General features: G+C 44.2%; 1 protein-coding gene and 1 pseudogene across 2 annotated transcripts; one reads left to right on the top strand and one right to left on the bottom strand.

Annotated features, from left to right (window-relative positions):
• Positions 1-38,866: 38,866 nt before the first annotated feature.
• Positions 38,867-142,161, top strand: LOC105472134 (ubiquitin conjugating enzyme E2 G1). 2 transcript variants are annotated; one of them, XM_011725127.2, is made up of 6 exons: positions 38,867-39,271; positions 100,803-100,905; positions 113,968-114,065; positions 121,823-122,001; positions 128,580-128,703; positions 139,064-142,161. In XM_011725127.2, exons 1-5 carry the CDS (start codon positions 39,226-39,228, stop codon positions 128,664-128,666), a joined length of 513 nt encoding a protein of 170 aa, XP_011723429.1. In that variant the 5' UTR covers positions 38,867-39,225; the 3' UTR covers positions 128,667-128,703; positions 139,064-142,161. The 2 variants fall into 2 exon arrangements, with proteins under 2 accessions (XP_011723429.1, XP_070938278.1); XM_071082177.1 differs by lacking the exon at positions 38,867-39,271 and adding an exon at positions 77,742-77,941.
• Positions 107,176-108,378, bottom strand: LOC139359423 (lysosomal dipeptide transporter MFSD1 pseudogene; annotated as a pseudogene).
• Positions 142,162-144,179: the final 2,018 nt, after the last annotated feature.

Genomic DNA, 144,179 nt, shown 5'->3' with positions numbered 1-144,179 from the left:
AAAAATACAAAAAAATTAGCCGAGCATGGTGGGGCATGTCTGTAATCCCAGCTACTCTACTCGGGAGGGCTGAGGCAGGAGAATTGCTTGAACCCGGGAGGTGGAGGTTCAGTGAGCTGAGATCACGCCATTGCACTCCAGCCTGGGCAATAAGAGCAAAAACTATGTCACACACACACACACAAAAAAAAACTCTGGTCTTCCTCACAGCTGGCTTTGCCTGAATTACTCTTTCTCCACTGCAATTCCCGTCTTGATGAATTGGCTCTGTCTAGGCAGCCGGCAAGGTGATCCCCTTGGGCAGTTACACAACCAGCTTTCCATCTTGCGAACAGTCTAATCTTTGCATAGATTTTTAAAAATCCAGTTTGACAATGATTATCTAATATTTTTTTCATATCAAACGTTTCTATCCAGCGGGAATCTTTGAGCTGGATTTTTTCCAACATTATCTCCCTTTGCAGCAAATTTGAAATAAAAAATTTTAACCTGTGGTCATATAAGTACATCTTCTCATGTCCTCTCTTCCCACCACCTCTGACACATACCTGCACTTTTATTATTATTATTATTGTTATTATTTTATTTATTTATTTTGAGATGGAGTTTTTGCTCTTGTTGCCCAGGCTGGAGTGAAGTGGTGCGATCTTGGCTCACTGTAACCTTCACCTCTCCGGTTCAAGCAATTTTCCTGCCTCAGCCTCCTGAGTAGCTGGGATTACAGGCACCAGCCACCACACCTGGCTAATTTTTGTGGTTTTAGTAGACATGGGGTTTCACCACGTTGGCCAGGCTGGTCTTGAACTCCTGATCTCAAGTGATCCACCTGCCTCAGCCTCCCAAAGTGCTGGGATTACAGGCGTGAGCCACCTGCCCAGCCAGAACTACACTTTTAGAGAGAGCCACTCACAAGAGAAAATTGGGCAAGAGGCCGGGCACGGTGGCTCAAGCCTGTAATCCCAGCACTTTGGGAGGCCAAGACGGGCGGATCACGAGGTCAGGAGATCGAGACCATCCTGGCTAACATGGTGAAACCCCGTCTCTACTAAAAAATACAAAAAACTAGCTGGGCGTGGTGGCGGGCGCCTGTGGTCCCAGCTACTTGGGAGGCTGAGGCAGGAGAATGGCATAAATCCGGGAGGCGGAGCTTGCAGTGAGCTGAGATCCAGCCACTGCACTCCAGTCTGGGTGACGGAGCCAGACTCAGTCTCAAAAAAAAAAAAAAAAAAAAAAAAAAAAAATTGGGTAAGAAAAAAAACTAAGGTTTTCAATGAAGAAACTATAGGGTGGGGGTGGGGAGGCATATCCACAGCCACATCTTTTGTTTAATCTTTCTGAAAGATCCCCCAAGTTTCCTTTAACAGTTTCCTGGCACTCCTTAAACCCTGGTGGCCTAAGGCCGGGTGCGGTGGCTCACGCCTGTAAGCCCAACACATTGGAAGGCCGAGGCAGCAGATCACCTGAGGTCAGAAGTTGAAGACCATCCTGGCCAACATGGTGAAACTCCGTCTCTATAAAAACACAAAAATTAGCCAGGCGTGGTGGCGCCTGTAGTCCCAGCTACTCAGGAGGCTAAGGCAGGAGAATCACTTGAACCCAGGAGGCGGAGGTTGTAGTGAGCTGAGATCGCATCACTGCACTCCAGCCTGGGTGACAGAGTGAGTCCTTGTCTCAAAAAAAAAAAAAAGAAAAAGAAAAAGAAAAAAATGGCCGGGTGTGGTGGCTTATGCCTCTAATCCCAACACTTTGGGAGGCCGAGGCGGACGGATCATGAGATAAGGAGTTCGAAACCATCCTGGCTAACACGATGAAACCCCATCTCTACTAAAAATACAAAAAAAAAAATTTTTTTTTTTTTTTTTTTTTGAGACGGAGTCTCGCTCTGTCGCCCAGGCTGGAGTGCAGTGGTGCGATCTCGGCTCACTGCAAGCTCCGCCTCCCGGGTTCACGCCATTCTCCTGCCTCAGCCTCCCGAGTAGCTGGGACTACAGGCGCCCACAACCGCGCCCGGCTAATTTTTTTTTTTTTGTATTTTTAGTAGAGACGGGGTTTCACCGTGGTCTCGATCTCCTGACCTTGTGATCCGCCCGCCTCGGCCTCCCAAAGTGCTGGGATTACAGGCGTGAGCCACCGCGCCCGGCAAAAAAAAAATTTAGCAGGGCATGGTGGCAAGGGCCTGTAGTCCCAGCTACTCGGGAGGCTGAGGCAGGAGAATCGCTTGAACCCAGGAAGCGGAGGTTGCAGTGAGCCAAGATCGCGCCATTGCACTCCAGCCTGGCAACAACAGCAAAACGCCATCTCAAAAAAAAAAAAAAAAAAAGAACCTGGTGGCCTAAAGGGCACCCCACTCCCTCCTGCCCCCTGCCCCACATGGCACGTAAAAAGGGGAAGAAAAACTCAAAAGCCCAAGTATTCAGCAGTCTCTGCCAATGGCAGATCAAAACAGAGGTAAAAGATCTTCAACCAAATTAAATTTGATTTACATAAGTCTCTTTTTGATCACATTTCCTGCAGCGTCTTACCCCACCCCGGACTCCCCCGGCAGGTGTCCCAAGCCCCTCCCCTCCAGTTTATCCCTAACCCGTCTTGAGGGCCTGGGCTCCCAGTTCCCTCCCTCAAAGGATCTGTCGTCTTTCAGACACTCCCTGAGCGCAGAGACTGGTTTACACCGCCTGGAATCCAGTCTGACAGGTGGTGTCAGGAACTGTAACTGTTGGCATGTTCACCACCACTGGGGTCCTGCAGGCAGAGCTGGAACCGGCCACTGGGACGCAAGCCCTCTGTGCACCGCCCAGACCCACGCTGAGAGCCTGTGACTCCAGGAACCTCATGTAGAAGCTCCTGGAAGTCGGCCCAGAAGGACTGCCCAGCACCTACCCACCCACCCACCCCAGCCACGTCAGGTGGGAGCACAGGAAATGTCCCAGGGTCTGCAGAGGGATCCTACAGACCATTCTCTCTCCCATCTGCCTTCTTTTTTTGTTTGTTTGTTTTGTTTTTTGAGACGGAGTCTCGCTCTTGTTGCCCAGGCTGGAGTGCAATGGCGCGATCTCAGCTCACTGCAACTTCCACCTCCCAATTGCAGTGATTCTCCTGCCTCAGCCTCCCGAGTAGCTGGGATTACAGACATGTGCCACCACATCCGGCTAGTATTTTGTATCTTTTTTTTTTTTTTTTTTTTTTTTTGAGACGGAGTCTCGCTCTGTCGCCCAGGCTGGGGTGCAGTGGCTGGATCTCAGCTCACTGCAAGCTCCATCTCCCGGGTTCCCGCCATTCTCCTGCCTCAGCCTCCCGAGTAGCTGGGACTCGCCCGGCTAGTTTTTTGTATTTTTTAGTAGAGATGGGGTTTCACCGTGTTAGCCAGGATGGTCTCGATCTCCTGACCTCGTGATCCACCCGTCTCGGCCTCCCAAAGTGCTGGGATTACAGGCTTGAGCCAGCGCGCCCGGCCAGTTTTTTGTATCTTTAGTAGAGATGGGATTTCACCATGTTGGCCAGACTAAGCTCCCGATCTCAGGTGATCCACCCACCTCAGCCTCCCAAAGTGCTGGGATTACAGGCGTGAGCCACGCCCCGGCCTCCATCTGCCTTGTCATTCTAATTAACTGCTGGGGATACCTTTTGTTAACGGTAGAAAGTTATGCAAATGACCGAAGTTGGTATTGTTATTACTAAGAGGCGCTGGGTTTCAAAATCAGTTTGAATATTCTAGCACCGAATCTTGTCTGTCCTGTGCCTGGGGACCTGCACACTGTTTGTCTTTTTCCCCTATGTGAATGGCAGGGTTGAGGCCTTCCTGCTCGCAAAGTGGGTGGTTTGCCAAGTTACCTGGGGTGTACATAGAACTTGAACTTTGGAGTCAGACTGGCACAGGCTGGGTGCTTCCCCTGCGCCTTGGTTACTGTTTGCCCTTATGCAAGTCTCTTGGCTTCTTGGAGTCTCAGTTTTCTCATTGGTGGAAGAGGAGCGAACACCGTCCATAGAGAGCTGCCATGGTGACCATCTGCGAGCTGATGGAGGTAGAGTCCCTGGTGCCCTTTAGGGTGGCAATTGTGCCAGTGCTCAAAGGACCAGGACCAGGTGGCAGTGGCTGTCTGGAACTGCTGTGGAAGAACTGGCAAGGCTGCCAGATTTCGCAAATAAAAATACATACACACGGTTAAATTTGAATTTCAAATAAGCAGCTAAATTTTGTTGTATAATTATATCCCATGCAGTATTTGGAATATACTTATACTGAAAAATTAGTCAGGCGTGATGGCTCACGCCTGTAATCCCAGCACTTGGGGAGTCCAAGGCGGGCAGATCACCTGAGGCCAGGAGTTCGAGACCAGCCTGGCAAACTTGGAGAAACCCTATCTCTACTAAAAACACCAAAATTGGGCCGGGCGCGGTGGCTCAAGCCTGTAATCCCAGCACTTTGGGAGGCCGAGACGGGCGGATCACGAGGTCAGGAGATCGAGACCATCCTGGCGAACACAGTGAAACCCCGTCTCTACTAAAAAATACAAAAAACTAGACGGGCGCGGTGGCGGGCGCCTGTTGTCCCAGCTACTTGGGAGGCTGAGGCAGGAGAATGGCATGAACCTGGGAGGCGGAGCTTGCAGTGAGCTGAGATCCGGCCACTGCACTCCAGCCTGGGCGACAGAGCGAGACTCCGTCTCAAAAAAAAAAAAACAAAAACAAAACAAAAAAAAAACTAGCCGGGCGAGGTGGTGGGCGCCTGTAGTCCCAGCTACTCGGGAGGCTGAGGCAGGAGAATGGCGTGAACCCGGGAGGCGGAGCTTGCAGTGAGCTGAGATCCGGCCATTGCACTCCAGCCTGGGCGACAGAGCGAGACTCCGTCTCAAAAAAAAAAAAAAAACACCAAAATTGACTGAGCGTGCTGCTGCACATCTGTACTGCCACCTACTTGGGAGGCTGAGGCACAAGAATTGCTCGAACCCAGGAGGCAGAGGTTACAGTGAGCCTCAGTCGCACCACTGCACTCCAGCCAGGGCAACGGAGCGAGACTCTGTCTCTAATAACAATAATAATAATAATAATAATTCATTATCTGAAATTAAATTGAACTAAGTGTCCTTTTTTCCTTTTCTTTTTTTTTTTTTGAGACAGGGTCTCACCCTGTCACCCAGACTGAAGAGCGGTGGAGTAATCATGGTTCACTGCAGCCTTGACCTCCTGGGATCAAGTGATCCTCCCACCTCAGCTTCCCAAGTAGGTAGGACTACAGGTGCAAGCCACCATTCCCGGCTTTTTTTTTTTTTTTTTTTTTTAATTTTTGGTAGAGATGGGGTTTTGCCGTGTTGCCCAGGCTGGTAACTGAGTGTTACTGTGTTTTATTTGGCTATCCTAAGAAAAGAGGTTAAAGTGCTTAGAATGGGGGGTCTTGCTGTCCCTGAGAGAGATCTTCATTTGGGATTGGGAACTCTGGGAGAGAGTCCTCAAGAGCCACTGGAAGAAACATGGGCCAGGGAGGCTGAGGCAGGAGAATTGCTCGAACCTGAGAGGCAGAGCTTGCAGTGAGCCAAGATCGTGCCACTGCACTCCAGCCTGGGTGTCAGAGTGAGACTCTGTCTCAGAAAGAAAAAAAGAAAGAAAGAAAGAGAGGAAAGAAAGGAGAGGAAGGGAAGGAAGGAGAAACGTGGGCCAAAGGAGGAGAAGGATCTAGAATACCAAGGCCTGGAGAGGGCAATGACCTCCTGACCTGGTTCACTACCTGCTGATCTCAAGCCAGCAGCAAACACATTCTGGAAGCCTGGATGGGGGCTAGGCTTAGCTGGACCCGGCTCTCCAGCCTCCAGCCTACATACTGCCCCCTCCATCAGTCAGGAGCCCATGCCCCAACCCACTTGTCCCTGAGCCAAGAGACAGCACGGAAGGAGCTACATCAAGGTGGGAACCCTGGAGCAAAGCTAGCTCCGTGTTCATTAGCCTCCAAGGAGCCAGATTGCAGGAAGCCAGGAGCAGGACACACCTCAGAGGCAGTTTAACTTGCTGTGGCCAGACTGGCCACATTCACATCCTGGGTTGGACATGGGACTGCTCCATTCCTTTAGCCTCTGGGAGGACATTCATCCAACAAGCATTTCTTCATGTCCTTTGTCCATCCCACAGACAACCTCCAACTCACCCACCGTCTCCCTGAAACTCTACCCCCTCTCCCGGGGGTCACCTATCTGCTTCTCTCCCTCTTCTACCTCACCCCATCGGCCCCAGTGGGGCCATCTCTGAGGATCTCTGGGTCCATCCTGCTGTTCGGCTCACTCATTTTCACTCTCCCGACCTGCTGCAGCCTCCTCCCCACTCCCCATTGGTTCCAGCTCAGTTCCAATAGAAGCAGGTCTCGTCTTGCCATTCCCCTGCTGCAAATCTGCCCATTTTGCATCGGAGGCCAAGTCCCAGCCCTCAGGGAGAGAAAAGCAGGACAAACCTGGGTGTCTGAGTAAAACATGCTTCTTCCAGTCTTCCTAGATAAAGGTTACTCATCCCAGGTGAGGGGCTGCGGGAGACAGCTCCTGGGAGGGCCGAGGGTCCAGGCTGCCAGGCCATCTCATCTGCAGGGTGGGGAGGAGAGGCACAGTGCCTCAGCCAGGGGCCAGGGCCAAAGCCCACTCCACTTACAGACTGGCCTCTGGGTTTCTATTGCACAGGCTCAATCTTTTTTTTTTTTTTTTTTTTGAGGTGAGGGGGAGGGACGGAGTTTCACTCTTGTTGCCCAGGCTAGAGTGCAGTGACTCGATCTCAGCTCACTATAACCTTCGCCTCCCCAGTTCAAGCGATTCTTCTGCCTCAGCCTCCTGAGTAGCTGGGATTATAGGCGTGTACCACCACGCCCTGCTAATTTTGTATTTTTTGTAGAGATGGGGTTTCACTGTGTTGGTCAGGCTGGTTTCAAACCCCTGACCTCAGGTGATGCACCTGCCTTGGCCTCCCAAAGTGCTGGGATTACAGGTGTGAGCCACTGCACTCAGCCAATCTTATTCATAATATGAAAAATGTATATTAAGGGGGACGGGGATGTTTTATTTATTATTATTACTATTAGTTTTTGAGACAGAGTTTTGCCTTTGTTGCCCAGGCTGCAGTGCAATACAGTGGTGTGATCTCAGCTCACCGCAAACTCCGCCTCCCGGGTTCAAGCGATTCTCCTGCTTCAGCCTCCCGAGTAGCTGGGGTTATAGGCATGCGCCACCACACCTGGCTAATTTTGTATTTTTAGTAGAGACGGGGTTTCTCCATGTCGGTCAGACTGGTTTCAAACTCCTTACCTCAGGTGATCCGCCCACCTCGGCCTCCCAAAGTGCTAGGATTCAGGTGTGAGCCACTGTGCCCGGCCTCTTATTTATTAATTAAGGTATTTATTTTGAGATGGAGTCTCGCTCTGTCGCCCAGCCTGCAGTGCGGTGGCACAATCTCTGCTCACTGCAACCTCCGCCTCCGGGTTTAAGCAATTTTTGCCTCGGCCTCCCAGTAGCTGGGATTATAGGTGCCCACCACCATGCCCGGCTAATTTTTGTAATTTTAGCAGAGATGGGGGTTTCATCATCTTGGGCAGGCTGGTCTTGAACTCCTGACCTCATGATCCACCCGCCTAATTTTTGTATTTTTTTTTTTTTTTTTTTTTTGAGACGGAGTCTTGCGCTGTGTCACCCAGGCTGGAGTGCAGTGGCCGGATCTCCGCTCACTGCAAGCTCCGCCTCCCAGGTTCACGCCATTCTCCTGCCTCAGCCTCCGAGTAGCTGGGACTACAGGCGCCCGCCACCACGCCCGGCTAGTTTTTTGTATTTTTAGTAGAGACGGGGTTTCACCGGGTTAGCCAGGATGGTCTCGATCTCCTGACCTCGTGATCCGCCCGTCTCGGCCTCCCAAAGTGCTGGGATTACAGGCTTGAGCCACCGCGCCCGGCTTACCCGCCTAATTTTTGTATTTTTAGTAGAGATGGGGTTTTGCCATGTTGCCCAGACTTGTCTTGAACTCCTGACCTCAGGTGATCTGCCCTCCTCGGCTTCCCGAAGTTCTGGGATTACAGGGGTGAACCACTGCACCCCGCTGGGGCATGTTTTTATAATATACATGAAAACTGTGAGAAAGAACATTCCACTTATCAGACTGGCAAAACAAGCAAAACAAAATAACTCAAGTGAGTGAAGGCGTCTGTTCTTTGTTTTTGTTTGTTTTTTATTTGTTTGCTTGAGACAGGTCTCCCCCGTCACCCAGGCTGGAGTGCAGCGGCACGATCATGGCTCACTGTAGCCTCAACTTTCTGTGCTCCAGAGATCCTCCTACCTCAGCCTCCCAGGTAGCTGGGTAGCAGGGACCACAGGCGCATGCCACCATGCCCAGTTAATTTTTGTAGTTTTTGTAGAGACGGGGTTTTGCCATGTTGCCCAGGCTGGGGATGAAGGTGTCTAAAACAGGCCCGGCCACACATTGTTTGTTGGTGGGAAAGTTAATTGGTACAACTCCTTTGTGGGGCAAACTGGTAATATCTGTCAAAAAATGAAATACACAACCTCTTTGTTCCAGTAATCCCACTTTCAGAAATTTACACTACAGCTACACAAGTAACCCAAGATATATATAATGTGCACCAGGACAGACATTGCAGCATTTCTTTTTTTTTCTTTCTTTTTTTTTTTTTTTCTGAGACGGAGTTTTGCTCTTGTCGCCCAGGCTGGAGTGCAAAGGCGCGATCTTGGCTCACTGCAACCTCTGCCTCCTGAGTTCAAGCGATTCTCCTGTCTCAGCCTCCCGAGTAGCTGGGATTACAGGTGTGAGTCACCACACCTGGCTAATTTTTTTTTTTTTTGTATTTTTAATAGAGAAGGGGTTTCTCCATGTTGGTGAGGCTGGTCTCGAACTCCTGACCTCGTGATCCACCCGCCTTGGCCTCCCGAAATGCTGGGATTACAGGCATGAGCCACCGCGCCTGGCTGCAGAATTGTTTTCACAGCTAAAGTTTGGAACTACATGGCGGCTGGTTAAATAAATTATGCTACAACCATCAATTAAATATTATGTACTATTACAAAGAATGAGGCAACTAGGTACTAAAATTAAGTCATCTTAGTTAAGATATATTATATACAAAAGTAAAGTGCCAAACATGTAAAGTTGGTGATTTAAAAACACATGAGGGGCCGGGCATGGTGGCTCATGCCTGTAATCCCAGCACTTTGGGAAACTGAGGCAGTCAGATCATGAGGTCAGGAGTTCGAGACCAGCCTGGCTAATATGGTAAAACCTTGTCTCTACTAAAAATACAAAAAAGTAACCGGGAGTTGTGGCATGTATCTGTAGTCCTAGCTACTCAGGAGGCTGAGGCAGAAGATTCACTTGTATCCAGGAGGCAGAGGTTGCAGTGAGCTATCATGCCACTGCACGCCAGCCTGGGCAACAGAGCAAGACTCCGTCTTAAAACAAACAAACAAACAAAAAACATGTGACCAAGCACGATGGCTCACACCTGTAATCCCACCACTTTGGGAGGTCGAGGTGGGTAGATTACTTGAGCTTAGGAGTTGAGACCGGCCTGGGCAACATGGTGAAACCCTGCCTCAAAAAAAAAAAAAAAAAAAAAAAAGCAAAACAAAACAACACACACAGACACACACAAAAATTAGCCAGGTGTGGTGGTGTGCTCTTGTAGTCCTAGCCACTCGGGAGGTTAAGGTATAAGGATCGCTTGAGCTCAGGAGATGGAGGTTGCAGTGAGCTGAGACTCCAACCTGGGTAACAGAGCAAGATTCTGTCTCAAAAAAAAAAAAAAAAATTATGGGCTGGGCATGGTAGCTCATGCCTATAATCCCAGCACTTTGGGAGGCTGAGGCAGGTGGATCACAAGGTCAAGAGATGGAGACCATCCTGGCCAACATGGTGGAACCCTGTCTCTATTAAAAATACAAAAATTAGGCCGGGCGCGGTGGCTCAAGCCTGTAATCCCAGCACTTTGGGAGGCCGAGACGGGCGGATCACAAGGTCAGGAGATCGAGACCATCCTGGCTAACACGGTGAAACCCCATCTCTGTTAAGAAATACAAAAAACTAGCCAGGCGAGGTGGCGGGCGCCTGTAGTCCCAGCTAGTCGGGAGGCTGAGGCCGGAGAATGGCGTGAACCCGGGAGGCGGAGCTTGCAGTGAGCTGAGATCCGGCCACTGCACTCCAGCCTGGGTGACAGAGCGAGACTCCGTCTCAAAAAAAAAAAAAAAAAAAAAACAAAATTTAGCTGGGCATGGTGACACATGCCTGTAGTCCTAAGTACTCGGGAGGCTGAGGCAGGAGAATCGCTTGAACCTGGGAGGCAGAGGTCGTAGTCAGCCAAGATCGAGCCACTGCCCTCCAGCCTGGCAACAGAGCGAGACTCTGTCTCAAAAAAAAAAAAAAAAATATATATATATATATATACACACACACACACACACACACACATATATATGTATATACACATAAAAATATATAAATATATATATGTATATACACATACATGTAAATGTAAAATATGTATAAAATGTCTCTAGAAAGATGAGAAAGAGGTAACAACAGTGGGTGTCCTAGCTAGGGTGAAGTACTGTGAGACCAGGGATAGCAGTGGGAAGGAGAATGACTTTTTGGTGCCTTTTGACTTTTATGCATGTATTTCACATATACACAGGAAATATATATTTCATATTTTATATGTAAAAAGTATATATGCATATGTAAATAATTTTAAAAGCAAGCATCTTTTCTCCTGCAGTGTTCCACTAGAGGAGATGATAAACATATTAAATAGCTGCATGGCCCTGGGCCAGGTCCTCCCTCTCCCTGGGCCTCAGTTTCTTGTTTAGACAATGGGAGTTTTGGATCAGGAGACTATTCCTACACTCTTCTTAAATATTACTTCTAATCAGTCAAATGAATACTGGTGCAGTGACCATAAGATAACATTTGGCTGGGCGTGGTGGCTCACGCCTGTAATCCCAGCACTTTGGGAGGCTGAGGCAGGCAGATCACCTGAGGTCAGGAGTTCGAGACCAGTCTGGCCAACAAGGTGAAACCTCGTCTCTACTAAAAATACAAAAATTAGTCGGACATGGTGGCACACTTGTAATCCCAGCTACTCAGGAGGCTGAGGCAGGAGAATCACTTGAACTCAGGAGGTGGAGGTTGCAGTGAGCCAAGATTGCGCCACTGCACTCTAGCCTGGGTGACAGATCCAGACTCCACCTGCAAAACAAAAACAAAAACAAACAAACAAAAAAACGGCCGGGCGCAGTGGCTCACACCTGTAATCCTAGCACTTTGGGAGGCCAAGGCAGGCAGATTGCCTGAGCTCAGGAGTTCAGACCAGCCTGGGCAACACGGTGAAATCCCGTTTCTACTAAAATAAAAAAAATTAGCTGGGCATGACAGTGTGCGCCTGTAATCCCAGCTACTCGGGAGGCTGAGGCAGGAGAATTGCTTGAACCTGGGAGTCAGGGGTTGCAGTGAGCAAAGATTGTACCACTGCACTCTAGCCTGGCGACAGAACAAGACACTGTCTTAAAAAAAAAAAAAAAAAAAGATAATATTTGATGGCATGCAGGGGGCATAATATAAAATGGTGTTGTTGAAACCAGGATGCAGTGCCCATCACCTGAGGGACAGGGTCATTTCTCTGACCCCGACTAGGTACCCATAGGCAAAGCTGCATCTGCCTGGACTGGTGGAGCCTGCCGGGGCCCTGCTAGCTCCTGCCGAGGTCAGCTCCCCAGGCCTTGGCAACTTATCCTGCCTCCGCCCACTGAGGCCCTAGGCTGGCCCAGGGGCGGAGCTGAAGGCTGGCCTGTCTCTGGCTTCCTCCTTACTCTATCAGGCTCTGCCTAGTTTACCTGTCTGCCTAGACTCTCCTCCCCTCCTTCCTGTGCCCGTTCAAAGGAGGTAGCTCTGGCACCATGCTAAAGCTGGAATCCTACCCCACTCCTTTCCTGAGCCAGGTCTTTGCAGGTGGCTGGGAGACCCGAGATGCCTGGCCACAGCCATCTGAGGCCTCAGAGTACACACAAGACCCAGCCTCAGCAGGAAGCCACCTTGTTCCAAAGTACTGGGTCTTCCTCTTAATATAGTACTGGGCCTTTCTCTTAATATTTGAAGCCAAAGGAAAAATACATGAGAATCAGAGGAGTCAAAACTGGACACATTTCCTGCTCCTCATTCCCCCTTCTTTTCGTCCTGAGTTTGGAATCAGAGGACTTCAGTTCCTGTCCTAAGTTAGCCCTGGCTCCCTGAAGAAGTCACTCCCCTTCTTGGGGCCTCATTTGCAAGAAGAGGGGCTTGGGCTCAGAAAGCTACATATTAACAGGTGTTCCCACGTGGTTCCAAGGCAGCTTTTTTTTTTTCAGTGACAGGCTTTTTTTTTTTTTTTGAGACACAGTCTCGCTCTGTTGCCAGGCTGGAGTGCAGTGGTGCAATCTCAGCTCACTGCAACCTCCACCTCCCAGGTTCAAGTGATTCTCCTGCCTCAGTCTCCCGAATAGCTGGGATTACAGGCATGCGCCACCACGCCCAGCTAGTTTTGTTTTTGTATTTTTAGTAGAGACGGGGTTTCACTGTGTTAGCCAGGATAGTCTTGATCTCTTGACCTTGTGATATGCCCGCCTCGGCCTCCCAAAGTATTGGGATTGCAGGCGTGAGCCACCAGCCCGGCCTGTAGTGACAGGCTTTAAGAAGCAACTGTGGCCAGGCATGGTGGCTCACGCCTGTAATCTCAGCACTTTGGGAGACTGAGGCAGGCGGATCACTTAAGGTCAGGAGTTCGAGATCAGCCTGGCTAACATGGTGAAAACGTGTCTCTACTAAAAATACTAAAATTAGCCAGGCGTGGTGGTGGGCGCCTGTAATCCCAGCTACTGGGGAGGCTGAGGCAGGAGAATTGCTTGAGCCTGGGAGCCAGAGGTTGTAGTGAGCTAAGATCATGCCATTGTGCTCCAGCCTGGGCAACAGAGTGAGACTCTGTCTCAAAAAAAAAAAAAAAAAGATAAAGGACGAACCCACTGGTTTGCAACAACTGGAATGAATCTTAAAATAATTATGCCAGCCTGGGCAACATAGTCAGACCCCTGTCTCTACAAAACATTTCAAAATTAGCCAGGTGTGGTGGTATGTGCTGGTCGTCTCAGCTACCTGGGAGGCTAAAGCAGGAGGATCGCTTGAACTCAGGAATGTGAGGCTGCAGTGAGCCATGATTTCACCACTATACTCCAGCCTGGGAGACAGCAAGACTCTGTCTCAATACTAATAATAATAATTAATTAATTAATTAAAAATAAATAAATGGCCAGGCACAGTGGCTCATGCCTGTAATCCCAGCACTTTGGGAGACCAAGGCAGGCAGATCATGAGGTCAGGAGTTTGAGACCAGCCTGGCCAACATAGCGAAACTCCCATCTCCACTAAAAATACAAAAATTAGCCGGGTGTGATGGCAGGTGCCTGTAGTCCCAGCTACTCGGGAGGCTGAGGCAGGAGAATTGCTTGAACCTGGGAGGCGGAGTTGCAGTGAGCCGAGATTGCACCACTGCACTCCAGTCTGGCGACAGAGGGAGACACCATCTCAAAAAATAAAATAAATAAATAAATAAATAAATAAATAAATAAATAAAATAATTATGCTGAGTGAAAGAAGACCAAAGAGAGTACATAGGTTTGCTTTCATTTATAAAAAATTCTAGAAAGTGACAGAAAGGGGATCAGAAAGCGGCTGGAGTGAAAGGAAAGAGGGAAAGATTACAGCAAGGCACAAAGAAACTTTTAGGTGTGATGGAGAGGTTTATTATCTTAATGGGGTGATGTTTTCATGAGTGTTTACAGTATGCCAAAACTCATAAGTTGTATGTCAATTATCAGGTCATTTTAAAAGGTGATGATGAATGAACATGTGTTCAGCATATACCCTAAATGCAGCCAGTCACTGAAGTCGCTTGTGGAAATCAACTGGATGCATTTTTTTTTTTTTTTTGCGATGGAGTCTTGCTCTGTTGCCCAGGCTAGAGTGCAGTGGCATGATGGCTTACTGTAACCTCTGCCTCCTGGGTTCAAGCAATTCTCCTGTCTCGGCCTCCCAAGTAACTGGGATTACAGGCACTCACCACCACACCCGGCTAATTTTTGTATTTTTTGGTAGAGACGAGGTTTCACCATGTTAGCCAGGCTGGTCTTGAACTCCTGAACTCAAGTGACCGACCAGCCTCGGCCTCTCAAAGTGATGGGATTACAGGCTTGAGCTGCTGTGCTTGGCCATGGATGATCTTAAGAACAAAGAAAAGAAAACCCAATTTGAAGTGAGATAAACAATAATAAAATGTACCATCTCATCTACCTGGAAGGCCAGAGGCTACAGGGACAGTTTGACTGCTCCCCTTCTAGTACCAGACGCTATATTGAGCTACATCACGGAAGCTCCATAATTGTCAGGGAACTTAGCTACAAATAACGGAATCTACTCTAACTAGTTTAAGCAGCCAAGGAATGTATTTAAAGATATAAATGACTCACAGTCTCTGAGAGGGATAGAGAATTGGGCTTGGAGGCTACTTGGCCGGGAACAATACCCAAATTTTGCTGCTGGACTGTTATCAGCAGAGCCTCTGCTTTTTGCCATCACTAGGCATTGCAGCTCACAAGTGGAAGGGGTGTCTCTACTCCCGGGGCCTCCACTCCCACTGCCCTCAAAAGCTCTGTGTCAGCCAGGCACGGTGGCTCACGCCGGTAATCCCAGCACTTTGGGAGACCGAGGTGGGCGGATCACGAGGTCAGGAGATCGAGACCATCCTGGCTAACACTAACACGGTGAAACCCGGTCTCTACTAAAAATACAAAAAATTAGCCGGGTGTGGTGGCAGGCATCTGTAGTCCCAGCTACTCGGGAGGCTGAGGTAGGAGAATCGCTTGGACCAAGGAGGCAGAGATTGCAGTGAGCCGAGATCATGTCACTGCACTCCAGCGTGGGCGACAGAGAGAGACTCTGTCTGAAAACAAACAAAACAAACAAAGAAAAAAAGCTCTGTGTCTACAGCATTCTCATCCTCGTACAGCTCACCTCTGAATGGATATCAACTGCATCTGATTGGACGAGCCCGCACTGTATGCCTGAGTGCTAGCTACATGGGAAGCTGGGTACAAGAGTCTGTCTTCTACCTTGGGGAGGCAGAACTCATCGTGTCTTGACATAGAATGGGTTTTCAAAAAGATGCTGAATGGCCGGGCGCGGTGTCTCACACCTGTAATCCCAGCATTTTGGGAGGCCGAGGCGGGCGGATCACTTGAGGCCAGGAGTTTGAGACCAGCCTGGCCAACATGGTGAAAACCCATCTCTACTAAAAATACAAAAATTGGCCGGGCATGGTAGCACACACTTGTAATCCCAGCTACTCGGGAGGCTGAGGCAGGAGAATCCCTTGAACCCAGGAGACGGAGGTTGCAGTGAGCTGAGATTGCACTACTGCACTCCAGCCTGGGCAACAGATGGAGACAGTCTCAAAAAAAAAAAAAAAAAAAAAAAGAAAAGAAAAAAGAAAGATGCTGGGTGGTGACAATATTAAAAACATCCACTATAAGCCCTATTAGAGATTATCCCAGCCTGGTCAACATGGAGAAACTCCATCTCTACAAAAAATACAAAATTTAGCCAGGCGTGGTGGCAAGTGCCTGTACTCCCAGCTACTTGAGGGACTGAGGCTAGAGAATCACTTGAACCCCGGGCAGTCAAGGCTGCAGTGAACTATGTTCCTGCCACAGCACTCTAGCCAGAGTGACAGAGTGAGACCCTGTCTCAAAACAAAACAAATAAACAAAGAAAACAAAACAAAAAAAAGAAAAGAAAGAAACTAGAAAATAAAGAAAAATCAGAATGCTGTACCTGTTGATGGAAGTTCACAATACTGCATATGAAAGAGTCTAGGAGGCCGGGCACGGTGACTCACGCCTGTAATCCCAGCACTTTGGGAGGCCGAGGCAGGCAGATCACGAGGTCAGGAGATCGAGACCATCCTGGCTAACACGGTGAAACCCCGTCTCTACTAAAAAATACAAAAAACTAGCTGGGCGAGGTGGCGGGCGCCTGTAGTCCCAGCTACTCGGGAGGCTGAGGCAGGAGAATGGCGTGAACCCGGGAGGCGGAGCTTGTAGTGAGCCGAGATCATGCCACTGCACTCCAGCCTGGGCGATAGAGCGAGACTCTGTCTCAAAAAAAAAATAAATAAATAAAAAATACAAAAAATTAGCCAGGCGTGGTGGCGGGCACCTGTAGTCCAAGCTACTCGGGAGGCTGAGGCAGGAGACCCCAAGGTGATCAAGTTGCTAGATCCGACTACTGCTTTACTACTGTATTTCGACTACGAAATACAGAAAATAGGAATGTTAAATGATACCGTGAGGACACAATCAGTAAAACCCAGATTTTGTTTTTTCTATCTGTTTGTTTGTTTTCTGAGATGGAATTTCACTTACTGCCCAGGCTGGAGTGCAGTGGTGCGATCTTGGCTCACTGCAACCTCCGCCTCCCAGGTTCAAGCGATTCTCTTGCATCAGCCTCCCGAGTAGCTGGGATTACAGGCGCCCACAACCCCACCCGGCTAATTTTTTAGTATTTTTAGTAGCGACGGGGTTTCACCATGTTGGCCAGGCTGGTGTCGAACTCCTGACCTCAGGTGATCCGCCTACCTCGGCCTCCCAAAGTGCTGGGATCACAGTCATGCGTCACCGTGCTTGGCCTTAAATCCAGATTTTAGGAAACTGTATAGGAACACATGACAAATGTTCTTTAATAAATTGCAAGAAAAAAAGAAAGATTTTAGAAGATGGAACCTCGTGATTAAAAGAAACATGAGAGACATATTAACCAACCAAAACATATGGCTCTTTTTTAGATCATAATTCAAACAAAGTGTAAAGAGAATAATGATGATGATGATGAGATGGTGGGAATATTTGAACACTGAATATTTGATGATATTAAGGAATTATTTCACACCTGTAATCCTAGCACTTTGGGAGGTCAAGGCACTTGAGCCCAGGAGTTCAAGACCTGGGTTTGTGAGCAACATGGTGAAATCCTATTTCTACAAAAAATACAAAAATTAGCCGGGTGTGGTGGCATGCACCTCTCATCCCAGCTTCCTGGGAGGATCACTTGAGTCTAGAAGGTGGAGGCTGCAGTGAGTTGTGATCATGCCACTGCACCCCAGCCTGGTTAATAGGGCGAGACCCCATCTCCAAAAAAAAAAGAGATAGAGGCCAGGCCCGGTGGCTCACGCCTGTAATCCCAGCACTTTGGGAGGCCAAGGCAGGAGGATCATGAGGTCAGGAGTTCAAGACCAGCCTGACCAACATGGTGAAACCCCGTCTCTACTAAAAATACAGAAATTAGCCAGGCATGTTGGCGCCTGCCTCTAATCCCAGCTACTCGGGAGGCTGAGGCAGGAGAATTGCTTGAACCCGGGAGGTGGAGGCTGCAGTGAGCCAAGACCGTGCCAATGCACTCCAGCCTGGGTGACAGAGCAAGACTCCATCTCAAAAAAAAAAGAAGAGATGGAATTGCTGGGGGCTGGAAGGATGTTACAAGGTCTCCCTCAATTCTTACCATGCTGGCAAAGCCGAGTCCAGCCAGAGAAAGCTGTAGCCTTCAGAGAGCTGCAGAGGGTGGTATTGACAGCAGGGCACCTTGGTAAGCCTGGGGCCATGTGTCATCCGCTGCAGTTCCTTTGGAAGAATTAATGTTATTGCTTTGATGATATGGCTATATTTTCATACACATTTCCAAAGCCAGGTGTGGTGATTTATGTCTGTAATCCCAGAGCTTTGGGACGCCAAAGTGGGAGGATAGCTTGAGCTCAGGAGTTCAAGATCAACCTGGGCAACATAGCAAGACCCCATCTGTAAAAAAAAAAAAAAAAAAAGAAGGAGGCCGGGCGCAGTGGCTCACGCCTGTAATCTCACCACTTTGGGAGGCCGAAGCGGGCGCAGCACAAGGTCAGTTCGAGACCAGCCTGGCCCATATGGTGAAACCCCGTCTCTACTAAAAATACAAAAATTAGCCTGGCATAGTAGCAGCTGCCTGGAGTCCCAGCTACTCGGGAGGCTGAGGCATGAGAATCACTTGAACCCAAGAGGCGGAGGTTGCAGTGAGCCGAGATCGCGCCATTGTACTCCAGCCTGGGTGACAGAGCGAGACTCCTTCTCAAAAAAAAAAAATGGCCAGGCGTGGTGGCTTACTCCTGTACTAGATGGCTTAGCCTCCCGAGTAGCTGGGATTAGAGGCAGGCGCCAACATGCCTGGCTAATTTTTGTATTTTTAGTAGAGACGGGGTTTCACCATATTGGTCAGGCTGGTCTTGAACTCCTGACCTCATGATCCTCCTGCCTTGGCCTCCCAAAGTGCTGGGATTACAGGCGTGAGCCACTGGGCCTGGCCTCTCTTTTTTTTTGGAGACGGGGTCTTGCTGTATTAACCAGGCTGGGGTGCAGCGGCATGATCACAAGTCACTGCAGCCTCCACCTTCTAGACTGGCCTATACTCCCAGCACTTTGGGAGGCCAAGGCAGGTGGATCACGAGGTCAGGAGTTCAAGACCAGCCTGGCCAAGATGGTGAAACTCCGTCTCTACTAAAAATACCAAAAAAAAAAAAAAAAAAAAATTAGCCAAGTTTGGTGGCAGGCGCCTGTATTCCCAGCTATTTGGGGGGCTGAGGCAGAGAATTGTTTGAACCCAGGAGACGGAGGTCGCAGTGAGCCAAGATCATACCATTGCACTCCAGCCTGGGCAACAGAGCAAGACTCCGTCTCAAAAAAAAAAAAAAAGGAATTATCCAGGCATGGTGTTGTGCACTCACATTCCCAGCTATTTGAGAAGCTGAGATGGGAGGATCCCTTGCGCCCAGGAGTTGGTTACAGTGAGCCATAAGCACACCACTGCATTCCAGCTTGGGTGACAGAGCAAGATCCCATCTCTAAAACAAAAACAGAAACAATACACACTTCCAAAGTAGAGCCAAACAGAATAACCAGATGTACTTATGCTTTTTGGGGGATTGGGGAAGTACATGGAGTGTTTATGGGGACTCTGTCAAAGATAAATAGTCACGGGCTTGCTCTTGTGCAATTCAACATGCACCGTTCAGAGCGACGTGCTGTGCGGGAAACACCATCCAAGATGAGCCGTGCTGAAGAACTAAAGCACAGTTTCTATCTCAATCAGAATCTCTAAGGCAGTGAGTTAAATGCCTTTGATTTTCTTCAGGAATGATAGATGCCTCTTAAGGGCAAGATTGCAAGATTTTTATGTCTTCATGTAGGGCAAGAATTAGGTCTTGAATGCTGCAAGATTGCCTGTCATTGCCAGTTCTTTCTCATTTGCACATACCTGCTGAATGAATGTGTGGAAAATAAGTGAATGAATAAACAAATGATTGTCTGAAGGAGCAAATAAGTTAATTTTTAACTATATCAGGAATAAAACGGGGTCATTACATATGAGCTCCTTTTGCTCCTCTGGAAAGAAAGCAATTCTTTTGAGATGAAATCTTGCTGTTGCCTGGGCTGGAGTGCAATGGCACGATCTTGGCTCACTGCAACCTCTGCCTCCCAGGTTCAAGCGATTCTCCTGCCATAGCCTCCTGAATAGGTGGGACTATAGGTGTGCGCCACTACGCCCAGCTAATTTTTGTATTTTTAGTAGAGACAGGGTTTCACCATGTTGTTTGGCCAGGATGGTCTTGATCTCTTGACCTTGTGATCCTCCCACCTCGGCCCCCCAAAGTGCTGTGAGCCACCACACCTGGCAGAAAGCAATTCTTTAAAAATTGGACCTGGCCGGGCACAGTGGCTCATGCCTGTAATCCCAGCATTTTGGGTGGCCAAGGCAGGTGGATCACAAGGTCAAGAGTTCGAGACCAGCCTACCAAAATGGTGAAACCCCACCTCTATTAAAAATACAAAAATGCCGGGCGCGGTGGCTCAAGCCTGTAATCCCAGCACTTTGGGAGGCTGAGACGGGTGGATCACGAGGTCAGGAGATCGAGACCATCCTGGCTAACACGGTGAAACCCCGTCTCTAATAAAAAATACAAAAAACTAGCCGGGCGAGGTGGTGGGCGCCTGTAGTCCCAGCTACTCGGGAGGCTGAGGCAGGAGAATGGCGTGAACCCGGGAGGCGGAGCTTGCAGTGAGCTGAGATCCGGCCACTGCACTCCAGCCTGGGCGACAGAGCGAGACTCCGTCTCAAAAAAAAAAAAAAAAAAAAAAACAAAAAACAAAAATTAGGCTGGGTGCGGTGGCTTACACCTGTAATCCCAGCACTTTGGGAGGCCGAGGCAAGCGGATCATGAGGTCAGGAGATCGAGACCATCCTGGCTAACATGGTGAAACCCTGTCTCTACTAAAAATACAAAACATTAGCTGGACGTGGTGGCAGACGCCTGTGGTCCCAGCTACTTGGGAGGCTGAGGCAGGAGAATGACGTTAACCCGAGAGGTGGAGGTTGCAGTGAGCTGAGATCACGCCACTGCACTCTAACCTGGGCAACAGAATGAGAGTCTGTCTCAAAAAAAATAAATAAAATAAAATAAAAAATACAAAAAATACAAAAATTAGCTGGGCATGGTGGTGCACGCCTATAGTCCCAGCTACTCAGGAGGCTGAGGCAGGAGAATCACTTGAACCCAGGAGGTGGAGATTGTGGTGAGCCAAGATCGCACCACTGCACTCCAGCCCGGGCGACAGAGTGAGACTCCGTCTTAAAAAAAAAAAAAAAAAAAAATTAGCCAGGTGTGGTGGTATGCGCCTGTGATCCCAGTTACTCAGAAGACTGAGGCAGGAGAATTACTTGAACCCAGGAGTCAGAGGTTGCAGTGAACCAAGATCGTGCCACTGAACTCCAGCCTGGGAGACAGAGCAAGACTCCGTCTCAAAAACAAAAAATTGGACTCGATGGCCAGGTGTAGTGGCTCATGGCTGTAATCCCAGCACTTTGAGAGGCCAGGGCAGGAGGATGGCTTAAGCCCAAGAGTTTGGGACCAGTCTGAGAAACACAGCAAGACTCTGTCTCTAAAAAAACAAACAAAAAAATAGCTCGATGTGGTGGCACACACCTGTAGTCCCAGCTTTTTGAGAGGTTGAGGCGAGAGAATTGCTTGAGCCTGAGAGGTTGAGGCTGCAGTGAGCTGTGATGGTGCCATTGTACCCTAGCCTAGGTGACAGAGTGAGATCCTGTCTCAAAAAAAGAAAAAAAGGACCTGTTGCTTAGAAATGTTAAGTTTGGCCAGGTGTGGTGGCTCACACCTGTAATCCCAACACTTTGGGAGGCCGAGGCAGTCAGATCACTTGAGGTCAGGAGTTCAAGACCAGCCTGGGCAACATCGTGAAACCCTGTCTTTAATAAAAATACAAAAAATTAGCTGGGTGTGGTGGCTACCTGTAATTCCAGTTACTTGGGAGGCTAAGGCAGGAGAATAGCTTGAACCCGGGAGGCGGAGGATGCAGTGAGCTGAGATTGTTCCATTGCAGCCTGGGCGACAAGAGTGAGACTCTGCCTAAAAAAAAAAAACAAAAATGAAAAAAGAAATGTTACGTTCAAAAGGCACAGCTCTCAGGATTTGAACCATTGAGGAATCAGCTCACAGCCTCTTCATACTCATCAAACTGCGGGTTCCTTTATCCTTGTGTATTTGCATGCACCCCCGTACCTGTAAAGAATGGGCAAGGGCGGGTGGCCAGGCGCGGTGGCTCAAGCCTGTAATCCCAGCACTTTGGGAGGCCGAGACGGGTGGATCACGAGGTCAGGAGATCGAGACCATCCTGGATAACACGGTGAAACCCCGTCTCTACTAAGAAATACAAAAAACTAGCCGGGCGAGGTGGCGGGCGCCTGTAGTCCCAGCTACTCGGGAGGCTGAGGCCGGAGAATGGCGTGAACCCGGGAGGCAGAGCTTGCAGTGAGCTGAGATCCAGCCACTGCACTCCAGCCTGGGCAACAGAGTGAGACTCCGTCTCAAAAAAAAAAAAAAAAAAAAAGAATGGGCAAGGGCGGGTGTGGTGGCTCACGCTTATAATCCCAGCACTTTGGGGAGCTAAGGCAGGTGGATCACCTGAGTTCAGGAGTTCGAGACCAGCCTGGCCAACATGTGGAAACCCTCTCTACTAAAAATATAACAATTAGCCAGGCATGGTGGCACACACCTGTAGTCCCAGCTACTCGGGAGGCTGAGGCAGGAGAATTGCTCGAACCTAGGAGGTGGGGGTTGCAGTGAACCGAGATCTCACCATTGCACTCCAGCCTGGGTGACAGAGTGAGACTCCCTCTCAAAAAACAAACAAACAAACAAAAAACAACAAAAAATAAAAAACAGCCAGGTGCGGTGGCTCACGCCTATAATCCCAGCACTGTGGGAGGCCAAGATGAGCAGAACACCTGAGGTTGGGAGTTCGAGACCACCCTGACCAACATGGAGAAACCCCATCTCTACTAAAAATACAAAATTAGCTGGGTGTGGTGGCCTGTAATCCCAGCTTCTTGGAAGGCTGAGGCAGGAGAATCGCTTGAACCCAGGAGGTGGAGGTTGTGGTGAGCCAGAGATCGTGCCATTGCACTCCAGCCTGGGCAAGAAGAGTGAGACTCCATCTCAGAAGCAAAAACAAAAAACAAAACAAAAGAATGGGCAAAAGTTCATGAAAAGGGCTGATTTAGGTTCTAGATGGGGTGAGGTATTAAAGAACTTTAATGTATAAGATGATATTTGTGAGGTCATGCTCAGTGGTTCATGCCTATAATCCCAAAGACTTGGGAGACTGAGGCTGAAGGACCACTTGAGGCCAGGAGTTCAAGATCACCCTGGGCAACGTCGTGAGACCCCTGGTACTACAAAAAAAATCTAAAAATTAGCCAGGTGTGATGGCGAATACCTGTAGTCCTAGCTCTTCCAGAGGCTGAGGTGGGAGGATCCTTTGAACCCAGGAGGTCAAGGCTGCAGTGAGCTATGATGGTGCCACTGTACTATAGCCTAGGTGACAGAGTGAGACCCTGTCTTTCAAAAAAAAAAAAAAAAAGACAATATTTATGTTAAGCCTTGAAGGACGAAGCAAGAAGGGAATTTCTGAGCAACTGTGACTTACCAAGTATTCTGCTGAGCCTTTGTCGCATTTTCTCATTTAATCTTCCCAGTAATCCCGTGAGGTTGTATTCCCGTTTTATTACATGACAAAACTGAATTGGCAGGCGGGAAGTGAGGCTGTCAATATTTCAGAGCCAGCCTTTAGTCTCAGCACTGCCATTTGGGGAAAGAAGACTGGTAAATTGGCAATTTCAACACAGGTACTGTTTCTCACCAGCCAGTGCTGGGCAATAAATAAAAAACCAAAAACTTGTTCTCGAACTTAGGAGGCGGACATTGCAGTGAGCCCTGATCCCACCATTGCACTCCAGCCTGGGCAACAAGAGCGAAACTCCATCTCAAAAAAAAAAAAAAAAAAAAAAGGCCAGGCGCAGCGGCGCACACCTGGAATCGTAGCACTTTGGGAGGCTGAAGCAGGTGGATCAACTGAGGTCAGGAGTTCGAGACCAGCCTTACCAATATGGTGAAACGCCGTCTCTACTAAAAATACAAAAATTATGGGCCGGGCGCGGTGACTCACACCTCTAATCCCAGCACTTTGGGAGGCCGAGATGGGCGGATCACAAGGTCAGGAGATTGAGACCATCCTGGCTAACACGGTGGAAACTCCATCTGTACTAAAAATACAAAAAATTAGCTGGGTGTGGTGGCAGGCGCCTGTAGTCCCAGCTACTCAGGAGGCTGAGGCAGGAGAATGGCATGAACTTGGGAGGCAGAACGTGCAGTGAGCTGGAGATTGCGCCACTGCTCTCCAGCCTGGGCTACAGAGCGAGACTCCATCTCAAAACATAAAATAAAATAAAATAAAATAAAGTAAAAATAAAAACACAAAAATTAGCTGGGCGTGCTGGTGTGTGCCTGTAGTCCTAGCTACTTCGGAGGCTGAGGCAGGAGAATCGCTTGAACCTGAAAGGCAGAGGTTGCAGTGAGCTGAGATCATGCCACTGCACTCCAGCCTGGATGGCAGAGCCAGACTCCATCTTAAAAAAAAAAAAAAAAAATGTCTGAGCCAGCCAGACAATTAGGCTGGGAGGCTCTAAACCTGTACTGTTCAGTCACAACCACTAGTCACATGAGCGCCTGAGATGTACTTTTTTTTTTTTTTTTTTTTTGACACAGAGCCTGGCTCCCGGGTTCAAGCGATTCTCCTGCCTCAGCCTCCCAAGTAGCTGGGATTACAGGTTTCCACCACCACGCCTGGCTAATGTTTTGTATTTGTAGAAGAGACAGAGTTTCACCATGTTGGCCAGGCTGGTCTCCAAGTCCTGAACTCAGGCAATCTGCCTGCCTCGGCCTCCCAAAGTGCTGGGATTACGGGCGTGAGCCACCACACCTGGCCTGTTTTCCTTTAATTATTATTATTATTTTTACTTTTTTGTCTACAAAAAGTTAGTAAAGTCAATACAGGCTTATTCTGTGGTGTCAAGAACACAGAATAAGCCTCTGTTAACTTTACTAACTTTATTTTAGATAAAAATATTTTTAAAAGGCTGGGTGCAGTGACTCACGCCTGTAATCCCAGCACTTTGGGAGGCTGAGGCGGGCAGATCACGAGGTCAGGAGATCGAGACCATCCTGGCTAACACAGTGAAACCCCGTTTCTACTAAAAATACAAAAAAATTAGCCAAGCGTGGTGGCGGGCACCTGTAGTCCCAGCTACTTGGGAGGCTGAGGCAGGAGAATGGCGTGAACCCGGGAGGCAGAGCTTGCAGTGAGCCAAGATTGTGCCACTGCACTCCAGCCTGGGCGACAGTGAGACTCCGACTCAAAAAAAAAATATTAAAAAAAGAACATGAGGCACGTTATTTGGTAACACCCTCTGCCAGGTACACAAACCCAAATACCCAAATTTAATAAGCATAGTCCTATACTTATCCGGGAAAATTACCCTGTTATTAATTTTATAGGATTCATGAGTTCATTCAAGAGATATTTGTTAGGTGCTACTGCATAGTATTATATTAAGCTCTGTGAACAAAGACATGAAAGAGAGTCCTGCCATCACAAGCTTATACACAGAAAAGAAAAATAATCAATTGCAATCCTGCATGACAAATGCTAGGATAAGAGATGTAATACAAGCTGGAAGCAGGAAACAGGAAGATAAGATTAGTTTAGAGATTGCCAGAGGTATTCTGGAGGAAGTTGCTTCTTTCAAGGATCTGAAAGATGGATTTGTAGATATTAACCACAAACATTTAGCAGAAAAGAGCAGTGTTTGTTTGTTTTTGAGATGGAGACTCGCTCTGTGGCCAGGCTGGAGTGCAATGTGTGATCTCAGCTCACTGCAGCCTCCGCCTCCCGGGTTCAAACGATTCTCTTGCCTGAGCCTCCCGAGTAGCAGGCGTGCACCACCACGCCCGGCTAATTTTTGTATTTTTAGTAGAGACAGGGTTTCACCATGTTGGCCAGTATGGTCTCCATCTCTTGACCTCATGATACCCCCGGCCTTGAACTCCCAAAGGGCTAGGATTACAGGCGTGAGCCAGTGCACCTGGCCCAGAAAAGAGTATTTTAAGCTACTGGAACACCAAATGGAAAGACCTTTTGGAGAAAGGAAAGAAGTGTAGTGTGTCAGAAGTAGAGTGTGTTAGGATGAGGCTAGAGCATCCCTGGAGACCAGATTGTGAAGGACAGGCCTTTAAACCAAAATGGGGTCAGGCGTGGTGCCTCACGCCTATAATCCCGGCACTGTGGGAGACTGAGGCAGGCGATCACTTGAGGTCAGGAATTCGAGACCAGCCTGGCCAATAGGGTGAAACCCTGTCTCTACTAAAAATACAAAAATTAGCGGCTGTGGTGATGGGCGCCTGTAGTCCCAGCTACTCGGGAGGCTGAGGCAGAAGAATCATAGAACCTGGGAGGCAGAGGTTGTAGTGAGCCGAGATCCAGCCATTGCACTCCAGCCTGGGTGACTAAGCGAGACTCCATCTCAACAAAAAAGAAAAGAAACAGGGTCTCAACCGGGTGTGGTGGCTCACACCTGTAATCCCAGCAATTTGGGAGGCCGAGGTGGGTGGATCACTTGAGGTCAGGAGTTTGAGACCAGCCTGGCCAACATGGTGAAACCCCATCTCTACTAAAAATATAAAAATTAGCTGTGTGTGGTGGTGGCACATGCCTGTACTTCCAGCTACTCGGGAGGCTGAGGCAGGAGAATAGCTTAAACCTGGGAGGTGGAGGTTCTGGTGAGCCAAGATCAGGCCACTGCATCACTGCACTCCACCCTGGGCAACAGAGCAAGACTACGTTTAAAAAAAAAAAAAGAAAAGAAAAAAAGAAAAGAAATGATGGTCAGGATGGGTGACTGGAAACTGAGAATCGGGGTGTGGTGTGGTTTTGGGTGACAAGACTGTCTCATGGGAGAGACCATGTCTCATAGAGAGGCCAGCTGGTGGGAAGGGGAGGAGAGGAAGTCATGTGGTGAGAGGCGGGGATACTGGATGGGTCATTCACGTGAGTAATTAGGTCCCCAAGGAGGAGGGCCAGAGTAGAAGGAAGAGAAGGGCTGTGAGGCAGGAACCAAAGTTCGTGATGAGTGGGTCTGCAGGTCACAGCACCAAAGGGGAGTAACAAGTGCTGCAGCTGGATGGCATTAACCTCAGATGAGCTAGGGGCTGGCTGGGTGCGGTGGCTCACACCTGTAATCCCCAAAATTTGGGAGGCCAAGAATGGGCAGATCACTTGAGGCCAGAAGTTTGACCAGCCTGGACAACATGGTGAAACCCCTTCTCTACTGAAAATACAAACATTAGCCAGGCGTTGTGGTGGGCATCTGTAATCCCAGCTACTTGGGAGGCTGAGGCAGGAGAATCGGTTGAACCCAGGAGGCAGAGGCTGCAGTGAGCTGAGATCATGCCACTACACTCCAGCCTCAGTGACAGAGTGAGACTCAGTCTCAAAAAGAAAGGGCTGGGTGCGGTGGCTCACACCTGTAATCCCAGCACTTTGGGAGGCCGACGTGGGCGGATCACCTGAGGTCAGGAGTTTGAGACCAGCCTGGCCAACATGGTGAAATCGCATCTCTATTAAAAATACAAAAATTAGCTGGGTGTGGTGGTGTGTGCCTGTAATCCCAGCTACTTGGGAGGCTGAGGCGGGAGAATCACTGGAACCTGGGAGGCAGAGGCTGCAGTGAGCCGAGATGATGCTACTGCACTCCAGCCTGGTTGACAGAGCAAGACTCCGTCTCAAAAAAATAAATAAATAAAAATAAAGGCCAGGCGTGGTGGCTCACGCCTGTAATCCCAGCACTTTGGGAGGCCGAGGCAGGCAGATCACCTGAGGTCAGGAGTTTGAGAGCAGCCTGGCCAACATGGTGAAACCCCGTCTTTACTAAAATACAAAAATTAGCTGGGCGTGGTGGCACATGTCTGTAATCCCAGCTATTTGGGAGGCTGAGCCAGGAGAATTGCTTGAACTCGGGAGGTGGAGGTTGCAGTGAGCCAAGATCGCGCCACTGCGCTCTAGCGTGGATGACAGAGCAAGATTCCATCTCAAAAAACAGAAACAAACAAACAAAAAAGTGAAGGCCCAAGTGTAGTGGCTCACAAGTGTAATCCCAACACTCTGGGAGGTCAAGCCGGAAAAGATGGCTTGAGGCCAGGAGTTTGAGAACTGGTTTAGTATGTATGTATGTATGTATGTATGTATTTATTTATTTTTGAGGCAGAGTCTCACTCTGTTGCCCAGGCTGGCACAATTTCAGCTCACCACAACCTCTGCCTCCCGGTTTTAAGTGATTCTCCTGCCTCAGCCTCCCAAGTAGCTGGAACGACAGGTGCGCCACCATGCCCGGCTAATTTTTGTATTTTCAGTAGAGGCGGGGTTTCACCATGTTGGCCAGGCTGGTCGAACTTCTGACCTCAAGTGATCTGCCCATTCTTGGCCTCCCAAATTTTGGGGATTACAGGTGTGAGCCACCGCACCCAGCCAGCCCCTAGCTCATCTGAGGTTAATGCCATCCAGCTGCAGCACTTGTTACTCCCCTTTGGTGCTGTGACCTGCAGACCCACTCATCACGAACTTTGGTTCCTGCCTCACAGCCCTTCTCTTCCTTCTACTCTGGCCCTCCTCCTTGGGGAGCTAATTACCCATGTGGATGACCCATCCAGTACCCCCGCCTGTCACCACGTGACTTCCTCTCCTCTCCTTCCCACCAGCTGGCCTCTCTATGTTCCCATGAGACAGTCTTGTCACCCAAAACCACACCACCCCCTGATTCTCAGTTTCCAGTCACCCATCCTGACCACCATTTCTTATCCTTCCAGCTTACTTGCTTTAGTGTTCATACCACGCAACTCTTCCACCTCAGCAGGACCCCGTTCAGTGTGCCACTTTTTCACTATCCATCATTTCCCTCCTGTTTTCTCTTCCCTCTCTTCCCAGCTTAGAGAATAGTCCATTACTACCTCCCTTCTCTGCATACACCCTCAACAAACTGGGTTGTTTGTCCCCCTCTCTCTGCATTTTACTTGCCTGGCTGATCCTCAAGCCTGAATGAACCCAACTACCAGTCATAACTGCACCTGAGCAGCTGAACATTACTGGAAAAAAAAAATAAGAAAAACCTCAACTGGACCTACAGGTTGCACTTTCAGTTCATGACCACAAACCTCAAATAAGCTCCCAGCATTGAGACCTCCACCTCTTTGCCCTATACTCAACCTTCAGCCCACACTGCTCTGGCGGCCCTCAGCACCGCTCCATCAACATCCTCCATCAGGGTCAACAGCAACTTCCCGGTTTCAGAATTCAGAGCACACCTCTCAGCCTTCGTCTTTCTCTACTTCTCAGCAACACGGAGCTGTTGATCCTTCTTTCCTTCTGGGAACATTTTCCCATCTTGGCTTTTGCAACACCACACCAACTTTCTCTCTTCTTTTGTCTTTTCTTTCTCAACCTCCACGGCTGGCTCCTTCTCCATCTGACCTCTAAATCTTGAGGTGCTTCAGGGCTAATTTTTAGGCCTTTTTATCCTTATTTTATTTTATTTATTTATTTATTTATTGGAGACAGAGTCTCACTCTGTCCCCCAGGCTGGAGTGCAGTGGCACCATCTCGGCTTACTGCAAGCTCCGCCTCCCGGGTTCAAGCAATTCTCCTGCCTCAGCTTCCCGAGTAGCTGGAATTACAGACACGCGCCAACACGCCTGGCTAATTTTTTTATTTTTAGTAGAGACAGGGTTTCACCATGTTGGCCAGGCCGGTCTCGAACTCCTGACCTCAAGTGATCCACCTGCCTCAGCCTCCCAAAGTGCTGGGATTACAGGCATGAGCCACAGCGCCTGGCCCATTTTTTATTATTTTTATTTTTTTTGAGATGGAGTCTCGCTCTGTCTCCCAGGCTGGAGTGCAATGGTGCGATCTTGGCTCACTGCAACCTCCACCTCCCAGGTTCAAGTGATTCTCTTGCCTCAGCCTCCTGAGCAGCTGGGAGTACAGGTGCCCGCCACTACACCTGGCTAATTTTGTATTTTTAGTAGAGACGGGGTTTCGCCATGCTTGCCAGGCCTGTCTTGAACTCCTGACCTCAGGTGATCCACCTGCCTCAGCCTCCCAAAGTGCTGGGATTGCAGGTGTGAGCCACAGCACCCAGCCTATTTTTTTATTTTTATTTTTTTACAGACAGAATCTTACTATGTCACTCAGGCTGGAGTGTGGTGGTGCCATCATAGCTCACTGTAGCCTTAAACTCCTGGGCTCAAGTAGTCCTCCTGCCTTAGTCTCCTGAGTAGCTAGAACTACAGGCACGCACCACCATGCCTGAGTAAATTGTTTTCATTTTTTTTTGTAGAGAGACAGTCTCACTATGTCACTATGTTGCCTAGGCTGCCTGTTTGTTTTGTTTTTAAATATCATTACACATTCTCCCCAGGAAACCTAATACTGACCTCTACAAATTTACGTCTGTAACTTTGGTTTCTTTGCTGAGCTTGTCTTATTAGCATATGCTAATTTGACACCTTTGATTGGATGTCTAATAAAGACACAAAACATAACTCATCCAAAATAGATGACTTGATATCACTCCGAACCCTATTCTCTTTTTTTTTTTTTTTTTTTTTTTTTGAGACGGAGTCTCGCTCTGTTGCCCGGGCTGGAGTGCAGTGGCCAGATCTCAGCTCACTGCAAGCTCCGCCTCCCGGGTTCACACCATTCTCCTGCCTCAGCCTCCCAAGTAGCTGGGACTACAGGCGCCCGCTACCTCGCCCGGCTAGTTTTTTGTATTTTTTAGTAGAGACGGGGTTTCACCGTGTTAGCCAGGATGATCTCGATCTCCTGACCTCGTGATCCGCCCACCTCGGCCTCCCAAAGTGCTGGGATTACAGGCTTGAGCCACTGCGCCCGGCCCCGAACCCTATTCTCGTCCCCATTTTGAAATCAAACCAGTTATTCCAGAAGTCATAAACCCAGGAATCATCCTTGATTCTTCCCTTTCCCCATCACCCACATTTATTAGCAAGACCTTTCCATTTTAATTCAAAACTGTATTTCAAATCCTTTCCCATTCCACTCTGCTGACAAATTTTATCATCCTTGCCCCTATTCTGGTTCAAACCATCAGGAACTTTGCCTCATCTTCTGTGACAGACTTCTAACTCGTCTTCTAGCAATCTTTTCTCTTTTATTTTTCTCCTCTCCTTTTTTTTACGTTTTTTTTTTAGAGACGGGGATCTCACCATGTTGTCCAGGTTGGTCTTGAACTCCTGGGCTCAAGCAATCCTCCCACTACAGCCTCCCAAAGTGCTGAGATTATAGGTGTGAGCCACTACACCCAGCCCTCTTTTCAATAAATAACAAAATGAGCTTTAAAAAATGTAAATCTGGTGGCCGGGCACGGTGGCTCACGCTTGTAATCCCAGCACTTTGTGAGGCCGAAGTGGGCGGATCACAAGGTCAGGAGATCGAGACCATCCTGGCCAACGTGGTGAAACCCCATCTCTACTAAAAACACAAAAATTAGGTGGGCGTGGTGGTGTGCACCTGTAATCCCAGCTACTTAGGAGGCTGAGGCAGGAGAATCACTTGAACCTGGGAGTTGGAAGTTACAGTCAGCGTTACTGTACTCCAGCCTGGCAACGGAGCAAGACTCCATCTAAAAAAAAAAAAAAGGTAAATCTGGTGGGGCACAGGGGCTCACATCTATAATCCCAGCACTTTGGGGGGCTGAGGTAGGTGGATCACCTGAGGTCAGGAGTTTGAGATCAGCCTAGCCAGCATGGTGAAATCCCGTCTCTACTAAAAATACAAAAATTAGCAGGGTGTGGTGTTGCACACCTGTAGTCCCAGCTACTCTGAAGTTGAGGCAGGAGAATCACTTGAATCCAGGAGGTGGAGTTTGCAGTGAGCCAAGATCACGTCATTGCACTCCAGCCTGGGCGACCAGAGCCAAACTGTGTCTCAAAGAAAAAAAAAAAAAAGTAATCCAGATCACTCTCCTCCCAAGGCTTTTATTTATTGCAACTAAACGATATTCTGAACTCTTCACTGTGGTCAACAGGGTCCTCTGGGATGAAACCTGCCTGCCTCTCCAACCTCCACTTATAGCTGCTTTTTCGTTAGGCTCTAATGGAGGTGCCCCACCCATGCTGACCTCCTTTCTGGCCTTTTTATTATTTTTCTAAATTTTTTATTTATTTTTTATTATTTAAAAAAATGAGATGGCTGGAACTTGCGGGTTGCGGGGGAGAAGGTGGGTGGGTCTCACGATGCTGCCCAGGCTGGCCTCAGACCCCTGGGCTGAAGAAATCCTCCTGCCTCAGCTTCCCAAAGTGCTGGAATAACAGGCTTGAGCCACTGCATCCCACTCCACCCTTTCTAGTCTTTGTAGCAGCTGATAATTCTCAATTGAGAATCTTTCCTAGCAGCGGGCTTTAGCGGTAGCCATCTCCTCTGCATGGAATGCCCTTCCCCAGATTCATCAAATGGCATATCCTGTTTGTAATCTCATCCCAATTGAAATATTTTCAAAGGCCTTCCCTATCTTATCTAGAACAGACCCTATTCCTCAGTTTTTCACTCACCTTATTCATTTCCATCTTATCACTTATCATAATCCAATGCTGATTATTTTATTTTTATTTATTCATTTATTTTGGAAACAGGGTCTTGCTGTGTTGTCCAGGCTGCAGTGCAGGGGTGTGATCATGGCTCATTGCAGTCTCAACTTCCTGGACTCAAGGGATCTTCCCACCTCAAGCCTCCTGAGTAGCTGGCTAATTATTTTTTTATTATTTTAGACAAAGTCTTGCTCTTGTTCCCCAGGCTGGAATGCAATGGCGCCATCTTGGCTCACTGCAGTCTCCGCCTCCTGGGTTCAAGCGATTCTCCTGCTTCAGCCTCCCGAGTAGCTGGGATTACAGGTGCCTACCACAACGCCTGGCTAATTTTTATATTTTTAGTAGAGACGGGGTTTCACCATGTTGGCCAGGTTGGTCGCAAACTCCTGATCTAAGGTGATCCACCCGCCTCAGCCTCCCGAAGTGCTGGGATTACAGGCGTGAGCCACCGTGCCCAACCAGTTTTTAAATTTTTTGCAGAGATGGGGCCTCACCTTGTTGCTCAGGTTGGTCTCAAACTCCTGGGCTCAAGAGATCTACCTGCCTCGACCTCCCTAAGTGTTGGGACTACAGTTACGAGCTACCAGGCCCGGACAAATGTAGTCTTTAATAGTTGTCTCCTTTTTTTTTTTTTTTTTGAGATGGAGTCTCATTCTGATCTCAGCTCACTGCAACCTCCACCTCCCGGGTTCAAGCGATTCTCGTGCCTCAGCCTCCCGAGTAGCTGGAATTAAAGGCATTTGCCACCATCCTGGGCTAATTTTTATATTTTTAACAGAGACGGGGTTTCTCCATGTTGGCCAGGTTGGTCGCAAACTCCTGACCTCAGGTGATCCACCCGCCTCAGCCTTCCAAAGTGCTGGGATTACAGGCGTGAGCCACCATGCCCAGCCAGTTTTAAAATTTTTTGTAGAGATGGAGCCTCACTTTGTTGCTCAGGTTGGTCTCGAACTCCTGGGCTCAAGAGATCTGCCTGCCTTGACCTCCCTAAGTGTTGGGACTACAGTTATGAGCTACCAGGCCCGGACAAATGTAGTCCTTAATAGTTGTCTTTTTTTTTTTTTTTTTTTTTTTGAGATGGAGTCTCACTCTGATCTCAGCTCACTGCAAACTCCACCTCCCGGGTTCAAGAGATTCTCGTGCCTCAGCCTCCCAAGTAGCTGGAATTAAAGGCGTTTGCCACCGTGCTGGGCTAATTTTTATATATATATATATATATTTTTTTTTTTTTGAGACGGAGTCTCGCTCTGTCGCCCAGGCTGGAGTGCAGTGGCCGCATCTCAGCTCACTGCAAGCTCCGCCTCCCGGGTCTACGCCATTCTCCTGCCTCAGCCTCCCGAGTAGCTGGGACTACAGGCGCCCGCCACCTCACCCGGCTAGTTTTTTGTATTTTTTTTAGTAGAGACGGGGTTTCACTGTATTAGCCAGGCTGGTCTCGATCTCCTGACCTTGTGATCCGCCCGTCTCGGCCTCCCAAAGTGCTGGGATTACAGGCTTGAGCCACCGCGCCCGGCCAATTTTTATATTTTTAATAGAGACGCGGTTTCTCCATGTTGGCCAGGTTGGTCTCAAACTCCTGACCTCAGGTGATCCACCCTCCTCAGCCTTCCAAAGTGCTGGGATTATAGGCGTGAGCCACCGCGCCTGGCTGTTGTTTACTTTTTGACTGTTCTGTCCCATTAGATGTTAGTGTCATGAGGGTAGGAACCTGGTCAGTGTAGTTTACACCTAGACCTCAAGTCCTAGGATTGTGTCTAGATCACAGTAGTTGCTCAGTAAATGTTTGTTAAATAAAGCAATACAGTTAGACTGTTGGGTGTGCAGGGGTTCAATCAGGCTTGAGGATCAGTCAGGCACTAAAATGAAGAGAGAGGGAGACAAACAGCCAAGTTTGTTGAGGGTGTATGGAGAGAAGGGTTGTAGTAATGGACTATTCTCTAAGCTCAGAAGAGAAGGAAGAGAGAACAGGAAGGAAATGGTGGATAGTAAAAAAGTGGTACACAGGACCGGACATGGTGACTCACGCCTCTAATCCCAGCACTTTGGGAGGCTGAGGTGGGCGGATCACAAGATCAGGAGGTTGAGACCATCCTGGCTAACACGGTGAAACTCCATCTCTACCAATAATACAAAAAAAAAAATTAGCCAGGCGTGGTGGCACGTGCCTATAGTCCCAGCTACTTGGGAGGCTGAGGCAGGAGAATCCCTTGAACCTGGGAGGCGGAGGTTGCAGTGAGCAGAGATCGTGCCACTGCGCTCCAGCCTGGGCGACAAAGTGAGATTCCGTTTTATTTTTTTTATTTTTATTTTTATTTTTTTTTTTTTGAGACGGAGTCTCGCTCTGTCACCCAGGCTGGAGTGCAGTGGCCGGATCTCAGCTCACTGCAAGCTCCGCCTCCCGGGTTCACGCCATTCTCCTGCCTCAGCCTCCCGAGTAGCTGGGACTACAGGCGCCTGCCACCTCGCCCGGCTAAGTTTTTGTATTTTTAGTAGAGACAGGGTTTCACTGTGTTACCCAGGATGGTCTCGATCTCCTGACCTCGTGATCCGCCCGTCTCGGCCTCCCAAAGTGCTGGGATTACAGGCTTGAGCCACCGCGCCCGGCCGAGACTCCGTTTTACAAAGAAAAAAAAAGTGGTACAGAGAACGGGGTCTTGTTGAGGTGGAAGAGTTGCGTGGTGTGAACACTAAAGCAAGTAAGCTGAAAGGATAAGGAATGGTGGTCAGGGTGCATGACTTGAAACGAAGTATTGGGGTGTGGTGGAATTTTGGTTGGCGAGACTGTCCCACGGGAACATGGAGAGGCCAGCTGGTGGGAAGGGAAGGAGAGAAGTGAAGTGAATGACAGGGAAGGGTACTGGATGGGTCATTCACGTGGGTAATTAGGTCCCCAAGTTGGATAAAGAGAAGGACTCTGAGGCAGGAGGAGAAGTCCGTGATGAATGGGTTTGCAGGTCACAGGACCAAAGGGGAGTGGCAAGTGCTGCAGCTGGATGTCATTAACCTCAAAAGCGATAGGGCCCAGGTGCAGTGACTCACGCGTGTAATCCCAGCACACTGGGAGGCCAAGGCAGGAGGATCGCTTGAGGCCAGGAGTTTGAGACCAGCCTAACCAACGAAGTGAGACCCACTCCCCGGACTTGGTCCGTCATACCAATGGCACCCAGTCACCCATGGTGGTCCCCACTCTTTCCTATATCCAATAGATCACCAAGGCCTATATATTCTTTGTACTTTTTTTTTTTTGAGACGGAGTTTCACTCTTGTTGCCCAGGCTGGAGTGCAGAGGCGCGATCTCAGCTCACAGCAACTTCCCCTTCCCAGGTTCAAGTGATTCTCCTGCCTCAACCTCCCAAGTAGCTTACAGGCCTGCACCACCATGCCTGGCTAATTTTGCTTTTTTTTTTTTGAGACGGAGTCTCACTCTGTCTCCCAGGCTGGAGTGCAGTGGTGCGATCTCGGCTCATTGCAACCTCCGTCTTCTGGGTTCAAGCAATTCTTCTGCCTCAGTCTCCCAAGCAGCTGGGACTACTATTAGGTGGCCACCACCCCCAGATAATTTTTGTATTTTTAGTAGAGATGGGGTTTCATTATGTTGGCCAGGCTGGTGTTGAACTCCTGACCTCGTGATCCACCCGCATTGGCCTCCCAAAGTGCTGGGATTACAGGAGTCAACCACTGTGCTAGGCCCTAATTTTTTATTTTTATTTTTTTATTATTTTTTTATTTTTTAGATGGAGTCTCGCTCTGTCGCCCAGGCTGGAGTGCAGTGGCCGGATCTCGGCTCACTGCAAGCTCCGCCTCCCGGGTTCACGCCATTCTCCTGCCTCAGCCTCCTGAGTAGCTGGGACTACAGGCGCCCACCACCAAGCCCGGCTAGTTTTTTGTATTTTTTAGTAGAGATGGGGTTTCACCATGTTAGCCAGGATGGTCTCGATCTCCTGACCTCGTGATCCGCCTGTCTCGGCCTCCCAAAGTGCTGGAATTACAGGCTTGAGCCACCGCACCCGGCCTAATTTTGTATTTTTAATAGAGATGGGGTTTCTCCATGTTGGTCAGGCTGGTCTCAAACTCCTGACCTCAGGTGATCTGCCGGCCTCGGCCTCCCAAAGTGCTGGGATTATAGACGTGAGCCACCTCACCTGGCCACCAAGGCCTAAATATTTTTATGTACACTCCTTAATCCAAGCCTTAGTTACTGCCACAATCTCCATAAGGCTCTCCATTGGTCTTTTAAAATTTTTATTAAAAAAAAAATATTTTGGGCTGGGCACAGTGTCTCTTGCCTGTAATTCCACTACTTGAGGAGGCTGAGGCGGGTGGATCACTTGAGCCCAGGAGTTCAAGTCCAGCCTGGCCAAGATGGTGAAACCTGTCTCTACTAAAAATACAAAAATTCGCCAGGCCTGGTGGCACAGGCCTGTAATCCCTGCCACTCAGGAGGCTGAGGCATGAGAATCACCTGAACCCGGGAGGCAGAGGTTGCAGTGAGCTGAGATCGTGCCACTGTACTCCAGCCTGGGTGACAAAGGGAGACTGTTTCAAAACAAAACAAAACACACTTTTTTGTAGATAGGGTCTTGCTCTGTCGCCCAGGCTGGTCTCCAACTCCTGGCCTCAAGTGATCCTCCTGCATGGAGTTCCCAAAGAACTGGGATTACAGACATGAGCCACCACAGCCTGCAGGGCACTGGTCTTGACCTTCCCTGCCTCATGTATTCTCTGCAGCCACAGCAAAACATTCAAAATGCAAGTCTGCTATTCTTCTACTCCTAGTTAAAACTTTTCAGGGGCCTCCCACTGTTTGAGGATTAGGTTCAATTTCCAATCCTGTATCCAACTCTCATCTTTCACAAGATTTGGAGATTATTACAAAAAATAAATCTTAAGAAACTAGGAATAGGCCAGGCGCAGTGGCTCTCGCTTATAATCCTAGCACTTTGGGAGGCCGAGGAAAGCGGATTGCCTGAGCTCAGGAGTTCGAGACCAGCCTGGGTGACAGAGCAAGACCCTATCTCCAAAAAAGTGTGTTTTGTTTTGTTTTGAAACAGAGTAAAACTGGGCAACATGGTAAACCCCATCTCTACTAAAATACGAAAGCAAATTAGCCTGGCCTTGAGGCGTGCACCTGCAGTCCCAGCTACTCAGGAGTCTGAGGCAGGAGAATTGCTTTAACCAGGGAACCCAGAAGGTGGAAGTTGCAGTGAGCCTGCACTCCAGCCTGGGCAACAGAAGGTAGGAATAGAAGGAAATCTCCTTGATTTGTTAAAGTGAAACATCAAAATTGTCCCTTTGGTCTATTTGATAGGGAGGCAGTGGTTCACATCTGTAATCCTAACACTTTGGGTGGTCGAGTTGGAAGGACTGCTTGAGCCCAGGAGTTTGAGACTAGCCTGGGCAACACAGAGAGACCCCTCTCTCTCTCTCTCTTTTTTTTTTTTTTTTTTTTGAGATGGAGTCTCTCTCTGTCGGCCAGGCTGGAGTGCAGTGGCACCATCTCAGCTCACTGCAACCTCTGCCTCCGGGTTCAAGCAATTCTCCTGTCTCAGCCTCCCAGGTAGCTGGGAGTATAGGCGCCTGCCACCAGGCCGGGCTAATTTTTGTATTTTTAGTAGAGACGGGGTTTCACCATGTTGGCCAGGCTGATCTCGAACTCGTGACCTCAGGTGATCTACCCGCCTTGGCCTCTCAAAGTGTTGGGATTACAGGCGTGAGCCACCCCGCCCCGCCGAAACCCCCCATCTCTATAAAGCAAATAAAAAAATAGCAGGGCATGGTTGTGTGGTGTGTACCTGTAATCCCAGATACTAAGGAGACTCAGATGGGAGGATCCCTTAAGCCCAGGAGTTCCAAGCTGCAGTGAGCTATGATCACTGCATTCCAGCCTGGGCGACAGAAAGAATTGCTGTCCATAAATAATAATAATAACACGGCCGGTTGCGGGGGCTCAATAGTAATAGGGCCGGTCGCGGTGGCTCATGCCTGTAATCCCAGCACCTTTGGGAGGCTGAGGCCGGTGGATCACTTGAGGCCAGGAGTTTGAGCCCAGCCTGGCCAACATGGTGAAACCCCATCTCTACTAAAAATACGAAAAATTTGCCGGGCGTGGTGGTGGGCGCCTCTAATTCCAGCTACTCAGGAGGCGGAGGCAGAAGAATCACTTGAACCCGGGAGGCGGAGGTTGCAGTGAGCCGAGATCACGCCACTGTACTGCAGCCTGGGCGACAAAGCGAGATTCGGTCTAAAAAAAAAAATCTTTTTGTGCACTCTTCATGTAAAGAGAATTATCAGCATATATTGCCTCTATTTTGGTGTTTGGTTAAAATGGGGCACACCAGTACTAACTTCGGCTTTCTAACAATTCCTAATTCGCACACCATGTGGCAGTGTTAGATGGCTTTTGGGCGCTCGCCAACGACAAGACATCTACCACTTCTTTTGGCCCCTTCGCTCCCATATCCATTACTTCAATCCAGATGCTGTATTTGACCCTCCGCGACCTCTTTGTCATGGCGTCCGCGGGGCGTCTACCAGCGGAGACTTGGGCTGGCAGCCGGGCGTCGACCTTCCCAAAATGGCGACGACAGGCACAACTGCGCTCAGGGGGCGGGGTTCCGCCGCCGGGGGCGGGGAGGGAGGCCGAGGGGTCGGGCTAGCGGGCGGGACGCTTCCCAAGTCGGCTGTCTCAGCGCGCCTGCGCCGAGCGGCCCTGCGCGCAGTGAGGCAGTGGCGGGGGAAGGCACCGGTGGGGCCGACGGGCGGGTTGAAGGAGGGAAGCGGGCGAGCGAAGTCCCAGTGCGCGCCGCGGCAGCCCGGGCACCCTCCCCTTCCGGGCGTGAGTCGCTGTGAAAAGAGCTGAAGCGAGCGGACTCGCACCGGCAGCGAGGCGCCGCTCCCGCCGCCTCAGCCCGGCCTCCCTCGGCTCCGGCGCTCCGGTCGCGGGGCCCGGGTTCCTCGGCACACCCCGCTCCAGCCGCCCCCAGAGCCTGTCCCCAGCCCTTCGGAAGCCCCGGCGCCAGCCCGGGCCCTCGGCGGGGAGGATGACGGAGCTGCAGTCGGCACTGCTACTGCGAAGACAGCTGGCAGGTGAGCAGGCGGGCGGCGGGCCGCCGGGCTCGGCCGCGATCGCAGACAGCCGCTGCTCGGTCCCTCTTCTCCTCCTCCCGAGCCAGCGGCCGCACGGCCGAAGGGGTCCGGGCCTGCGAGGGTGGGTACCTCGAGGCTCCGGTCCCGGCCGGGCCCAGCCGTTCTCGCCTGGCTCTCGGACGGCATTGGGGGCGGGGACGCGACCCAGCTCCGGGCCGGGGACCGGGCCTGGCGCCCGGGGGATCGGAGAGGAGGCGGCCCCCCTCCCCCACCGTTCTGTAGGACGTTGCGGGGGAGGGGCTGTGTGCGGATCCCCAGGCCGGGGCCGCCAGCCTGGAGGGGCGGGTCCCGGGCTCAGGTGCTGCCGGGGTCGCCGGACCTTCGGGGCCGGCTGGAGCGTCCGGGCCCAGCGTGGCTGCGAGTCCCAGGCTCGGTGTCTGAGCCGCAGGGGGCGAGGGCGGGCGGAAGGGACCTGCCCTGGCGGGATAGGTGAGGCGCACAAAACTTCTCCCCGGGCGGCGCTGGGTCCGCGGAGTTGGGGCCGACAACAAAAGCGCCGGCCTCGGCGGCCTCCACGCGGGCGCGCGGGTGCCGGAGACCCTGGCGGGGTGCGGAACGCCGCCTCGCCTGCCTCCGCCTGGCACGGGCTCCGGCTGCGCCGCCCGGCTGGGGGAGGGTAGGAGCGGGCCGCGGGGAGAGCCGCTCGCTGGCCGGCTCCGGGCTTTGTGCTCGCCGCGACTCCTGCTCCTGCGCAGGCCCGCAAACCCCGGAGCTGCGCCCGCAGACTCTGGCCCGGGGCGGCGGCCGGGTCGGCCTCTCCGAGGAGCCTGCGGCCCCCCTCCCCCATTGTCCCGGCCTCCGGCCGTTTGCGGCTTCCAGGTTGACTTTTTAGGGGGTTGGCTCCTACTCTGCTAGGACTGTGTGCGCAGAGCATGCGCACTGGAGACGTCCGTGTGCGGAGTGGAAGGGGGGAGGCGGGTTGGTGGCTTCACAATGCAGCCCCACGTGCTGCCAGATTTAAAGAGAAATGAACCAGCAGTTACCCCTGCTGTACAACGCCCGGCGTGTGTCATTCTCAGTTCAAGCGATCTTCCCCCTACCCACTCTACAACCAGTAGCCTCCGGCCCTCAGCAGAAGCCAAAGACTGGAGTGATGAAATCTGTCTTTGAAATACATTTACTAAGAGTTTGAGGTGTTCGTTAAATCACCTTTATAGCTTCTTAAGGAAAAGATTGTCAGGGGTTCTTACAGATAGTATAATTGGGTTTATTATTAGACCATGAGCAAGCAGGTTTGGACAAGTATTAAAGTTCTAGATGCTCGGGGGAGTTCGCTTCCAGTGAATGGAGAAGTTCTAATGATACTACAGGATACTCATCAAAATTATGTACTGGAAAAGCACTGAGGCCGGGCGCGGTGGCTCACGCTTGTAATCTCAGCACTTCGGGAAGCTGAGGCGGGCAGATCACCTGAAGACAGGAGTTCAAGGCCAGCCTGGCCAATGTGGTGAAACACCCGTCACTACTAAAAATACAAAAAATTATTCGGGCGTGGTGGAGGGCGCCTGTAATCCCAGCTGCTCGGGAGGCTGAGGCAGGAGAATTGCTTGAACCCGGGAGGCATCGCTGCAGTGAGTTGAGATCGCCCCATTGCATTCCAGCCTGGGCAACAGAGCGAGACTCTTCAAAAAAAAAAAAAGAAGGGCCGGGCGCGGTGGCTCATGCCTGTAATCACAGCACTTTGGGAGGCCGAGGCGGGCGGATCACGAGGTCAGGAGATTGCGATCATCCTGGCTAACATAGTGAAACCCCGTCTCTACTAAAAATACAAAAAATTAGCCGGGTGTGGTGGCAGGTGCCTGTAGTCCCAGCTACTGGGGAGGCTGAGGCAGGAGAATGGCGTGAACCCCGGAGGTGGAGTTTGCAGTGAGCCGAGATCGCGCCACTGCACTCCAGCCTGGGCGACAGAGCGAGACTCTGTCTCAAAAAAAAAAAAAGAACTTTATTGCATCTTTTTTTAAATTTTGAGGCAGAGTCTCACTCTATCACCTAGGCTGGAGTGCAGTTGCGTCATCTCGGCTCACTGCAACCTCCGCCTCCTGGGTTCAAGTGATTCTCCTGCCTCAGCCTCCCGAGTAGCTGGGATTACAGGCGCGCACCACCACGCCCGGCTAATTTTTTGTATTTTTGGTAGAGGCGGGTTTTTACCATGCTGGCCAGGCTGATCTCCAACTCTTGACCTGGGGATCGCCCGCCTGGGCCTCCCAAAGTATTGGGATTACAGGCGTGAGCACCGCGCCCGTCTGCATCTTGACATTTATAAACACCTTTTCTGTATACTTTTTTGTTTGGAGGAGGGAATTAAGATTTCCCCAATTCTTTAATCAGAATAAGTTTTATGTGGTGAATTGTTAAACAACTTGAGGTACTAGGTATTAAAACATTGAATTGTTACATAATGGAAAAGATAAACATTTAAAAGGTGTAAAAGAAGTTATGCATTACTAAGAAAGTAAAATAAGACATAACAGTGTCAGCAGCAGCGATGTGTCAAAACGATTTCCTATCCGTTTTTGAACCAGCTCTAGATTTTGTTGGTCACTTGGTTCCGTTCTGCCCTCTTTTTTTTTTTTGGACAATGTATATGCAAATATTAATAAAACGTCCCAAAGCTCTTTACTAATGATTGACTTTCTGATGGGGCATACTAAAATACACTTTAAGATAGAGGAGAGAGCAATTTAATTTGTATTTTTTCAGGCCTCATTGTAAAGTTACTTAGCTGCAGATTTAAGTTTTCCTGCCTTCTTGATGAGAAACAATGGGATTGTTTTTAATATGTTTTGAAAAATTTGAAGCATGTGAATTAACATGCTCGAAATGTACAAAGTAGTAGGGCAAGGCAAATGAATTTTAATTGAAATGTAAACATATAAAATTTATTGGAAAGATTTGATAACTACACAGAGTGTGAAATAAAAGCCTGTTTTATTTTATTTTTGAGACAGAGTTTTTACTTTGTTGCCCAAACTGTAGTGCAGTGGCGAGATCTTGGCTCAGGACAACTTCTACCTCCAAGTTCAAGTGATCCTCCTGCCTCAGCCTCTGAGTTGCTGGGATTACAGGCACCTGCCACTGTGCCTGGCCAAGTTTTGTATTTTTAGTAGAGACGGGGTTTCACCATGTTGGCCAGGCTGGTCTCGAATGACTTCAGGTGATTCACCCACCTCGGCCTCCCAAAGTGCTGGGATTACAAGTGTGAGCCACCACCACCTTTCACGGAGGTTGGAGTGCAGTGACATAATCTCGGTTCACTGCAACCTCCACCTCCCAGGTTCAAGCGATTCTCCTGCCCCATCCCCTGCTCCTCCCCACCCCCACCCGCCCCCAGTAACTGAGATTACAGGTGTGTACTACGACGCCAGGCTAATTTTTGTATGAGTGGCTACATTTATTGAACCTCTAGTCTGTCAATCCTTAAGGATTTAAATTAATTACTTGGGAGAATATATGGGGTATGTTTTGTTGATAACTTAATGAAGAACCTGGTTACTTTGAGAATTGAACACAATGGTTCCTTGGGTTGTGGAGTTCCTCAGTCTTGGCGCCACTGACATTTTGGGTTGAGTCTCGTTGTGGGGCCTGTTCTGTGCGTTACAGAATGTTGAGCAGCATACGTGGCCTTCACCCACTAGATGCCAGTAGCATCCTCCCTTAGTTGTGACAACCATAAATGTCTCTATTGCCAAATGTCTCCTGAGGGACAAAATCATCCCAGGTTGAAGATTACTGAGTTAAAATGTTTCAGAAAAGACCATTATGGCTAATTGTTAAGCAAATAAAGACACCTAACATATTCATGAAATCAGATAGGTTGTGTATTTCTCTATGGATATTATTAGACTATGACTTACTCCTTTGCAAATTCAGCCGTGGCAATTCAAGTTTTGCAGTGCCTTATGTTAAACACTAAGAAATCCCTCAGCACTAGAGATACTTTTAAAACATTTTATCTTTTGAAAAGGTATTATAAGCATTGGTTAAAAATGCAAAGAGTACAAAAAAGCATAGTCTTTTCACCCTGACCACAGGTTCTTTTCATGGAAGCAACACATCACTGACAAATGTCTTTTTTTTTTTTTTTTTTTTTTTTTTTTGAGACAGTCTTGCTCTGTCGCCTAGGCTAGAGTGCAGTGGCACGATCTCGGCTAATTGCAACCTCCGCTTCCTGGGTTCAAGCGATTCTTGTGCCTCAGCCTCCCAAGTAGCTGGGATTACAGGTGTGTGCCACGATGCCCAGCTAATTTTTTGTATTTTTAGTAGAGATGGGGTTTTTGCCATGCTGGCCAGGCTGGTCTTGAACTCCTGACCTCAGGTGATCTGCCCACCTTGGCCTTACAAAGTGGTAGGATTACAGGTGTGAGACACTGCGCCCGGCCCCTCTATTGCATATGTGTATTTTTTTTGAGACAGAGCTTCACTCTTGTTGCCCAGGCTGGCGTGCAATGGCATGAGCTAGGCTTACCACAACCGCTGCCTCGCCAGGTTCAAGCGATTCTCCTTCCTCAGCCTCCCGATTAGCTGGGATTACAGGCTTGTGCCACCACGCCTGGTCAGTTTTGTATTTTTAGTAGAGACAGGGTTTTTCCATGTTGGTGAGGCTGGTCTCGAACTCCTAATCTCAGGTGATCCACCCGTCTCAACCTCCCAAAGTGCTGGGATTACAGGCGTGAGCCACTGTGCCAGGCCAGTTTTATTATATAGTTTGTTAATACACATTGTATTTTGTGATACTTTCACATATAGTTGTCAAATTAGGTGCATTGATCATTATTTAATAGAGTAGATCCAGGGTGTAAAATCTGATAATCCAGTGACTATCATTGTTGCCTTTTTTTTTTTTTTTTGAGAGGGAGTCTCCCTGTGTCTCCCAGACTGGAGTGCAGTGATGCAATCTCGGCTCACTGCAAGCTCCGCCTCCCGGGTTCACGCCATTCTCCTGCCTCAGCCTCCCCAGTAGCTGGGACTACAGGCGCCCACCACCGTGCCCGGCTAATTTTTTGCATTTTTAGTAGAGACGGGGTTTCACTGTGTTAGCCAGGATGGTCTCTATCTCCTGACCTTGTGATCCGCCTGCCTCAGCCTCCCACAGTGCTGGAATTACAGGCCTGAGCCACCACGCCCTGTCCCCTATTGTTGCCTTTTGACTTCCTTTTCTCAGGTGAAGAATGTCTCATTGCTCTGTCAAGATGAGTTTCAATCCTTGCCTCTTTCGGCTTTGGGTACTTCAGTACAATTTTTTTGTTGGTGGGAGGGTATGCCAAATTATGGTAAACTGTAGTGTGGGCATTCCTTTGCTTTAAGCAAGTAAAGTATTAATTAAGCACTCTTTTAATGAGATCAGTTTGATTTAGGATAAATAATTTGGCATTTCTTAATTATTGAAATTTTTTTTAGATTTAAATTTTTGTTAGAATTTAGATGACTTCTAAGGGTACGTCTAATGTTACCTTTCATTGGTTTGTAGGAAATAACTTTTCAGAGAAGGAAGTGTGGGCTTATGGAAACACTCTGGCAAGGTAAACACAGTGTAGGTTTATATGGTTAACAGCATTTCAGGTACAGAAAAGTACAAATCACAAAAAGCAAACATTCTCCGAATTCTGGTAATGAACATGATTATTATAAACAGATACATGATAAAGAATAAAATGTGGGCCGGGCGCGGTGGCTCAAGCCTGTAATCCCAGCACTTTGGGAGGCCGAGACGGGCGGATCACGAGGTCAGGAGATCGAGACCATCCTGGCTAACACAGTGAAACCCCGTCTCTACTAAAAAATACAAAAAACTAGCCGGGCGAGGTGGCGGGCGCCTGTAGTCCCAGCTACTCGGGAGGCTGAGGCAGGAGAATGGCGTGAACCCAGGAGGCGGAGCTTGCAGTGAGCTGAGATCCGGCCACTGCACTCCAGCCTGGGCAAGAGAGCCAGACTCCGCCTCAAAAAAAAAAAAAACAAAAAAGAATAAAATGTAGTTCCAGGAAATAAGATATTTAAATGTTACAATAGAACATTCTAAACTTTTTCCCCTTAGTGCAAGATAGTATTGGGCTAATTTGAGTTAATCAGAAGTTTTTTTTTGAGATGGAGTCTCGTTCTGTCGCCCAGGCTGGAGTGTAGTGGCGAGATCTTGGCTCACTGCAGCCTCTGCCTCCTGGGTTCAAGTGATTCTACTGCCTCAGCCTTCTGAGTAGCTGGGACTACAGGCGCACGCCACCACCCCTGGATTATTTTTGTATTTTTAGTAGAGACGGAGTTTCACCATGTTGGCCAGGATGGTCTCAATCTCCTCTGCCCTCCTCAGCCTCCCAAAGTGTTGGGATTACAGGCGTGAGCCACCGCGCCCGGTCTAATCAGAAGTTTTTATCAGTGCTGTTCCATTGATAGATTGTGGCCCTCAGAGAAACTTCTGGAATAAATAATGTATTGCTGTTGCTGTAGAGATGTATACCTCTTTTTATGAAGTTATGTTCTAGACTTGCAACAAGTTAATTTTTTTTTTTTTTGAGACGGAGTCTCGCTCTGTCACCCAGGCTGGAGTGCAGTGGCCGGATTTCAGGTCACTGCAAGCTCCGCCTCCCGGGTTCACGCCATTCTCCCGCCTCAGCCTCCCGAGTAGCTGGGACTACAGGCGCCCGCCACCTCGCCCGGCTAGTTTTTTGTATTTTTTAGTAGAGACGGGGTTTCACCGGGTTAGCCAGGATGGTCTCGATCTCCTGACCTCGTGATCCGCCCGTCTCGGCCTCCCAAAGTGCTGGGATTACAGGCTTGAGCCACCGCGCCCGGCCAACAAGCTAATTTTTGTAAGGGGAAATATTTTATTTTACACCTTTTATTTAACCTTTATACCCATGTCCAGTGACTTAGAAAAACTGCTACTGCTGTATCTTTGCTTTTTTTCCTTTAGCTTTTCTTATCTACTCTTCTATTGGCTAGGGATATGTTAAAAATATAAAGAATTTAAATTTTTACCTGGCAGCTGTTTGTTGTTTGCTTTAATCTTGTAAAGCAAGATTGCTTTTAAGTAAGTTTATCAAATTGGAATTTTTAAGAAACGTTCTTTATGTCAGGAGACACTGTTTTCATTTGCTTTTGAATGTACATGCATTTTAATTACATTATCATATTTTTTTTTTTTTGAGACAGGAGTCTCGCTCTGTCGCCCAGGCTGGAGTGCAGTGGCCCGATCTCAGCTCACTGCAAGCTCCGCCTCCCGGGTTCACGCCATTCTCCTGCCTCAGCCTCCCGAGTAGCTGGGACTACAGGCGCCCACCACCGCGCCCGGCTAATTTTTTGTATTTTTTAGTAGAGACGGGGATTCACTGTGTTAACCAGGATGGTCTTGATCTCCTGACCTCGTGATCCGCCCGTCTCGGCCTCCCAAAGTGCTGAGATTACAGGCTTGAGCCACCGCGCCCGGCCACATTATCATATTCTTATGTAAGGTATATATTTTCTAGGGTTTCTATGTTAAGACAGAGTAATGCTAGGCAAAGAGTTCTTTTTCCTCTTTTCTTTTTTTTTTTGATATGGAATTTTGCTCTTGTTGCCCAGGCTAAAGTACAGTGGCGCAATCATGGCTCACCGCAACCTCTTGCCTCCCGGGTTCAAGCGATTCTCCCACTGCAGCCTCCCGAGTAGCTGGGGTTATAGGCATGGGCCACGACACCTGGCTAATTTTGTATTTTTAGTAGAGACAGGGTTTCTCCATGTTGGTCAGGCTGGCTTGAACTCCTGACCTCAGGTGATCCACCCGCCTCAGCCTCCCAAAGTGCTGGGATCACAGGCGTAGGCCACTGCATCCAGCCTATTTTTTTTGTTTTTTTTTGAGATGGAGTTCTGCTCTTGTTGCCCAGGCTGGAGTACAGTGGCGGGACCTTGGCTCACTGCAGCCTCTGTCTCCTGGGTTCAAGTGATTCTCCTGCCTCAGCCTCCCAAGTAGCTGGGATTACAGGCACCTGCCACCACGCCCATCTAATTTTTGTATTTTTAGTAGAAAGGCATTTCACCATGTTGGCCAAGCTGGTCTCGAACCCCTGACCTCAGGTGATCCACCTGCCTCAGCCTCCTAAAGTGCTTGGATTACAGGCGTGAGCCATGGTGCCCAGCTTATAGACTATTCTTTTTTTTTTTTTTTTGAGATGGGGTTTCACTCGGTCATCAAGCTGGAGTGCAGTGGTGGATCTGGCTCACTGCAACCTCTGCCTTTCAGGTTCAAGCGATTCTCCTGCCTCAGCCTCCCGAGTAGTTGGGACTACAGGCGCGCACCACCACACCGAGCTATTTTTTTTTTTTCTTTTTTTTTTTGTATTTTTAGTAGAGTTGGGGTTTCACCATGTTGGCCAGGATGGTCTTGATCTCTTGACCTCCTGATCCACCTGCCTCGGCCTCCCAAAGTGCTGGGATTACAGGCGTGAGCCACCCCGCCCGGCCTAGACTATTCTTTAGAACAGCCTCAGGTTCTCAGCGAGATTGAGTTAGAGGGTACAGAGATTTCCCAAATACCTCCTGCCCCCACTCAAGCATAGCTTCCCTCGTCGTCAACATCACACAGCAGAATGTTACAAATGATGAACCTACTTTGGGTAGTTCTATCTTTAATTTTTTGAGGAATTTCCAAACTTTTTCATAGGCCTTGCACCATTTTACAATCCCATCAGTAGGTAAAAGTAAGGTTCCAATTTTTCCACATCTTTGCCAACACTTACTTATTTTTTTTGATAAAAGTCATCCAAATAGGTGTAAGATGAAATCTCATTGTGTGGTTTTTGTTTTGTTTTTTGGTTTTCCTGAAACAGGGTCTTACTCTGTTGCCCAGGCTGGAGTGCAGTGCTGTGATCTCAGCTCACTGCAGCCTCGAACTCCTGGGCTCCAGCAGTCCTCCCACTTCAGACTCCTGAGTAGCTGGGACTATAGGCACATGCCACCACACCAGGCTAATTTTTGTATTTTGTTTTGTAGAGATGGAATTTCAACCATGTTAACCAGGCTGGTTTCGAACTCCAGAGTTGAAGCCATCTGCCTGCCTCTGCCTCCCAGACTGCTGGGATTACAGGTGTGAGCCACCACACCTGGCCCTCATTGTGGTTTTGATTTGCATTCCTCCGATGGTTACAAAGTGGTGCGTCTTTTTACATGCTTTTGGCCATTTGTTTGTCATTTTTGGAGAAACGTCTATTTAAAGTCTTGCCATTTAAACAGGTTATTTGGCTTTTTCTTTGCAGAGCGGTAGGGGTTCTTTTTGGGTATTATTTTAGCTATTAACCCCAATAGATACATGATCTGCAAATATTTACTCCCATTTGGTAGGTTGCCTTTTCACTCTGTCGATCGTATCCTGTGATGCACGACTGTTTTAAGTTTGGTGTAGTCTAGTTTGTCTATTTGCTCTTGTTGCCTGTGCTTTTGGTGTTATATCCAAGAAATCACTGCTAAGTGCAGTGTTATGAAGCTCTTCTCTTACGTTTTCTTCTGGGAGTTACAGTTTTAGCTTTTATATTTAGGTCTTTTTTTTTTTTTTTTTTTTTTGAGGCAGAGTCTCGCTCTGTTGCCCAGGCTGGAGTGCAGTGGCGCGATCTTGGCTCACTGCAGCCTCCACCTCCCAGGTTCAAGCAGTTCTGCCTCAGCCTCCTGAGTAGTTGGGACTACAGGCGCGTGCCACCACGCCCGGATAATTTTTGTATTTTTAGTAGATACGGAGTTTCACCATGTTGGCCAGGATGGCCTCGAACTCCTGACCTTGTGATCGGCCCACCTCGGCCTCCCAAAGTGCTGGGATTACAGGTGTGAGCCACCGCGCCTGGCCAAGTTAATTTTTATGTAAAGTGCAAGATAAACGTCCAACTTCACTATTTTGCTTGTGGATATCCACAACTTTTCCCACCACCATTTGTTAAGAGACTAGATTGTCCTTCTCTATTGGGTGGTCTTGGCACCTTTGTATAAAATTCTGGAAATGACAAAATTATAGTGATGGATAATAGTGTTCAGGGATTTAGGGACATGAGAGAGATGTGGTATACAGCAACATGAGGGATCTTTGTAGTGATGAAGAGTTTTGTATCTTGATAGTGATTACACACATCTGCAAATGTGATAAAACTGCATAGAGCTACACACACACACACACACACACACACACACACACACACACACACAGTGATGACATCTGAATACAATAGTCCTCCCTTATCTGCATGGGATACTTTCCAAGACCTCCAGTGGATGCCTGAAACTACAGATAGTCCTGAACCTTGTGCTTTTTCCTATGACAGGTATTCTATGATCGCATACCTGTAATGGGGTTTAATTTACGTTAGTCATGGCAAGATTAACAACAATGATAATAAAACAGAGCAATGATAACAATATGCCAGCATCACTACTCTTGCACTTTGGGGCCATTATTAAGTAAAACAAGGGTTACTTGAACCCAAGCACTGCTAAGTCATAGGCAGGAGGGACAGTGTGAGATTTCATCATGCTACTCAGAACAACACAAGATTTAAAACTTAGGAATTGTTTATTTCTGTTATTTTCCATTTAATATTTTCAGACTGGTGGGGGGACTATAAAGTATATGGATTGTACCACCGTCAATTTCTTGGGTTTGATATTGTGCTAGACTTATACAGGATGTTAACATTTGGGAGAAACAGGGTAAAGGTTACAGGAAACCTTTCTGTACATTTCCCCCTTGTCCTATGGGACTGTATTTCAGAATAAAAAGTTTTTTTAAAAAGTCACCTGTAACCGTGCATTATTATCCATCCGTTTTCAAATAAAGAACTTAATATTTGTAGTTACAAACACAACTACATGGTTGCTCTATTAACATGTTCAAGGAACAGGAAGTTGAAGTAGAGAAACCTGTAGTTTAAGATAGAAATTCTATCTTAATTTTTTAAATTATTTATTACTTAATTTATTTTTGCGATCAAAGTCTTGCTGTGTTGCTCAGGCTGCTCTTGAACTCCTGGGCTCAAGCGATCCTCTTGGCTTGGCCTCCCAAAGTGCTGGGATTACAGGCGTGAGCTGCCATGCACAGCCACCATCTTAATTTTAAATAGCAGTCTTCATTTAAACTTGTGTGGTTGCTTGCAAAATGGAATAAAGCATCAGCATAAAAGTTTATTTATTGAGCCCTTATATGCCATTGTATTGAGATGCTATGGGAACACAAAGGTAATTGATATGATATCCCAACCTTGAGGTGCTACATTGAGTAGCACTATGTAAGAAAAGATTTTTATTTTTATTTATTTATTTATTTAACTGTTTTTTGAGACAGAGTTTTGCTCTTGTTGCCCAGGCTGAAGTGCAGTGGCGCCATCTCGGCTTACTGCAACCTTCACCTCCTGGGTTCAAGTGATTCTCCCGCCTCAGCCTCCTGAGTAGCTGGGATTACAGGCGTGTGCCACCATGCACAGCTAATTTTTTGTATTTTTTAGTAGAGAAGGGGTTTAACCATGTTGTTCAGGCTGGTCTTGAACTCCTGACCTCAGGCCATCTGCCCACCTCGGCCTTCCAAACTGCTGAGATTACAGGCGTGAGCCACTGCGCCTGGCCGCAAAGTTTTAATGCAGTACATATATGTATATGTACAAGGAACAGAAAGTGGCATTGAAGGAGAAGTGTTTAATTATGGGGGGAGTACAGAGAGATGAGGTAAGGCTTCATAGGAAAAAGACTATGTTTATATACAGCAGAATCAACATTTCAGTTCTCTTAATAGCGTTAGGTTATATCCTTTTTTTTTTTCTTGAGACAGAGTTTCGCTCTTTTTGTCCATGCTGGAGTGCAGTGGCATGACCTCGGCTCACTGCAACCTCCACCTCCTGGGTTCAAGCGATTCTCCTGCCTCAACCTCCCGAGTAGCTGGGGTTACAGATGTGAGCCACCACGCCTGGCTAATTTTGTATTTTTAGTAGAGACGGGGTTTTTCCATGTTGGTCAGGCTGGTCTTGAACTCCCGACCTCAGGTGATCCACCCGCCTCAGCCTCCCAAAGTGCTGGGATTACAGGCATGAGCCACCATGCCCGGCCTTTTTTATTTTATTTTTTTAAGTGAAACAAGTTTATTAAGAAAGTAAAAGGAGGCCGGGCGCGGTGGCTCAAGCCTGTAATCCCAGCACTTTGGGAGGCCGAGGCGGGCGGATCACAAGGTCAGGAGATCGAGACCACAGTGAAACCCCGTCTCTACTAAAAATACAAAAAATTAGCCGGGCGCGGTGGCGGGCGCCTGTAGTCCCAGCTACTCAGGAGGCTGAGGCAGGAGAATGGCGGGAACCCGGGAGGCGGAGCTTGCAGTGAGCCGAGATCGCGCCACTGCACTTCAGCCTGGGCAACAGCGTGAGACTCCGTCTCAAAAAAAAAAAAAAAAAAAGTAAAAGGAATAAAGAATGGCTACTCTGCTGGGTGCGGTGGCTCTCGCCTGACCAGCCTGACCAACTTGGAGAAACCCCCTCTCTACTAAAAATACAAAATTAGCTGGGCATGGTGGTGCATGCCTGTAATCCCAGCTACTCAGGAGGCTGAGGCAGGAGAATCACTTGCACCTGCGAGGCGGAGGTTGCAGTGAGCCAACACCATGCCACTGCACTCCAGCCTGGGGATCAAGAAATTCCGTCTCAGAAAAAAAAAAAACAAAAAAGAATGACTACTCCATAGGCAGAGCAGCCAGCAGTAAATTAATTTTTTTTTTTTTTTTAACTCTTGTTGCCCAGGCTGGAGTGCAGTGGCGCGATCTCGGCCCACTGCAACCTCCCCCTCCTGGGTTCAAGCGATTCTCCCGCCTCAGCCTCAGAAGTAACTGGGACTACAGGCATGCGCCACCACAACTGGCTAATTTTTCTATTTTTAGTAGAGATGGAGTTTCACCATGCTGGCCACGGCTAGTCTCAAACTCATGACCTCAGGTGATAACACCCACCCCTGGCCTCCCAAAGTGCTAAGATTATAGGCTTGAGCCACTTGCTCCCAGCCAGTAAATGAATTTCTAAGAAAATAGTCTGGCAGGCCTGGCGTAGTGATTCATGCCTGTAATCCCAGCACTTTGGGAGGCTGAGGCAGGTGGATCACCTGAGGTCAGGAGTTTGAGACAAGCCATGGCCAGCATGGTGAAGCCCTGTTTCTACTAAAAATACAAAAATTAGCCGGTCGTGGTTGCACATACCTGTAGTCCCAGCTGCTTGTGAGGCAAATCACAGCAAATCTTTGTTTTGTTTTGAGACAGGGTCTTACTCTGTTGTCCAGACTAGAATGCAGTGGCACCATCAAGGCCCACTGCGGCCTCCACTTCCTTGGCTCAAGCAATCCCCCTACCTCCCTCCCTATAGCTGGGACTATACGCATGCACCGCCACACCTGGCTAATTTTTCCTTTTGATAAAGTCTTGCTTTGTCACCCAGGCTGGAGTGCAAGGATGTGATGATGGCCCACTGCAGCCTCAATCTCCCAGAACCAAGTGATCCTCCCACCTTATCTGCCTGAGTAGCTGGGACCACAGGCACGCACCACCATGCTCAGCAAATTTAAAAAAATTTTTTTTTTGGTAGAGATGGGGTTTTGCTATGTTGCCCAGGCTGGTCTTGAAGTCCTGGGTTCAAGCAGTCCTCCCACCTTGGCCTCTCAAAGTCCTGGGATTAGACACATGAACCATTGTGTCAAATCTTTGCCCCAGCCAAATATTTGAAGTAAATAAAGAAATTGGTAATTTCTCCAGTCTCACCTTCTTAAATGCTGATGGAGCTGGCTAGCAGAAAGTTTTATTTTCTGATAAAACTCAAGCCCTTTCCTTCCCAGAGTGGTTTTTTTTTTTTTTTTTTAATATTTTGGGAGTTCTTCATTTCCTTTGAGAATCTGGTAAGAGTTAAAAGGCCTCCTGAGAAAAGCGCACATACATAACTTGGTATGTAATTTCAGAGGGTTCTTTGATCTGTGGAGTGAAGCTCATTTATGCAGATCTAATGCCGTCTCTTTTTTTTTTTTTTTTTTTTTTTTGAGACGGAGTCTTGCTCTGTCGCCCAGGCTGGGGTGCAGTGGCCGGATCTCAGCTCACTGCAAGCTCCGCTTCCCGGGTTTACGCCATTCTCCTGCCTCAGCCTCCTGAGTAGCTGGGACTACAGGCGCCCGCCACCTCGCCCGGCTAGTTTTTTGTATTTTTTAGTAGAGATGGGGTTTCACCGTGTTAGCCAGGATGGTCTCGATCTCCTGACCTCGTGATCCACCCGTCTCGGCCTCCCAAAGTGCTGGGATTACAGGCTTGAGCCACCACGCCCGGCCGTGCCGTCTCTTAAATCAGCAAGTTTGATGCCTGTTTTGTGTGCTGTCGGGATGCTGTTTGGGCATTTCAGGAACTTGTATTCTGTAGAAAAATAAAAGTTCCATAATACAGCTGCTTTAGGGTTGTCATTATAGAAGAAGTCAAGAAAAGCTGGCTTCTACCAGTCTGGTTCATGGAGGGCTTTGAGGAGGAGTTCATGACACTTCTGCTTGACCTTTAAAAGATCTGTCAAATTTGACACGCAGAAAGAGGAAAATATTTAAGGCTGATGGAAAAGAACAAGCAAGACAAAGTTTATGCTGAAAGAAGTTGTATAGTTGGAGTATATGATAAACTGAACTAGTGGGAAAACTATCTGGAAAGGTTGAAGTTTGTGGAAGACCTTAAAAATGCTGGGGTAGGCCAGGTGTGGTGACTCACACCTGTAATCCCAGCACTTTGGGAGGCCAGGCGGGAGAATCTCTTGAACCCAGGAGGCAGAGGCTGCAGTGAGCTGAGATTGCGCCACTACACTCCAGTCTGGGTGACTGAGTGAGACTCTGTCTCACTCACACACACACACACAAAAGGCCGGGCGCAGTGGCTCACACCTGTAATCCTAGCACTTCGGGAGGCCGAGGTGGGCGGATCACGAGGTCAGGAGTTCCGAGACCAGCCTGGCCAGCATGGTGAAACCCCGTCTCTACTAAAAATACAAAAAATTAGCTGGATACGGTGGCGCGCACCTGTAGTCCCAGCTACTTGGAGGCTGAGGCAGGAGAACTTCTTGAACCCAGCAGGTGAAGGTTGCAGTGAGCCAAGATTGCGCCGCTGCACTCCAGCCTGGGCGACAGAGTGAGACTGTGTCTCAAAAAAAAAAAAACAAACAATCGAGCTGGGCACGGTGGCTCACGCCTGTAATCCCAGCACTTTGGGAGGCCGAAGTGGACGGATAACGAGGTCAGGAAATCGAGACCATCCTGGCCAACATGGTGAAACCATGTCTGTACTAAAAATACAAACATTAGCTGGGCAGGTGTGGTGGCACATGCCTGTAATCCCAGCTACTCAGGAGGCTGAGGCAGGAGAATCGCTTGAACCTGGGAGTCGGAGGTTGTAGTGAGCCAAGATCACCACTGCACTCCAGCCTGGTGACAGAACGAGACTCCGTCTAAAAAAAATAAAATTTAATATATATATTAAATTATATATATTAAATTTTTATATATAAATTTTTATATATTAATTTATATATATTAATTATATGGGGTATAAAATTTAATATATATGTTGAGATGGAGTTTTGTTGATTGACACTAGTTTATATCAGTTGATAATACAATATAGATACTTCACCACAATATTATAGGCATTCTTCCCCCTTCTTACATTTTTTTTTTCTTTTCCATTTACTTAATTTCAGCAAGTGACACTTGTTGAAACACCTTCAGTGTCTCATCAAGGTCCTTATTTTTCTGTCAAAGTTTTGTTTTTTTGAGATGGAGTCTCACTCTGTCACCCAGGCTGGAGTGCAGTGGCACGATCTTGGCTCACCGCAACCTCCGCCTCCCAGGTTCGAGCAATTCTGCCTCAACCTCCTGGGTAGCTGGGACTACAGGCGCGCGCCACCACGCCTAGCTATTTTTTGTATTTTAGTAGAGATGGGGTTTCACCGTGTTTCCCAGGCTGGTCTTGAACTCCTGAGCTCAGGCAGTCTGCCCGCCTCGGCCTCCCAAAGTGCTGGGATTACAGGCGTGAGTCCCTGCACCCAGCCTCATACTATTTTTGAATAAGCGGGATTCAAACATTTTCTCAGTAGGAATAGCAAAAACATCATTATCAGGAAAATGATACAGCTGTATTATCTATAATACAGCCACCACACCCGCCCCCAAAGTATTTTCTTTAATGAACAACTCTATCATGACTGTAGCTTTTCTAACTGTATAATTTTAAAAATTACTACAAAAATTAACATTGTTTTCTTTTTGGCTTTTCCTCCCATGTCTCTGAAGTTCCTGTCTGGTCCTCTGCTGTAGTGGCCTTAAATTTCCTACTCAGCTGACTGTTCGTATTTTCCAAAAGAGAAAACTTAAGTTTCACTTATTTGCAGGAGCAGAACCAAGACAGCTAGACTTCATTAATCTCCGAATTTGTCCTTTAACAAAGTTTAGGCTGGGTGCAGTGGCTCACGCCTGTAATCCCGGCACTTGGGGATTCCGGGCAGGAGGATCGCTTGAGCCCAGGAGTTGGAGGCTGCCATGAGCCGTGAGCGCATCACTGCCCTCTAGCCTGGTTGACAGAGCAAGACCCTGTCTTAGAAAAACAATATTTAAGTTAGATCTACACAGAGAATGAATATAAAAATTAATGTTGATACGGTGATCCCTTTTCTACTTAGGTCCTGGGGAGCCTGTGGGGTCATATGATCCTTTGATTTTATCACTGTTTTTGAGGGTGAGTCAAATATATTTAAAAGACGGAGTTTTCGCCATGTTGGCCAGGCTGGTCTTTAACTCCTCACCTCACCCGCCTCGCCCTTTCAAAGTGCTGGGATTACAGGCGTGAGCTACCGCACCCAGCCAAGACCACTGCATTTTATACCACTGCACAGTCTGTTAAATTCTGAAGTCTTTGTAACTTTTAGAAGGGGAACTAATAACTATTGGTAATGGCCGCATCTGGTATTTTGAGTCTGTTTGTCATCTTTTGTGCTTTAGGATTCTAAAACTAAATTACTTATTTAAGGTTTATATATAGAGAGGAGTGTTATTCTGAGGTCTTCCTTTATATTCTTTCACCCTAGGTAAACAGAGGATTGTATTTCCCTATTTTTTTTGTATTTAGCAGTGCGTAAGGTTTATATTATCCTCATTAGTACTTTAGGCTGTGATAATTTCTTTTTTCTGTTCATTTTTTCTTTTTTTCACTTGTCACTGACAAAGCTCGGAATAATTTCTTATTTTCAGACTGCTGTGAACATTTATGGTGTGATCGTTCCCCCAGGAAAAGACTGTATTTTCGCTGTCTTCTCTGGTTATTTCTGCATCTCTGCCCTAGGATGGCATCTTTGCTCTTCTTCTGCCCTTAGCATTTGCCTAATGGAAACAACAAAATTGTTGTTATCCAGTTTGGTTTATATTTAACTCTTGCAGGTGCAGCAGTGGCACAGATGAGGGTATTGTGTTGCCTGCTACCCTCTTCGGCATCTACGTCATATGCTATGGCTGTTGGGGAAGCAATACGACTGTGATAGGCTTTTTGTTTTTAAATAAACCTTTTTAAAAGAGTTTCAGATATACAGAAGAATTGTGAGAATAGTACAGAGAGTTCTTATATACCCTGCATTCAGTTTCTCTTATTTTTAACTCTTTCCCCCACCCCCATGAGATAATCTCCGTCTGTTGGCCAGGCTCACTGCAACCTCTGCCTCCTGGGCAGAGGCGGTTCTCCTGTCTCAGCCTCCTGAGTAGCTGGGATTACAGGTGCACGCCACCACACCTGGCTACTTTTTGTGTTTTTAGTAGAGATGGGGTTTTGCCATGTTGGCTATGCTGGTCTCGAACTGCTGACCTCAGGTGATCCGGCCTCCTAAAGTGCTGGGATTACAGACGTGAGCCACCACGCTCAGCCTCATACTATTTTTAAATGAGCTGGATTCAAACATTTTCTCTGTAGGAATGGCAAAGACATCATTATCAGGAAAATGATGTAGCTGTATTATCTAAGAGTGATTTAAATAGATAACTTACAATCTAAATAATTATGTCTAAGTTGCTGGGTGCACATTTTTACAATTAGTTTGATTTGGAGAATGACACTGTTCAGAGCCAGACATTCTCTGAATTCTTTATTATTTATTTTGAAATGTTCAAGGTGATACTTGTTTTAACTGCCCTGACACTGTTCTTTTTTTGTTTGTTTTGAGACAGGGTCTTGCTCTGTTGCCCAGGCTGGAGTGCAGTGGCACACTTGTCAGCTTTACTGCAGCCTCCACCTCCCAGGTTCAAGCAATTCTCCTACCTTAGTCCCCCGAGTAGCTGGGATTACAGGCGCACCACCATGACTGGCTAATTTTTGTATTTTTGTTAGAGACAAGGTTTCACCATGTTGGCCATGCTCGTCCCGAACTCCTGACCTCAGGTGATCCACCCTTGTCGGCCTCCCAAAGTGCTGGGATTACAGGCGTGAGTCACCGCGCCTGGCCGACAATGTTCTAAGTTAATTACATTAGCCATAATATGTAAGATAGAAATTTGCTCATTTGTGTATAAGAAAGAAGATTCTGAAAAAGTTTTAAGGGCTGGGTGCAGTGATTTAATTTCTGTAATCCCAGCATTTTGGGAGGCCGAGGCAGGAGGATTATTGCTTGATTCCAGGAGTTCTGAGACCAGCCTGAGCAAGATGGTGAGGGCCCCCTCTCCCACTTTGGAGGTATGCTATAAGTAACAGGCCTTTGAAACTCATTTTGGGTATTGTGAAGATGTTATATTATAGTGTCCTTTTATTTATTTATTTAATTTGAGGTTAAACTTTTTTTTTTTTTTTTTGAGATGGAGCCTCGCTCTGTTGCCCAGGCTGGAGTGCAGTGGCGCGATCTCGGCTCACTGCAAGCTCCAACTCCCGGGTTCACGCCATTCTCCTGCCTCAGCCTCCCGAGTAGCTGGGACTACAGGTGTCCACCACCACGCCTGGCTAATTTTTTGTATTTTTAGTAGAGACGGGGTTTCACTGTGTTAGCCAGGATGACCTCAATCTCCTGACCTTGCAATCTGCCCGCCTTGGCCTCCCAAAGTGCTGGGATAACAGGTGTGAGCCACTGCGCCTGGCTAGTTAAATGTTTTACTTTTAGACAACTACATGACATGTTTTTCTTAAAAACAATGCCTCCATTCCAAAGAAATTGCAGTCAAAATAAATGAAGAGTTCAAGATGACATCAGTTCCATTTGTCTTAAGTTCTGGTGTTGTGTGAATGACAAGCAGCAGCCAGTTATGATGGCAGGTGATCCGAAGTAATTGCCAAATTTGTTAACGTTTTTCCATTTCTAAACCATCCTTAAAGAAAAACATATATGGGGTCACACCATTCTCATTGACTTCTATTGAAAATGTAAGCTGGAGCTGGGCGCGGTGGCTCACGCCTGTAATCCCAGCACTTTGGGAGGCCAAGGCGGGCGGATCACCAGGTCAGGAGTTCGAGACCAGCCTGGCCAACATAGTGAAACCCCGTCTCTACTAAAAATACAAAAATTAGCCGGGTGTGGTGGTGCACACCTGTAGTCCCAGCCACTCGGGAGGCTGAGGCAGAAGAATCACTTGAACCCAGGAGGCGGACGTTGTGGTGAGCCAAGATCACGCCACTGTACTCCAGCCTGGGCAACAGCACGAGACTGTCTCAAAAAAAAAAAAGAAAGAAAGAAAATGTAAGCTGTATGGATGAGACTGCAGAAACTCATCTACTGTGAAGGACCATACGAGCCAAGTGTATTAGCTGTCTAATACATATTTAGGATTATTTTGGTATAAGTCTGGATAAGGAGCAGCGAAGGGGAAGGGAGGCTGTGGTTTTTACAGGTAAGGATTTAGGCTTTTACTCTGAGTGAGGTATGCATGGTTATTGTTAGATTAGTACTAACATTTGATGTTTAATTAGTGTAAAAGGCTTTCAGAAGGTGGAAAGTATGAGTGTTAAAATTAGTCTTCAGATTACTGGTTGAAAATCAGATTGTATTTTAAGGTTAGTCATTTTTATAAAGAGGAAGTTGTTTAGCAATTCTGAATCCTATATTGTTGAAATATCAGTAGCAGATACTAGAATCCTATTAGTAATCACAAGGTAAAGTGAATTCTATTTTTTTTTTTTTTTGAGACGGAGTCTCGCTCTATTGCCCAGGCTGGAGTGCAGTGGCCGGATCTCAGCTCACTGCAAGCTTCGCCTCCCGGGTTCACGCCATTCTCCTGCCTCAGCCTCCCGAGTAGCTGGGACTACAGGCGCTCGCCACCTCGCCTGGCTAGTTTTTTGTATTTTTTTAGTAGAGACGGGGTTTCACCGTGTTAGCCAGGATGGTCTCGATCTCCTGACCTCGTGATCCGCCCATCTCGGCCTCCCAAAGTGCTGGGATTACAGGCTTGAGCCACCGCGCCCGGCGGTAAAGTGAATTCTAAAAGTGCAATCTTGAATTATTCAACGCTTGGTATCCAAATTATATGAAATATAATCATCCATTTTATGATTTTGAATAGAACTGTAGGTTGTTTTCTTAAATAAGAGTTGTTCTTCCTCCGCCTTCTCATTTTGAGTCCCTGGAATCTGTTCTATTTTTACTTGTGGATCTACATACTAAAGCTGTCTCTGATTTCATGCTCTGAAGATCAACAAGAGACCTTCTCTTGTAAGATGAGAATTGTGTAGTAGGTGACTATCAGAAGAGTAAACAAGTCTTAAGTCTGTAAACATTTTTTCAGTAAAGGCAGCGGAGTACCAGATATCTCTTGTTACTATGACTAAAGAAAGTTCAATGGTCAATTAAGCAGCTGTTTACTAGCCTTGATAAGTAATTGCTAGAAGTAATAGTAATTGTTTTCATAGTTTTACTGAAGGTTTATTTACTGTATGTGTGATTTTTTTTTTTTTTTTTTTGAGACGGAGTCTTGCTCTGTCGCCCAGGCTGGAGTGCAGTGGCCAGATCTCCGCTCACTGCAAGCTCCGCCTCCCGGGTTCATGCAACTCTCCTGCCTCAGCCTCCCGAGCAGCTGGGACTACAGGCGCCCGCCACCTCGCCCGGCTTATTTTTTTGTATTTTTAGTAGAGACGGGGTTTCACCGTGTTAGCCAGGATGGTCTCGATCTCCTGACCTCGTGATCTGCCCGTCTCGGCCTCCCAAAGTGCTGGGATTACAGGCTTGAGCCACCGCGCCCGGCCTATGTATGTGTGATTTTTAAAGTTTTAAAGGGATCAATGAAAGTAATATATGGGGAATATTTGTAAGTTACTGGAAATAAGCCAGGAATTGAATTTTTAAAAGTGCCTTTCAGAGTAAATTATATTTTCATTTTCTTTATAGAATGAAAGTGGAACAATATTGTTTAAAATTCAAATTGAGCACCATTTGTACTTTTCAGGCCATTAGAATCTGCTCGAGGCGTGTGTGGGAAATATTATTTGATTCTTTATTATATTACCTTTGGCTAAAAATTGCAGAGAAGACTTTTTGACATCCTCAAAAAAAGTAATAAACAACTCCCTGAATCTAAAATAAAAGTTGGAAAAAAGTCATGAACACTAAGTTGCTCATGAGGGGCTTGGACTTCCTTGTATTTCTGGCCACCCATTTGGTGCTGTCACTCTGTTTGTCCCTTCTGGGCTTCTTGCTTTAATGTGACATCATATCAGACTTTTAATTCTGATTAATGTATTTACAAAGCTCATTTAAAATTTTCAGTAATTATGTTTGTAATTTGAAGTTTGATTCTTTGTTTCTTAGCCACATAAGCATTTTTGAATTTTGAATTGTGGGAAATTTCTGAAGGCAGGTAAAATACTTATTTTTTAATACCTTAACTCTCATCCCTTTTATTTTTTATATATTTAGAGACAGAGTCTCACTCTGTAGCCTAGGCTGCAATGAGGTGGCACAGTCATAGCTCACTGCAGCCTCAAACCCCTGGGCTCAAGTGATCCTCCAGCCTCAGCCTCCCAGGTAGCTAGGACTATATCACCACATGGTGCACCACCACACCCAGCTAATTTTTATTTTTGTTTTTTGTAGAGATGGGGGTTTCTCACTGTGTTGCCCAGGCCAGTCTCAAACTCCTGGCCTCAGCCTCCCAAAGTGCTAGGATTACAGGTGTGAGTCACCGCACCTGACTAAGAGCTTTTTTCCTAAGGAGTTTCAGTCTTGTTGCCCAGGCTGGAGTGCAGCGGTATGATCTTGGCTCACTGCAACCTCCGCCTCCCGGATTCAAGCGATTTTCCTGCCTCAGCCTCCCGAGTAGCTGGCACTACAGGTGCCCATCCCCATACCCGATTAATTTTTTATAGTTTTAGTAGAGACGGGGTTTCACCATGTTAGTCAGGATGGTCTCAATGTCCTGACCTCGTGATCCACCTGCCTTGGCCTCCCAAAGTGCTGGGATTACAGGTGCGAGCCACCGCGCCAAGCCGGGCTTCTTGATTGTAGTTTCTTTGTGGTACACACTTTGTGTAACACTCAGTGTTAATAGCTCTAAGTACTTACACTTGATTGCTTTCTTTCTTAGTATACTATTTATTCCTCCTATGAACTTGCTTTACGATTGAGAATAACCTTGGCTCCTCCTTCAATAAATGAAGGACTTCGTGCTGTGTTAGAAACCTGTTGGAGTACCATTGTATTTGCCTGTTTTTGTCTTTTGGCAAATAGTCATTGCTTTAGTCTCCAGAGTTTGTATCTGTTGCAACTGAGGAGAAATCTACCTGTGTAAATTTTTCCACTCCTCTTGAAAAAAGGTTTGAAGAAGAGTATAGTGAAATGCCACCCAAACCAACCTTCGTATATATGAAAAGAGCGCTTGGACATAAAAAATGTTTTTTTGAGATGGAATCTCACTCTTCATCCAGGCTGGAGTCCAGTGGCATGATCTTAGCTCACTGCAACCTCCGCCTCCTGGGTTCAAGCAATTCTTCTGCCTCAGCCTCCCATGTAGCTGGGACTACACCTCAGGTGACCCACCCACCTCGGCCTCCCAAAGTGCTGGGATTACAGGCATGAGCCACCGCGCCTGGTCTGGACTTGTTATTAATATAAAATTCTAGAGCCTTTAAGCCATAGGATCATGTAAAAATTACCTTACATTGGCACTTTCAATTTAAAGTGCTGACAGATCACACGTAATCTTCAAATTTAATTCTACATTTCACAAATATTTGAGTGCCTACTTTTGTAAACATAGCAGTACATTAAAGAACAGGACATAAAAGTTTTGCTGGTACAAAGTTTTGCAGTTAGGCTGGGCGCAGTGGCTCACGCCTATAATCCCAGCACTTTGGGAGGCCGAGACGGGTGGATCACGAGGTTAGGAGATCGAGACCATCCTGGCTAACCCGGTGAAACCCCGTCTCTACTAAAAAATACAAAAAAAACTAGCCGGGCGAGGTGGCGGGCGCCTGTAGTCCCAGCTACTCGGGAGGCTGAGACAGGAGAATGGCGGGAACCCGGGAGGCGGAGCTTGCAGTGAGCTGAGATCCGGCCACTGCACTCCAGCCTGGGCGACAGAGCCAGACTCCGTCTCAAAAAAAACAAAAAAACAAAAAAAAAAACACAAAGTTTTGCAGTTAGTGTGGGAAGACAGATGATAAACTAGATAATTAAGTTAAAAATGTGGTGTATTAGGTAGTGCCCTGGAGAGAAAATAAAGCGGGAAAAGGGAATGAAAAGTTGAGGGTGGAGCATTGAGGTCTTGAAGAGCTTTCCAGGCCAAGTGAGGAACAGTACAGGGGCGCTGTGGTGGGAGAGAGGCCTGGCAGGGTCAGAGTAGCAGCAAAGGGTGTGGAGGGGAGGCTGTGTGGTTTTTGACAGGTAAGGATTTAGGCTTTTACTCAGAGGGAGGTAGCCGTGAGGTTTTTCAGCACTGGAGTGATATGACCTGATTTACATTTTAATGAGATCATTCTTGGCTGGCTATGCTGAGAATATAGACTGCACGGAGAGTCAGATGAGACATGATACTAGCTTGGACCTGTATTGGAGCCGAGGACAAAGTGGTTCGATTCTTGGGTATATTTCCTAAATAGAGCTGTTGGAATTTGCTGGTGGAATAGAATTCTTTTCCTTTTCTTTGAGACAGAATCTCGGTTTGTTGCCCAGCAGGAGTTCAGTGGCACAATCATGGCTCACCGCAGCTTCGAACCCCTGGGCTCAAGCCTCAGCTTCCCCAGTAGCTGGGACTATAGGCATGCACCACTGTACCTAATTTTTAATATTTTTTGTAGAAATGGGGTCTCACTTTGTTGCCCAGCCTGGCCTCCTAAAATGCTGGGATTACAGGTATGAGCTACTGCGCCTGGCTTAGAAGGAACACAATATTTGGAGGGTAGAGTGTGTGAGGGAGTGTGAAGGGTAGAGTGTGTGAGAGAGTGTGTCAAGGGTAGAGTGTGTGAGAGAGTGTGTCAAGGGTAGAGTGTGTGAGAGAGTGTGTCAAGGGTAGACTGTGTGAGAGAGTGTGTCAAGAGTTCAGGTTTTTGGCCTCAACACCTGAAAGGATGGAGTTGACATTAACTGAAATGGAAAAGAAAGACTGCAGGACAAGGAGGAGAGATTACCAGCGGCTCAGTTTTGAATTTGCTACTTTTGATTCGCCTGTTAGACATGGAAGTAGAGAAGTCACATAGGCAGCTTACTGTATTTGATCTGGAATTCAGTGAGGAGGTTTGGCTTAGAGATATAAAGTGGGAAATTGTTAGCATATGGATTGCATATAAACCATGAAGTTGGATGGGCTCAATAAGGGAGTAAAGGTAGATAGGTGAAGAAGATTGAGGACTAAGTCTTGGGACACACTGGCATTGAGAAGCCAGATAAATAACCAGAAGCTAGTGAAGGAGTGTGAGTGGCATCAGTGAGGTGTGAGAGGAGGCAATCCAGAATGCCATGGCCTGTAAGCCAAGTGAAGAAAGCTTCAAGGGAAGAGAGATCAGCTGTGTCAAAGAGTTTGGATAAGATAAGGACGGATGAGTGACCACTAGAGGTGAATGGTACTTTGAGAAAGGCAGTTGCACTGGATGGATTGGTATGAGCCTGAGAGAATGGAAGGAGAGCAAGTGGAGATAAGGAATGAAGACAACTCCTAAAGTTGTACTGTAAAGGGGTGTTGAGAAATGGTGCAGTAACTGGAGGACTTGTGGGCTTCATTTGTGTGTGTGTGCATCTGCGTGTGTGTGTAAAGGTTGGAGAACTGCTAGTAGCATGCTTGATGCTGATGGGATTGAATTTAGTAGAGAGAAGAACTGATGACACAGGAGAGGGTAGGAATTTCTGGCGCAGTGTCTTTGAGGACATCTGAGTGGGGAGAATGAGATGAGATCTAATTACTGGTCAGTTTGGAAGCCTTATTAGGAGCAAGGGCAGTTGATCCAGAGAAACATGAGAGAAGGTAGAAAAGTAAATACATCGGCAGAGATTCAGGTTAGAAGATACGTCCGGGTAAAATGGGGAACATTTTCATACTTATCTCATTATTTTTGTGAGTATTAAGTTTAATACTTATAAAGGGATGATTACAGAACATAGTACTCAGTAAGTGTTGACAAATTGTTAAGTTTGTAATATTTATAAAGTTACAATGTGATTTACATGACCAGCTTCTTTCAGTGTGTGACTAATACTCTGAAAATACTGGCTTTTCATTTGAGCCAGATGGCTCAGTCAGTAATTTCTAGTTGCCATCTTTTTTTTTTTTTTTTGTAAAGGCACTGGGCACCAAAGGTGCTACTCACACAGAATATCAACTTGAAACTCACCCTGGAAAGACAAGATTTTCGTAGTTCTAATCAGAAACATTGTAATTTTGTTATGTTCATGTTATGGTATTGAAGGTGATTTTTTTGTTTTTGTTTTTTTAAATATGTGAATAAAGGGGCCGGGTGTGGAAGGCCGAAATGGGAGGGTCACTTGAGACCAGGAGTTTAAGAACAGCCTGGTGAACACTGTGAGACCCCCATCTCTATTTAAGAAAAAAATAAAAAATAAATAGTATGTTGGATATTAGTTCGTTCTCATGTTACTGTAAAGAATTGCCCGAGACTGGATAATTTATAAAGGAAAGAGGTTTAATTCACTCACAGTTCTGCATGGCTGGGGAGGCCTCAGGAAACTTAAAATCAAGGCAGAAAGGGAAGCAAACATCCGTGCTCAACATGGCGGCAGGACAGAGAGGTGCAATGTGAAGCGGGGAAAAGCCCCTTTATAACATCATCAGATCTCGCGAGAACGCACTATCACGAGACTAGCATGGGTGAACGCCCCCATGATCTAATCACAGCCCATGAGGTTTCCCCCCCTCAACGTGTGGGGATTACATTTAGGATTACATTTCAAGATGAGATTTTGGGCAGGAACACAGCCAAACCGTATCATGTGGGTAAAAATTCCTTTAGTAAAGTTGTAACATTGTCTGATGGAAAAGGGGATTTGTTTTCATTTTGGTTAGAACAGAAGTAGTAAAGAAATCACGTATCCATATATACGGTAATTGTAGTTTTAGGACCAGTTGTAAAGTTAGTGCAGATAAAGTGGGAACATTAGAAGGAGAGTTGGAACCAAGAGGTACCTGGAAAATCTACTCAAAACTCTCACTGGATTTAAGTATATTCCTATTTTGAAAATTCAGTAGATATGTTCTCTAAGAACATCAGAACCTCAGTATCAGTTTAGGGCAAGATGGAGGATGGAAGAATGAAAGAGGGGATATAAAGAAGTTTTATTAGGTTGGGCATGGTGGCTCATGCCTGTTACCCCAACATTTTGGGAGGCCAAAGTATGAGATCACTTGAGCCCAGGAATTTGAGACCAGTCTGGGCAACATAGGGGAGACCCTGTTTGTACCAACAGTTAAAAAAAAAATAGCCACATGCACCTGTGTTGCCAGCTAATCAGGAAGCTGAGGTGAGAGGATAGCTTGAGCTCAGGGCTGCAGTGAGCTATATGACTGCACCACTGCACTCCAGCCTGTGTAACCCCAGGCGGAGAGAAGTGAGACTCCATTAAAAGAAGGAAAAGAAAAGAAAAAGGAAAAGAGAGAAGGAATAAATTTTATTGTTATTTTAAGAAAATTTGGCTTTGGCTTTTTTTTTTTTTGAGACGCAGTTTTGCTCTTGTTGCCCAGGCTGGAGCGCAATGGCATGATCTCGGCTCACCACAACCTCCACCTCCTGGGTTCAAGTGATTCTGCTGCCTCAGCCTCCCGAGTAGCTGGGATTACAGGCATGCGCCACCACGCCTGGCTAATTTTGTATTTTTAATAGAGGTGTGGTTTCTCCATGTTGGTCAGGCTGGTCTCAAACTCCCAACCTCAGGTGATCTGCCCAAAAGAGTTAAGAATGAGTTAAGAGCTTGGACCAGGTGTGATGGCTCATGCCTGCAATCCCAGCACTTTGGGAGGCCAAGGCAGGTGGATCATCTGAGGTCAGGAGTTCAAGACCAGCCTGGCCAACATGCTGAAACCCCATCTCTACTAAATACAAAAAATTAGCTGGCTGTGGTGGCAGGTGCCTGTAATCCCAGCTACTCGGGAGGCTGAGGCAGGAGAATCACTTGAACCCGGGAGTTGGAGGTTGCAGTGAGCCGAGATCATGCCACTGCACTCCAGCCTGGGCAACAAGAGTGAAACTCCATATGAAAAAAACTCTCAGCTGGGTGCGGTGACTCACACCTGTAATCCTAGCACTTTGGGAGGCTGAGGCCAGGAGTTAAATATTTTGACTCCTACTCCAGATCATCAAATTGTTTTGAGAGTAAATGAGTTGAAGCACGCATACTGCCTAGTTAGACCAGTGTCTGAGATAAATACAATACAGAGTTTGCTATTATAATTTAGAATTTTTATTGAGTATACTCTGCTGTCTATGCACAGTTGGCTCAGGAAATGAATTGGGAAGCTTTTCTGTTTCATAGGATAGTTTAATAAAAGAATTGAAATTACTCTTTACTTACTATGAAAATGTCTGAGACTGGTATTTGGAGTGGGTGGGGAGCTAACTGTGTAACTCATGCGAATGTTCAGAAGTTATTGAAGTATTTTCTAATTCTATTAGATGCTTTTGACAATTTATATTTTCCTAGAAAATCATCCATTGTATCTACATTTAAAATTTAGCAGCTTAGGATTTACTGCAAATGTATTTTATGCTTATTTTGATTTCTTCTCTATTATCTTACTTCCTTTTCAGTCCCTCATTTCATATAATTGTCGTTTTAGTCCAGCTAATAGTTTGTCTGTTTTATTTTCCCCTCCCATCAAAATATAGCGCCTAGGTTTTTTTTTTTTGAGATGGAGTCTCACTCTGTCACCCAGGCTGGAGTTCAGTGGTGCGATCTCAGCTCACTGCAACCTCCGCCTCCCAGGTTCAAGTGATTCTCCTGCCTCAGCCTCCCGAGTAGCTGGGACTACAGCCACGTGCCAGCATGCCTGGCTAATTTTTTGTATTTATAGTAGAGATGGGGTTTCACCGTGTTAGCCAGGATGGTCTTGATCTCCTGCCCTCGTGATCTGACCGCCTCGGCCTCCCAGAGTGCTGGGATTACAGGCATGAGCCACTGTGCCCGGCCGCTCCTAGGTTTTAGAATTAATTCTGCAGGCTTCTGTTCTCTTACTTGAGTAACTTTGAATTCCCTTTATCTGATTTTTAAACGTTTATTTTTTAACCTTGAGTTGAATGCTCATTTAATTCTTGCTCGGTTGAAGGTGTTTAGGCTGTGGCTCTTCCTCTGAGTATAACTTTATTAGTGTACCAAAGGTTTTTTCTCTTTCTTTCTTTCTTTCTTTTTTTTTTTTTGAGACGGAGTTTCATTCTTGTTGCCCAGGCTGGAGTGCAATGGCGTGATCTCGGCTCACTGCAACCTCCACTTCCTGGGTTCAAACGACTCTCCTGCCTCAGCCTCCCGAGTAGCTGGGATTACAGGCATGCGCCACCACGCCCGGCTAATTTTGTATTTTTAGTAGAGTCAGGGTTTCACTATGTTGACCAGGCTGGTTTCGAACCCCTGACATCAGGTGATCCACCTGTCTCAACCTCCCAAAGTGCTGAGATTACAGACGTGAGCCACTGTGCCCACTTTCTTTTTCCTTTTCTTTCTTTCTTTCTTTTTTTTTGAGACAATGTCTCCTGCTGTTACACAGATTAGAGTATAGTGGTGTGAACACAACTGATTACAGCCTTGACCTCCTGGGCTCAAGGGATCCTCCCACCTTAACCTCTCAAGTAGCTAGGACTACAGGCATGCGCCAGGATGCCCCCCTAACTTTTTGTATTGTTTGTAGAGACAGGGTTTTGCCATATTGCCCAGGCTGGTCTTGAACTCCTGAGCTCAAGCAGTCTGCCTGCCTCAGCCTCCCAAAGTGCTGAGATTACAGGCATGAGCCACTGGGCCCAGTCGTACCAGAGATTTTTATATGGGCAGTTTTTATCATTATTATTTTCTTGGTAATCTCTATTGATTTTGATTTACATTACTCTATTCAATTACTTGAAGTAATTTAAGGAGAGACAGTACATAACTGTCAAGTCTACTGCATTAAGGGGAGTAACTTCATTGTTTAATTCTCAGATTGTGGTATAGACTATTTCTGCTTTCTTGAAATGTTTGAGGTGTTAATGGCCTAAATAGATGATCAGTTTTTATAACTGTTGCATAGAGACTTGATCTCATTCTTTCATATGTTCAGCCATTTTGTCGTTTATGTATTTGATCTTTCAGGAAATGGTAATCCTCTTATATTCTTACTTCTGCCTAAAGATTTTTCTTATATTTCTTTAAAATTTTTGTTCTGGCCGGGCGCAGTGGCTCACATGTAATCCCAGCCTGGCCAAAATGGTGAAACGTCGCCTCTACTAAAAATACAGAAATTAGCTGGGTGTGGTGGTGCATGCCTGTAATCCTAGCTACTCTGGAGGCTGAGGCAGGAGAATCCCTTGAACCCGGGAGGCGGAGGTTGCAGTGAGCCTCACACCATTGTACTCGAGCCTGGGCGACAGAGCAAGACCCCGTCTCAAAAAAAAAAAAAGAAGTTTTTGTTCTAACTATGTATTATGAAGATTTTGGTGTATATAGTTTTATAACATCTCTTTATAGATTGTAATCTTGATCATTATAAGAAATGACCCTTTTCTGCCTCCTTTAATTTTTCAGTTTGAATTCAACTGGTTTTAAAAGGGTGTTTATACTTGCTAGATATACTTTTATCTAACCTTTTACTTTAACTTATCAAAGTCTCTATTTTAGGTTTGTGTCTTGTAGACCCTTGTAGTTGGATCAAGGTTAGTCTTGACTCAATTTGAGATGCTTTTAATCATTTACATTAATGTTGCATATTTTGCTTTGCTTATATAATATTAGTGTATTTGTTTTGTTGTCATCTATAGTTCGCTTTTGGTTTTCTTTCTTTTCTTTTCTTTTTTTTTTGAGGCAGAGTCTAGCTCTGTTGCCCAGGCTGGAGTGCAGTGGCGTGATCTCGGGCTCACTGTAACCTCCGTCTCCGGGGTTCAAGTGATTCTCCTGCCTCAGCCTCCCGAGTAGCTGAGACTACAGGCGCCTACCACCATGCCCAGCTAATTTTTTGTATTTTTAGTAGAGACCGGGTTTCATCATGTTGGCCAGGCTGGTCCTGAACTCCTGACCTCAAGTGATCTGCCCGCCTCGGCCTTCCAAAGTGCTGGGATTACAGGGGTGAGCTAGAGCCTCTGGCCTAGTTTTCTTCTTTTAAACTACATGGTTTTCTTTATTTGCTTTCCCTTCTCTCTTATATACTGTATTTCGTTATGTCTCAGATACCATTGGTGGTTGTGTGCTTCGTTATTTTGTATACCATTAATACAGTTAAATGCTGTCAAAGTATGACATTCCATTGATTGAAATATGCATGCTGATTTCAGATAGACAAATGTGAAAAAGGTACATCTTAGAATAAACATGGTAGTTTGTAGTTTTGTGGGTATTATAAAGCTTTAGCTTTAATATATTTAAATCTATTGTGTTGATCAAATAGTTTTTTCAGGAGTGGTTGAGTGCTCTTATGTTTAAAAATGTCTGTTAGTGGCTTTCACAAGCAAAATGATGTTTTGGCTGGTTACAGAATTTTTGGGCTACATTTCCCTTTCCCTTAATACCCAGCAGACACTGTTCCATTATCTTCTGGCATCTAGGGTTACTCTAGAAAAGTCTGGGCCAGCCTGACTGTTTTTTTCCCTTTGTAGGTGACCTACTTCTGCCTGAGTATTGCTAGAATTCTTTCTTTATCCTTGAAGTTCAGTAACTTCATCAGGATATAACTCGGTCTTGGTGTGATTCTCTATTACATTTTCCTGTTAAATGGTAAGCCATTCAAACTGCAGATTCAGGAATATTTTCTTATATACCTTTTAATATGATTCATTTTTATTTTTCTTTACTCAAGAAACATCAGTTTTACGATAGTTTGTCTTTATTTCCTGTCTTCCATTTCATTAGTTTTCTAAATGCTTCTTTGTTCTTTTCTGCTGTGCTCGATGTAATTTTCTTGAGATTTTGTTTGATACCATGTTTTCATCAGTATCAGGTTGACTACTTCCTATATGTGATGTGGTTTTCATTTTGCCAGTGGCTTCAGTACTTCATTCAATTTTATATATTTATGTCTGTGAGTTGTTCTTTCAACTTGTCTCATTTATTTCCCTCTTTTTAAAAAAGCTTTTACTTAACAGTGAAACAGGTAAAACCACCTGTCATCCCAGCACTTTGGGATGTTGAGGCAGGTGGATCACTTGAGGTCAGGAGTTCGAGACCAGCCTGGCCAACATGGTGAAACCCGTCTCTACTAAAAATACAAAAATTAGCCGGGCGTGGTGGTGGGCGCCTGTAATCCTAGCTACTCGGGAGGCTGAGGCAGGAGAATCGTTTGAACTGGGGAGGCAGAAGTTTCCGTGAGCTGAGATTGTGCCACTGCACTCCAGCTTGGGCGACAGAGACTCCCTCTCAAAAACAAACAAACAGGTAAAACCACATTGTTTTTGAGCAGATGGGTTAAAACCAGTTACACAGTGGCTAATATTAAAATTTACTCTCTAAGAAGTGATGAGTAAAATGGTTTTATCAAGTCTTGAGTTTTATTAATGGCATGAAATATAGAAAAGCCATTATTTGCAGGCTTAGATATACTGTTTTTTGCAGTTGGATAAACTTTTGTACACAGTAGAAATCTGATTTTGCTATGTGTTTTTGTTTATGAGGGAGAAGTGTTCAATGACTTTTTCCCCTGTCATTGAAAATCTATTGAAGATTTTTTTTTCATTCAGTGAGTTACAAAATATACTAGAAAAATATAATGGAAATGTGCCTTGCGTAGTGGCTTATGCCTGTAATCCCAGCACTTTAGAAGGCCAAGGCAGGTGGATGGCTTGAGCCTAGGAGCCTAGGCTGCAGTGAGCCATGATCATGCCATTGTACTCCAGCCTGGGCAACAGAGTGAGACCCTGTCCAAAAAAAAAAAAAAAAAAATTTCATGGAAATTATAACATGTTCTGCCATTCATGTGCCACAATTCAAGACCTGCTATGTGATTTTCTCGTGAATGCCAGTCGCCTCTTTGTTTTATTCTGAAGAAATGAAGGTGATCAGTGATAAGCCCCCTGGTCTTCATTCAGGGCTGAAGGGAATAGTGAAAATTGTGAACGTGTGCAACTTGTGGTTACTGAGACTTTCACTGCGATTTATGCAAAAGGTGTAAGTCTTTTAATTTTTTTTTTTTGAAACAGAGTCTCTGTCACCCAGGCTGGAGTGCAGTGGCACGATCTCAGCTCACTGCAACCTCTGCCTCCTGGGTTCAAGAGATTCTCCTGCCTCTGCTTCCCGAGTAGCTGGGACCACAGGCGCATGCCACCACACTTGGCTAATTTTTAGTATTTTTAGTAGAGACAAGGTTTCACTGTGTTAGCGAGGATGGTCTCGATCTCCTGACCCCGTGATCCGCCTGCCTCAGCCTCCCAAAGTGCTGGGATTACAGGTGTGAGCCATCACACCTGGCTAGCACCCAGCTGATTTTTGTATTTTTAGTAGAGATGGGGTTTCACCATGTTGGCCAGGCTGGTCTCGAACTCGTGAGATCAGGTGATCTGCCTGCCTCGGCCTCCCAAAGTGCTGGGATTACAGACATGAGCCACCGCGCCCAGCCCGTCTTTTACATTTTAAATAGTTTAGCTGTTTGGAGAACAGGTTCTCCCGTAAGTTTTTTTCTTCTCTTCCTTTTTTTGAAATGATTCTTTACATTACTTTTGATGTTAACAAAGGTTATTTCAGTAGACTTGCACATTTAGAGTATGCCAGCAACTTACTCAATATTGCGATAGGTGGAATTTACGGTCTAGTGTCTGAATTGTAGCTTATCCTCAACCATCAAAATTGTTATCCAAATTTCTTGTGTTCCAAACTTAAGGATTGTTGTGTTTCACTGCCAGTGACATGGCTTTTTCCTAAAGTGATACATATTTTTAAGTAATTCATTTATTGGGCAAATATTTACTGCCAGAGACTGTCACAGGTCCTGGGGCTATATCAGTAAATAAACGAAAACCCTTGTTCTTATAGAACTTGCATTGTAGTCAGGGTAGGAGAAAGAAGAATTAATAGAAAGTGTAGAGTGCTGTGTGGAAACTAGAACAGGCAAAGAAGATAAAATAAGGAGTGTGTAAGGGGGTGGGGTTTCATTAAAAATAGGGTGACAGTGGACCGAGGAACTCAGGTAAAGGAGTGAATCATGTAGAGGTTAGGTACAGCAAGCACAAAGGCCCTGAAAGGGGGCTGACCTGAATGCTGGAGGGAGGTGGCAGAGCAGTTAGCTGAAGGTTGGAGAGAGATGCTGGTTAATTCTGAAGGACCCTATAGGCCACCATACAGGCCACTACTCTGAGTGAGAATGGGAAGCCGTTGGTATAGTGACATGACGTGACTCACGTTTTTCCAGGGTTACTTCTGCCTGCTGGGTTGAGAGTAGATACAATAGGGAAGGTATTTTCCATAGTACCCCAGCACACGTATTTTATTAAACGTTTATAGCTGAAATGAAAGCTTCACCAACAATATCCCTATTTTATTTTTCATTTCCGTTAGGAAAAATAGGTGCTGGTTATGTCCCACTAGATCTGTTTCATGACTGTGTGACTTAAGGTTGAAAAATACTGCCAGATAGGATATAGCCTCTGACTTAGTGGACAAGAAGTAAAATTGAGGTTTGTGTATGAAAGCAAAGTGAACACAATGTAAAATAAAAAAAAGAATAAAAACTTAAAAATCAACATTATATATATATGTGTATATACTTAGCTTTAAAAAACCCAAATAATCAAATAGCAGTGATTCTAGAGGCCTAACAGTGAACAATGCATTCAGTGAAGGATAATGAAGAATTCCCCAGAGGCAATTGCTTTTAAAACCTTTCAGGTTCAAATCTCCTGGGGGCTTAACTCCATGCTTCTAAATAATATATTTATAGTGTTTATTTTTTGGTTTATCAACTTTAGACATTCTCTGTTGACTTCTTGCTATGACAGATGTTTTCAGTCCCACTTCTCACTACTGACCTTCCTCGTACGACGGTCACTGAACTGGCGCCTCTCTGGGGTTCTGCCCAGAAGATTAGCCTTCCTCCTTCGCTGCAGCTCCTCTGTGAGTATTCTGCTCTCTGCTCCCTCCACTCTGCTCGCTCAGTTCACGTTCTTCCATCGTTTTCATCTTTCAGAGCCATGGGCAATCCACCTGGTCTTTTTAATAAATATTTTACATTAAAAAGTTATTTTTAAATTTCTTTAGAAAAATTTAACTTCTTAGGAGGGAGAAGAGATGAGCACATGTGCCCACACTGACACCTTAAACTAGAAGACAAGATTCGGCCAAAGCTTTTTGTTGTCAAAAGTGTGTAGTGTACGTGTTTTAAGAGTTAGATATATTTAGAATATCTTTTAAAAAATTGTGAATATTTCCCCATGTCCTGAAATGCTCTTTTAAAGTGTTTTAAATAGATGCAGAGCATTCTTGCATATGCTGGTACTATCATATTCCCCACATCTTGACTTCTGGGTTTTCAAATTATAATTGTAAACCACTTAAATTATAACTAATGCTTCTGTGGATTTTCCTTATGAAAACATTTATACATAATCCTTGATTATTTCTCTTCAGATAAATTTCTGTTCATTTCTTAGTCAAGGAAAATAAATATTTTTGAGGTTCTTCATAAATATTACTGATTGCCTTCTAGAAAGGCTTTGCTAATTTGTATTTCCACTATTAACTGTATCAAAGTGCCACTTTTTATTGTGTTCTTAATACCACCAGGAACTTTAAAAAAATGTTTGATTCTGCTAGGTAAAAAGAATTATTTTAAAAATTCCCGAGAAAGGTGAACACCTTGACAGTTTTGAATTTGTGTCTCTGTGTGTGTGTGTGTGTGTGTGTGTGTGTGTGTGTGAGAAAGGTTTATGTGAGCAATTATTTGCCTTTTAATTTTTCATGACTATTTTGGCATTTAGAAATTTTTTTTGGGGGGGGCAGGGCACAGTGGCTCATCATGCCTGTAATCCTAGCACTTTGAGAGGCCAAGGTGGGTAGATCTCTTGAGGTCAGGAGTTGGAAACCAGTCTGGCCAACATGGTGAAACCCTGTCTCGAATGAATGAATGAATGAATGAATGGTATTTATTTTTTTGAGATGGATTTTCACTCTTGTTGTCCAGGCTGGAGTGCAATGGTGCTATCTTGGCTCACGGCAACCTCTGCCTCCCAGGTTCAAGCAATTCTCCTGACTCAGCCTCCCAAGTAGCTGGGATTACAGGCTTGTGCAACCACACCTGGCTAATTTTTGTGTTTTCAGTAGAGACCGTGTTTCACCACATTGGCCAGGCTGGTCTCGAACTCCTGACCTCAGGTGATCCTCCCACCTCGGCCTCCCAAAGTGCTGGGATAACAGGCGTGAGCCACTGCGTCTGGCCGAAATTTTATTTTTTTAAATCATCCAATTAAGTAGGCTTTCCATTTATTTTTTTGACACTTAGACTAATGTTTCCCATTCCTAAAATCAAGTAAGACTGTGAAAAATTTGAAGATAGCTTTGAATTTGGAGTGGGGTATGGAAAAGTGCCTGGGAGAAACTTGGCAACAGTTGATCTAGAAACAGTTGGGCTTTGGCTTGTGTTAGAAATCTGCTGTCATTTAGATTTTCGATTGTTGCTGTCTTCATGTTTCCTGTTGCCTCATACCGTAGAAGGTGTTAAATTGTTAGACACTTCCATGAGTGTACTTCATACATGTAAAACATTGTAGACTCATGAGACGTAACTCATTGCTCTGGGTAGTCTAGCTAAACTAGTCTTTCCACTCAGAGAGCATGATACTTAAGCGTTCTTCCAGTGAGTCATGAATTGTCATCAGGGAATTGCTCAATATTTGGCTTAATTCCATTAGGAATTGCTACTGGTGATAGTTTAGTCCTTATTTAGTTTTAGTCTAAGAGAACCTTACTGACATTACTATAAATCTTAAGGGAAAAAAAGCATACCTTTAAACAAGCCTAATGGCAATGGACTAGTCAGGATAGTAAGAAAAAGTTACACTGGGAAGAGAGAGATGGTTTATGAATTGGTTACAAAAGATACTTCAGTATTATTTTGAAGACAACCCTGATTTCAGTCGTGGTTGAAATCCTTAATCAACCACAAAAATGTCTTACATTTTAAATATATTAAAGTCCTTAAATTATGGAAATAGTATCTTCTAAGAAGTTGATTAATAGTAGAAAGAAGAGTCTCAGTCTTTTTTTGTTTTTTTGAGAGGGAGTCTCATTCGCCCAGGCTGGAGTGCAGTGGTACCATCTGAGCTCACTACAACCTCTGCCTCCCAGGGTCAAGCAATCCATCTACCTCAGCCTCCCTATTAATTGAGACCACAGGCACATGCCATCATGCCCAGCTAATTTTTTTTTTTTTTTGAGACGGAATCTCGCTCTCTCACCAGGCTAGAGTGCAGTGGTGTGATCGCGGCTCACTGCAACCTCCGCCTCCCGTGTTCAAGCGACTCTCCTGCCTCAGCTTCCTGAGTAGCTGAGACCACAGGCACGCACCACCACACCCAGCTAATTTTTGTATTTTTAGTAGAGATGGGGGGGTTTGTTTCACCATGTTCGCCAGGCTGGTCTCGAACTCCTGACCTCAGGTGCTCCACTCACCTCAGCCTCCCAAAGTGCTGGGATTACAGGCGTGAGCCACTGCACCCAGCCCCGGCTAATTTTTTTTGAAAAGTTTTTTGTAGAGACTGGGTTTAGCCATGTTGCCGAGACTGGTCTTAAATTCCCAGGTTCAAGTGATCCACTTGATTCGAACTCCTGGGCTCAGAACTGGTCCCAGACTGGTCTCGAACTCTTGGGTTAAAGCGATCCACTCAACTCAGCCTCTCAAAGTGCTGGGATTACAGGTGTGAGCTGGTGTGCCCAGCCTCAGTCTCATTTCACCTGAATACAATAATGTATGGTTTTGGTGTATTTTTTTCCCACCTCTGCCTCCCGGGTTCGAGCAATTCTCCTGCCTCAGCCTCCAGAGTAGCTGGGACTACAGGCACACGCCACCACGCCTGATTAATTTTTTGTATTTTTGTAGAGACGGGGTTTCACCATGTTGCCCAGGCTGGTCTTGAACTCCTGAGCTCAGGCAATCCACCTGCCTCCGCCTCCGTAAGTGCTGGGATTACAGGTGTGAGCCACCACACCAGGCCGCCATTGTCATTTTTTAATGCAGCACAGAAGCCCATCAAGTGGTAGTCACATAATTTCCTAATTTAATTTTGAAAAAATTTTAGATGAATTCCAATTTTCTATGTGCTTAGGTTTCTTTTATAAGTTTGAATAAATGTATAAATAATTTCAGGGTTATTTTATGGGTTCTTGGTATGTCATGCAGATAAATTGTTGTAAATGGAGTAAGATACAGAGGAATGCAAAAGAAGCTAAGAAGCAAGCGTGACAGCATCCTCTTTATTGCGTTCTCTGCAGTAGTCAGGGTATAGGGCAATGAATTCAGATCAGAATCATAGACTTTATTGTATCTCTTGTTAGCCAAAATATTTAAGTTATCTGACATTTACTAGGTCTATTAAATCACCCAAGGGAAGAACTTTTTTTTGTATGCATAGGTAGTAAAGGGCTTTTGCAAAAAATCCAATATGTTGATATTTTAGACATCATAAAATAATATACACCGTGTACATTTACTTTAAAAATTAACTTGTGAAAAGCATTTCTCATTTTGTTCACTTAATTTTTAAAGAGAGCCAGACTAGTTTATCTTAATATATGGGTTCTCTGCTGGGAGAACCAGATTAACCATCATTCTAGTCAAGGCTTAAGTTTCCATTCTGTAAAATAATGACTTGCAACTTGGTGGAATTTGATATTCTTTCCAAAACTAAGAAGTTCGGAGTTATTTCTACTATCTGTTTCTTTAACAGTGAGACTGAGCATATCGGCCTACTTGCACTGCACATGGGCCAAAATGGGCCTGTCATAGGAGAAACTCTACAGAAAGGAAAGGAGAAAGGGTTCCTGCAGAAGGAAGAGGAGGGCAGATTTGTTCTCAGAGGTCAGTTATATTAAGGCAAGGATGGCAGATGTCTCATCATGGATTTATTTGGCGGGTGTGGCTGCTGAGTACTGTATTGGGAGGAATCTTAAGTACATGGTAGATTATTAATGGTGCCTTCTTTGGGTGTGGGCTGCATCGAAGGCTTGAGGGTGATTCAGAGTAATGACACAGTCCATCTATATTTTAGGATCTGCCACACAAGGAGGTGGGAATATGCTTGGCTTCCATTTGATGTGTCCCACACTTCAGATTTGTATATCGGACTTTTTAACTCCTCCATTGTACTCTTCCCCCCTTCTCACTACTGCACTTAACTATTAATAAACAAACACACAAACCGGTAATTCCTCATCCCTCTTTATCCCCAGCCCCTGGCAACCCCCATTCTATTTTCTGTCTCTGAATTTAACTTCTCAAGGTATTTTCTTTTTCTTTCTTTCTTTCTTTTTTTTTTTTTAATTGCGACAGAGTCTCACTCTGTTTCCCGGGCTGGAGCGCAGTGGCGCGATCTTGGCTCACTACGACTTCTTGTTCCCGGTTCTAAGTGAATCTCCTGCCTCAGCCTCCCAAGTGGCCGGATCAGGGGTGCCCGCTACTATGCCTGGCTAGTTTTTTTTGTTTGTTTGTTTTTGTTTTTTGAGACAGAGTCTTGCTCTGTCACCCAGGCTGGAGTGCAATGGCGTGATCTTGGCTCACTGCAACCTCTGCCTCCTGGGTTGAAGTGATTCTCCCTGCCTCGGCCTCCCGAGTAGCTGGGATTACAGACATGAGCCTATAATAGACATGCCTGGCTAATTTTGTATTTTTAGTAGAGACAGGGCTTGGCCATGTTGGTCAGGCGGGCCTTGAACTCCTGACCTGAGGTGATCCACCTGCCTCGGCCTCCCAAAGTGCTGAGATTACAGGTGTGAGCCACCGCACCCGGTCAATTTTTGTATTTTAGTAGAGACGTGGTTTCGCCATGTTGGCCTGGCTGGTTTCAAACTTCTGACCTCAGGTGATCCACCCGCCTTGGCCTCCCAAGTGCTGGGATTACAGGTGTGAGCCACCATGCCTGGCCACAAGGTATTTTCATGTAAGTGGAATCATACAATATTTATCCTTTTGTATCTGGCTTATTTCACTTAGCATAATATTTTCAAGTTCGTTCACGTTGTAGAATGTATCATAGTTTCATTCCTTTTTAAAGCTGAATAACGTCCCGTTGTATGTGTATATACTATACTACACATTTTGTTTATCCATTCTTCTATTGGTTGACATGGGTTATTTCCACATTTGGACTGTTGTGAAAAATGCTGCTTTGAACATTGGTGTGCAAACATCTGTTTGAGCCCCTGCATTAATTCTTTTTCATATATAACCAGAAGTGAAATTGCTGGATCATATGGTAATTCTAAGTTTAATATTTTGAGGACATGCCATACTGCCTTTCACAATGGTTACATCCTTGTACATTCCCATTAGCAATGCACAGGGTTCTAATTTCTCTGCATTCTTGTCAACACTTGTCATTTTCTGTGTGTGTGTTTAATAATAGCAATTCTAATTGGTGTGAAGTGGTATCTCATTGTGGTTTTGAATTTCTTCTATTATTAGTGATACTGAGCATCTTTGCATTGTGCTTGTTGACCAGCCATCTTTTCATCTTTGGAGAAATGCCTATTCAAGTCATTTGCCCATTTTTGCATTGGTTTTGTTGTTGTTATTGAGTTGTATGAGTTCTTTTTGTATTCTGGATATTAATCCTCTATCAGATATGTGATTTGCAAATATTTTTCCCATTTTTTGGGGGTTGCTTTTGATGAATAAAAGTTTTAAGTTTCAATGCAAATCATTTATTTTTTCTTTTGTCTCCTTTGATCTTGGTGTCATGTCCAAGAGTTTGTTGCCAAATCCAGTGTCATGAAGATTTTCTCTTATTTTTTCACCTGAGAGTTTTATAGTTTCAGCTCTTATGTTTAAGTTTTCATTTCATTTAGAGTTAATTTTTGCATATCATGTAAGGAAAGAGTCCTTCATTCTTTTGCTTATGGATATCCAGTTTCCCTAGTGTTTTTTTCTGTCGCCCAGGCTGGAGTGCAGTGGCATGATCTCGGCTCACTGCAAGCTCCGCCTCCTGGGTTCACGCCATTCTCCTGCCTCAGCCTCCTGAGTAGCTGGGACTACAGGCGCCCGCCACCACGCCCGGCTGGTTTTTTTGTATTTTTAGTAGAGACGGGGTTTCACTGTGTTAGCCAGGATGGTCTCAATCTCCTGACCTCGTGATCCGTCCGCCTTGGCCTCCCCAAAGTGCTGGGATTACAGGTGTGAGCTACCACGCCCGGCCCCTAGCGTTGTTTATTGAAAGATTTTCTTTCCTCATTGAGTGGTCTGGTCACCCTTGTTGACAATCAGTTGGCCGTATGTGCAAGGGTTTTATTTCTAGGCTTTTATTTTGTTTCATTGGTCTGTATGTCTGTCTTTTTGCCAATACCACACTGTTTTGATTATTGTCGTTTTGTAGTAAACTTTGGAATCAGGACCTGGGAGTTCTCCAACTTTGTTCTTGTTTTCAAGCATGTTTTGGCGATTTGGGATGTGAATTTTAGGATGGGTTTTTCTATTTCTGCAAAAAAAGTTGTTGGGATTTTGATACAGGGATTACATTGTATTTGTAAATTCCTTTGGGTGGATTTTTTTTTGTGTTTAAGGAAAAGATTCAGTTGTTCAGAAGTCTCTTAAGCTCTCTTTATTTTACTTTTTGGTCTTTCCAGCATATGTCTCTTTCATATTTTCACTTATACAGAATAGTGGGTATATATGTGATACATGCAATGTAGATACATACAAGTTTAAGAGTTATTTTAAAACGAATACCATGTAACCGCTAGCAGGTGAAGAAATAGTTGGTTGAAGTTTTAAAACCACTGAGGTAGAGCATGAAAAGTCCACCCACGTCAGAAAACAGAACCATATTATTCAGGATGCCCTAGGAAGAATACTGGTTTGAATATGTGTCATTATATAAGGGTTACCCGAGTTCTGGGAGCCTGGGAGAACAGCCTAGTGGTGTAGCAAGAGTAGGGAATCTTGAGTACCTATCTGAAAACACTTTGCTCCGGAAACCACTTAGTTAGAGTCTAAAGTTGTAGTCCAGGCCGGGCGCGGTGGCTCAAGCCTGTAATCCCAGCACTTTGGGAGGCCGAGACGGGCGGATCACGAGGTCAGGAGATCAAGACCATCCTGGCTAACACAATGAAACCCCGTCTCTACTAAAAATACAAAAAAATTAGCCGGGCGAGGTGGCGGGCGCCTGTAGTCCCAGCTACTCGGGAGGCTGAGGCAGGAGAATGGCGTAAACCCGGGAGGCGGAGCTTGCAGTGAGCCGAGATCGCGCCACTGCACTCCAGCCTGGGCGACAGAGCGAGACTCCGTCTCAAAAAAAAAAAAAAAAAAAAAGTTGTAGTCCGTTTTGTCCAGTATTGGGAGGGAATGAGATTAAGAATCAAGTAGCTAGAAAATACTTGCCTGTTACAGCTGATTGGTATTGTAATAAGACTTGAGGGCTGGGAGCGGTGGTTCATGCCTGTAATCCCGGCACATCAGGAGGCTGAGGCGTGTAAATCAGTTGAGCTCAGGAGTTTGAGACCAGCCTGGGCAACGTGGTGAGGCCCCATCGCTACAAAAAATACAAAAAATTAGTCTGCATGGTTGTACATGCCTGTAGTCCCAGGTACTCAGGAGGCTGAAGTGGGAGGATCACCTGAGCCCAGGAGGTGGAGGTTGCAGTAAGCCAGGATCATGTCACTGCACTCCGGTCTTGGCAACAGAGCAAGACCCTGTCTCAAGCAAACAGACAAACACATAAAAAAGACTTGAAGCCATTTATTTATTTATTTGTTTATTTTTGAGACAGAGTCTTATTCTGTCGCCCAGGCTGGAGTGCAGTGGTGTGATCTTGGCCCACTACAACCTCTGCCTCCCAGGTTCAAGCCATTCTCGTGTCTCAGCTTCCCCAGTAGCTGGGACTATAGGCGCACACCACCACGTTTGGCTAATTTTTGTACTTTTAGTAGAGATAGGGTTTCACCATTTTGGCCAGGCTGGTCTCGAACTCCTGACCTCAGATGATCTGCCTGGCTTGGCCTCCCAAAATGCTGGGATTACAGGTGTGAGGCACCATGCCTGGCCCTATAAGATACATTTAAATAGTGCCTGGTAACATAGACAAGAAAGTTAATTTGCCTTTCTGACTTAGAAAGATTTTAGGAGAATCTGGCATTTGAGCCAAGACTCTTTTTTAAATTATTTTTCATTTTTTTACTCGGAATCTTGCTTTGTCGCCCAGACTGGAGTGTATTGGTGTGATCTCGGCTCACTGTAGCCTCCACCTCCTGAGTTCAAGCAGTTCTCTGCCTCAGCCTCCCGAGCAGCTGGGATTATAGGCTCACGCCACCATGCTTGGCTAATTTTTGTATTTTTAGTGGAGATGGGGTGGTTCATGGCCCATGTTGGCCAGGCTGGTCTCGAACTTCTGACCTCAAGTGATCCACCTGCTTTGGCCTCCCAAAGTGCTGGGATTACAGGCGTGAGCCACTGCACCCAGCTTCTGGCCTGATTATTTTAAGTGGGAAAAAACAAGGCTTTTCTAGCCTACTAAAAATCCCCAAACTAAAATACTTCATTTCCTCTTCTCCTTGCCCCAGTTTGGTGGAACCATTTGAATGTGAGTAAGTGGCAGACATGATATCTCACTTCTCAGTTTAGTTTGCCATTCCTAAGAAGAAGAATATTCTCATCCATAACCATAGTATCATTTTGACATTAATTACAGCTATTAAACTTTTCCTACTTGTTCCAGAATGTGTAACAGCTATTTTTTTCTGATCCTGGATCTGCTCAGTGTTTATGTGTTGCATCCCTCCCCTGCCCAACAATTCTTTGCCTTTTTGTTAATACTTAATTTTTTTAGAGCAGTTTTAGGTTCATAGCACAATGGAGCAGAAAGTAGAGATTTCCCATATACCCCACACCCCACACATGCACACCTCCCCTTTATCAACACCCTCCACCGGAATGGTACATTCGTTATGACTGATGAACTACATTGACACGTCATCGCCCACAATCCATTGTTTATATCAGGGTTCACTTTTGGTGTTGTACATTCTATGGGTTTAGAGAAATATTTGACATGTATCTACCATTACAGTATCATACAGAATACTTTGATGGCCCTAAGAATCCTCTTGAGATCGAATTTTTGAAGATTTTAAACTAGTTGTTAAGTAGAGTATCCTATTCAACATTGTGGATTTTTCTAACTATTTTCTCAATAAATCATTTAACTGGCTGGACATGGTGGCTCGTGCCTGTGATCCCAGCATTTTGGGAGGCCGAGTTGGGAGGATCACTTGAACCCAGGAGTTTGAGACCAGCCTGGACAATATAGTGAGACCCCATCTCACTTTATAAATAAAGCAATTATTTCACTTATTTCCACATCCCCTATATTTCCTGCAAACTATAGCAGTACTATCTAATAGAAATATGAGAACCACAAATGAGAGCCTAATATGTGTTTTTAAAATTGTAACCACGTTTAGAAATGTAAAAAGATAGGTAAAATTCATTTTAATAATTTATTTAACAATACACCTAAGATAAAATTTCAAGATGCAATCAGCATAACTTTTTTTTCTCACAAAGTCTTCAAAAATCCAGTTTATATTTTACATTTGCCGCGCATCTCTACTAAGACTAGCCACTTCTTAGGTGCTTAGTAGCCACATGCGACTAGTGGCTATTATATTAGAAAGTGCAGGTCTAAGAAGCTTGATTTGATTCAGTGTAAACATTTTGGGGGAGGGGCAAGAGTATGTCATAGATGAAGCTTGTGTATACCATTTTGCATCAGATGAGAAGATACACGTTCTTGGGTTAATGGTTCCAAATTTGAACAGTTATTTGGTGATTGCCAGATTTCTCTGTTGTCAAGATGCATTATCTCTTTGTGCTGGTGAGTAATCTGGGGGATGATGCTTGGGCATCATATTCCGTTCTCCAGTGACCTTTGCACTGAATGGTTTTAGCATCCATTGATCATCCTTGCCTGGATTATTACATTAAGGGTTGTGACTGAAATGCTCTAAATATATCTACGTAACAAATTTCCACCCCTTTCTTGCATTATATAAAGCCTTAAAAATACTAGTTTCTGTCAGGTGCAGTGACTCATACCTGTAATCCCAGCACTTTGGGAGGCCGAGGTAGGCAGATCGCTTGAGCCCACTTCGAGACTAGCCTGGGCATCATGGTGAAACCCTGCCTCTACAAAAACTACAAAAATTAATTGGGCATGGTGACATGTACCTATAGACCCAGCTACTCAGGAGGCTCAGGAGGGTTGCCTGAGCCCAGGAGGTCAAGGCTTTAGTGAACCATGATTGTGCCACTGCACTCCAGCCTGGGCGACAAAGCTATTCTCTCAACCCAGTCTTCTTAGTAAGATCTGATAATTTTTGCTTTGGGAGATGACTTTCTGTAAACTTTGGAGGTCAGCAATAAATTGAAAGGGATTGGTTTCTTATTTGATTAATTCATTTTCGTTTTGATGAATTCATATGTCGTCTTAGGTTCTTCCTTAAAGTCCTTAGTTAAAGGAGTTTTGTCTTCATCATCATCCTGCATCAGAAACTGCATCAGTAATTGACATTTAATGTCATAGGTTGTGATGAGTCCTTGCGTTTGTTTTACGGGTTGGTCTTAAGTATTGTTGGGTGTTCAGAGTATATCAGCAGAGGCTTTAGCTTAACATCTCTCTCAATTTTTTAAATAGAAAAGCAATGTTAGCCTGACACGTTTTCTTATCTTACAAAAGATGAATTCCTTAAGAAAGGTCTGTTTTTGTCAGTTACAAATTTGCTTTCTAATATTTCTATCTTTATTAATGGTTTTCTGCAATTCATTGGGGGAAAGTTTGTTGCAGTCTTGCTATCAGCAGAAGCTAATTTATTTATTAATGATATTTAATTTATGCTTTTATGTACTGTTCTTAAACCTCTCAGACAATTCAGGGTTTGCTTTGCAACTCAGCTGCTCACCAAATTCTCCTGTTTCTCCACTTTGACCTTCATAACTTTGGAGATAATAAATGCACATTGCTGTTGCCACACAGTGCTCAGTGGTTCCATGCTGCTTGCAGTTATAAATTTGTTGTATAAAGTATTACCGTAATGGTTAGAAAAGCACCATGCTATGTCCAAGTCATCAACATTGCCTTCATTTGTATTTCTCTTGCATAGAAACGGTCTTATGTGTGATGCAGGGGATATACTTAGAGTCGGGGGCTTGAGTTTTGGCTCCCTTGCCTTAACAAATGCATTACTTCCAATTTTTTCTTTCAATGTATGTGCTTTCCTAGGCCTCTTCGTTAGGTTCATCTGTATTTTCCCAGGACATCCCATTTTCTTAGAAGCCATTTTTACTTAATATGGAGAAGATCATGTACAAGATGCCTTTCAGTGGAAGTTATATTTCATGCACAACATTTCTGATCATGCAACAGGGCTCTCTTCTTTTGCTAATGTGATGATAAGGAGAAGAAGCACATACAAATAAATAGTTATTTGAATTAGAGAAACGTGATCTCCTAATGCCGTCTTAGGGAAGGGTTTGAGGAGGAGTTCAGGCATGATGGGAAGATACAGCAGAGAGAGAATTAGTGTCAGTATGTCACAGCTACTTCGACACAATCACACCTGTTGTTCCCCTTTGGAAGAAATCTTGGATTGGAGCTGGCATGGTCTGCTGCTTACATTATTCCTTCTTTCTTATGTCAAGAAGTGGGTAGAGACTACTTAGAGGAATGAGGAGTCAACACCGTCTTAATATGTGTTTGTGAGTAGAACATTTTGTATTTGTATTACCTGTTCCAGTTTTTAACTTTGTGCATTTTATGTGAATCTACTTCTTATACTTGCATTAAAAGTAGTTTATTACTTGGTCATATCTTAGAAACCTGTCATTCAGATTGTTGTATTTCAAAATGTAGACAAAGCTGTCATTCTGACTTGTTTGGCTTTTGAGTTTCATATCATACTTAGTCCAATCGAAATACACAAAAGAAAAATTATATTATCTTGCTAATTTTCACATTTCAGACTTTTGCTTTAATTATAATAAATTTTATAGACACACATTTGAATGGCACACTAATAGCCTAGGAAAATTGGGGGTTTAAATGTAAATATTGCCATCATACCTTAGACTCTAATAGCAACAAACATTATGCAAATTGGCTGGGCTCACCTGTAATCCCAGCACTTGGGTGGGCGGGGTGGCGGGTGAGCTCAGGAGTTCAAGACCAGCCTGGGCGACATAGGAAGACCTTGTCTCTACCAAAAATACAAAAAAAAAAAAAAAAAGTCAGACATGGTGGTTTGTGCCTGTGGTCCCAGCTACTGAGGAGGCTGAGGTGGGAGGATTGCTTGAGCCCTGGAGGCAGAGGTTGCTGTGAGCCATGAACACACCACTGCACTCCAGCCTGGGCCACAGAGTGAAACTCTGTCTCCAAAAAAAGAAAAAAGGCCACAGTGCTTAAAAAGCCCATCCAGATAATAAGAAAAAGGAGAATCACTCAATGTAAAAAAAAGGGGTGGGGAAATAAAAATATATAAATGCACCAAAGATAAATTGCCAGTGGCAGAAGGATGCCCGGTGTTAGCTAGTGGTAAAATACCCAGTGTTAGCAAGACTGGAGGGAAATAGTTACCTATAATGTTTCTGGGATAATACATTGAAGTAAACATTTTGTGGTTTGATATATATGTTCCTTTGACTTAGAGTTCAGTTTATAGTTTATATTCTAGATATACTTCCACAGATGTACAAGGAGAGTGCAAAGTTTTCTTTTTAAATTAAATTAAATTAATTTTTTTTTTTTTAAGATGGGATCTTGCTCTGTTGTTCAGGCCGGAGTGCCGTGGTGCGATCATAGCTCACTGCAGCCTCAAACTCTCTTGGGCTCAAGAGATTCTCCCACTTCATCCCCCAGAACAGTTGCGGCTACAGGTTTATACCGCCTGGCAATGGCAGCATTATTTTTTCTTTTTATTTATTTATTTTATTTTATTATTATTATTTTTTGAGACGGAGTCTCGTCTCCCAGGCTGGAGTGCAGTGGCGCGATCTCCGCTCACTGCAAGCTCCACCTCCTGGGTTCATGCCATTCTCCTGCCTCAGCCTCCCTAGTAGCTGGGACTACAGGTGCCCGCCACCACGCCCAGCTAATTTTTTTGTATTTTTAGTATAGACGGGATTTCACTGTGTTAGCCAGGATGGTCTTGACCTCTTGACCTTATGATCCACCCGCCTCAGCCTCCCAAAGTGCTGGGATTACAGGCTTGAGCCACTGCGCCCGGCCTTTATTTATTTTTTAAAAGACTTTTAAATACTCATCATTTCTTTTTACCTTTCTTTTTGTTTTTTCACTCCTCTCACCTCACACCTAGGCAGCATTATTTATATTTGAGGGGAAAAAAAAAAGAGGTGTGGTGGTGGAAACAAAGTATCGAATGTTCAGACTATGCTAAGTGGCCATCAGTTAGAAAAGGGTGATTCCATTTCTGTATAGTGTATGGTGGTATAGCCCAAATCTGAAAAAATACACAGCAAATTGTTAGCAGTGGTTGTCTTTGGAGAGTAAGAAGGTGGAGTGTCTCATGCCTTCTATTTTATTTTCCTATGTTACTTTAGGATAAATGGCCTTTTTTCATTATTTAAAAAATCAAAGTATATAAAAGAAAGTTGAAAATATTCTACTACTTGGTAATAACCACCACCACCTACAGATACCTCCCAGTGTTGGACATCCTTGCATCTACCTTTCAGGGCATGTACACAGGCTGAAATCTGGGGTTGTAATAGGTATGCCATTTATATACTTTAAGCTGCAAGTTGCATACGAATGACAACCCAGCTAAGGTAATGTTGAAGAAATTATTGACCTATAGATAGATATTTATATCAAGAAGAGATTAATTTCTAAAAGAGTCAAAGTTGAGAGAAGAAAATTGATAAAAAACCTCTAAGTAGTTTTGAGACTCTTGACGGAACCCACTGACTTATTGATGTCCAGGATGAGGGAATAAACACATATGTGTTCCTTAGTACCTCTCTGCCTTTCCTTCCCTCCATTCCCTTCTCATTTTCTAACCATAAATGTATATATTTAGTAATTTGTTATTATTTTTTAACATAGAAATCCTGATAATGTAAAATTACAATAATACAGAAAATAACAATGTAAAATCCTGATAATATAAATTTATATATAAATCCTGATATTGTGAAAATAGGACCAATGACAACAAGAAAATAATACACACACACACGTGTGTGTGCGCCCCTTGGCAATGGCAGCATATATTATTAAATATATATACTTACAGAAAAGCTTATAGCATTCATGGTGGTTTGGTTTTATTTATGCATTTACATGGGGTTGGTAACTACACTGGTCCCTTTCACCTCTGTTTTTCTATAACAGAATTCTTTATTTTGATTCATTTCCCAGCATTTATTTCAAAAAGTACCGAAGTCCTTAAAGTTTACAATACTTATGAATGTGTATTGCCATCTTATTTTGACTTCTTGTTTGGGCTTTCTCTCTCTGTCTCTCTCTCTCTCTTTTTGAGACAGGTGCTTAGGCTGGAGTATAGCAGCATGCTTACAGCTCACTGCAGCCTCGACCTCCTGGGCTCAAGTGATCTGCCCCCTCAGCCTCCTGAGTAGCTGGCACCACAGGCGCTTGCCACCATGTCCAGCTAATTTTTGTATTTTTTGTAGAGGTGGTGTCTCGCTGTGTTGTCCAGGCTGGTCTTGAACTCCTGGGCCTCCCAAAGTGTTGGGATTACAGGTGTGAGCCACCGTGCCTGGCTGCATTTCTCATTCTTTGTATCACATTCTTCTTCAGGATTCTGTATTTATTCACGTCACTGTTACTTACCTACATTGAGTATTGTGGGGAAATCTGAGGCTAACCTGGTTGGTTCTACCCACCCACCTATATTGGACTTGTTTTTTCCCTTCCTAAAGTTCAGTGCCTCATTTGACAGATGTTTTACTGTTTATTTTGTACCAGTTTTTTTCTGAGTTGTGGGATATGTTTTCAATCTGTTTTTTACTTATTATAGAAGGCTTTGTAGATTTATGCCATATTCTGATCTCTTCAGGAATGCCAGCTTAACTTATGTAAATCTCCTTTGTTTATTATCTTTACTCTTTTAAAATATCGATTTATCTTTTCATTAGAAGTATTTCTTAAAGTTATGACCATGATTTGTTTTTAGTTGTTTTTTGTCTGTGTCTCGCTTTCCTATAAGGTCTCCTGTTGCTCTATAATGTTTTCTTTCGGGTCTTCTTTTAAAAATATGTTTCTGTAATTTCTTTGAGACTGTTTTTCTGAAGTCCTTCTGTTTTTTTACATGTATTATTCGGTGGTTGAAATGAACTTAAAGTGAATTGGAAATTGAAGAATCTCATGACTGTGCTTGCTTCATTCAGCAGCGGCATGTTTACGGCTCACTGCAGCCTGAGAACCACCTTTTTGCCCCGTGTAATTGGGGGAAGGTAAAAGGACAGTTGAGAACCACTGGTGTTCAAGGGGAAACTGATTAGAGACCAACTGGGATGTAAACTTAAAAATAGGGCTTTACAAGTGAAGAAGGTGACATTCTTAGTTGGAAGTGACAGGAATTCAACTAAAATAAATTTAGACAAAAAAGGAAAACTGACTTTTAACTAAGTTTATAGAAGGGCAGGAGTAGTACCAGGTGTAATAAATCAAATATCTGTTTGGATCTCTTTTTCTTGCTTATTCTTTGTTTTGGCTTCATTCTCCTTGAGACTTGAACTGTGACTATTGGCAGCTCTCAGGCCTTTATAGCCCAGCTTCCCCACTCTGAAAGACCACTCCCTCCTGTGGCTTTGGGGCCCGGGGGCCTTGTCTGGCAGTCCTGCTAGAAACATAGTTGGGCGTGATGTTTGAAGCCGGGTAGTATTTTCCAAAATAAATATTTCAGGCATGGGCTTGTTCTCAAGATTCTGAAGAGCATGGATGTATTCCTTTTATATCCTGTAGCCTAATTAATGAGCGGTTTTAAAGGAAGGAAATGGACAACTAACATTTATTGTACCTTAAGATGGGTCAGACTTTCGCATATAGAGTGTCTCCTCTCTGTGTTGCAGCGTTACCATGGGCTTTGCCATCCTTTACTGATAAAGAAAATGAGACTAAAAAAATAGAAATGATCTGTTTAAGTTGTCCAGGCTAGTAATACTGACAAAATATCATATGCTGTGCCCAAATTTTCCATTGTGAAGTGACATTCAGAAGTCCCCAGAAATCTTTATCAAATTTATTTGTATAAAATAGGTGAGATCAAAGTAAGCTGTTTGTGTGACACTGTAAGCTAGTGCTAGGGCATAATTTCGGTATTGCGAGGAGCTCCTGCGGCAACATATCTTGGCAGAGATGTATGCTTATGCTATTTTGTATAATTTATGCGCAAGCAACAACATACTTAGGACTTAATATTGAAGAACCCTTACGCCTGTGATTGAAGAGGCTGTGATAAGCAGGGTGAAATACTGCAGGTAGCAGAATGTCAGTAAGTGTTACTTTAGGAATGTGGTCCAGAATTCTGCCAAGCAAATCCTTTTGGGAAGCATATTGACAAATTCTTATTAAGAGATCATCTCTGATCTGCTTGGCTTGTCTGTTTCATTTTCCTTGTGTTTTTGAAGCACGGTAAAAGAAATTGGGTTGGATATGTTTTGTTTTGTTGTGTTTTGAGACAGGGTCTCACTCTATTTCCCAGGCTGGAGTGCATTGGTGTGGTTTTGGCTCACTGCTCTTTCTCCCTCCCTCCCAGGCTCAAGCAGTCCTCCCGAGTAACTGGGACTATATAGGCACATGCCACCATGTCCGGCTAATATTTTTGTTTGTTGGTGTTTTGTTTTTTTTTTTTTTTTTTTGAGACGAAGTCTCACTCTTGTCGCCTAGGCTGTAGTGCAATGATGCGATCTCAGCTCCTTGCAACCTCCTCCCAGGTTCAAGCAATTCTCCTGCCTCAGCCTCCTGAATAGCTGGGATTAGAGGCACTTACTACCACGCCTGCCCAATTTTTGTATTTTTAGTGGAGATGAGGTTTCACCATACTGGCCAGGCTTGTCTTGAACTCCTGACCTCAGGTTATCCCCCTGCCTCAGCCTCCCAAAGTGCTGGGATTACAGGTGTGAGCCACCACGCCCGGGCAATGTATCACTATATTGCCAAGCCTGGTCTCAAATTTCTAGGTTCAAGTGATCCTCCTGCCTCGGCCTCCCAAACTGTTGGGATTAGAGGCCACTGAGCCTGGCCTTGAATTTTTTTTTTTTTTTTTTTTTTTAAATTTAAGAGACACGGTCTTGCTCCAAGCTGGAGTGCAGTGGCACCTTCTTGGCATACTGCAGCCTCAAACTCCCGGGCCCAAACAATCTTCCTGACTCAGCCTCCCCAGTAGCTAGGACTGGGTCGCTGTATGTTGCTGTTGCCTAGGCTGATTTTGAACTCCTGACCTTAAGCGATCCTCCCACTTTGGCCTCCCAAAGCACTGAGATGACAGGTATGAGCCACTGTGCCTGGCCAAAAATGTTTTTGATTAGGAAATCAGCTAGCCTGTAGCCCATGTCGTGGTATAAATAAAAAATTTTAATTTTAAGCAAATTTTTAAAGTTTACCAGAAATTTGTAAAGATTATTAAATTGATGCATCTTAAAATCTAAAGAGGAAATAAACCTTTGTGATTGCTGTACTTGACTTTTTTCAGTATTAATTAATGGAAGGTTGAAGGACGGGAACGTTTTTGCAGTTACTTTTGGTGACTTGGTTTGTGGCATTTTTATGTTTTACGGTAACATGGCAATTTATTCCTCTGATGATAAGGTCAAAATTATTTTGACAAATTATCTCAATAGTTAGGAGTAATTATGTACTGTTTGGATAAAAGGGTCTATCTATGATCTCAGAAGTTCAAAGCGAAGCTGCTATAAAAATAGTTACTTTACAGACATACACCTTGCAGCCAACTGTGTTGTATAAATAAACTTGACAGGAACTCATATTCCCGGAGTAGGAGACCACAGTCATCCAGACACAAAGGAAAATCATTACTAGGCTATAAACCCCCCTTTGTATTTGACTTTGTAGAAGTTAGACTTAGCCAACAATTGGTCTTGGCAAAGTACGCTTACAGTTAAAAGTAGCTTCTTTTCTTTTCTTTTTGAAATGAAGTCTTGCTCTGTCGCCCAGGCTGGAGTGCAGTGGCGCGATCTCGGCTCACTGCAAGTCCCGCCTCCCTGGTTCAGGCCATTCTCCTGCCTCAGCCTCCCGTGTAGCTGGGACTACTGGCGCCTGCCACCACGCCCGGCTAATTTTTTGTATTTTTAGTAGAGACGAGGTTTCACTGTGTTAGCCAGGGTGGTCTCGATCTCCTGACCTCGTCATCTGCCCGCCTGGGCCTCCCAAAGTGCTGGGATTACAGGCGTGAGCCACCGCGCCTGGCCAAAAGTAGCTTATTTTTTTAGTAGTCAAGTACAAAATGACATCTAGTTGGGTCTTGGAATGTTATTCTGAGAATCTGTATTTTGCTGAGGTGCAGTGAAGGTTTATTTTTACGTAATGATCAACAATACTGAAAGCATTATTTTAGGCTATATTAAACTTTTTTTAGATTAAAGAAAATGTTTTAAGGAAACTTTTAAATGCCCAATAATACCAAAGTAGACAGATAGAGATGGGCATAATGAGCCTCTGTGTGCTCCCCCAGCCCCCGGTGTGATTAGGTCATGGTCAGTCTCGTTTCACCCATCTTAGCCCTCTCCCTAATGACTGTGAAGTACATACTAAACATGATCATTTTTCTGTAAATATTTCAGTATCTCTAAAAATGGTAGGAAAACCCCCAGCACAACACCATCGCCAGACTCAAAAAAGGAAACAACAATTGCTGGATATTGTCTAATGTCTCGTTACTCTTCACATTTTCATTTGTGTCATAATTGTCATAAATTTTAAAAAATGTTTGAATTCATTGTCTTTTGTGCTCTTTGCAGTATATTTGCTGAAGATTCCATGTCTTATTCTTTAGAATATCTAGAGTAGATCTTGCTAATTGTGTCCCAGGGATGTCCTTGAACATATTTCTCTGTTTCTGTTCTTTGTGAATTAGTTATTGTAGTTAGGGGCTCAAACAGGTTAGGTTTGTGAGGTGACTTTACTTCATACGTGGTGGTTTGTTCATTTTTCAGGAGACGTGTAATATCTGGTTGTCTTTTAAAATGCCTGGATTAAATGATAAAATGGCCAATGTTTCAGTTGTTTTTCATTTTTTAGCTGGAATATTTTTATAGAGAGAAACCTCATTTGATCAAATGGTAATTACTGTTTTGATTACTTGGCAATATAATTTGTGTAATAAAAAAGGATCACACTAAATACTGATTCTTTTGCTTTTTAAAATTGGTTTTCAGAATAACAAAATGATTTACCAGCATTCTGTAGTGGTGACAAATTAGTTTTTTGTTTTTGATTTCACAGTTATAAACTCATGGATTTAAACTTGCGTATTTCAGTCATTTGTCCCATATTTGACCAGTGGAGGCCTCTTCAAGCTGGCTCTTGAGTCCCTTTCACAATACCATAGTATTACTCGATAGCTTCCTTTTTGTCTGCTATGTGTGAGATGAACCTAACATTTCTTGCTCTAGACCTGGAGTCAGCCATTTCTCTGAAGAGCCCTGGTCTGTTTTAGTGATAAATTCATATTTAGAGACCACATTCTGGGTACTACTGGGCTGTTCATTTTTTCGAGGCTTTTTCAGTGGACAGATCTGAGAACTATATATTTGAAAGCCATATCATTTTATATTGATTCTTCCAATTCCGATTCAGAAATGCAGGGTTTTTACTTTTTATATGCTCTTTCTGTTCTTTTTAGTCTTATTCTTGGTAATGACTCTATCTTAGCAAGTCTGTTCATGCATTATTTTCCATTACTTAACACTTACCGAAATCATTACTCTCAAGGACATTTCCTTGTCCCTGGGTTTCCTTTTTATTCATGGCTTGTAGACCACTCTGGCCCACAGTGATTTCCAGATTCATAGCATGCAAGCACAACTCTCATTTAACAGTCACCAGACACTCCAGGATTTACTAGTTTTAAAAATTGAAGTATAACATTGACAGGAAAGTACATACATATTATGGACAGCATGCTTCTGTACCAGTACACCAGAAGTCTGTTCCATGCCTCTTCCCAGATACTGCTTTCACTTCCCGCTCCAAAAGACACACAGAGAGAGAAAATGCCATTGTCCTGATTTGTAATACTATTGGTTAGTTTTGCCTCCTTTAGAACTGTAAACTTTTGTGTTTTAGCATTCATGACTTGTGAGAAAGAGAGGTCTTCTAGCCCTTTCCAACTCTTAATTGTATCTCTAGATAGCATTCAGAAAAGATGTTATCTTCATCTTTGGCACTCTCAAAACTCCTAATACCTTAGGAATATAAGTAGAAGGTCAAGCATGGTCACTTTTTGGTTTTAGTTCCCCTTTTGATTTACAGAAGCTCTATTTGTATTAGGGATTTTAAACTTCTCCCTATTATGTTGAAAATATTCTTTTTTTTTTTTTTTTTTGAGGTGGAGTCTCGCTCTGTCGTATGTTGCAAATATTCTTTCCCAGTCATTTGTATTTAGACTTTATTGCTGTACTGCACTTAAAGTATTTTGTGTAGCATTATTTGACTGTTGAGTTTTGTGTCCTGCATAGGTCACCTCTACTCAAAATGATGTGAAAAAACTCAATTCTGTATTTGCTTTTAGTTAGGTTTTATACCTCTTTGTTTATATCTGTAATCTGTCTGGATTTGAATATAGTGTGAGGTATCCATATCAACATTTAAACACAGATAGGATGTTTTAACGTCTTTCAGGCTTTTCCATTAAAATAAAACTTGCTTGAATTTCATTTACCTGGGACTACTACACTTTTCCATCTACCGTCAAACTTTTAGAAAAAATTTCCACTTGGGTTTTTCCACTTCATCTTCTCTTTGTCGACTCAGCGTTTCCTGCATGGATTCTATCTTACCTTCAGGGCTACACTGCTTATGCCTAGGGCAACTGTGGCCTGTGTTTTGTTTTGTTTTTTTTTAAATCGAATCCAGTGGACTGAATATAGACCCCTTCTTCCCTGAGCTGTATGTGTTTATCATCGTTGGATAGTTTCTCCTTTAAATGCAACTCCTTTAGCTTTAATACAATGTTTTCTTGGCTTCTTGGCTTCTTCTTCTTCTTCTTCTTCTTCTTATTTTTTTTTTTTTTTTTTTTTGAGACGGAGTCTCGCTCTGTCGCCCAGACTGGAGTGCAGTGGGGCGATCTCCACTCACTGCAAGCTCCGCCTCCCGGGTTCACGCCATTCTCCCGCCTCAGCCTCCGAGTAGCTGGGACTACAGGCGCCTGCCACCGCGCCCGGCTAATTTTTGTATTTTTAGTAGAGACGGGGTTTCACCGTGTTAGTCAGGATGGTCTCGATCTCCTGACCTCGTGATCCGCCCGTCTCGGCCTCCCAAAGTGCTGGGATTACAGGCGTGAGCCACCGCGCCCGGCCTTTTTTTTTTTTTTTTTGAGATGGAGTCTCGCTCTGTCGCCCAGGCTGGACTGCAGTGGTGCAATCTCAGCTCACTGCAAGCTTTGCCTCCCGGGTTCACACCATTCTCCTGCCTCAGCCTCCCAAGTAGCTGGGACTACCGGATGCCTGGCTAATTTTTGTATTTTTACTGGAGATGGGGTTTTACCATGTTGGCCAGGCTGGTCTCAAACTCCTGACCTCAGATGATCCTCCCGCCTCAGCCTCCCAAAGTGCTGGGATTACAGATGTGAGCCACTGTGCCCAGCTTGATTTATTTTTAAGACAATGTGTTTTTTGTCCCTAACAAAAGGCATTTAATACTAAGCCCATCACCATTTCTTCCCCTCTCCTGGAAAACCAGTACCACCGCCTATGTTTCTCATTTCAGTGAATGAACAGATTTCTAGCCTTGCATGGAAATCTGGTGTCAAAAAAAAGCCGGGGCGGGGGGGAATTCACATTATCGGTAACAGTGTTAAAGTGTACCACTCAGTGGTATTTAGTGTATTCACAATGTTGTGCAACCAACCACCAGCTCTCTCTAGTTTTAAAACTTTTTCATCACACCATTAAATCACCCCATACCCCTTAAGTAATTATGCCCCATTTCTCCCTTCTCTCATTGTGTAATCTACTTTCTGTCTCTCTGGATTTGCCTATTCTGGATATATCATATAAAATAAGTTGTATAATGTGTGACCTTATATGTCCGGCTTCTCTACCTTAGCCTGATGTTACTGAGCTTCATATATTAGTACTTCATTTCTTTCTATGGCTAAATAATATTTCATTGTATGTATATACTGCAGTTTATTCATGTTTGAGTTTCTGCCTTTTGATCATTACAACAAATGCTGCTACAGACATTCATGTACAACTTTCTGTGTGGACAGATGTTAGGTATATACCTAGAAGTGGAATTGCTGGGCCATATGGTAACTCTGCTCAACTTTTTTATCATATGTCATTTTCCTTTTAAAAAAAAAAAAAAAACCTTTTTATTTTTTAAACTGAGACAGGATCTGGCTCTGTTGCCCAGGCTGGAGTGCCCTGGTGTCATCTCAGGTCGTGGCAACCTCCGCCTCCTGATCGCATCTTCCCACCTCAGCCTCCGTGAGTAGCTGGGTCTGTAGGTGCACACCACCATGCCTGGCTACTTTTTTTCTTTTTTTTTTTCTTCGTAGAGACAAGGTTTTGCCATGTTGCATCAAACTCCTGGGCTCAAACCATCTGCCCACGTCAGCCTCCCAAAGTGTTGGGATTACAGGCATGAGCCACGACGCCCAGCTCATGTCATTTTTGACTTACTACTTTAAGCCCTACTTCTTTAACATCACCAGGTTAGGGTGATTGATTCTGTCTTCTAAATATCCCTGTTTTCTTCATTGTTTCCGCGGCTATATACTTGAGGTACGCTTTTCAGGATTACTTGAATTGCTTGCTTTTTGTTTCTTTGTCCTCATCATGCCTTATTTACACAATCTTCTACATACTACAAGATTGGTTTTTGCAAATGTAAATCTCATGAGGTCACCCCATTGTTTAAAAGAAAAAGAAAAAAAGAACCACCCTTCAAAGGCTTATCATTGCCCTCTGGATAAAGTCCAAGCATGCAGGGCTTACAAAGGCCCTTTGCTGTCCAGCTTTTGACGTTCTGTTTAGTTTCAGCTGCTCCCCTGCCCCCCGCCGTTCCAGTCATATACTGATTGCCCTATTTCAAGTTTTTGTACATGCTCCTCTACCTAAAGTAGAGGTTCAGATTCTAAACCTTGAATTTCCTCACCCAAATCCTTTATTTCTTTTCTTTGTAGAAGCCTTTTCTTATTCCTCATGATTATGTTATGTGCCTTTCTTTTTTGTGTGCCCTCAAATTCTTGTACTGTTGTTGGAGCACATTGTAATTGCCTGTTTACTTCTCTGGGGATCAGAAGCCGATGTTGGTCAAGTGCCAGAAGATGTAGACGGACTGAAGTACAATCAATAGGAATTTAGCAGAAGCCAAAAGATTATTTGATAAATTATTTAGGGAAGACTTCATGGAAGGGGCTAGTATTGATAGGGACCTTGAAGGAAGCATTCATGAAGGTATGGTACGGTTCTATCGCTTTAAGTGGATTAAGCCTGTTAAATATTCATGCATCTAGACCTAGAAAGAGTCATGCTGGGGGCAGAAGCCATGACAAAAGTGAGGCGTTGGACATTTTTCAGCATTGCTTTTGTATTTACTTCCACAAGCAAAGGACACAATTAGGCCTGCAGAAGAGATGCATGGAAAGAATGGGCAAAAGATTTCAAGAACTTGGGGGTTTTGACAAGAGTAAGAAGCAATGATATACTTTTTGAGTATCATATGGAAAGTGTAAGGAAATTTTCAAGGGTAATTTTGACCATGTAATTTTGTAATAAATAATTTCAGAGCTCACCTATGTTTATAAACCCTGGACTTCTGGTGGAAAATGCAACAACTAGGTAATTTCTGGATATATTATAGAATCTTTCACAAGACTCTTGTGTACAGTGTTGCAGAAAATGGTCCGAGTAATGTAATGGTGTTTATCTAGAAAAAGGTTGGAAATGAGATCACTCATGTAGAAAATAACTCCTCACAGCGCATTTGTGTGTGCTCCACTCCATCCCTCAGTCGACAGGAAAGTGTGACTTTCTGTTTTACTAGAATGTCTGCAACATAGTTGGCACTCAGTACACATATGCATGCATAAACAAAGTAACTGAAAATGCTATTCCCATCTTAATGTGTTTGCACTTTCAATATCTTTAAAAAGTATTTTAGATTAGCCACTTTAAAGTAAAAATACCTTTCTTGTGTATTGAAATACAGTGCTGATTTTAACTATTTGTAAAAGTCCAGTTTGCCTGTTATGCAAAAATATTAGACTTATACATATCTCCCCTCAAATTTCAAGAAAAGAAGCACTTCCATGTTTAAACATAAAGTTTTTATTTTTATTTTTGAGACAGAGTCTCGCTTTGTCACCCAGGCTAGAGTATAGTGGCATGGTCTCGGCTCAGTGCAGCCTCTGCCTCCCAGGTCAAGTGATCCTCCTGCCCCAGCCTCCTGAGTAGCTGGGATTACAGGTATCTACCTCCATGCCTGGCCAATTTCTGTATTTTTACTAAAGACAGGGTTTCACCATGTTGGCCAGGCTGGTCTTGAACTCCCGACCTCAAGTGATCCGCCCTCCTTGGCCTCCTGAAAGTGTTGAGATTACAGGTGTGAGCCACCACGCCCGGCCTAAATAATAAATTTTCACTGTTGACTTTCTCATATTTTGCTGGCATGTTGTTAAATCCTAGTCGTTGAAATAATACCATCTCTGATTACCCCCAAAATTAATATCTCCTCAGTTACCTACACATTGGTTCAGTCGTTGGTAGCACTCCGAGCTGTATTATACTGTCTTCATCCTTAGGCAAAGCTGCGTGAGAATGATGGCAGGTAGTACACGAGAATTACACACCTGTTGAGACTCCCACCAAGTCCTTTTCAAACCACTCTACTCTTGCGTGTTCTTTGTCCCCACTTTCCAATTTGAGCCAATGAGTACCCAATTCCACTGGCAGGTAAAACATGATAATTTTGTGGGTGATTGATACGTGCATTCACTATTGTGATTGTTGTGTTGGTTCCTCTGGTGTATACATATATCAGTACTTATTAAATTGTTTTTTGTTTTTGTTTTTGTTTTTGAGATGGAGTCTTGCTCTGTCACCCAGGCTGGAGTGCAATGAATGGCGTGATCTTGGCTCAATGCAACATTTGCCTCCCAGGTTCAAGCAGTTCTCCTGCCTCAGCCTTCTGAGTAACTGGGATTATAGGCGCATGCCACCATGCCCAGCTAATTTTTAAATTTTTATTTATTTATTTATTTATTTATTTTTAATTTTTTTTTTTTTTTTTGAGACAGAGTTTTGCTCTTGTTGCCCAGGCTGGAATGCAATGGTGTGATCTCAGCTCACCGCAACCTCTGCTTCCCAGGTTCAAGCAATTCTTCTGCCTTAGCCTCCTGAGTAGCTGGGATTACCGGCATGCACCACTACACCTGGCTAATTTTGTATTTTTAGTAGAGACGGGGTTTCTCCATGTTAATAGGCCGTTCTCAAACTCTCGACCTCAGGTGGTCCACCTGCTTCGGCCTCCCAAAGTGCTGGGATTACAGGTGTGAGCCACTGTGCCTGGCCAAATTGTGTAATTTAAGTCTGTGCAGTTCACCGAATGTCAGTTATACCTCATTAAACTGTTTAAAAATTTCTCATATGGTCTGCTCACCGTTAGTAGGCCAGTACTTTATTAAGTCTGGTGTCTCCGGAAACATTTTGGGCCCTGCACCCCTGCTCACCTGCTCCTTAAGGTCCCTGTCTTGGCTTGTGTGCCCCCAGCTCGCTAGTTCCTCACCTCTCGTTTCCCACCCTGTCATTCTTTCTCCATGCCACGGCACTCTCTTTAGAAGAGAAGAACCTCATGATGCTACAGCCATTCCTGTATGCTCTAGCTATTACTCTTAAGCTAATCCTGTGTCCCAGAGGCTGTGGCTCTCAGAGGGTCAACATACACAGATAAGACTTACGGGACCTCTGCTCTCCTTGTGCTCAGAGATGGATGGGCACACAGGAGCACTGTAGGAGCAGGTCCCCACGACTACAGGGACATGTCAAATAGGAGTACAAATGTTAGTACAAATGAAAGTTATTAAGCTCAGTATATTCCAATGAAAAGGTTGATTAGACACTCTGAAAGCATACCCTAAAGACAGCAGCTTAAGAATTGCCAACTTGATTTGATTTCTGGGGTTCCCCCGAACGAGAATCTCTGGGGGATGGGCCTGGATATCTGCATTTTAATAAGCTTCCTTAAAAGACCACTGTAGGGCCACCCAGAATGACAAGAGCCTGGCTGGACACCAGTAGAAGTTGATCTTCTGGAGAGTTTGCTTTACCCAGGGCTTTCTTACAGTATAGACATGAAAATATTTTGGCCATCAAGTAGCATCTTGCCTGGCAAGGTATATCTGTTTGATGGTTTAAAACTTATATATAACATGTATGCTCAAGTTCTGTAATTTATCTATTGGATGAAAATTTTATGCTTAAATGTATTGATTAAACTTTGCTTTTTCCACAGAACTCAACAAAAATCCAGTGGAAGGCTTTTCTGCAGGTTTAATAGATGACAATGATCTCTACCGATGGGAAGTCCTTATTATTGGCCCTCCAGATACACTTTAGTAAGTATAATGGGACTGACATCTTCAAAATGGAGCTCTTTTAATACATTGAGTTAAAAACTATTTTGGCAGGCTGGGCGTGGTGGCTCACGCCTGTAATCCTAGCACTTTGGGAATGGGTGTGGTGGCACGCGCCTGTAGTCCCAGCTACTCAGGAGGCTGAGGCAGGAGAATCACTTGAACTCAGGAGGCAGAGGTTGCAGTAAGCTGAGACCACACCATTGCACTCCAGCCTGGGTGACAGAGTGAGACTCCATCTCAAAACAAAACAAAGCAAAAACACAAGTATTTTGGCAAACTGAAATGAAATTATTTTTTAAGGAGCAGGAGAAATGGCTGTATTCAGTATCGTTTGTACTGAATTGGATCATCGAAGAGTTTTCGTGTTCTCCTTGAATCTCTAATGTCTAAGACCTATTGCTATTAAAAATAATAGTTTCAGGCTGGGTGTGGTGGCTCACGCCTGCAATCCCAGTACTTTAGGAGGCTGAGGTGGGTGGATCACCTGAGAGGTCAGGAGTTTGATACCAGCCTGGCCAACATGGTGAAACCCTGTCTCTACTAAAAATATGAAAATTAGCCGGGCGTGGTGGCACACCTGTAATCCCAGCTATCCAGGAGGCTGAGGCAGGAGAATCACTTGAATTCAGGAGGCAGGATAATTGTATATTTTTTGGACATTTTAATTGAGAATGTATTATACACATCAATGTTTTAAAAAGGCTAAGGAGAATTTTCAAGATCGTCTATTTTCGTGGTTCTCTACTTGAGTCCCCACTGAATACTGGTTAGAATCTAGGTGTTCTTATCCTATACTAAACTAATGGTCACTTTCTCCTAGTTTGTTGAAAGTTATTGTTAGACTATATGATAATCTGTTAACTGACTATTAATTGTTAAACCAATGACTTAAGGATAGACAACAATGTAGTGGTATTAAATAAGAGTAGAAGAGAAGTAGAATTTTAAAAATATTTCGTGTAGTACATTTCTAGATGCAAAGACCACAGTCGTATTTTCTGCTCTGAGTGTTTGCAGACTAACTTAAATTTACTAGTATGTATTGTTTTGTAAGATGCATCTGCCAGGTGCGGTGGCTCACGCCTGTAATCCCAGCACTTTGGGAGACTGAGGTAGGCAGATCACGAGGTCATGAGTTCGAGACCAGCCCGACCAACATGGTGAAACCCTGTCCCTACTAAAAAGACAAAAATATTAGCCGGGTGTGGTGGCGCGCGCCTGTAATTCAGCTACTCAGGAGGCTGAGGCAGGAGAATCGCTAGAACCCAGGAAGTGGAGGTTGCAGTGAGCTGAGATAGCGCCATTGCACTCCAGCCTGGGTGACAGAGCGAGACTCCATCTCACACACACACACACACAAAGATGCATCAAGAGTTCCTTACATTGGTGACTGATACAAGTTTCCATGCTTTTTACAGCAGTTCAGGTATTGGGGGAAAAAAAGGAAGTGACCTTCTTAAAGCCAACAACTGAGTGACAGGGACAGATCTAGATCTGAGTTTCTTGAGGTCTGGACTATACTTTCTCATTTAACCTTCATCTCAATGGTGCTAAGTGGGTAAGGATTTGGATGCATCAAATAGTTTTTTTGGTGATGGTCAGGTAGTTGTTTTTAGGTTTTCTGTGTTAGTAGCTCTTTGCCTCCTCAGAAAACAGCTGATGGAAAAGAAGATTTGGAGCTATTTCTCTGCTAGGCTAGGCTGATACGTAGAGTTGAACCGTCGTGTGGACATTTGTGTTTGTGATAACGATTGCCAATCCGAAATTTTGCTGATGTGTTTCCTGATAGTAGTTTGCATTGATGAGTTTTACAAATTGAGATAACTGAATTTGGCCACCCCACATGATTAAGGTTTTTGGCAGATAACAGTAGCCATTGAAGACCATCTGGAAGTGCTTCCTCCTAACCTTACTGTTATTTGAAAGCAAATTTCCTAACAGTTTTTTCACCAAAAGATGCTTGATGCAGCCAGATCCTTACCCACTTACCACACCTGGGATGTGAGCCCGGTGAAGTTCAGATCTATTCTTGTAGTTTTTCAACATCACCACCTTGGGAGACACAGCAACATTTCAGTGACAGAATCTAGTTACCCTTGTATTACGTACATGAAAACAAGAAAAACTCTTCTTAACTGATGTCTGTATGGAGCATTGGTTGGGAATCCAGATTTGAGCTCAATTCTAAGGGCCTCATTGAAAATTTTTTTTTTTTTTTTTTTTTTTTTTTTGAGATGGAGTCTCGCTCTGTCTCTCAGTCTGGAGTGCAGTGGCGCAATCTTGGCTCACTGCAATCTCTGTCCCCTGGGTTCAAGTGATTCTGCCGCGTCAGCCTCCCAAGAAGCTGGAATTACAGGCACCTGCCACCACACCTGGCTAATTTTTGTATTTTTAGTAGAGATGCCATTTCATCATGTTGAGCAGGCTGGTCTCGAACTCCTGACCTCTCAGGATTAGATATACACCATTTTGTTACAATTGCCTACAGTATACAGTACAGTAAAATGCGCTACAGGTTTGTAGCCTGGGAACTATAGGCTGTATCCTAAAGCCCAGGTATGTAAGTAGGCCATACCCTGTAGGCTTGTGTATGTTCACTCTGAAGTACAAAATCGCCCAAGGACGCCTTTCTCAGATCATAACCCTGTCGTAAAGCCTCGCATAACTGACTGTATGTTGTGTACCTCCAGCTCCACCAAAGAGAAACACTTTTTCTTTTCACTAATAAAAACCCGTTTCTGGGCGGGCGCTGTGGCTGACGCCTATAATCCCAGCACTTTGGGAGGCCGAGGCGGGCAGATCACGAGGTCAGGAGATCTAGACCATCCTGGCCAACATGGTGAAACCCCGTCTCTACTAAAAATGCAAAAATTAGCTGGGCGTGGTGGCGCGCACCTGTAGTCCCAGCTACTCAGGAGGCTGAGGCAGGAGAATTCTTTTTTTTTTTTTTTTTTTTTGAGACGGAGTTTCGCTCTGTCGCCCAGGCTGGAGTGCAGTGGCCGGATCTCAGCTCACTGCAAGCTCCGCCTCCCGGGTTTACGCCATTCTTCTGCCTCAGCCTCCCGAGTAGCTGGGACTACAGGCGCCCGCCACCTCGCCCGGCTAGTTTTTTGTATTTTTTTTTTTAGTAGAGACGGGGTTTCACCGTGTTAGCCAGGATGGTCTCAATCTCCTGACCTCGTGATCCACCCGTCTCGGCCTCCCAAAGTGCTGGGATTACAGGCTTGAGCCACCGCGCCCGGCCAGCAGGAGAATTCTTGAATCCGGGAGGCGGAGGTTGCAGTGAGCCAAGATCACACCACTGTACTCCAGCCTGGTGACAGAGCAAGACTCCATCTCAAAAAAGAAAACAACACTGTTTCTGGTATTTGGTGTACATTTTTGAAAGCGTTGGCTGTTGACTTGAGATGTGAATCACAGCAGTGTTTCTGGCAGCTCCTCTGGAGTGTGTATATGCTGCTGAGAATACTGGTGGTCACTTCTGGCCTGTGCCTTCCTGAGATCAGTAGCCTTTGCTCAGGAAAGAGAGAGAGCGTGTTCCTAGGGCAGGACCTGAGAAAGGCAAAGCAAGATACAGGGGGATGAAGAAAGGTTTGTTAGAAGTAGGCCTTTTAAAATGCTACCAAGGATCATGTACTTCATAGAATGGATTTGTCGTTGGCTGGGCGTGGTGGTGTACGAGGCCGAGGCGGGCAGGATCATCTGAGGTCAAGAGTTGGAGACCAGCCTGACCAACACGGAGAAACCCCATCTCTACTAAAAATGTAAAATTAGCCGGGCATGGTGGTGGGTGCCTGTAATCCCAGCTACTTGGGAGGCTGAGGCAGGAGAATCGCTTGAACCCGGGAGGCAGACGTTGGCGGTGAGCTGGGATCGTGCCACTGCACTCCATCCAGCCTGGGCAACAAGAGGAAAACTCTGTCTCCAAAAAAAAAAAAAAAAAAGGTTGTCTTAACAGAAAGTAAGAAAGTAGTGATGTTCTTGTAATTATTTCAGTGGAATGGAGAGAGTAGAGGCCATCTTGGAATTGTTTGAAGAGCGCTATTGGGAGTGAATGTATATACCTTATGTATAAATAACTGCCTGTGAAGGGAGGTAGAGGCTTGTACTGGGGGGAAGGGGTGTTACAGGATTGAAAATAAATTAGTATAGGCTCAGATGGTACCCAGACCTAAGTGGTTAATTCACTACTTTATAATTAGGTAATAGAAATAATACTGAACCAAAATTCTGTAAAAGCTGGTGTGATTATCTCACTGTGCCGTCATTAGCCCTCATTTAGTCACTAGAGGGCACTCCACTCTCTTCAGTCTATGTGATTGATAACTGGTACATTCAAGGGTTACTTTGAGACTCCTATAGTTGCCACAAGTCTTAATTCAGTCATACTCATCTTTATATTGCATTACATGTTTATTTTTATTAATGAATCTTTCCAGTGCAGTAGTCTTTAAGGTTTTTCTAGGAAATGTACACTCTGAACTGGTAAGGTATACCAACTATTTTCAGACTGATTATCAAGCAGTATGGATAACCACTCATATCCACAGAAATTGAAATTTCAGGTAGAAGTGGCAACAGGTTTGTAGTAAGGAAGTTTAGGATGGGCACAGTGGCCCATCACGTCTATAATCCCTGCACTTTGGGAGGCCAAGGGTGGAATGTTTGAGCTCAGAAGTTGGAGATCAGCTTGGGCTACATGGTGAAACTCTGTCTCTACAAAAAAAATACAAAAATAAGTCAGGCATGGTGATGCATGCCTGCAGTCAGGAGGCTGAGGTGGGAGGATCACTTGAGCCCAGGAGACTGCAGTGAGCCAAGATCATGCCACTGCACTCTAGCTTGGGCAACAGAGCTAGACCATGTCTTAAACAAACAAACAAAAAAACCCAGAAAGTTTAAGAAACCTGGATATCACTGTATAATTATAACATTTTATAAATTATTAATGAATGATGTCTGTGTATTTTCTATCTCTCTTTTCCTTTCATCACCAATGGCTGGTCTGTTCAAGGAGTATGCCTTATCTATTTATTTTGTTTTTAAGCACTGGCAATGGTATGAAAAATTTGGAGAATCTTAAGATTATGTGTTTTGTAGTATTGCCTTACCTTGGGTGGTTGTAGAAAATGAAGAATCAGTTAACCAAAACTCAGAATTACATTCTTTTACAGTTGCAAAATTCTATTCCAGTTATAAATTATTTTTATAATTTATATTCCAGTTATAAACTTATTTACTGTAAGATGTAGAGGCAGAAGCCATCTGTTCCGTAATGAAATTCTGGAGGGAATGAACCTAATGCCTGCATTGCTTAGAAATTGAATGATCAGTGGTAATGCCTTGCTGTTTATCATGTAGTGTTCAAGGACATGGACTTTGGGGACTGCCTTTGGTTAGCTCTCTAACTCTACCACTCTTAGTTGAGTGACTTTGAACAATTACTTAAATTTGGTCTTAGCAGTTTCATTTCTAGGGTAAAAACCCTATGCTTAGGAAATGTTTCAGACTTTCAATGTTCTATTGCTTATAACAGCAAAAAAAAAAAAAATCTTACTTTTTCCCCTTTTGCGGTTTTGTTATTTATCTTTGTAAATGTCAATTATAATTTGAAGGACACTTTGTAGTTACTAATTAGATTATATGAAAAACTGTATGGAAAGTTTGTACTCTAATATTGTGTCCCCAAGAAATTAGGGTCCTCAGTAACAGAGAAATAAACTCAGAAGGGTCACTGCTCAGCAGCCCACATAACCACAGAGTAGAGCGTAAGCTACTGCTTGTGAATAGAAAGAGACTTCATAAAAATCTTCACATATTTTCTAGCATTACTCCCTACCACTAAGGGGAATGCCTATGACAATGCCATTTTTTTTTTTTCTGCTATAAGATAAAGGAAAGGTCATATCCCTAAGATACATACATTATCATATCCCTAAGATAACAGAAGCTCCAGTGTTTTTCTTTTTTCACTGTTCTTTTCGGAAGTTCACCTGGATGTTCCAGAGCAGTTTTCTAAACCTTTCATTGTTGATTGGCCTTTTGTAGAATTCTTCAGCAACATACAGTACAGAAGACCCAGGCTAAAATAGTTCTCACAGATACACTTTGAAATAGGTGTATTTGGATATAAATATAACTTGCCATTCCATTATTTTTTCTAATGACTAAACTCTAAATTTTTTAAAATGGAGATTTTCAAACCAATGATGTGCAAAGCCATTCTCATGACACAGTCATTTAAACTTATTAAGTATGGGCAAATTTTATTTCTCCCCTTTGTCTTGTGGAGTAATTGAGGTTCTCACCCTGGGCATGATTCACAAAATAAGAGTAAGACCACAGATAATAGTGACATAGAAACACAGGCAATGAAGAAAACTTGTAAAAAACAAGTATCCCCGAGTATCCTGTATCATCCCAGCAGTGATGGAAATGATGGGCAACCCAAGATTCTGAATGGAGTGCGTGAAGCCATATGCAGTTCCCAGTTGATGTTCAGGAACTACAGATGCCACTATTGGCCATAATGCACAGGCAGGCAATGACTAGGAGATTCCCAGAGGACACATAGCAACCTAAGGGCTCCACATCATAAAGGCCAGCATCATGTGGGACACAAGAGTGGCTGTGACCACACACACAACCCAGATGCTGTTCTTCCCTGTGTCATCCACCGGGAGCCCAAATACTGGGTCGTGGGAGCTGATACGACATACACAACACTGTTCATTGTACTTGCTGCCTGGAAAGAAAATCCAAATTTCTCGTAAAGAAAACTTTCCCAAGTCTAATAAAAGGGAACATGGCAACACGCTAGCAGACACAGATGATAAATATGAGCCACAGGGGTAAGGAGAAATCCTTTACATCAGTTAATTTAAAAACTCTCCCCCCCCCCTTTTTTTTTTTGTTCTTTATGAATGATTCTCTCTGCTCTGGGATCTAAGTAAGCAAGAGCCAAGGAAGGCACAGATTAGTGAAAGAAGACATGTTACCTCCAGTCTTAAGTGTGACTCCAGGGGTTGTGTGACCAGCAGAACCCCACGAAGCTTCAATCTTAGAATACAGCCAACTCATGAAGTTCATGTTTACTGTACTTCCAATTCTAGCCACGCTAAATTGTTGGAGTCCAAACACCAGGTTTAATTCTTTGTCTTTAAACCAGCTCACAGCATATGTATTCTGGGCAACTGCTAAGCACTCCCCACCAATCCTAAACACAAATCTTTCAAATTCCATCAGCCAAAAAACATTAAATATTCCACTCAGAACAAAAACAACCTGTCCAATGCAAATGAAACAGCTAAAAATAATTGTGCCACATCATATTCCAAATACTCGGTCTTTTAAAAAGCGACCAAAGAAACACAAAACCACACTGGGCCAAGAATACCAGGCATATAGCAGCATGAATTGCATGGTGTTCACCTGCATATCCCATTTATCCTGAGTCCGAAGGGCAGCAGGATTATTATAGCAAAAATAGCTGCTGAAGCCAAGGAAGAACATCAGTAACAGCATCAAAAGTCACAGACAGGCGGCTGGAGGCCACAGAAGGGCCAGCGGCAGCCATGCTTTCTCATCCTTCTCCTCCACTACACCCGAGGGAGACCGAGAGGCGGAAGGGGTGATGACTCCAGGACCCGGCGGAAAGCAGTGCCCGCAGAGCACAGCCAAGGCAGTGATCACATGACTCCCAAATATCTTAGACTAGTAGATAGTGAACTGTGGGAAATAAAATGATCGGACAAGAGACAGGTACAACAGGACTACAGATTAACAGGAAATGTTGAGCTAATTTCAGACGGCAGCATGCGGCACATCATTTAAATAAAATAAATATGGCCGAGTGGTAGGTAGGTAGGACTTGATCCTTGTAAGATTTTTATAATTTAACACCAAAACAGTAAAGGAGGCCTCATGGAAGAAACTTGAACTAGGCCCGGGATTTTCAACCCTTTCAAATTTGAAACTGCTGGTTACATATCTCCTTTTTTTTTTTTGAAGCAGAGTCTCACTCTGTCGCTCACTGCCACCTCTGCCCCCCAGATTGAAGCAATTCTCCTGCCTCAGCTTCCCGAGTAGCTGGGATTACAGGCACCTGCCACCATGCCTGGCTAATTTTTGTAGTTTTTACTAGAGATGGGATTTCACCATCTCGGCCAGGCTGGTCTTGAGCTCCTGACCTCATGATCCACCCAACTCAGCCTCCCAAAGTGCTGGGATTACAGGTGTGAGCCACTGTGGGCGGCCAATACACCTCTTTTTAATATCATGATAGTAATTGTATTGTAGTATCTGTGATGAAGATAATATGTAATGAAAGATATTTTGAATTCATTGATGCCTTTTTAAAATTGTATTTATTTTATTTTTTTATTATTATTTTTGGAGATGAAGTCTTGCTTTGTGGCCCAGGCTGGAGTGCAGTAGCGCGATCTTGGCTCATTGCAACCGCTGCCTCCCAGGTTCAAGTCATTCTCCTTCTTCAGCCTCCTAAGTAGATGGGATTACAGGCGCCTGCCACCACGCCCGGCTAATTTTTGCATTTTTATTTTTTATTTATTATTATTATTTTTTTTTGAGAAGGAGTCTCGCTCTGTCGCCCGGGCTGGAATGCAGTGGCCGGATCTCAGCTCACTGCAAGCTCCGCCTCCTGGGTTTACGCCATTCTCCGGCCTCAGCCTCCCGAATAGCTGGGACTACAGGCGCCCGCCACCTTGCCCGGCTAGTTTTTTGTATTTTTTTAGTAGAGACGGGGTTTCACCATGTTGGTCAGGTTGGTCTCAATCTCCTGACCTCGTGATCCGCCCGCCTCGGCCTCCCAGAGTGCTGGGATTACAGGCTTGAGCCACCGTGCCCGGCCTAATTTTTGCATTTTTAATAAAGGCAGGGTTTCACCATGTTGGTCAGGTTGTTCTTGAACTCCTGACCTCAGGTGATCTGCCCACCTCAGCCTCCCAAAGTGCTGGGATTACAGGCGTGAGCCACCGCGCCTGGCCACAATCATCTTTGTATATCAAGAGTGAATATGTGGCATGTTAATGTTTAGTCGACAGTGTTATTGTACTCTGTGGGTTTTGGGCTTTCTCTTTGCTAATTTGGCTGCTTGGTAGAAGTTTGCATGCACAAGTTGGGTACTACTGAGTTAAGCATTTAAAAAAAAAAAAAAGGCAGGTAGGCCGGGCGCAGTGGCTCACAAGGTCAGGAGTTCAAGACTAGCGTGGCCAACATAGTGAAACCCCTCTACTAAAAATGCAAAAATTAGCCAGATGTGAGAATTAGGAGAATCGCTTGAACCCGGGAGGCGGAGGTTGCAGTGAGTCAAGATTGTGCTATTGCACTCCAGCCTGGGCGACAGAGCGAGACTCCGTCTCAAAAAAAAAAAAAAAGAAAAGAAAAAGGCGGGGGCAGGTAGAATTTCCACAGGTAAAATAGAAGGAGGGGTTCACAGACAGGAGAAAACAGAAACACCATGGTTGCTTTAGAGTGGGCAAGGCCATTTTCAGATAGAGTGAAAGTTGTGTGCTTTAAATCTTTAGGGCCACCCTTTTAGTTGAATTTGGTGGACATTTTAGAGGTTGAAAACAATTTAGAGGGTCTAAATCGGTTTTTCACGATGAAGATTCCAGTCAGCTGTTGCGAACCTTTTGCGTGAATGTAACCAGTCCAAAGTAAGTGACACGGGAAAGCTGACTCCATGTTGTCAGGGAATCAAGTGGCACGTGGCTGCCAGGAGAATCCAGTGCAGGGGCTTTGTGGCTGTGCCTTTGATGTTCTTTTACATAGACTCTCTTTTTTTATTTTATTTTTTTATTGAGACGGAGTCTCACTCTGTCACCCAGGCTGGAGGGCAGTGGCACAATCTTGGCTCACTGCACCCTCCACCTCCCAGGTTCAAACAATTCTCCTACCTCAGCCTCCCAAGTAGCTGGGATTACAGGCGCCCGCCACCACATTTGGCTGTTTTCTGTAATTGTGGCTTTCAAACCCGTAATTAGAAATACGTTACATCATGGCCCAGTGCATACATATGTGTATATAGATTAGTGAAGAAAACACATACATAGATTATATAACTGACGCTACTTGTGATAAACTCTGTTTTCTATTTTTGTTAGCAAAAAAATTTTGCAAGTGACTCATTAAATTGCTTTTGCAGCCCTGTTTGAAAAAATAGTCAATATAATCAGTATATCCTAAGACCCATTTTGGCACTAACTCACATAGAGCAACAGGAAGAGAAGATAAAGACTTATTCCAGTCTCTCTCTATTCCCTCAAGCCCTCAGGCTTCTTCCCTTCCATAGACAACCTCATCAGTTTTGAAAAGGAAGGCCCTACGGTGGGCCTTAATTCAGTTCTTCATTTTTTCTGAGTATCTCTTTTAAAGCCCTTGATTTGTACAGTTTCCCCATCTAGTTACTGTCTTCTTCAACTGTTAAACTTTTTGTATAAATTGTCCTGTTTATTGTGCTTGAGTACTTTACTACCCTGTTCTTTAACCCTTTACAGTTTTTTTTTTAAATTGCGTTTTACTAAAAAAAATACTGTGAGTCCTGTGACATTTCCTAATTATTCAGGAATGTTTAGTGTTAATGATCTGTCTCTTTTTTTTTTTTTTTTTTTTGAGACGCAGTCTCGCGCTGTCACCCAGGCTGGAGTGCAGTGGCCGGATCTCAGCTCACTGCAAGCCCCGCCTCCCGGGTTCACGCCATTCTCCTGCCTCAGCCTCCCGAGTAGCTGGGACTACAGGCGCCCGCCACCTCGCCCGGCTAGTTTTTTTGTATTTTTTTTTTTTTAGTAGAGACGGGGTTTCACCATGTTAACCAGGATGGTCTCGATCTCCTGACCTCGTGATCCGCCCGTCTCGGCCTCCCAGCGTGCTGGGATTACAGGCTCGAGCCACCGCGCCCGGCCTTTTTTTTTGAGACAGAGTGTTGCTCAGTCGCCCAGGCTGGAGTGCAGTGGCGCAATCTGGGCTCACTGCAAGCTGCGCCTCCCGAGTTCATGCCATTCTCCTGCCTCAGCCTCCCGAGTAGCTGGGACTACAGGCGCCCGCCACCACGTCCAGCTAGTTTGTTTTTTTGGTATTTTTAGTAGAGACAGAGTTTCACCATGTTAGCCAGGATGGTCTCAATCTCCTGACCTCATGATCCACCCACCTCGGCCTCCCAAAGTGCTGGGATTACAGACGTGAGCCACCACACCTGGCTGATCTGTCTCTTGTTTTAAACTTAATCTGTACCTCCCCCATGTCTTATGATCAGAAAAAGCGATAAAAATTCATACTTGCTTGTGAACAGTTCAAGCTATATTAAAATGAGCAGAGAGTAAAAGATCTCGTAACGCTACACTATTGTTAGTTAACTATTGTTATGTACTGATGTCCTGTTTCTGGACATTTTTCTATGTGTATACCAACACACCCCCAATTTTTCACTTTTTCTTTCTTTTCCTTTTCTTTTCTTTTTTCTTTTCTTTTTTTTTTTTTTGAGACAGGGCCCAGCTCTGTTTCCCAGGCTGGAGTGCATTGCACTGGCACAATCACAGCTCTCTGAAGCCTCAACTTCTTGGACTGAAGGGATCCTTCCCACCTCAGCCTCTTGAGTAGCTAGAATTACAGGCATGAGCCACTGTGTCTGGCCTCCTACTATTTCTTTAAAGACAAGTGAGCTAATTTTAGAAATACCTGCTCTTAAAAACTTAACAATAGATTCCTCATATCATTCCATGACCACACTTACTACTGATAATTTTTCTTGGTAGATATTTTCCTTCTGCCACTAAAATGATAAGCTCCACAGTGCTCTCTAATGCTCTGTTCTCTGTTGTATCCTTTTATGTAGACCAGTGGTTAGAGTAACTGGGTAATCAATGTGTATTTGTTCAGTGAATGGAAACCATTTAATGAGCTGAGAATTTCATTTCTCACTGATCTGAAACAACCACAATCATGACTCTAATGGTTGGACACATAATAATAGAAGAATCACATGTGCAAGTGGTATTGCAATAAAGAAATTTTAAGTGGTCAATGTACTAGAGGGGACCTGGTGGCTAGTTTAGATTTTAGTCAAATGAAATCTTTCTAGAGGTAACGTTTAAGCTGAGTACTGAATGATTATCAGAAGACAAAGGGAGAAAGGTATTTCCAACAGAGGAAACATTTAGTGCCATGGCCACAAGACAGGAATTTAGTATTTTTGCCCTTTAAGGCTGACTGGATCTCTTTGGTTTTAGTTAGTGTGTACAAGTCACTGTATTGTTCTTTTGGTGATTCCTTGAGAGTGATTGCTAATTCAGTGTGAGTGGACTGAGGTGCGTTGTCTGAAGTAGCAGTCACGGGCTTATTTCATATGGCTGGTGGCTACGTTATTGGACAGCACAAATACAGAACATCTCCAGTATTACAGTTCTCTTTTACAGTGCTGTTCTGGAAAGTCACTAGAATATCAACTCCTTGAGATTTTTTTCGCTGCTATACCCCTAGAGTTTGACACATAAATGCCGAGTAAATATTTGGTAAATGATCAAATGAATAAATGGATAGATGGAGGCAGTATATCTGTTCCTAGATAAGGAAAAAGAAAATGTGCATAAGTTTTGAGATGAGAAAGGCTTTGATGTGTTTAAGAACAGAAAGAAGACTGGTTAGAACAGAGAGGAATGACAGTTTGAAATCAACGTAGAGAAACTAGTGATGTTAAACCTTCTGAAATTTGTTTTAAGTGCATTGGGAAGTGATGGAAGGGTTTGTAGCATAGCAGTAATGTGATCTGATCTGATATGGTCTGAATGTCTTTTTAGCAGATGATTTCATTTTACTAGCTCTCTTGAAAGTTTAATTAAAGTGATAGCGATGACAGTTTACTCAACTAGTTATTTGAGAAAGTAACTGCCTGTGGGGAATCCAGATTATTTGTTTACTTCATTTTCGGTGTTAGTGCTAGCCCCCTTGTTTTATATTTGTTTTAACAATTCTATGCTTAAAAGCAGGAACTTATAGGCAAGAACTTCTTTTTGTTCTTTTTTCCAGTGAAGGTGGTGTTTTTAAGGCTCATCTTACTTTCCCAAAAGATTATCCCCTCCGACCTCCTAAAATGAAATTCATTACAGAAATCTGGCACCCAAATGGTAAGTTTATCTAGTTTTACTTTTACATTTGTAAATGTGATGACCTGTCATTGAAGTGTTGAAGGTCAATAAGAAAGATCTGTTTCTCAGTGAAATTGCTTTGGCATGTTTGTACTGTGTTCATTGTGCACATGGCTGTGTACTGAAACCTTTAAAAAGAGGAGAGGCCAGGCACAGTGGCTCATGCCTGTAATCCCAGCACTTTAGAAGGCCAGGCAGGCAGATCACTTGAGATCAAGAGCTGGAGACCAGCCTGGCAAACATGGTGAAACCCCGTCTCTACTCAAAATACAAAAATTAGTCACGCGTGGTGGCACATACCTGTAATCCCAGCTACGTGGGAGACTGAGGCATGAGAATCACTTGAACCCGGGAGGCGCAGGTTGCAGTGAGCTGAGATTACACCACTGCACTCCAGCCTGGGCAGCAGTGTGAGACTGTGTCTCAAAAAAGAGAGAAAGAGAAACAGAGATCATGGGGAAAAAGTTATTTTTTAATTTATTTACTTAGTTTTCAGTTTGGTTTGAGACTCATATTTTAAACCAGAGGCACAGTTACGGAGCGATAACATCAATAGAGCTCCTATAATTAAGCGAATAATTATCAAGGTATTAGGTGATTCACTGGCTATTACAAAGAACACAGAAATTATGAAACCTGGTTTTGTAATTTATAGTTTTTCCTATTATTTTTATACCATGGACAACTCTTCTATGTATATTCTTAGGTGTAAGATTACTGACAGTGTCATATGAAACAACATATATTTTTTAAGCCTGGAAAGCATCTAGTATGGCTGTGCATGTAGCGATGACATTGACTTTTTTTGCTTAAAGAAGAGCTACCACTTCAAATCCACATTGCAGCCGTTCTCCTGCCTAGCCAGCTGCCGCTGGACTCTCTCCCCTGTATATAAGCCCCCAGTAACTACGTCTTATTTAAAAAACAACAACAAAAATTCTCTATTTTTATAAAGTAAAATAAAATCCCCAAAGGTTAGGCTAGATAAGCTATATTTGTAAAACAGTCTCTGAACTTTTGGCTTTGTTTTGTATGTTAGAACTTGCAGAGCTTTCTTTTCTAATTATTTTGACTATGTAATCAGAGTTGTCTCTTTAGGCTATTACACTAATTTGCATTTTGCTTCTCATCATCAAGACTTCTGGGTGCAGGGAATAGAAACACGTAGATAGTGGTTTAAGCTGGAATCAGTGAGACAGGAATGAATGATTGAATGAAGTTAAACAAGGATTTATCAGAAGGATATGGAATGTGTAATAGAAGCCAAGGCTTGAAAAACAGATGGGCGTTATGAGAGACTGGAACTGGCAAATGGAAAAGTACTGGGAGCCAAGGGACTTAGCATATTTTATTGCATCTAAGGCAGCAGTGATCATAAAAGATAGTTATTTTTCCTACCAGTAAGAAGGGGAAAATATCTCTAACAGTTTGTGGCAGAATGCATTAACCGTATTCCTGCATGATGCGGGCATGCATGAATGGGTGACACTTGCCTCCTGTGCTTTGACTTTTATCTCTTCCTAGGCTTTTGGCAGTTTCTTCTTCTACCTTCACTTGCATTACTCGATTATAATAGGCAATCATTTTGCACCTGTTTCGGAGAAGCTATAACAGATTCTGAATGTTGGCTTCACCACAGATTAGCTGTGTAACTCTAGGCAAACCCTCTTGGAGCCTTAAGCTAGCTTGCCTGCCTGCCTCCCTCCCTCCTTCCGTCTCTCCTTCCCCCACTCTGCCCCTCCTTTTCTCCTTCCTTCCCTCTCTCGCTCCTTCCTTCCCTCCCTTCCCTTTCTCCCATCCCTTCCCGTCCTTTTCTTCTAAGACAGGGTCTCACTTTGCCACCCAGGCTGCAGTACAATGGCATGATCACAGCTCACTGCAGCCTTGACCTCCTGGGCTCAAGTGATCCTCCCAAGTAGTTGGGATGACAAGGACACATCATCACGCCCAACTAATTTTTGTATTTTTTTTGTAAAGATGGGGTTTCACCATGTTGTTGGCCAGGCAGGTCCTGAACTCCTGGGCACAAGTGATCTGCCCACTTTGTCCTCCCAAAGTACTGAGATTGCAGGCATGAGCTACCATGCCAGGCCTATGTTTTCTATCTGTGAAAATTAAGTGAAAACATACATGTAAGCAAATACATGGGAGACTTCCCTTCTGGTAAGAAGATAGCAATCACCTAGGTAGTTTAAGAGGACAACTGATAAAATGGTGTTATGTTTTGTTTTAAGATTGAAGAGACTTTTTATTTTTTTCTTTTTTTTTTTTTGTTTCTTTTTTTTTTTGAGACGAAGTCTTACTGTGTCGCCCAGGCTGGAGTGCAGTGGGCCGATCTTGACTCACTGCAACCTCCATCTCCTGGGTTCAAGTGATTCTCCTGCCTCAGCCTCCTGAGTAGCTGGGATTACAAGCGTCCACCACCACGCCTGGCTAATTTTTGTAGTTTTAGTAGAGACAGGGTTTCACCATATTGGACAGGCTGGTCTCAAACTCCTGACCTCAAGTGATCCGCCTGCCTCAGCCTCCCAAAGTGCTGGGATTATAGACATGAGCCACCGTGCCCGGTCTTAGATGGAATTTTGAACGAAGATGATGCTTGGCTTGAACTTCATTCTTGAGGCTGTAAGGCCTTGTTTAATTAATGACTTTTAAAGCTGTGCATAATAGTAGGTTGTCATGACAAAAAGAGAAAATGACAAAAAATAAAAAAGCTATGTAATAGGTTCCTCTTGTATTTTCCTTCTTGAAAGATTACACTCATAGAGGATTGGAAGGGGAAGTCAGAGATAGCAGGGTGGTAGAGCATTTTAGCAATCATTTGAGTACAAAACAATAAAAGCTTGCACTAAGAATAGTGTCGCAGGAAGGGCAGTTTAGTTTCTTTGACTTGACTGCCAGAGGTGGATGGTAATGGAGAAGTAAGAATTTAGGATTGACTGGCCTTTTGCAAAAATAATTATAGAGTGAAAACCATAATGAAATAGCACTTTTTACCTACTAGGATTCCTATAATCAAAAAGATAATAACAAGTGTCAATGAGGAAGTAGAGAAATTAGAACTCCAGTGTACTACTGGCAAGAAGGTAAATGGTGCGGATGTTTGGAAAAGACTCTGGCAATTCCTCAAAAGGTTAAGCATAGTTACCATATGACCTGCAGTTCCAGTCCTAGGAACCTAACCAAGAAAACTGAACACACATGTTCAGAAAAAACTTGAATATGAGTGTTCATAGCAGCGTTTATTATTCATAACAGCCAAAAAGTAGGAACAGCCCAAATGTCTATCAGTTGATAAATAGAAAAACAAAATGTGGATCCATGTAATGGAATATTATTTGGCAATAAAAAGAAATGAATTACATGATACTGTTCTCTTAAGAAAAGAAAGAAACGGCCTGTAATCCCAGCACTTTGGGAGGCCGAGACGGGTGGATCACGAGGTCAGGAGATCGAGACTATCCTGGCTAACACGGTGAAACCCCGTCTCTACTAAAAAAATACAAAAAGCTGGCCGGGCGCGGTGGCTCAAGCCTGTAATCCCAGCACTTTGGGAGGCCGAGACGGGCGGATCACGAGGTCGGGAGATCGAAACCATCCTGTCTAACACGGTGAAACCCCGTCTCTACTAAAAATACAAAAAACTAGCCATGCGTAGTGGCAGGCGCCTATAGTCCCAGCTACTCGGGAGGCTGAGGCAGGAGAATGGCGAGAACCCGGGAGGCGGAGCTTGCAGTGAGCCGAGATCCGGCCACTGCACTCCAGCCTGGGTGACAGAGCGAGACTCCGTCTCAAAAAAAAAAAAAAAAAAAAGAAAAGAAAGAAATGAAGTAGTGATACATGTTACAACATAGATGAACCTTGGAAACATTATACTAAGTGAACAAAGTCAGTCGTATAAGGTGACATAGGTTACGATTCTCTTTATATGAAATGTCAATAATAGGCAAATCCATAGGGACCGAAAGTAGGTTAGTGGTTCCTTACTCCTGGAGGGGAAGTGAAGGGATTGAGGAATGGTTGCTAATTGGTACTGGGTTTCATTGTAGGTTGAAAATAGTCTAAAATTGATTGTGGTATTGATTGTACAACTCTGTAGACATACTAGACAGAAACCATTAAATTGTGTTCTTCAAATAGGTAAATTGTATAGTAGGTGAACTATAGAGATGTTATAAAATTATTATAGGGAAATAGTTTTATATGACTGACCTTACATATATTCAGTTTTTCTTGTGGTATACTTGCTACATCCAGTTAGATAATTAGGTAAAACTAGTCTAGGGTTCAGCAATGAGCTTAAGGGCCTTGGAAGTTACTGTATCAAGATGATAGATAACATCATAATGAGTGGGTTAATTTTCCTAGGGAAAGTACAGTTAATGTTGGGGATTAGGATAACATCCAAGGTCAGATTAAGGAAGATGAAAACTAGAAAGTGACTGAGACAATGGTTCAAGAACCAGGGGAAAACAAGAGTACCACAGATGCCAGGGGAGGAAAATGTATCCAGCAAAGTGTTGTCATAGTATTAGTTGTCTTGGCCCAGAAGGGTGACTTCAGGTAGGTAAAAGTACCCAGGAGAATAAATATGTTATCCAGACCACTTGTGGACACAGCTGTAGCATCCTGCTAAGGAGAAGAAGCCAGTTTCTAGGAGAATAAAGGAATACCCGAGTAGTAAGTAAATAGATAAGATGAGGGTAAATCAATTTTTCAGAATTTTAGATGCATGGCTTCAAGAAAAAGGAGATAGCTAGAAGTGTATGCATTGTTTAGGTAGCTTAGTTTTGTTTGTTTGTTTTGGTTTGGGTTTTTTTTTTTTGAGACAGAGTCTCACTCTGTTGCCCAGGCTGGAGTGCAGTGGCTCATTGCAACCTCCGCCTCCCAGGTTCAAGCGATTCACTTGTCTCAGCCTCCTGAGTAGCTGGGATTACAGGTGTGTGCCACCAAGCCTGGCTAATTCTTGTATTGTTATTGGAGATGGGTTCACCATGTTGGCCAGGCTGGTCTCGAACTCCTGACCTCAGGAGATCCGCCTACCTCAGCCTCCCAAAGTGCTGAGATTACAGGCCAACCGTACATTACAGTGGGCCAAGCCATTGTGCCCAGCCCAGGTAGCTTAGTTCCATCTCTAATGAACACTGAAATGAAAGAAAAAAGTAACAAGCAAAAATCATACGGGGAAAACTGAGAAACATTTTGGCAAGAGAAAAGTAAACATTAAGTACATAACTGGCTAAAGGATAAGAACAGACATTTCACAAAAGAGGAAAGACATACAGGTTATATCCATGGAAAGTTGTCACCCCAAAGCATTTAGAAAAGTGAATTAAACCAGATGTCATGTATAAAATTTAAACAGCATCAATAAAGGAAAATGTTCATCTTGATGAGGCAATGAAATGGACATCTCAGATTGCTGATGGCAGTATAAATTGATACAATCCTTTAAACTATAGTTTGATAATAGGTATTAAGCCTAAAAAATATTCTCATTCTAAAATAAACTGTATGTTTAAAATGACATGAGAAGGTTAAAAATGTAAAGATCCCGGATTAACGATAGCTTGATTTTTTAAAAAAGAAAAATGGATCTTGTATTGTGGTGTTAGAATTCTGTGCACATACTTAATAGCATGTTTTTAAAGAAAAATGATTTGGAAAAAATCCTTATTACACAATAAGTACAGAAAACATTGTAAAACAGTAACACTCTATGCTGAACTTTGTAGCGTTACAAGTTTCGATGGTCTTTTTTTTTTTTTTTTTTTTTTTGAGATGGAGTTTCACTCATTGCCCAGGCTAGAGTACAATGGCGCGATGTTGGCTCACGGCAACCTCCGCCTCCTGGCTTCAAGCAGTTCTGCTGCCCCAGCCTCCCGAGTAGCTGGGATTACAGGTGTGTGCCACAATGCCTGGCTAATTTTGTATTTTTAGTAGAGATGGGATTTCTCCATGTTGGCCAGACTGGTCTTGAACTCCTGACCGCAGGTAATCCACCCTCCTTGGCCTCCCCAAGTGCTGGGATTACAGGCTTGAGACACCACGCCTGGCCCTCAATGTTATTCTTGCCCCGATTCTATTTTAGTTAATAGATTTTACTAGCAGATAGGGATGGATTGGGAAGAGGAACCTTAATTATAGAAAAACTCATACATAAAACATTGAAGACGTGGGCCTTTCCTGTCATATATTCACTGCTGTACTTCTCTGTCACATGTGTGCCTGGCATGCAGTAGGCTTTGAAAAAGTATTTGTTGGCTGGCGCAGGGGCTCTTTCCTGTAATCCCAGCCCTTTGCGAGGCTAATGTGGGAGTGTCCCAAGTGTGTGGGACCAGGCTGGGCAATATAGTAAGACGATATCTTTACCAAGAAGAAAAAAAAAAAAAGCCAGGAATGGTGCCATGTGCCTATGGTCCCAACTACCTGGGAGGCTGAGGTGGGAGGATTGCTAGAGCCAGGAGTTTCAGACCAGCCTGGGTGACACAGTGAGACCCCATCTCTACCAAAAAAAAAAAAAGCCAGGTTAGCCAGGCATCATGCCATGTGCCTGTGGTCCCAGCTACTTCGGGGACTGAGGCAGGAGGATCGCTTGAGCCTGGATAGAGCTGTGATCATACCACTGCACTCCAGCTGGGTGACAAAGTGAGACCCTGTCTCGAAAAAAACCAAAACAGCAACACCACCACCAAAAAATAAGAATTTGTTGAATTAAGAGAGCAGTGATATTGATTGGTATATACAGACTTTGATTCTGATTACCCAGAGTTCATAACAGCAGAAATACTGATGTTGTGAAATGAAAAATAAGATTTAGAATTATATTTATTCACAAATTTGTTAGACTATATAGGATAAGTTAGGAATGAAATATACATAAATATTGTCACTACTCAAATTCCTTTCTAAAATTTCTTCCTCAAAGTGTGCTTTTAAAAAAAATTTACAGTGAGTAAACGTTACCATAAAAGATTCGTTTCACAATAGGGATTATTTGTATGATGTATAAATGAATTAGTGGATTAAGATTTTTTTTTTAATCAATAAGTAGTATTTTACTTTTTGCCGAACCACTTAAACAGGTCAATACATGTCTCCTAAAAATAAGGATGTTTTTCTTATTAAATGTGTTCATGGAAAGGAGGCCTCATGAGTGTCATATATGTTGATGAGTTTTCATTGGCAGTATGGCATGTTTGTTTTGTGAATTTGAATATACTCCTTTCCCAGAAAATACAATTTTGCCTTTATATGATTGTAAAAATACATTTCTTAGGAAAATCTCTCGGCCTTTGACTATCACTAATTTAAGTCGGTAAGTTAGTGGGGAAACTAGGAAGCCATTACATAGAAACTCAGTTGCTGGTATTTGGAAAAATATGCTTTCTGCAAATGAATGCATCCAATAGTTGCTATTTATTCATTTATTATATTATACTTAGGACATGTAAATGTTAGGCACCATCTATATACTAGATAGCTTTATGTTTTACATAAATAAAAAGATAGCTTACATTCCTACTGGGTTTGTCAGATGGATCCTGTGTATTTGGTAAAATCTATACTATAGTCTTCCTAAAAAAGTCAACACGTTCCATTTTGGACATTAACTTCTGTGTATGTGTCATGTTTGATAAAGGCACTGTGTGAATCAGGGTCACATTTGTAATTGATAATTTTGTGTATAACCAAATTAGCAATATATGAAACAAGCCTCTTCTTGAATTTTGCAGTTGATAAAAATGGTGATGTGTGCATTTCTATTCTTCATGAGCCTGGGGAAGATAAGTATGGTTATGAAAAGCCAGAAGAACGCTGGCTCCCTATCCACACAGTGGAAACCATCATGATTAGTGTCATTTCTATGCTGGCAGACCCTAATGGAGACTCACCTGCTAATGTTGATGCTGCGGTAAGGCGGTCACACGTCTTCCCTTCACTTTCCCTTGTGATAAAACTTGAACTATAGTTAGTATGTATGTAAGTATGCATGAATGTGTGCATGCATATGTGTGTGTGTGTGTGTGTATATGTATCTTTCCATAGTTCTTATTTTTGACAAAATAAATATAAATATATTTATTTATGTATTTTTTTTTTTTTTTTGAGACAGGGTCTCTCTCTGTCACCTAGGCTGGAGTGCAGTGGCACCATCATAGGTCACTGCAACCTCAAACTCCTGGACCCAAGTGGTCCTCCGGCCTTGGCCTCCCAAATTGTTCCAATGACATGTGTGAGCCACCATGCCTGGCCAAAAGTGCATATTTATTGTATACAACTTGTTGTTTTGAAATATGTATATGTTGTGGAGTGACTAATTGAGCTAATTCACATACGCATTACCTCACATGCTTACTAATTTTGTTGTGGGAACACTTAAATTCTCCTCTCCGCAGTTTTCAAGAATACTGTACGTTATTAGGATGGAAACTGTGACACCCAATTTAGAATTGGGGGTGGGATGGGCAGAGCAGAAGTGTAGTTTTTCAATGCAGTCAGATTTTTATCAACTTAAAATGGCTTGTCGTAGCTATGAAATTTTTTTGTAAGCCTCATGGTAACCACAGAGCAAAATCCTACAGTAGTTAACACAAAAGATAAAAAGTAAGGAATCGGGGCTGGGCACGGTGACTCACGCCTGTAATCCCAGCACTTTGGGAGGCTGAGGCGGGAGGATCACAAGGTCAGGGTATTGAGACCATCCTGGCTAACATGGTGAAACCCCGTCTCTACTAAAAATACAAAAAATGAGCTGGGTGTGGTAGCAGGCGCCTGTAGTCCCAGCTATTTGGGAGGCTGAGGCAGGAGAATGGCTTCAACCCGGGAGGCGGAGGTTGCAGTGAGCCGAGATCATGTCACTGCACTCCAGCCTGGGAGACAGAGCGAGACCTGGACTCTAAAAACAAAAGCAATTGTCATACCTAAGACAATTTAATGCCTAGTCTAAAGTTCATGTTATTATCCCCAAGTTCTCAATTTTCAAAAGTTTCACATCTGTAGAAAAAAATGTATTAGTTAAATGAACACCACCATACCTTTCACCTAGATTCACCAATTGTAGAAATTTTGCAACACTTTTTTCTAAACAGTTTGAGAGTAGTTTATAGATACCATAACCCTTCACCCCAAAATGTTTCAGGATCTGTTCCCTAAGAACAATTCTGTCTTTCCATATGACAGACTTACTTACAGACTTACACAGTACAAGTCTGTCGTTGATGTGGTACTATATACAATCTATATTCACATTGGATTGGATTGTCCCGTATTCTTTATAGCTGCCACACCCCCATCCTGCAGCTTTTTTTCTTTTTAAATCCAGAGGCTAGTCTAGGAACCTCTGTTATATTTGTATTCAAGTTTTATTAGTTTACTTTAATCCAGAATAGTTCCTAGTTCCTTAGCCTTCTCTCCTTCTTTGAAAAGCCTTTCATTCTTATTCTGAGAACCTTTGTTAGTACTATATACCAAAGCCAGGGCATAAAATTTACCTTTTTTCTTAGGTTAATAATAACTTGGGTGGAATCTTATATCTAGACTAAGACACTATAGATAACTCCCTTTGAAAGCTATGACTGAAATTAATAATAGAATTGAACTAAAAACTGCAGAAAACTATCTTTCTATTTAATCAAGTATTAGTCTAAACAATGTAAGAGATGATAAGGGAGAAGGGGTGATAGCTGCATTAAAAGAAATCCTAGGGAATCATTTTGAGAGAGAACTGATGAATGTTTATTTGGTTCATGCTCAACTATCAGCAATTTTAATAATAAGATCAGAGTTGGCTGGGTGTGGTGGCTCACACCTATAATCCCAGCTCTTTGGGAGGCTGAGGCGGGCAGATCACAAGGTCAGGAGTTTGAGCCATAGTGAAACCCCCGTCTTTACTAAAAATACAAAAAAATTAGCCAGACGTGGTGGCACGTGCCTGTAATCCCAGCTACTTGGGAGGCTGAGGCACGGAAAATTGCTTGAACCTGGGAGGCGGAGCTTGCAGTGAGCCGAGATTGCACCACTGCACTCCAGCCAGAGTGACAGTGCGAGACTCTCTCAAAAAAAAAAAAAAAAATCAGAGCTGACAAGTTGCCTTTTTTATTTTACGTATGTGTTTGCCCTTTTGAAACAGAGTCTTGCTCTGTCGCCCAGGCTGGAGTGCAGTGGTGTGATCTCACCTCATTGCAACCACAACCTCTGCCTTCCGTGTTCAAGCGATTCTCCTGCCTTAGGCCTCCCAAGTAGCTGGTATTACAGATGTGCGGAACCACACCCAGCAATTTTTTTGTGTGTTTTTAGTAGAGATGGGGTTTCACCATGTTGGCCAGGCTCCTGACTTCAAGTGATCCGCCCACCTCGGCCTCCCAAGGTGCTGGGATTACAGGCATGAGCCACCACATCCAGCCCTTTTTTTTTTTTTTTTTTTTTTTTGGTGACAGAGTCTCACTCTGTTGCCCAGGCTGGAGTGCAGTGGCGCGATCTCGGCTCACTGCAACATCCACTTCCCAGGTTTACATCATTCTCCTGCGTCAGCCTCCCGAGTAGCTGGGACTACAGGCACCCGCCACTACCACTGGCTAATTTTTTTGTATTTTTAGTAGACACAGGGTTTCACCGTGTTACCCAGGATGGTCTCGATCTCCTGACCTCGTGATCCGCCCGCCTCGGCTTCCCAAAGTGCTAGGATTACAGGCATGAGCCACCGGCCCCTGCCCTGGCCCTTTTATCTTAAAGAAGAGTAAATTAATAGCCAATAACCAAGACCATGAATATGCAAAAATGTTTATTAACCCTCAAAATAGCTGAATCGCAAAAAAAGCCAAATGTACTGCCAAAGTAAAGTTATTCTCTTGATGTTAAACATTTTCCTACGTGTTGAAATAGGCCTTAATGTGAAGTTGAAATATGCAAACTTGAGTTCTAGTCCAAACACCACAAATTGTGCAAAATCTATTCCATTTTTTTTTCTTGAAACCCACTGATTCTTTCTTCTGATTTAACTAGTTAGTTGTCTCATATGAAAACCAAAAACCATGACTTATAAACAGTTTACTATTCTTTTTTTGAGACAGAGTCTCACTCTTACTCAGGCTGGAGTGCAGTGGCACAATCTCAGCTCACTGCAACCTCCACCTCCCAGGTTCAAGTGAGTCTCTTGCCTCAGCCTTCTTAGTAGCTGGGATTACAGGCGCATGCCACCACATCTGGCTAATTTTTGTGTTTTTGGTAGAGACAGGGTTTTGCCATGTTGGTCAGGCTGGTCTCAAACTCCTGACCTCAGGTGGTTCACCCACCTCAGCTTCCCAAAGTGCTGGGATTATAGTTGTGAGCCACCACACCTGGCCCAGTTTACTGTTCTTACTTGCTTTTTCTTCTTGCATATTACACCTTTGATCGTGTTTTCATAGTATTGTTTTTCTGACCTCTCAATCAGCAGTACATATTCCAGGAAACCCCCATTTTTCTTAGCCACCTCTTTCCTGGATCCCTTTATTCTTTGGCTCCATGTTTTTTTTTTTTTTTTTTTTTTTAATATGTAGTCTCCCTCTGTCGCCAGGCTAGAGTGCAGTGGCACAATCTCAACTCACTGCAACCTCTACCTCCCAAGTTCAAGCAATCCTCCTGCCTCAGCCTCCTGAGTAGTTGCGACTACAGGCACATGCCACCATGCCCAGCTAATTTTTTGTATTTTTAGTAGAGACGGGGTTTCACCACGTTGGCCAGGATGGTCTTGATCTCTTTATGTCTGATCTGGCCGCTTTGGCCCCAGATTTGATTGACTTTCTCAGCCTGCTGCTTAGCTGACTTGCTCAGATTACCCCTTTACTGCTCTTCTCAATTGAATCTTTTGTTTCATGGATCCCATTTCTTCTTTTTTTTCTTGGTTGATTTCCTCCTTCATCCTAGAGTAATCTCTTAGGGTATGTGGCAATGAAATCCTTAGTCTATTTATGATGTAAGGTGCTTTTATTCTTCCCTTATACTTGATTGATGCTTGGTTTCTAATATTATAGGAAGAAAATCAAATTTACGTAGAATTTATATTTTACCATTTATTATTGCCGATGTGAAAATTGATGCTAGGTTGATTCTTTTCCATTTTTAGGTGACTTGTTCTTTTTTCCTTTTCTTTTTTTTCCCCATTGTCTTTAGGTTCTTTTCTTTATTGTTGGTCTTTGGAAATTTCACAGAGTTGTGTGAACTCTTTTTAATTTGCCAAATTAAAATTTGCTTTAATTTTAAAGACTACCAGCCCTGGGAAATTTTCCTTTTAAATTATTTTGAGGCTGGGCGTGGTAGCTTATGCCTGTAATCCCAGCACTTTGGGATGCCGAGGCAGTTGAGTTACTTGAGGCCAGGATTTCGAGATCAGCCTGGGCGACATGGTGAAACCCAATCTACAAAAAGTACAAAAATTAGCTGGGTGTGGTGATGTGTACATGTAGTCCTAGACGCTCCAGAGGCTGAGGTGGGGGGATTGATTGCATGAGCTCAGGTGTTCAAGCCTGCAGTGAGCTATGATCACCGCTGCACTTCAGCCCAGGCAACAGAGTGAGACCTTATCTCAAAAAAAAAAAAAAAAAAAAGAGAGAAAAAGAAGTGACAGTGACAGTCTGGGGAAAAAAGAAATGGTATTTATGTCATTCAAAGCTGTATGGCTATATAGCTATATGGAAGACAAAGCAGGTACTAAACTGAAAATAAGGGTTGGAGGAAGAGGTGTCATTTAAATTCCAAAATGAAGGAGTAATTGTTTTTGGCACCAATACCCACACTAGCAGTTCTTTTATTTATTTTTTGGTTTTTCTGAGACAAGAGTCTCGCTCTGTCGCCCAGGCTGGAATGCAGTGGCGCGATCTTGGCTCACTGCAACCTCTGCCTCCTGAGTTCAAGCGATTCTCCCACCTCAGCCTCCTGAGTAACAGGGATTATAGGCGTGTGCCACTATGCCTGGCTAATTTTTTTGTATTTTTAGTAGAGATGGGGGTTTCACCATGTTGGCCAGGCTGGTCTTGAACTCCTAACTTCAGGTGATCCACTTGCCTCTGCCTCCCAAAGTGCTGGGATTACAGGCATGAGCCACAGTACCTAGCCTAGCAGTTCTAATTATAGTATTCTTCAGTATATTTATACAAAATTTATATATTATCATTATTATTTTGGGAAAGTTAACATTTTGATATAGGTGAGGGAAAATGTTGAGTATACAAACTTTCAGTTAATCTCTATTTTCAGTCCCTCTTTTTTTTGAGCGACGGAGTCTTGCTCTGTCGCTCAGGCTGGAGTGCAGTGGTGCGATATTGGCTCCCTGCAACGTCTGCCTCTCAGGTTCAAGCGATTCTCCCGCCTCAGCTTCCCAAGTAGCTGGGACTCCAGGCGTGCGCCACCATGTCCAGCTGATTTTTGTATCTTTTAGTTGAGATGGGTTTCATCATGGTGGCCAGGCTGGTGTTGAAGTCTTGATCTCAGGTGATTCTGAGGTCCTGCCTCGGCCTCCCAAAGTGCTGAGATTATAGGTGTGAGCCACCATGCACGGCCTCAGCCCCACTTTTTATTCAGGCTCTTCTCAGATTTGCCATTTCCAAATTTTAGCTTCTTTAGGCCTCTGTTTAATAGACCCTTTTCCCTTTGTTTCCCCTCTCCCCCAATTCCTCTCTGTCTGGCTCTCTCTCTCTCCTTCCCTTCTCTTCCCCTCCCCTCATTACCCCACTGTTCTGTTCCATTTTTGCATGTCAGACAGTGACAGTGATAATTGTCATGTGTTTTTCTCTACACTAGAAAAGGTACTTAGTATCATCTCAATATGATGCATCCCACCTACCTACCTTACGTTGCAGACATGTTTATGTTTATATTCTGGTAGTTTCCAATAGGGAGAGTTGGTAATCCTTCAGATTAGCAACTGAATGTCTTTTTTTTTTTTTGAGACAGAGTTGCTCTGTCGTCCAGGCTGCCGTGCAGTGGTGCCATCTCAGGTCACAGCAACCTCTGCCTCCCCGGTTCAGGTGATTTTCCTGCCTCAGCCTCCTGAGTAGCTGGGATTACAGGCATGGGCCACCACGTCTGGCTAATTTTTGTACTTTTACTTTCAACATATTGGTCAGGCTGGTCTCAAACTTCATGATTCACCCACCTCGGCCTCACAATGTGCTGGGATTATAGCCGTGAGCCACGGCGCCTGGCCTGAATGTCTTATTTGTGTATTTTAACTTTCTTTTTCAGTGTAATACAAAACTGTAAATGTTCTTTTGTGATCTTTTTCTTTTTTAAAGATAATTTTTAATGTAGAGGGAATTTGCATAGGAGATTTCTGCCTGTATATCCTGGTAGTGTCTTGCAAAAGTATGTCTAACTGCTTTCTACCTTATCAGCTTTATAATATTTTTGAAGTGGACAAATCACCAAGGGATTACATTCAAAATTAAAATAAATATTTGAGATTATAAAGAGGAGTTTGCATGAAATCACTTGATACTGCTTTTTAATCTACAGAAAGAATGGAGGGAAGATAGAAATGGAGAATTTAAAAGAAAAGTTGCCCGCTGTGTAAGAAAAAGCCAAGAGACTGCTTTTGAGTGACATTTATTTAGCAGCTAGTAACTTCACTTATTTCAGGGTAAGTTTATTTTAAATATCATACTTTTGTTTTTTTGTAAGTATCATATTAGTTTTTGGAAATTGTATGATTTGGGTATTTGAATTACATTTTTTCATTGACTTCATTTTTTAATGGTATTATCCAGTAGTCTCGTTCTTAAAACTACTGTATAATCTGCTTGCTTTTCTCCTAAGACATCAACTGTTTTTGACTAGATATTCTGCTTTCATATGGTTAGTATGCTGGTGGCCTATTTCTTTTCACTGATGGTAAAGTTTCTAATGATAAGGTTCTTATTTCAGTTTAGTTTCTTTGTTTGACTTTTTGATCTAGCATCCTGATCACTTGGGCACTAATGTTTCTTACATCTTTTTTTGTTTTTGAGACGAGTCTCGCTCTGTTGCCCAGGCTGGAGTACAGTGGCATGATCTTGGCTCTCTGCAAGCTCTGCCTCCCGGGCTCACGCCATTCTCCTGCCTCAGCCTCCCCAGTAGCTGGGACTACAGCACCTGCTACCACGCCCGGCTAATTTTTTGTATTTTTAGTAAAGATGGGGTTTCACAGTGTTAGCCAGGATGATCTCCATCTCCTGACCTCCTGATCCGCCCACCTCGGCCTCCCAAAGTGCTGGGATTATAGGCATGAGCCACCACTCCCGGCCTCTTATATCTTCATATACTGTATTATGTAGGGTATAGGCAAGACTATTAGCCATCTACCTATTCAAGGTTGGTCTTCTGGCTGGGCACAGTGGCTCATGCCTGTAATCCCAGCACTTTGAGAAGCCGAGGTGGGTGGAACACCAGAAGTCAGGAGTTCGAGACTAGCCTGGACAACAAGGTGAAACCCTGCCTCTACTAAAAATACAAAAATTAGCTGGGCCGTGGTGGCGTGCACCTGTAATCTCAGCTACTCAGGAGGCTGAGGGAGGAGAATCACTTGAACCCAGGAGCCGGAGGTTGCAGTAAGTCAACATCGCGCCATAGCACTCCAGCCTGGACAACAGAGCAAGACTCTATCTCAAAAAAAAAGCAAAAAACAAACAAAAAAAAGTTGGTCTTCTGTCTCCTTGGTCTTTACAGATAGGGCCAGTAGTAAAAACTTGCCTTTCATTGTATAACATCTGTCTACAGTTTATGTTAGGTCTAGAAAGGAGTCAAAGATGGAAGGCACCCATCTACCTTAGAAGAGAAAATAATATAGATTAATTGCCCACATGTGGGTTATTTGGTCTCTTCTTTTAAAAAATTAAATATTGAAATGATAGAAACTGAAGTGAAGACTATCCTTTCAGGGGTCGTTTCTATAGTTTGTTACTATAGAAGTTTTCTGAAGGCCATTGAGCTTGCTTCAAATTCAGCTGCGTTGATTCAGCAAGCTGCAACAGTTAAAAACATAGCAGAAAATATTTATTTAGTATCTGTGTCTCTGAAAAAGGAATAGTTCTGCAGGTTTGTGAATAAGGTCTAAGAGTTGTCCAGCTACAGAAACAAGATGCCAGATGATTCATAAGACCTATTTGTGACATTTAAATTATGCAATAAAAGACCTATTGATTTGTGAGGGTTAAGGGAGAAACTGAAATACAGTGTCCAAAAAAATCACACTTCATGGTACATCTTGAATCTACCTATTTTAAGAAAACGAACATTACCATTATCTTCTGTCCCCTACACGCCACTGCTTTCTTCTGTCTCTTTCTCATATTCCTAATTCTGGGTTTACTATTGCTTTTCTTCATAATTTTACCAAATTTGCATTTTTAAACAATATATTTCATGATTTTGAACTGTTTATATGTGGAATGATAACGAATGTATTCTTCTGTTACTTTTATTGCTCAACATTCTTCAGGTTGATCTGTGTTGTTGCAAATAGGTGTATTTCACAAGTGTGCTATTTCATTTGGTAAATTACTGCTCTACTCCTTACTGTCATTGCAGTTATTTTCTGAATTGGTGTAGGGGTGTTTTTCTTTTTCTGTGATAGAGGGTGGCTCTCCTTGTTTCCTGATTTGCATGTACTGTAAGAGTTTCTCTAGGGTATATACTTAGGGGTGGAATTGTTAAATCAAGGGTACACGTATGTCATTTTGACTAGATAATGCCAAATTATTTTCTAAAGTGTTCCTTCTTTACATAGTCCCATTGGCAAGGATAAATGTTCCCTTTGCGGCCGGGTGCAGTGGCTCATGCCTGTAATCCCAGCACTTTGGGAGGCTGAAGCAGATGGATCACAAGGTCAGGAGTTCAAGACCAACCTGGCCAATATGGTGAAACCCTGCCTCTTATAAAAATATAAAAAATTAGCCAGGTGCGGTGGGAGGCTGAGGCAGGAGAATTGCTTGAACCCGGGAGGCAGAGGTTGCAGTGAGCCGAAAGCGTGCCACTGCATTCCAGCCTGGGCAACGAGAGCAAAACTCCGTTCCAAAAAAAAGAAAAAAGATTCCCGGCCGGGCATGGTGGCTCACGCCTGTAACCAAGCACTCTGGGAGATGGACAGATCACCTGAGGTCAGGGGTTCGAGATCAGCCTGGCCAACATGGCGAATTCCCGTCTCTACTAAAAAATACAAAAATTAGCTGGGCATGGTGGCTTGGACCTGTAATGCCAGCTACTCGGGAGGCTAAGGCTAGTGAATCGCTTGAACCCAGGAGGTAGAGGTTGCAGTGAGCTGAGATTGCACCACTCCCTTCCAGCCTGGGTGACAGAGCAAGACTCTGTCCCAAAAGAAAAAGAAAAAAAAAGAAAGATTCCCTTTGCTTCATATACTCAATAACATTTGAGATTATCAGAAATCTGAAAGATTATCAATCTGACTTGGCATGGTAGCTCATGCCTGTAATCCCAGCATTTTGGGATCTCATCTCAATGGGCAGATTACTTGACGTCAGGAGTTCAAAACCAGCCTGGTCCATGTGGTGGAAATGCCGTCTCTACCAAAAAAAAATAAAAATTACCAAGGCGTAGTGGTGCACTCCTATAGTCCCAGCCACTCGGGAGGCTGAAGCAAGAGAATTGCTTGAACCCTCTCAATCTGGATATTGTGGACTTAGTATGCATTGCCCTAGTTACCAATGAAACTGCGTATCGTTTCATGTGTTTGACCATTGAGGTTTTCTCTGCGAAATGCACGTTCAGGTTTTTAGACTACTTTTTCGGTTTGTTGATTTGTATACTTGTTCTTCTACTTTCTTTCTTTCTTTTTTTTTTTTTTTTTTTGAGACGGAGTCTCGCTCTGTCGCCCAGGCTGGAGTGCAGTGGCCGGATCTCAGCTCACTGCAAGCTCCGCCTCCCGGGTTCACGCCATTCTCCTGCCTCAGCCTCCCGAGTAGCTGGGACTACAGGCGCCCGCCACCTCGCCTGGCTAGTTTTTTGTATTTTTTAGTAGAGACGGGGTTTCACCATGTTAGCCAGGATGGTCTCGATCTCCTGACCTCGTGATCCACCCGTCTCGGCCTCCCAGAGTGCTGGGATTACAGGCTTGAGCCACCGCGCCCGGCCTCTTCTATTTTCTTTATGGTATCCTTTGGACAAACTGAGGTTCATATATATATATATATATATATATTTTTTTTTTTTTTTTTTTTTTTTTTTTTTTTTTTTTGGCAGAGTTTCACTCTGTCGCTCAGGCTGGAGCGCAGTGGTTCAGTCTTAGCTCACTACAACCTCCGCCTCCTGGGTTCAAGCAATTCTCGTGCCTCAGCCTCCCAAAGTGCTGGGATTACAGACATGAACCACCGCACCCGGCCTGAGGTTCTTAATTTTAATGCAGGTGAACTTACTAGTCTTTTTCCTTTATGGATTTTACTTTTCGTTTCTTAGCTAGAAAGCCTGCTCTTTTTTTAACCACCAAAAATCTCTTTTGCCTTTCATATTTGGGTTGAATCCACTGAAATTGATTTTTGTGTATGGTATGAGGTAGAGGTTGAACATTCACAACCACTCCTGGCTTATTTTGTGTTTTTTAGTAGAGACGGGGTTTCACCATGTTGGTGTCTTGAACTCCTGACTTCAGGTGATCCACCTACCTTGGCCTCCCAAAGTGCTGGGATTACAGGTGTGAGCCACAGTGCCTGGCCATGGGCATTTGTCTTTTTCAACGGTTGGCTTGTTTATCTTAATTTTAATTTGTTATTTTTGTGATTAAATGTATCAGATGCGAAGGTTTAAGTCAGAAGTAAAGCTAAAGTCTATCCACCATTTATCCTGATTTCATGTTTAATGTCTCTGGTTTCTAGAAAAAATTTAGATGTGCTTTTAGATCTTCTTCTTATAACCAGAAGTGCTCCCCTTTACTACGAGATATACCATGCAGTCTAAAAATTGTTCCTATTTTCACTATCTTTTAAAAATCTGCTAGGGAAGTAAATGCCTCAGTAAGTACCTAAACCAATCGTTAGTTGAACTAAAAGTGTAATCATTTAAAAATTGGATTAAATATACATCACACCAAAATCTGTGACTTCACTTGTGTGTTCTAACAATGGGTTATACTCAGTATAGTATGCTAGCTTGTCCAGCCTGCAGCTTGTGGGCCACATGTATCCCAGGACAGCTTTGAATGCAGCCCAGCATAAATTCGTAAAATTTCTTAAAACATTAAGATTTCTTTTTCTTTTTTCCTTTTTAAGTTCATCAGCTATGGTTAGTGTCAGTGTATTTTGTGTGGCCCCAGACAATTTGTCTTCCAGTGTGGTTCAGGGAAGCCAAAGGATTGGGCAACCCTGCTATATCAAATGCTTAAATAAATGAGTTTGTCTTCTTTTTATTGAGATGTGCACCTAAGTTTTAAATGTCATTGTCATTACACGATTTTTTTGTATTTAGGCTTTATACCATGGAAACCTGTTTCCTTAGGCCGGGCACGGTGGCGCATGCATGTAATCCCAGCACTTTGGGAGGCCGAGATGGGTGGATCACTTGAGGTCAGGAGTTCAAGACCAGCCTGGCCAACATGGTGAAACCCCGACTCTACTAAAAATACAAAAATTAGCCAGGCGTGGTGGCGGGTGCCTGTAATTCCAGCTACTTGGGAGGCTGAGGCAGGAGAATCACTTGAATCCCGGAGGCAGAGGTTGCAGGAGGCAGAGGTTGCAGGAGGCAGAGGCAGTGAGCCAAGAGAGTGAGACTCCGTCTCAAAAAAAAAAAAAAAAGTATAAAGATACCTGTTTCCCCAAGTCCGGCTTTGTAGACTGAATAGTCAGCAGCCTCACCTGTCTCTTATCGGAGGCTGGCTTTTCTCACGGCTTTGTCACCACGCACTTTCTGAGTATTTTTTGTGTTTTCAGTCATGTGATGGGACATAGATGTGAACGAAAACTCACTATAAACACTTGAAAAATGTATAGTCTGTCTGGGCTGAACTGAAAATGAAATCAATTTAAGATTATTTGAAAATACATATTTATCTACATTCAAGTCCATGAGCCACACATATTTTCTCAAAATGCACGGATTACTGTGGATGCTGCTTGGCCCAGGCTTTATCTCACATTTTGTTAGTGTTTACACCTCGCCCTATATAGAGATTATCAGTTTCTTATACCTTATGTTCTAATTCAGCTGCGGGGGAGGAAGAATAGAGAGGAGAAGGAAACAGATCCTCCCCTTGGCACGGATCAGCACCATGGCTACTGCACACCACGGGAAAGGAGGGCTCTGCTCGGCATTAAGGCTAGAGGGACTGTATTCGTTCTTTATTGCTACCTAACAAATTACTAAAACGTAGTGGCTTGAAACAACATTTATTATCTCATGATTTCCATGGCCATGGGATCTGGGTGTGACTTGGTTGACTCCAGGTCCCTCACAAGGCTGTGGTCAAGGTGTTGACTCAACTGGGGTGCATCTGCTTCCAAGCACGACTGAGTTCCTCCTCACTGCCTGTTGGCTGAAGTTCTCCCTCAGTTCTGTCTCCTGCAGGCCTCTCCGTGAGTCAGTTCACAACATGGCAGTTGGCTTCATCAGAGGGAGCAGGTGAGAGAGGGTGAGCCCGGTGTCGGCAGACTGCCTTGAGGGAAGCAGTCATTCCCAAGCTTCTGGAATCCCTGGTGCTTACCTGCAGTCCGTGACTAGTGGATTAGGTGGGTGGAGTTGGGTTGGTACAGAGGCCTGGTCAACTGGCTCTTTTGTCTTGTTTGGGAATTCTCGGGAAGGTCATTCTAACATAGTATTGACTGAGGCCTTTGTTTCAACTACCTTGAATTAGTTTATCTTCTCCCTTTGTCTAAGCTTGCATCCCTCACTCTTGTTTTTGAGAGCACCTCCTGACAAACCTCAAATCTCTGCTTCAGAATCCATGTCCTGGGGAACTGCCCCAGCGTAAGTGCTATGCATCATGTAACTCCGCACAGTAAGGTAGAAGGCTATACGTCGGGTAACTCCGCACGGCAAGGTAGAAGGCTATGCATCGTGTAACTCAGCACGGTAAGGTAGAAGGCTGCCCGCCTTACCTCGTCGCAGATGTGGGGCATGAGTCCATAGTAATTTCTCACACATTTGCAAAGGCACTGTCCTCTTGGGGAAGGGGAGGGAACACGTAGAATACGACAGATACATTATACTGGCTTGTAAGGAGCTGTTTGTCTAGCCAGGTAGACCAAGCATAAAATAAAGTAAGGTTAAACCACATTAAAAACTTCAGTGGAGGCCAGGGGCAGTGGCTCATGCCTGTAATCCCAGCACTTCTGGAGGCCGAGGTGGGTGGGTGGGAGTTTGAGACCAACATGGCAAAACCGCTTTCTACTAAAAATAGAAAAAAAAAAATTAGCCATGATGGTGGTGCGCGACTGTAATCCCAGCTACTCGGGAGGCTGAGGCAGGAGAATCACTTCAACCTGGGAGGCGGAGATTGCACCACTGCACTCCAGCCCGGGTGACAGAGGGCGACTCTGTCTCCAAAAAAACAAAAAAGGCTTCAGTGGGATTAGAAGCAGACCATGACTCAATTTTGAGTGTTAGAAGTAGGGCTGCTGGTGACATTGCAAGTCTCCAGAGTAGAGATGAAGATCTGTTTGGTGTAGAAAGAGCAGTACTTACCAGGGTCAAGGACAACAGCTTGGAGACTGCACATTTAGGGGACAGGAGGAAGAGACAGAGACTGGCTTGGTAACACGCAGGAGAGTTAGGAGAGTGAGTTCTCACAGAGAGCTCGGAAAGGAAGTTGGTGTTAGAGCTGCTCACCAATCTCATGGTAGAAGAAGAGGAGCAGCACGGCCCCAGTATGGGGGAAGAAGTCAGTGGATTGGTGATGGGTCAAGAGTACACTGGGTGGCTGTGTAGGGTGATTTGGAACTTTTGGAAGCATTTTTTCTGAAGGGTAATGGGGAAAATTTCATTGGTATTGGCTGTTTTCACTTACAAGATCATTGAAACACTTAAGATCATTGAAATACTTGCCTGTGATTGAAGAATTACTTTTATTTTTGTCATTAACATCAAAAAGTGGCTTCTATTTGGGAGCACATTGGTCTGTTTTATATATCTTTTTAGATCTTTTTAGAAGATTAGGTTTTGTAGCCATATGGAAAATTAAAGACTTGACTCTAGTTTTAGAAATATTAATAAATGGAATAAGACACTCAAGTTCTTTGGTGGTAAACCATCTCCAGATTTTTAGGTTAAAAAGCAGGCATAATTATGAGAAAATTTGAGGCAAATGACCAGTGCAATTGATATAATTTCAATTAATATTGAAACATAAATTCTATGAAGTGGATATGCTTGAAATGTAAATGACTGTTTCAAGTCAGCACCATTTATTTGCAGTGCTGTGCTGGTAATTCAGTTTTCACGTTTACCTTTCTGGAGAAAAGAATGACAAAACCTGCCTTTTCGGTACTGAGGCCTTGTCTCTTTAGAATTTAGTATAAGTTTTGTTAAAAGGGAAGAGGGATGGATTTTCCTTTTCCCCTGCTGAAAAGGGTAATGCTATCTAAAACTGGAACTATGCTATTAAAAGGCTAGGTCACCTGATTTTGTGTTTTTTAAGATGGGAGTCTTGCTCTGTTGCCTAGGCTGGAGTGCAGTGGCGTCCTCCCCTGCCCTGTTCTGCTCCTTTTTTGAGACAAGGTCTCACTCTCACTGTCACGCAGGCTTCAGTGCAGTGGTACACTCATGTCTCACTGCAGCCTTTAACTCTGAGCTCCAAGTTATCCTCCCACCTCAGCCTCTCGAGTAGCTGGGACTACAGGCATGTGCCACCGTGGCTGGCTAATTATATTATTTATTGTAGAGACAAGGGTCTCCTGTTGCCCAGGCTGGTCTTGAACTCCTGGTGTCTAACAGTCTTCCCACCTTGGCCTCCCAAAGCGCTGAGACTACAGGCAGGAGCCTCTGTGCCTGGCCATCTCTTGAGTTTCAGTGTATGTCTTTTGATTTTCTAATAAAAATATGTATGTGCATGTGTGCATCTGGTGAAGGTGATATATTTGTTATTTAGTACATTTCATGCTTTGCTAAGGGCCGTTTACATTGATTGGTACATGTATTTTGGAAAGACATTTAGCAGTCGTTCTACCTCTCAGGATCTTGCAGGGAGGTCGTCTAAACAGCTTTCTTTCTCCCCACAACAGAGCTTTTGCTATGGTTGCATTTGAGTGATTGTAAAATTGATAAATTTGGCCGGGCGCGGTGGCTCATAACTCTAATTCCAGCACTTTGGGAGGCTGAGGTGGGCAGATCACGAGGTCAGGAGATCGAGACCATCCTGGCTAACAGGATGAAACCCCCTCTCTACTAAAAATACAAAATATTAGCCAGGCATGGTGGTGCACAGTGGCAGGCGCCTGTAGTCCCAGCTACTTGGGAGGCTGAGGCAGGAGAATGGCGTGAACCCGGGAGGCAGAGCTTGCAGTGAGCTGAGATCTCGCCACTGCACTCCAGCCTGGGTGACAGAGCAAGACTCTGTCTCAAAAGAAAAAAAAAAAAGATTGATAAATTCATGTTGGGCTTCAGAAGGCACGCTGAATTTTGAACATGTCTGGTGTGAGTTAAAATTTGCCATAACTCTTAAGTATATTTGGCTTCTCTGTGAGGAATTTAAAATTATATCCCTTGATTTCTTAGTCATCTTCTGTTTGAATTCTTTTGGCCAAAATTGTGCATGGCAATAGATTCAGAGTTTCTGAGTTCTTTGGAACACTTGACTTAAAGATGTAATCCTAATGGGTGTTTCCTTTTCTGCTGTCCTTGGCGCCCCCACCCACCCCCCTTTCAAAGCACATATTAATATAATAAAGACTCTGAAAAGTGAGACTTTTAAAGCTTTAACCACTGGGTTCAGTAGCACATGGCTGTAATCCCAATGCTTTGGGAGGCCGAGGTGGCAGCGTTGCTTGAGCCTGTGGTTCAAGACCAGCCTGGGTGACGTGGTGAGATCCTGTTTCTACAAAAAAATTTAAAAATCAGCTGGGCATGGTGGTGTGCACCTGTGGTCCCAGCTATTTGGGAGGCTGAGGTGTGAAGATCACTTGAGCGCGGAGGCTGCGGTGAGCCGTGTTCATGCCATTACACTCCAGCATGAGGGACAGAGTGGGACTCTGTCTCAAATAAATAACAAACAAAAACTTCAACCTAGTGTTTTTCTAACTTTTTGAACAGGAAAGCCATTTATTGGCTATGTGAACTTACCTCACGGTTAGACGGGGAGACTCCTTCATAATGGTGATGTGAGCATTCAGAAAATGAGTTTGTAAAGCACTTAGCATGCTGCTGGGCATGTAAGACTTGATGAGATGGTCCTGCTTTTTACGTATATGTGTTCTTGACTTACAGTCTAATTTGACGATACGAGGCCAACAGATTGAAAACAGAAACTGTAATTGGGATGGAGGGTCATTTGTGGCAGGCTTTGTGGAGAAAATGGGTTTGAAGGGAGCTATAGTGAGGTGGATAGAATTTAGCAAGTTGGGAAGTGTGGCAATCTTAAGCTGTTTCTCTGAATATCCTCAAATGTTTAAATCACTTGACTTTTAAATCTTCTCTTATGGATTCTAGATTTAATATAAGTTGAAAGACATTTGAAGTATTGAAAAATCTAAATTAGCGCTGTCCATTAGAACTTTCTGTGATGATAAAGACATAGCTGTGCCATTCAGCTTGCCAGTCACTAGCCACATGTGACTGTTGAGCACGTAAAATGTGGTTAACATGACTGAGGAACTACATTGTAAATTGTACTTAATGTCAATTAATTTACATGTAAAATTAAATAGACCCACGAGGCTGTGAGCTACTGTAATAGACAGAAACAAAGTGAGCTCAGAATGAAATGAAGGATTTGTTGCCCAATAAATCTAATACGGAGAAAACCTACTTACAGTTAATTCTTTTGTAATTGATAAATTGACTATATAATGTTGTTTTTGTTGTTGTAGGTCTCCAATTGAGAAACATGGCACTGTTTTTCCTGCACTCTACCCACCTATTGCTGGACTTCTGTTGTACAAGTTGGCAAACACTGGCTGGAACTGGGCTGCAATAAAACATGCCAGTTATCAATGCTGACAAGAGCCTAACAAGTGCCAACTTACAGATGATTACGTATTTGGAATTCTAATGAACTGTTTTAACCTTCAGGAAGAATTGTAAAGACCTGTACATAGCACAACATGATCCGGATAATATATATACTGTTCATGTACATCCACAAATACACCTTGTACCAAATAATGCTTTCTTGTAGTAGAATAAGAATCGTGTAAATTCTAAAAGATTTTAGCAGGTTTTCTTTCCTATTCATTGTTTCTTATCAGTTTAAAAGGATTCCTTTAAGCATGTCAGATGAAAAGCAATTAGGATTAAAAGTTTCCATTTAATTTCCCTTAAACCATTGAGGCTTCATTAAACTCTTTTCACTTACTAAACTTTTGTATCTTCTTTGTTTTGACACACTCCCCTTTGCTTTTATCTCTTATCTGCCAGAATGTTCTCAAATGATTTAGTTCCAATACTGAAATACTTAATGAGCAATTACTTGATTTTTAATGATGACTTCGAAGGAGTCATCACTAGGTGCTTTGTCCTTTTTATATTCTAGTTGCACCCACCTCTTGGATTGGATATAGCAATAACATTTATTGGCTGTTGTGAGCTCTTGATCCCAGTCATTACCCCCCGAGAACTAAAAATAGATGGTTCTTAATTCAACTTACAGAAAATTTCCCCCAAACAATAGCAAATCTGACTCTTCCCCCTTCAGTTGCCCGGTATTAAGGTTGGATAAACGAAGCATGCACAGCTACAGGCTTTCTACCTAACTTCTGGGTTTGCTATTACAAATACTATTTACTCTCATACCCTTCTCCTTAGTCCTTCATATTTCTTTGCCTCTATTCTTCTATACTGCAGATTTTTCTCACCTATTGTACAAAGAAATTGCGATGTATATTTTCATGTAATTTGATTTTGGAATTCTGTCACCTTATGTAGTGAGTTCTTCCAAAATATAATTTTTTTTTCAATAATTGTCAAGTTGTTGGCTTTTATTGTATTGAATGAAGGCTATAATACTGAATGCCAGAGAAGTGGTTTAGGAAAATCTCAGGTTGATTCCTTATGCAAATGAACTTTTAATACTTGAAAATCACATGGCCATGGCAGTATATGTATTTGGTTCTATCTAGACTCTCATGTGAATCTAAAAGCATTACAGGGGTAAACACTTTGCTATTTGACGTATCCCATCACTAACAATAGCACACTTGGATTTGATTAATGTTTGAGCTTAAATATATTTCATATCATACCATTTTCTGAAACAGCTTAAGCAATTGGTAAAATGAACATGTGCAGTGTTAAAGGCAGGCCCTAGGCTCCTTTATGTTGATTGTGAGGTTGTGTGTGGGAAGTAGTCTTTGGCTTATAAGGGATAGAACTTGAAACAGTAGCAGATGGGACATGGTGTTTGATTGTGAGAATCAGTGAGAATTCGTGCATCTCTGCTCTATGGGGTTTGCAGAAATGCTTTGGCAGAAGAGTGAAGGAACTGCTGCCAAGAGCCCAGACCTCTACAAACGTTGTATGTCCTTTTTTAAGCAGAAATAAAATGGTTGAGGATGTCGTCACAGTAGAGAGTGATTTTTTTCTAAACCCCTGTCTGTTCTCTACTCTGAAGCATTATAAAAACCCGTAAACATTATACAAACCCACAAACCTTATAAAAACCCGTAAATGTGTTGTGACTGGAAATTGATTCATTGGAAACCAGTGTTCTTCAAGAACTTTGTGAGTTGGTTTTTTTCCAAAGACTCTGTAAAAATAGTTGCCCCAAAATGTCAGCACTGTACACCCTCAAGGGACTTGGAATGCAATCCTTTTTCCCTTTTTTTTTTTTTTTTTTTTAAGAAACTGGGTCTCTCTGTCACCCAGGCTGGAGTGCAGTGGCAACGATCATAACTAACTGCAGCTTTGACCTCCTGGGCTCAAGTGATCCTCCTGCCTCAGCCTCCTGAGTAGCTAGGACTGTAGGTGTATGCCACCATGCCTGGCTAATTAAAAAAAATTTTTTTTTAAGAGATGGGATCCCTCCCTTTTTACTCTTAAATCAGAAATTGTTCACATGGTGGTTGCTTGTGGCAAAATGGAGTTAGAATTTTGCTCTCCTATTGCTGTAATTCTGCTAGCAATCTATTGAGGTGAAACTTGGGATCTGACTCTTCAGCAAGCAGCAAATGACCTAGTAACTCAGGGACAACTATTTTTGAACTTTAAGTGCCACTTTAATGCAGTTACTTTGATAAAACCATGTGTTTTTTTTTTGTTAGGGCTAGCTCTATGGGAGTGGAAGTAAGAGCCAGGAATGAGTGCGTCTCTCTTCACATGCTTTTCCACCTAGTGCCCTGACTCTGTTACACACTGAAACAGGCCTACATAGATGTTACGACTTCCCTTCCTCTGTCAGAGATGTCATCTGTGCCTTTCTCAGTGTTCATCTGATAATGTAAATTTAAATGCCTCTACATTTGATATGAAACCCACACTCAGGTGACACTGAACCAGGTGGCTTTTGTTCCACCAGTGCCTCACCATCGATGTGAGGTGATTCTTCTCTGCTTTAGGAAAACGATATTTTACCCCTGAACTTGTGCCAACCATCAACAACATCTCCTTAGATCTTATGGATTGTAGAACTGTTGGCTGTTTCCTAAATTTATTCCAAGTTCTCGTAGAGGCATGTAGATTTCAGTCTGTGCTCGTATGGGATAGACGATCTCAGTGGCTTTCTGGCCTCTTGAGTTTAAAATCCATATGAGGTTGACTTCTTGTTATTCTAAGGTAACGTGTGTGAGGTTATTCCACTAGTACTGTGATCACGTGGGTGTCAGTATCTTTAACGGCCTTCATTCTTGGTTGGGAAATTTGATTTGATGTGCTCGCTCACCCTCTACAAATTTGCCCGCTCTGGGCTGTGGTGCCTGTGTATCTTTGCCCGTCTGGTCTCCAGTTGGTGGAATTACCTTTTTTTGTACTGCCACTTCTCAGCATCTTTGAAATTTGACATAATGTTGCTTCGTTTCAGTTTTTTTAGTTCTGTAATTTGTTGATTGTATTTAACGATGTGAGTTCTGTTGTGATGTTGACTGTATTGTAAAGCACCTCGTTCATGTGATGGGTGCTCTATAAATCAATAAATGACGACTTAGAGGCTGTATCATGAGCTGTTTTGGTTTTAGGATGCAGGTCTCAAAAGCAAGTTGTGGGACTCTTTCTGTATAAACAGCACATGATGCCAAAGGGACCACAGGGAAACCTCGTATTTCACAGACTTTAAAGAAGGAACCGGAGACGTTAGCTTACCTTCCAAGCTGATGATGATGCTCTTTAGATCTCCAGGACGTGGCCACGCACCATTTTAACTCAGAGTCTGTGTGCACTGTGATTTAGAACCTTCAGGTGAGCACATATGAGAACATTATTGGGGATTTTGCCTTTGGCCTCAACTGGCTCTGCCATAAAGATAAGCTGGAAGGTGAGGAACCCAGACTCAAATGTGAACTGTCACATCTCAGTCACCACCTCTGTCCTCTAAACAGATGAGAAAATGCCCCAATATCTGCCCAGGGGTCGTTTAGTAAGTTCCTGACGAAAGAGGTAAGACTGAGTAGAGGACCTTCTTTACAAGATACACAAGATATCAACATCCAGCTTTTCATCCTGAATCCTTACAGATAGTTCATACGGAGTTAGCGTTAGGTGTTGAAAGCTTATTTGTCCTTGACATAAATCGCTAGTGACTATTAAGGCCTCTTCCTTACAAACTCGGAGAAATGAACATGGAGTCAGACTTCTTATTCAGCTAAATTATAAACAAGGAAATCCCCCGAGAGGAGTTTTGGGAAGATTAGGGGTTATTTCCAGAGTGCAAATTCTCGACAAATATATTTGGAATAAACTTGTGGAAGGGTCTAGACAATATCCCCAAACTTACATCAGTTTTAGACATAATCAGCTACTCAAGGTATAGAGCCAAAACGTTTTATTCGCATGCTGCTTCAAATGCAAATGAACAGGTTTTCAGTGGTGTATGTGAGGCACTAGGCTTCCAGGAAAGATGTGGATCTCCCTCTCCCTCTCATGGGATAGGGCTAATAACAACCTTATCAAATTCAACCCTTTCTGCCTTGGGGAGGCGCACAACCCTCAGGATTCAGTTCACAGATCACATTATTTGCTGGGCATGGTATTTCTGGTCAGTTTCAGATATGTGTAATCTGGCTGCCAAGGCAGGATTAGGCTTTTTGGCTTGTTGAGTTGGTACTCCTCCCTGAGCTTTAGTGAAATGATGAAAGAATTTTGAATTCTGTTCACACAGGTAAATAAACTGAAGGAAAAGCCTTTCACAAAAGGCAACCAAACACATTCAAAGTCATAGGAGCAGCACAGAAAGTCCTAGGCAAGAAACTTGATTTTTTTCCTCCTCTCAGCAGTATCCAATGTTCACAGTGACTTCCATTTATTCCCAACAAGAGCGCTGGAAATCAGGTTTTTTCTTTTTGTTGAGCCTCTCTTTTGTGGCAAGCTTGTGCTATGTGTTTTTCCTAAAGGTTTTAGTCACATTCTTAGAAGAAGCTTCCAAAGTAATAATTTCTCATGAGGAAACAGGCTCAGGTTAATTTGCCATCGCTGTGGAGCACACAAGTTGCATGGCTGGGATTCAGTTCCACCGCCTCCCTGACCTACTGGGTGCTATTAGCCCTTCTTCACAGGTCAGGAAACCAGAGCCCAGGAACACTGACTTTTCTAGGGTCAGAGAGAGCATGGATGTGTCGACACTGGTACTTGACTCAGTTCATCCGAGTACCAGTGGAGGTGTCCTCCTCTTCTCGCCCTGCCGTAATACTGCACTGCCTCCCGAGTCTGTTCCCCTGTGCTCTTGAAGCTAAGGCAAACAGCATTTGTTCCCTTCCTGTTCTTCATGTACCTTGCCTGAGACACCACCACACTAAGTTCCTCTGAATCTGACTGCAAAACCTGAAGTGGGTCTAAACTGAA

This window comes from Macaca nemestrina, chromosome 17 (genome assembly GCF_043159975.1).
Source record: "Macaca nemestrina isolate mMacNem1 chromosome 17, mMacNem.hap1, whole genome shotgun sequence".
Classification (NCBI taxonomy): Eukaryota; Metazoa; Chordata; class Mammalia; order Primates; family Cercopithecidae; genus Macaca; species Macaca nemestrina.
This window is presented reverse-complemented; position numbering and strand designations above follow the sequence as displayed.

Excerpts from the sequence above, each read along its gene's own strand:
- LOC105472134 (XM_071082177.1), top strand. The coding sequence starts at position 77,845 with ATGGGCCAAAATGGGCCTGTCATAGGAGAAACTCTACAGAAAGGAAAG. Across the intron at positions 77,942-100,802 it reads GGGCAGATTTGTTCTCAGAG|AACTCAACAAAAATCCAGTG; the intron begins GTCAGTTATATT and ends CTTTTTCCACAG. Across the intron at positions 100,906-113,967 it reads GGCCCTCCAGATACACTTTA|TGAAGGTGGTGTTTTTAAGG; the intron begins GTAAGTATAATG and ends TCTTTTTTCCAG.